The following is a 122527-nucleotide window of genomic DNA, read 5'->3' on the forward strand; positions in this document are numbered from 1 at the left end:
TTCACTAGCCACCTTACCTTCTTTGTCAACTGATGATCCCATCCTCTTAGTCTTAAGCAAGGAAAAGCCTCATTCTTGTGGTAGCAGTGAAGTTTGTTGGCTATGTTCCTATGAATTGAACATCATCGAAGGCTTCACGAGGAAATCGTCAGTGAAAACCCCACTAATATTGAAGAAATGTGCCTATTGTAGAGAAATCTTAAGCATCACTAAGGAAACATTGTTAAAATCTGCAACCAATGCAACTTCCATATATGCAAGTAAGACCAGGGTTGATTTTGAGGTTGATGGTGAAGAACCAGGAATGGTTGATTTTTAACAGGACTCGTACAAGGTATGTGTTTGGGCTTAGAATTTTAAGAGAGTCCGTGAATTTTGTGGCTACTAGTATTGCATTTTTTATAACATCCTTAAATTTTAATTTGGTTATTTAAGTTTAATTAGATTAATTAAGTGTATCAATGAGGTACATGGCCAGAGAGGTCTAATGTACATGTTTGGTTGTAATTTTAGCTCTAAACGTGAGTCCAAAGGAGAATTGAGTTGCCCAGATGTGAAAAGAGGACAAAAACAGAAGGGCAAGGATTTGTGCCACACGATGCAGCTGGTAGAAGAGCCACCACAGTGCATATGTGCTAATACGCCTAAGGAGATGCTCTTTGTGCGATGTACCACGGTGGATTATGCATCTACTGCAGCACATGATCATTTTTCTACAAAATAAGAATGTGAACTGATACAACAAAAGAAAGACAAAAAAGAAGAGGCAAAGAGAAATAGGAAGAGCAATGCTAGGGCTTGAGGAAATCAACCTTTAGGAGTACTTTAGAGCTAGAAAACATTCGAGATAAGGCTACTAACCTTAAAACTTCCTATCTTCTTCCATTTTCTTGATTTTGGGAGTTATAGTTTGGTTGAAAATGATAATTTTCTATCCATATAAGCTATGGGTTCAAACTCATTAACTTAAATAGAGTTAATAAGAGTAGATTAAGCTAATTAAACTTATTATTTATTATTCGATGATGATTGGTGGCTGGGGAGCATTAAATATGCAAAATTCCACCATAAATATGATGGTTGGGACAATATGGCTCCATTAATGGCCACCAAAGAGTTTAATGATGTTAATGATAGCTAGAGGAAGCTAAGAAATTCTGTGGTATTTTCATATGAGTAAAGAATGAATCTTGAGAGTGAAGAAGTGTTGAGTTAGTATTGAAAATTATCCAAAAAATGGATATTGATTAATTATATTGTAAATGTTTGTAGAGTAGTCTTATCGGAACCATTCAAGCTTCTTGGAAGCTTCGAGAGTGAGTATTTAAGGGGTAAAACCTCTAACCTCTCAAAAGCTTAAGGTAATCAGAAAAATTCTTTCTCATATTCTTATGTGTTAATTAGTTTATGGTTTGACATTTTGTAATTGAATTATATGAATTTGAATGAAATGTAAGTATGGTATAAAATTTCTTGAAAATCCATTATGATGATTTTTGCAAAAGTTCAATGATATGTTACAAGTAAAATCCTTTAAAGCATGATTAATGAATTTCTTGTAATATGATTTTTTTAAGTTCAATGATTATGTATTAGGTGGAGTTCTATGAATGTGTGATAGAAGGAGTTCAATGAAATTGTAAATGAGATGTTCAATGGATTTGACATTGAGAAGTTTAATGAGATTGGTAAAGTGGAGTTCAACGATTTGATTGCGCATATATTATGTGATTGCCATGTATATAATTAGGTACAATGATGAGTAAACGCATGCTTTGAATTACACATATCTATATATTATATGATCTTGAGAGGCGGGAGTTCGCCTAGGTAGAGGAGTAGAGATTTAAATTCACATGATAGGACTCCCATCCGAGTTGATGGCTTGCCTATATTGTTTATATACATATTATCTCATTTATTCAATGAGAGACTGTCCCATTGGTTCAACAAGAGATTCAAACCTAACTAGTTATCCACTAGTTCAACAAGAAAGCTAGTCTAAGAAAAATGACACCCTAGAGTATGAGAAATGGGAGAAACCATGACCCACAAGTAATTCAAAAAAACCTTGGCCAGGTAGCCCCTCACATGTATTTGGGCTAAGGAAGTCTTAGATTATAGACTATCCTAATGTGTATAGTCCAAAGTTTTGTGTCAGAGAAATAAGAAGGATATATGGTAGGTGTGATCATGGATATAGTGAAAAAAGGTACATGATTGTCTCAATTGTGACTCTAATATTGATAATCATGAGTTTAACTTGATTCTATGTGAAACTATGTTAATAGATCATGTGATTAGTTCTTTTCTTATATGAAATTGTGTTTATTAATCATAATCTCTTGAGCATGTGCAATTATGCTTGAAAATGTGGTTTTTATGCTCTTGAGAATTATATGTGATTTGGAACTGTATTCTAATTTATCACTTGCATTTAAATTAATTGACATGCATTAGTATAAGTTAGTTGAACCTTAGTTATTGAATGGTTGTGCTCACCCTACTATCTTTAACATTACAAAAAATAGTTCAAAAGGATCAGACAGAGAAAAACAACCACAGACATAGGATTTGTCATCCTATTAGTAGGCTTAGTAAGCCTCTCCCGTCTTTTAAGTTTACAGGTGTATATGATAATTGATATTTCCAACTAGGACTAATCCATATTGGATCTTGTATTATTTGTTTTATAAAATGCAAAGTGTATTTTGGGCCCTAGGGTATATGTATGTGATTTGGGTTATCTAAAACAGGGCTAATTTACTAGTGTAAGTAAGAAATAACTATGACATGTGATTATTGTGGATTTTATGATGAAATGTGTGATTTTAGCTCCCCTTCTATTTTTGAGATTTAGGGGTTAAGAGTTGAAATTGTGATTTATAAGTATTATGATTGTTGTGATGTGTTGCATAGGTCCGTTTTAATCCATTGCATGTAGTCTAATTAGTGTCAATGGCTATTGACTTTTGGTGTATGAATTGGACACTTAGTTTGGTGTAAATTGATGAAAAAGTGAGAGTTTTGAAATGTGTGTCCAAATTATAAATAAGTAATAATTTAAGTATGAAACCAAAGCTATTAGATAGAGTTTTGAAAATGCTTTTTGTAACCACCTAATTCACGTCAATTGGATATCGGACAGAGTTTTGGGGCTTGTCAGAAGTTGCCCCAGAAGTTGTCAATTTGACAGGATGTATTGTGCAAAGAGCCGCGACACATGACACAGAGGCTCACGAGACATGGCGCAAGTTCCCTGAGCTATCGTGCATGCCTTGAATTTTGCAAAACTCTTTTATTTTCTAATTCTAAAGCAAATGCACTAATTCTTTAAATGATTTCCTCATAATATTTATACTCTGATTTATCAATTGCAAAACCTTTTGAAATGGTTTTGATTTTAAAAATTTAGGAGCCCATCTGTACAACCTATTTGTGAACTTGGTAAATATGTCTTTTACCTTGAGCCAATCTCTTAATTTTGGAGATTTAGAGTTAATCATAATTTGTGAGGGATGATATTACATTTTTTAGGAGGAAGGGAAGTGAGGGTGGTGATGATGGAACTAAAGGTGCCTGAGTAATGTAATGTGGCTATGGCTATTTTGTTCAGTGTAGCATTGATGATTCATAATAGGTAGGTTTTTCCCTATTCAACTTGAAAATTGAATCCATAACTTAGCGACACATCAATAAAGGTAAGTATGAGTGCAACATGAGCATATAAGGTGGGCCTCATAACCTAAAAAGCAACTACCATTTTCTTCAAGTTAAATTTAGGGGATCAGCTGCTAGAAATCTAAAAGTTGAGGGAAGAATTTTTATAATACATGAGTTTATGGTCTACAATACTATTTAAGCTGTAGTTTGGGGGTATATTGCTCATTTACCCTTTTGATAAAACCACTAACATGTATTACTATTACATGAAATTTTTTAAAATTAAATTAGCTTAAATTTAATTTAAGATCAATCATGTTACAAAATAAATTAAATGAATTAACTATATTATTTATCAAAAGTAAAATGTTAGAATTATTTGGTTATAAAATTTAAATACATGATTTTGTCGTTTAAAAAGCTAGACAAGTAATATGAAAATATATAAATGATAATGTATTAGACCTCTTAAATAATTTTGTTTTAGGCCCTAAAACTTTTTCACATGGTCCTGCTCATAACCCATATAAAGATAGTTTGAAAGTATGATATCATCATACCACAGGTGAAGAAACTCAACATCTCTAAAGAAACTACTAAAATAAAAAAGCATAACATGATAAATTGAGAGAAACCACTACATTGATGCAAAGATACTTTTATTCTTTATAAGGAACAAAGAATGAAAAAGTCATGCCATTATGCCAAACCTTGTAAAGGCAATTATCGACACTTACCCCTAACAAGTTTGATGAAAACAACATGGAGAGATTTGATAAATATGCCAGATCCAAAGCCATTGTTAAGAAAAGCTTTGCATGTCAAAAGAAGTGTCTAGGTCCCAAATTAACCACACGAATAATGATGAAAAGTTCATCATTGTAAGTTTTATTCTTCATGTGTTCTCCTTTGCTTTACTTATTGGTACTAGCAAATAACTGCATAGGAATAAAACCTAAAAGAAAACATTAAAATGGAAAACATTCTCATAAAACCCAATCTAAAGAGCTAATATCAGAATGTTTTCCAAGCCACCTGTTGAGATGATAAACAAAGAGAACCTACTAAAATCATAAATACAACACATATTAGAAACAAAACAAAGATGGGAATTAGTAAATAACACAAAAAGCTTCCTAAAACTATTAACAAACTAATCCTATAAAAGACAAAAAACACACAAAGTAAACTAGAACATAAAACTAAAAGAAACTAACAGCAACAAACAATTCAAATTTAAATTAAAGTAAATCTAAGGGAAGAGTTATTAGAGTAAAGAATTACTTACATTTTATCCTTTTTATGAAAATTGTTATAAAACCTTCATGTTTTGTAAGATGCAAAGCTTGTATTGAGATAATTTTTTTGGTTTTAAATTTACTACCCCGACCTCAATTTGTTACTAGTCTTGTGAGAGAATGGAATAGTTTTCAAAAGTTTAAGATTAGAGGCTAAGACTATTTAAGTCAATAGTATAAAAAAATATATGAAACAATCTTTTTTAAAATGAAAAGGCTAAATTCTTAATGAAAATTGACAAGTCTAAGAAATATATCTACAATCATAAGAAGGCTCTATCAAAATTATAGTCTCTCTATCTATGTCTTGAATGAAGTGAGTAGTAAAATTAAAAGAAATATTAGCATCTCTATACACATGCTAATGAGAAACCCCCCAAGTTCTCATTAAAAGATTTCTAATGTCTTGAATAATGTTATAGCTCGAATGATTGATGCCATAAATGATTATGATTTCTTGATTAATAGAATTAATACATAACTCAATCATTTTGAAATCATGGAGCCAACAAAGTTTTAACCCCTTATGGATGGTGATAAGCTTTACCTTCATACTTGTATATATCCAAGTTTCTTAGCAAAGCTAAATCTCCATCTTTCTTAATTATCTCTGATTAATGGAACATCTATTTATAATACTGAAGATTAAACAAAGGTTGCAGTATGGTGGAATTGCAATGCCATTAGAATCAAATCACATGGGGTAGCCTTGTAACATCCTATACATTTTATTTTTAGGTTTAGTTAATTAACCAATGTTAATTAAGGGTATAAAACAAAGTAAGAATGGGTTAGGAGTAAAGTAGAGCAAGATTTAGGGCTTGAGAGTGAATTTGAGAGGGAATTTTGGTCTCTATATAAAACAGTATGTGGTTGTAGCCTAATAGGTTACTATCCTTTATAAATGAGCATCTCTGAAAGAGGAGTATGCTCTCTATTCACAACTATCCACAGTTGAGTCCTTTACTGAAGATAATCATTAGCAGTTGTAGACAGAAGGGGCAAATCTTGATTAGTGACTTCAACCATGACTGATCATGATTTTAACATACACGATCATCCATAATTGAAATATCAATTTTGCATTATAAGAGTCTAAAAAAATGTAAAAACAAAGAGAAAAGAGAGAAAGGTTGAGTAAGGAGAAGAAGCTTTGATAGGGCATGACATTTTTTATGATTGGAGGTGTCTTTGAGTTAGCAATCACTTGAGGTAAGTTCTTCCATCCTTCCTCTTCCCTTCTAGCTCAATTTTAAGGTTAGGATTCCTAATTTTTGTTAAATAGGCTGGTACCCAAGAGGGGATAAATTGAGTGACACTTGATTTTTCTAGAAAACTTAAAGGAGAGAAAGATAGATGCAAGAAGTTAAGAGACTTGACACAAGATATTTATCCTGGTTCAACCTAAATCTTCACTTACATCTAGTTCTCAAGATCACCCTTGAGATTTTCAACTAAACTCACAAGCTTAACTAAGTACTTGCAACCTCAATACAACTTTCAAAACTTTATAAGTCTTGTTTCAACAACAAACTTTGTTGCAACTCAGCAAGTTGTTATAAATCACTTGAAAAACTCCTTTTTAAGAGTTCACTCAAATATCAAAATTCTCATATATAGTTTTTGATTGTTAACAGACCATTGGAACAGTATATCTAGCTGTTGGTGACATTTCTTACGTGCAACCAGATGATTAATGTGTGAAATAAGCTAGGCAAGTTTCAGTCAAGCATATATGACAATTCAAGTGTGAACACAAGGGTGACTCATGCATGTTTTGTAGCACAAAGAGATGCAACTAATTATGTATGTAAGGGTGTAACCCTTAGGTTCTCACATGTGAATTGGCTAGCAAAATGCCAAAGCCAATTCTATATAATGAATCATGCATGGGACCAACTCACTAAGTCATTCTGTGAAACATATCACGCGTGGAACACTCTATTATACATACGTGAAATGGCTAGTTACAAAACTAAGTCATTCTGTGAAACATATCACGCATGGTAATCATGTGCATTCAAGCGTGGATTGCTTGATTGAAAAGACTTATAACAATAAGTGACTAATTACACAAGTATACAAGATGAAATAGGCTTGAAATAGCTTAGGATTAACTCAGGCTAAATGTGTTCAAAGACTAAGTGACAAAATATGCATGAATACATTCCATTTCAGACATGAAATGACACTTTAACAATATGCAAAGGAATATAAGGTGACAATTCAAGCGTGCGTACACAAGGGTACCTTGCGTGAATTAAAGCACAAAAACTTTATCAAACATCATACAAACACAGGTGACAAATCACACATAGATTACTACTGGTTTCAAGTATGAAACATCATTCAGTATGCCTAGAGTGACAAATCACGTGTGAGACCATACTGAATCACACGTGAATCATCAGATAGAAAAAGATCAACTTCTATAATCCAATTAAGCTAGAAAGACATAACTCACAAGCTTGAATTGACTAAGATGATTCCTAAGATGCACAAATAAGACTTATACGCCTAAGATGATGCATTCATTTTAAAAATGATAACATGTAATTAAGTTCTCAAAGTTTTCACATTGAATCTAGGATAATTAAATAATTTATCTTATAAATTTTTTTCTTCTATTAATTCTTCATGATCTTGAGGTTTTGTCTTTATCCATAAATCTTTATGTATCTGCACACATAACAAACACCTTTTCTCTTGGTTTTATAATTATCAAAACATATGATTCAATAGTTTTTTTCTTGATTTCGATCCCTAGCCAACTTTTTGAGTTTTTGATGGATATGGCCAAATTAATGGGGATAAATGAAGTTGTTGGAAGTTAGTTTATGCTCCTAAAACAATGGGTACCAGTGATATGGTCATTAGATCTAGATTTCTATGATTTTAATTAACCTTAGACTCTTTGATGAAGAAATTTAATTGTGGGGGGCTAAATAGAGTTAATGAAAGCTAATAAATTCATTGGATAATAGTTTGCATTTATGGCTTAGGATTTTGGTCATTAAAGTGGGTGATTGAGAGTTGGAAGTGCTATGCTTGTTGGTTATTAATAATGATTATTGTTATGGATTGTAAAACCTTTTGAGCTCAATTCAAGCTCAGGAAGCAATTTTGTATTAGGCGTAGCCTTTGCCTTTGAGTTCTCAAAGGTTTAAGGTAACTAAGGAAAATTCTACTTTATGCTATTGCTTGTTAGATTGATTATGGTTATTAAGCACTTGAACTATGCTTTTATAGTTTGCTAAATAGAAATTTATGTTTCTAAAGTTTAAATTTGATATTTTCTATCATTTGGAAAAGTATGCAAGTGTGGTTGTAAACTTTATAGATGAAGTTATAGAATTTATAACTTGATGAATTGAGTTTTATGAAAACATGATGTAGTCATATATATATATATATATATATATAAAATGTTATGAGCATGAGAATATTTAGCATAATCATATTGGGTGGGAGTTTGCCGTAAGAGGAATTAGGATCATATTATCCATATGGTTATTTAAGCACTTGAACTATGCTTTTTATAGTTTGCTAAATAGAAATTTATGTTTCTAAAGTTTAAATTTGATATTTTCTATCATTTGGAAAAGTATGCAAGTGTGGTTTGTAAACATTTATAGATGAAGTTATAGAATTTATAAACTTGATGAATTGAGTTTATGAAAACATGATGTAGTCATATAATATATATATATATATATATATATATATATATAATGTTATGAGCATGAGAATATTTAGCATAATCATATTGGGTGGGAGTTTGCCGTAAGAGGAATTAGGATCATATTATCCATATGGATATAATCAACACCATAAATGGCCCCAGTGTTTGGTTTAGGGTCGAATATTCCTAAATCTCACCTAAAAATGGGTGTAAATTTAAGTTGTCTAAACCCTTTGCCCTTAATATCACCCTAGACTAGGTGTGGAATACAACATTGTGACACCCCAAATGAATTCAAAAATTGGGTTAATTTGTGTCTGAAAGTAAGCGTAGCACCTTTGGCCTGGTAGCTCCTTATAATTGGTGAGCTTAAGCTAGTTCATTCACATGAACTTCGCCTTACTAAATTGACAGCCTACAAATTCGATCGGCGGATATAAGGGTTATAAGGAGTATTGATCATGAATTAGTTGATATCATGAAATGTGATATTACATTAAGAATTTTATTGATTTTAATAGCCCACTTTGCTTGCCTTAGTTAATTTGACTTGCATGTGTATACTTATAATTTTCTTAATTATTAAGTGATTATACTCACCTCTATCCTATCTTTTTACAAGTACTAGCTCTGAACAAGCTAGGGGAAAGGCTTCTAAGGCTTAAGAATTTTGCATTCCTATTGCGTGCCTCTTTTTATATTTATATGTGTAGTTTGATAATGAAATTGTCAAATAGGGTCATTCTTTTGAATGCTTGCACCATTATGTGTCACATGTGTTGATTAGTTGTATTTAATGCCCTAAGCTTAATTGTATAAGCTGCCATTGAGTATTCAAGGCCTAATATTGGTATAAGTATGCTGATGATTATTTTGTTGACTATAACTATTACTAAAATTTTATGTTGTGAACTTTATCTCCCCTTTGCTTTTTGATAAATTTAGGGTTGAGGATTGAAAACGAAATTATACTAGATATATCTATTGTTGTGTTTTGTACAAATTGTCCTAAATCCGTTGGTTTGGACTAGGTGATTGTTTTGGTTATTGGCACTTTGGTTGAAATTTGGACACCTTAAAGGTTTTAAATGTTAAAAAGGAGTTATTTTTAGTCCAGGTGTCCAACTTTTTGATTTGTTATAATTTGAATTTGATTATGACAGCATAATATTGTTCTTGTACCTATGCAATGTGCTATAGCATAAGGTGCCTACGTCACGGTGTATGACATAAAGGATGTCAAGTCACGGAGGAATTTGTGCTAGTCACCACAAATCTCCAAAAAATTGTTAAAATGGCATTTTTACCCTTTCTCCAAATTGGATTTACTTGAAATGATATTCCATGTTTTCAATCATTTTCCAGCTCTGATATATGCTTCTTTAAAAATTGTTAATATTTGCTTTAGTGGTTAAAATTTGAGATCCCAATGGTTTAAGAAATTATATTCTATAAATAACAAGTTTTACCCTTTTTTAATATACTAGTAACTATTAAATAGTTTTGATCTTATTTACCATGGTATAATATATTCTACCAAAGTAGGGACTATTTGTTGTTTATTTTAAATTATAAAAATTTATATATTTATTCCTATTATCCATAGTAGATATTCAATCTAAGTCTTTTTTCTACTATGATTATCTCTCTTTTAACTATAGTTAAACCTTATTTTTACCATGGTAATGTGATATAGGTAGTTGTTCCCCAAATACTATTGTATTGTTTGGTCATTCAGTAAAACATATGGAGTTAATTAAGTAATAATATTACAGGCCTCGTCTTATATTTTCCAATCCTAATCCCAAATCATTTCTCCCTTTTTATTTTATTTATTTATTTTTACCTCACTCCTCTACTACACTAGTTCTCTCTTTACCATTGATAAAAATTCCAATTAATTTAAGTTTTGATTTCATCATTTAAGAAACAAACATTTTAAGTTTGAGCCATTGCCCACTAGAGTAAACTATCCTTTTACCATATCATAAGATGAAATTAGGCAACAACAATGGTTGGACCTAATCGAATGGGCTAATTTCTTAAAACATGGCAAACCAAAATTTCAACTTTCACTAGGAGAAATTTTTACATTTAATACCTTTGAATAGAATTGTTTTCTATAAAAAAAAATATTGTGAGCTATTAAAAAAATGAAGATATTATTTCACGTCTTAGAAACTAATGAGTCTGGGCCATTTTCTTTTTCCTGGAAAAGAGTCTGGCCCATATTGAGTATACGGGATAACTGATGGCCTAACAGGAGATACTGATCTATCGAATTCGATCCAACACTAGATCCAAACTTGACCTAAGCTCTGCGCTTGTTTTACATTTTATTCCGTTAAAACCAAGGGATGAGATAGGCAATGAAAGTGTTTTATTATATCACAAATGAAATCGAATATAGAAGGTGAAAAAAAAAAAAAGAAAGTGAAAGGGCGTTAAAGTCCCAAAGCGCACTCGTGATCAACGTTGGGGAGAGAAAGAGAGAGACTCATGAAAAGAATGCAAGAGCAAGAGTGTAGACTCTCCAATCACTGAACTGGAAGACAAGGCAAATAGAAAAGGCAATTCTTTCCTTGCGAGCACCACTTAGTATTCCAGTCACACTAAGATATATAAATAAATGAATTTATAAAAATAATAAAATTAATTGAATAGACTTGAATTCTCCTTCTCTACCCGCTCTCTCTTATTCCACATGCTCCGGTATATCTTAATCTCAAAAATATTTTTAACATTTTTATTTGACGCGGTAATATATTGTAGAATTCAACCATGCATGCAGGATAAGCTAATTTAATTTTATCAACTAGTTGGACCAATAAAAAAAAGAATATTCAAGTAAATTTGATAGACTAATATGTCTATCCCTCATGGCCTCCCCGTTTCTCTTGATCCCTGTTGTTAAAGTATTTCATTCAACTTCCTCATTTATTTATCTTTTGCAGTTACATACAGCTTTAGTTTCTTGCCTTTTGTTTTTTTTTCTCTTTTCCGCTAACAAGTTTTGTTTCCACCTAATTATATTTAGATTATATTTCATTTGTTCATATATCCATCGAATCTTTTAAGGCTGAGACCGTGAGCTAAAAATTTATTCAGTGGCCTCTCTCATATATGAATACTAGAATATCTTAATTTCCACTATAACAAGACCTATGCTCAACATCTGTGACACAGCTTCTGATCTATTTTTGTAGTAAATATATTGATAAAAAGTGGAACTGCTAATGGTAATTAATTATACAAATGACAAGAGAAACAATCACCCTTGGCAAAGTCTGAATAAAAAAGGACATGGTAACGTCCAACTTTACTTGCAAATATCCAAATTATTAATACTATCATCGAAACCATCACAGCACTAAATTAGTTGGCCCTACACGTAAACAAGAGAATTAATAGTACCCCAGAAAACGATAAATGCTTATTTTTTTCATAACTTCTTATTTTAAGGTAGCGCTGAACATTAATTAATTATATGTTGAAGCAGTATTACAGAAATAGAAATAGCTGTTCAAAAAGCGAAGTGTAGAAAAAGGATCAAGAGTACTCATCACAAGGGATTGGGTATTAAAGTACACGTGTACGGCGATAGAACACTTAGAGGGTATCAAGTGGGGCCCTTCTCGGTACAAGATCGACATTTTGGTGCAAGCTACTACACGCCTGTTGCATGGTGGGTGCAGCGCTGTCCTTAAATTTGAGCAAGCCGTTACTTCCGTTCTCTGCTAAGCCCAGCCTCACGGTTTTCAGATCGGAGAACGTGGTTGTGGAGGTGCAAGATTCGCTTCATTTTCTCTAGGCGTGTTTGGCCAGAGAGAAAGTGATGCAAAATTGGAGGTTGAGAGTGATGAGCAGGGTGGTGGCGATGGTGGTGGCGGTGCTGCCTATAATGGCGGCGGTGGGAGATCCGGTGCTGCACAAGGTGGGTGGATCCAGAGGTTGGATCAGTCACGACGTTAACTATACTGAATGGTCTGCTCACGAGCAATTTATTCTCGGTGATTGGCTCTGTATGTGCTCTCTCTCACTCAACTTTCTACTTCCTCTCTTTCCCTCTTTCTCTTTTATTTGACGATATGGATTTGACTGCAGTGATCTTGAATGTAGATTTATCTGCCTATAGTTAGATACTCCCTTATTTCATTCAATTTGCTGATCCCCGCTACGGTACGTTGAGGCTTAGTTTGGTATGATTCAATCCTTGAACTCCGCAAATGTTTTGAGAGGCTCATTTGTACTTTGAGCTTCTTGTACTGGTCGAGTGGTCATCCAAAAACTCAGAAGCTTGAGCGTCTCATTTTTATGTCACTCTATTCATTTTTTTCTTGATGGACAACTTCAATGTTCTAAATTAATCAAGATATCTTTAATTAACGAGGTGCAAATGAAATGAGTAATTAAGTGTATTGAATCTCTTATACTTAGGTTCTTCACTGGGATAAAGGAGGGGATCACAAATTGGCTGATTAAATTAGGAGGCATTGTGTGGTTTTATCTGCTTATACATCCTATGTATGTTTTTTTAAAAAAAAAAAAAACTTTTGTTAAAGGGAAGTTTACGATGGTCTTTAATGGTATTATTAGATCTCAATGTATCCTATCCCTAATATATATCATCAACAGCATTATATTTGTTAACTAAGCTTGCCCCCACTTTGCCTAATAATAACGCCAAAATAAAAAATAGCATTACCTTTTCCTTTTTGTTAATTAAAGTTAGAAATATCACCGAGGCTATATATATGAAGTAAAAGCCATCACCTATATATGTTGATGTATATGCCTGGAATGTCTGTTTCAATACTGGCAAAAAGGTATCAGCGTCATTTAGGACGACATTAAGATTGTTTCGCATGGAGTAAATTAAGTTGATATAATACTGACCTAGTAAAATTTACTTTGATAAAAACATGTTGTGTGATAAAAGTGATGAGAAGAGGAGAAAAGTAAAAGTTGAAAGAACAGTTCTGGCTCCCGACAGAACAAAAAGAAAGAGAATCTTACTTTAAAATGATGAGAAAATTATGCTTGCCAGTTACATTTGGACCGATGCTCTCCAATTCGAAATCATATAATCACTGTGCCATTGTCACCACTGTTTCATCTTTTTAATTGATCCGTTCCCTATTCTGACTATCCATCATGCGTACATGAAAGCAACAACCAAAAACATTCTGTATATATATATATAATCAGAAGAAGGATATACGTAACGACAAGAAAAAAAAATAGAGGAAAAGGTGAAAACTTCATAGACTAAAAAGAACCCAAAAAAACAAAAAATACTGGTTGTCTGTTCTCACTATTTTCTTGGATATGTGAAGTGTTCATGTTAAAGATGAGTACCTCATGAGCTGAAATGAATAACATGTGTGTGCGCGCGCGCGCGCGCGCAGTATTCAGCTTTGACAAGCGATACTTTAACGTTCTGGAGGTGAACGAGACAAGCTACGAGAATTGCAGAGATGTAGGGTTCTTGAAGAACTTGACGCGTGGTGGGAGAGACGTGGTCCAATTGACAGAGGCAAGGACGTACTATTACATCTCTAGCGGAGGCTATTGCTTTCAAGGTATGAAAGTCGCCGTCGCCGTCCAGCATGGTCGCCGTGAGGCGGCTCCGGCGCCGTCTCCCTCTCACTCTTCTGCATCTTCTCCTTTCTCTGTGTTCAATGTGCTTCATTACTTCATGCCTTTCATGGTGTTTTGGGGCATTATTAATATATGAAGTCTAAGATTATTGTATTTCAGTGACAAGGGTCATAACAGTTGAGTTCCCTTATCTGATCAATTAAGACCCTCATGTGTTGTTCTTTATGATATTTATGTTTGACCTATGGATTTCTGCAACAGAATCTACAAAGGTGACATGAGACCCCAACGATTTTTCCTATATATATATATATATATATATGTCATATTCTAGCTAATGGTTGCGTTGATGATTGATATTTGAAAACATGATACTCCTCCTGTCCCTAATTATATAGCACTTTTAAACAAATTTTTTCATTCTAAAATATAAAATATTTTAAGTAGGTTAAAATTTTATTAAATGTATCAATTTTAATATTATCATTTCTCTCTCTATGATTAGTTTTTATATTTTCTCTTTTCAATATATTAAATGATAAATATTTTTAAAATTTTATATTTTTTTTAAAAGATAAAATTGTTAGGTGTATTTAATTAAATTTATTAATATATAAAATTTTATTTAAAAATATTTTATAATTTAGTACGGATTCCAAGAACAAGCCCTTGTATGCTAATCCTCCTATGACTTGGTGGCACAAAGTTCTTTTCATTTGTAAGATCGAGGTCGCAAGTTTGATCGGATTATTTTCAAGTTTGTTAGCTTACTTTGAAAATTAAAAATTACAGGCCTTTATCAATAATTTTGTTGGGCAAAACGCTGATGATGGCATTGGAATTCGCGGGTCCTGATTTTCCCCTTCTTGCAAAGCCGGACTTGAATGAACTGAATTAACTCAAATTGAAAGGGCTGGGGCAATAAAAGTACATGCGCCGAAGTCGAAACACAAGCCCACTAGGCCATAACGGCCTAAGATCTTTAATTCTGATTCTCCGAAACAAGGCGCTTTTTTTTAATCAAGTATAAGAAATATCTCCATGGGCATACATAAGCTTACTGAAACTCATGCTAATGGAAGCTCAACCAAAGAACTATTTTTTCCAAATAAAAAAAAAAAAACTCAACACCGTTGAAATAGTGGAACTAGGGACTTTTTTTCTTTTTAAAAACTAAGGAGGTCTCGTGCATTGCATCGAATTTTGATAATAGACCTATTACTTGGGATTTTTGCATCGAATTTTGATAATAGACCTATTACTTAAGATTTTGAACAGCGCATCTATCTATAGACGTTATATTTTATACTGTTATTATAGACTTACCGCAATATTATTCATATTAATTGGTTGATTGTGTGGGGTATTTTTAAAAGATAACTTTATTTGTTATTGTTACGAAACCCAAAAAAAAAAAAAAGTGAATTGGTTACGTTGTTAAAAAACATATGACACTCTTACGCCGTGATGGTTTTGGCTTTATTGATGTATTTTTGCTTTCGTGATATATAATTTCCCTTTTGTGGTGGAAAAAAAATAGGCCATTATATTCCTCGCAATGGAAAATTGTTTTAAAAAGTTTTTTTTTTTAGGGTGAAGTATTAAGTCTTGCTCACTTCTCTATATCTTTTTCTTAAGATTAATTAAGTTCTCTTTGGAAGGATCTAAATTCGTGTCTGAAGAAGGCTGCGATTGTTAGAAAGGCTTGTATATAGAATGTGGTAAAAAATGAAGCAATATAAAACTCTTTAGTCAGTGATGATCGAATGATTATATATGATGAGTTGGAAAGCAAAGAAGAGACACTGGATTCAAACACTTGCTTGTTTTAAAAAAATTTCCCTTTCCAAACTTTCCAAACATGATCACAAGCACGTGAAGGTGGATAGGTTGCGTGCTGCAAGCGAAACAATATGGCTTGTTTATTTATTTATTTTTGTTTCCTGTTGTTTGGATTTGGCATGTTTCAAATACATTCAATGAATGCTTTGCAAAGTCTTGGAAGCAATAAATTTAAATGTAGACCCCTGAGATATACCCTTTATATTATTTTATGCCCGTGTGAGATGAAGGAGTTATTGGATACGTCACTTATTGCAAGTTTGTTGACAAAAACACGACTTGTTTTGTGTGACTTTTTTCTCTCGCATTTGTTACATTTTCTCGGATAATTATTCGATAATTTCATTAGTTTAAATACATGTATGAAGATTATTTAAAAAAAAAAACTTTTAGAATTACTCCTTCTGTCTTGTCTATCCTGAGAGGAAAAAAATAATTACTCTTTATTTTATTCATTTTGTCATAACAAACGAAAAGGTAAGTCTTTTTCAATGCCTTTATGGGGTTTGACAAAAGAAGACTTTTTTAATGATAATTTTGTTTTGATGATACCCCTTTAAATTTGTATTATTATTACCGAAGGAATCATAATATATGGTCCCGTTCAATTACTAAAATAAAATAAATTAAAAATAAAAATAAATTAAATTATCTTTCGTCTTATAATAAATGTAATAAAATTTATTAATATATTTTATAAATATAAAAATTATCATACTCTTTAAAAACATAATGAATTATAATTTTTATCTCATAAATTAAATTACTTATCTTTTTACAAATGTGCTCACTTGTCCTTGTGGCCATTTCGAGCTGCAGAAGACTAATTCGAGTATACACTTATGAGTGAAGCAAGGTATAGTTAGAAACAAAAGATACACTTATCATTTGCCACTGCGGAGAAGCAAAAATGGCATGGGATATTATAAGGATATAAGCCGCGCGTTTAAAATCCCATGATATAATTAAAAGAATTATAATTTGTATATTTTTATTACTTTCTAAAGATTGAAAACAATACTTGGTTTTTTAAATCTTAAAATTATTTTTATTCTTTTTTTACCTATTTTTTTATTATTCACCCTGAATAAAAAGTTTCGCAAGAAATACTCAATAATTATTAAGTTGTTGCTCAAGAAAATTATTAAGTTGTTAATATTAAACAAGAAAAAGGACGGGCTATGGAGGCCTAGTGGACTGGCGGGACCATGGGAGATATTATGGGTGAATAGATATTGCACAATAAATGCATCCCCGGCCATTTTGCAAATAATAATAATAATAATATAATAATAATGCAATGCTCGATCTTCGATTTCGTCATCTAACCAAGTCATTCTCAATCTCTTCCTCCTCCACATTACACAACGTGGAAGTAGCGGAACTAAAGTTTAATCATGATAAAGATTAAAATCAATAGACATGTATAATATAAAATTTGTATAAATATTAGAATGGTTGAAAATAGATCATATATATATATATATATATACATACTCTCTGTTTAAAAATATAAGATATTTTTTAAAAAGGTGGATGTTCAAAAATTTAAAATATTTTTAATTTTTTGAGGTATAATAATTATTTTTTTAAGTGTTTCTATTGATAAATGACTTTATATTTATTATAAAATATTTAATAAAAATAAATATAAAAAGATAGGGTTAGTTTAAAAATAAATAATTATTTTATTAAAAATAAAATAAAAATAAAAATAATTTATATCTTCAAATGAAAGAAAGAAGCGTATAACATATGATCACCTGTTATCCCCTCTCCACATTCGAGCACCCCTACAGTTCCCTGTCCCCCCAACCACCCCCGCAGAAAAAAAAAAATAATGTAATTAAAAAATAATTATTATATTCTCTGATGTCTTCTCTAGACACTTTACTCAAAGTAATGTCTATGATATTATTTTGCAGGCCTTCACGACTTTTCAACGCCCTCTCGTTTCGTTTGCTGTGCCAATTGTCAATTCAGTAACTTCATGCCGTCGCCTTCATCCTCCATCACTTCAATTTTTTCCTCCCCTTCTTTTTTCTTTTTCAAATAATAGATTACTTCATTCACTTTAAATTATACTTTTTATTTAAAAATATAAAATATTTTTAATCTTTTAAAATATAATTATTATTTTTTTAAAAAATATTTTTATTAATAATAATTTTATTTTTATTATAAAATATTTAAGAGTAAATATAAAAAAATAAAATTAATTTAAAAATAAGTAATTACTTTATTAAGAAGTGAGATTCATTTAAAAATATTGTATATTTTTAAATAAAGAGAGTATAAAATATTATTGACAAATAATCAGCACATCAAAATATTAAATATGATATACTTTGAGAACGTTAATATTTTATTAAATAAATTTTATTTTAAATATTATTTTTTATCTTTTTATTTAATTTTTATTTCTCTTACTCTTCAATATATTAAATAAAAAATATTTATAAAAGTTTGTATTTTAATTTTTTTAAAAAAATTATATTTAATAAAATTTATTAACATATAATATTTTAATTAAAAATATTTTATAATTTAATATGGAGGAAGTATTAAATTCTATTGAGCCATACCTAAATTTATAAACTTTTTAAAAGTCTTTCAAACAAAATGATAGAATTGCTTCCTATCAATATTATTCTATTGAGTAGAGTTGGCTTCCCTCACACGCGCACATATATGTGTATATGCATGTGTGTATAAGTGTATTATACGATGGTTCAAAATCTATTCACACCCGCAACCAAACTTCAAAAATATTTTTATTATTATGGATTACTGTGTTAAGTAACCAAGGTATTAAGCACGGATTACTGTTAGTTGTTAGTTTGTTAATTTTTATGCCAATAAGCATAATTGAATTATAATTTTAAAGAACTGTTTGGATTGAGTGAAAAATTGAAAATAAATAAAATAGAAAGGAAGAGAAAACTAAAGAAGATAGATAATGCTATATCACTACACTCTTTCCACTGTCATCTGTCTAGTGGACAAGCAAACACTAATGGGAAAAACCATAATTAACTAAGATAAAAATGCTTATCTGAATTAAAAACCAATTCAACAACCAGTTTAGATAAGAAAGGTTTAGTAAAGTCTTGGACTTTCTAAATCAATTGAACAACAGCTTTAGAATGACAGATTTTTTTATATATAAGCATGCTTAAGGATCACATACTTCATCAAAACAGCTTAAACTATTTAGTTTGATATTTTTTAAGTTCATATATTTCTAATCTATTTTCTAATATTTAAATGTAATTTTTTTTTATGTTCTAACATTCCCCCTACCACTTTTTTTCCTCTTTTTTTTTTTTTAAACTCCTTTCTTGCTTGGGCCTATACTCCCTCCTAATTTATAAGACATTTTTAAAAAAGATTAAGTATTTTAAAATATAAGATATTTTGATAAAAATAAAATTTTATTAATGATACTTTTTCAATGTTATCCTTCCTATATATTCTCTGTAACATCCTGATTTTTATATAATAAAGAAATTGTGGAATTTAGGTTTTGAGGAAAAAATGATAATAATAGGAATTTATATTATTTGAGGTTATTTAGAAATAATATTATGGTTAGGTATTTAATTATGAATTTAAAAATTTAAATTTAAAACCACATAAGCAATATTTAGTTAAGATATAATACATAAATATTTTTTTATGTGTGTGTTAAAAAAAAAGAGAAGGTAGAAGGAAAAAAAAAAGGGGGTGGAGGAAGGTTGTTGTTTCTAAGTCCCACATTGGTTAGATGAGGGAAGAGAAGAGATGCTTTCATGTATAAAAAGGAGGGGGTGTGTGCATTAGGAAGCATGAGAAGCTAAGATGCAATTTAGAGGAAATTGCAACTTATGGCCCAAAGGTTTGAATAATTAAATTCAGACCTATAGTTTTTTTAATATAATTTTGGGACTCACAATCCCATTTTTATATTATTTTTCTCTCTTTCTCTCATGTTGCTCAGCGTTTTCTCGCAAGGGGGGATTATTTTTTTTCTTCAGGTATGTTCTAACTTTCCTGTTTAGATTAGCATTTAAAAATTTATTTAATTACAAAATTAATTTTATAGTTATTTTCTAAATAATATTAGCTTTCTAGTGATATGATTATTTTGTAGGATAGAGTAAATATTCTGATTAAAATTTTTCTATAGGATAGTCAATCTGATGATATGATGTATTAAAAATATAGGTTAAAACTCTTAGAGATATAATAAATATTATAGAATATTTTCTTGAGGTTGAAACTCATGTTTAAGAATTTTTGAGTTAAAATCTAGATCTATATGGTCGAATTTATGTGGAATCTGAGATGTAGGGATGAACCTCTGATTATTAAATATTTATTTAAGTATGAATAGGTATTTTTGAGGTTATAGAAAGGTGATTTGAGGCTTCAGGATAATTCTAAAATTTTTAATTTATTTTTGGATGAATTTTTAGAATATAGAAGGATGAAATTGTGATACTAGAAGTGATTTGAGGATAAAAAAAATAGTTTATTAGGGTACGAGAATTTTAGAAAAGAATTTGAAAAGTTAAATGAGGCATAAATCTTAAATTAGTGTTAATATGGATTATAGATCTAAGACTTTCTAACTCTTTAAATTAGAGTTATTTATTTTAATGTAAAATTAATATATAATATTGTGAAATAATTATGTAGATTATATTGACAAAGATAGTGGTGAAAAAGGAGTTGTGAAGGGGAACTTGTTATTCAAGACACAAGGTAACCATTATTAATGTGTTGTGATGGGTGTGTTTGTGAATGATTATGTGTTGTTTTGTTGTTTGAGAAAAATTATGAATTATTGAAAATAAATATTGTATATACTTGTTTGAAATTATTGCCAAGTGGGTTAAAAATTTATTTTTGTTTATCATGATGAGATATTATTGTTCGGATATATTCTTGTTTGGATATTTGAATGATGCATGACTTGTCAGGGTATTTTAATGTATGGTGTTAATGGGAATTTCTGTTCGGTTAATTATTACCACGTGGTAAGCCCTCATTGGACCCAATGAGTGGCGTGTCGCTTGGTCCAACTCACCTTTGGCCGGGTGATTTGGCGTCCGAGCATGGCGAAAGGAGGATATAAGGTGCAGTCATGCAAATTAAATACTTGTTCGGTTTGTTTGAAAGTATTGTTCGGTTAAATATTTTGTGTGCCCACTTAGCAATCGCATGATTAGTTACATCCGCATGCATCATTACATATTAATTTTTGGTTACTGGGACTTTTAAGTCTCATTCCCCATGGTTAATATTTTTACAGGAGTGAGTTCGGCCAAGAAAGCACCAGAGATGTAACTGTGGTGTATGAGACACCATCTTTTACGTTGCCTCTTATTTTAGATTATACAATGTATCTTGTGCCAACTTAGGACATATCTTCTTTGTGAAACATGTAAACTCTAATCCTTTTTATTAAAAGTATTTATATGACCAAGAGGATTATGTCTGTCCCTCTTGATTTATGATCTGATTTGAATAACATGCTATGAGGATTATGTATGTCCCTCATGGTTCTAATTGCTTTTTTTGAGATATTTTAAGACCTGTGGTATATTGTCTTGGATGTATCATGGTAGAAATTTTTCTACCATGATAAGGGTTCAATGAAAAAAAAAGTAAAAAAAAAAAGATTTGTTGAATTAATAACTTGCGAAAAATCGGTCTATAAATTTGAGGGTGTTACATTCTCTGTCTTCAATATTCTTTCATCAATGAAATATTAAATGAACGGTATTTTTAAAAGTTTATATTTTTGTCTTCAAAAAATAAGATTGTAAAGTGTATTTAATAAGTTTTATTGGTATGTGAGATTTTATTTAAAAATAATTTGTAATTTAAGATGAAGGGAGTACTTTTTTTAATCTCAGCAGCCTCAAGTCTATTTTATTTCTCCTCCTCCTCCTCCTTTTCCCTCTCTCTTTTTTAATCTATTATTTTCTTCATCTTTCATTCTTTTCTTTTTCAGTTTTGGTCTCTGAACGAATAGCTCTGATACCTTGTTAAATTTCTTATATATAAGCATACTTAAGGATAATGTATTTTATAAAAGTAATTTAAATCATTTAGTTAGATAAAAAATTAATTATAACTCGATTTAGAAAGTGAGCTAAAGAAACAACAACGGTAGGAAAAAAAAAAGACATTATAAACCAGTTATTGGAAAAAAAAACAATTTAGAAATAACTTTCTAAATCAATTAATGTTAAAACCAATTTAGAAAGGATGCTTTTCTAATTCAGCTGTTGGCTTTCTAGACCGCTTATTGTCATAATTGATTTAGAAAGTTGGATTTTTTTTTTAAAATAGTTTCATTTGCTTTCTTTACCACCTCCTATTTTCTAGGGCTCATTTTTTAATTTGACTTGCAAATAAGATCTAATATTTTTAACTAATATAAAATAAACAATTGAAATAATTTTCAATTTAAATATCTAATTTGAATAAAACCTAGACCCTAAAACTATGTACAATTAAACATTACAAAAAACCAACTAAACTAACAATTCAAATTAAAAATGGAGCTTTATATACTTGAACTAACTAAACTAACTAAACTATATATTCACTACCGATATGATGCTTTATAAAAGACTGCATCTATTATTGTTTGACCTCATCGACACCCTTTTTAAGGAATGGTTTAGTGAGCTTGAATATTTAAAAGTAGAAAACCAAATTAGTAAATTCAAATTAAAGAAAAATAAACAAAGTGGAAAACCAAAGTAATATATTTACTTCTTAGGTGAATAAAGTCATTTCATATTTGATAATGTTAAAAATGTGCTACATAACATATAAGTCGTATAATTGAGATTTCTTTAATTGCTTGACTCTATAAAAAAATAGTAAAATAAGTATTAAAAATTAAGTAGGTTTATCGCCAAATAAATATGTTACTACCTTTGGCGTGATTGATATAGAGTCTATGACCTCATGAATGTGCTTCTCTAAATCGACATGCTAGTACATCCTTATAGCTGTATTATCAAAATTACAAAGTTAGTAACCATCAATTAAACTAACTCAAGCTAACAAACTTAACAATTAAGAGAACAAAATTTAACTAATCTAAACTAACAAATTTGACAATTAAACTAACAAAATTTAACAATTCATACACAGATATAAAAATTCAAAAGTTCTAAGAGGGTTAGCAAAGAACAATTCTAAAAGGCATTTTTAACTATTTGAAAACACCATGAGTTCAACTTGATAGCAGGATATCATATAGAACAATTCTAAAAGGCATTTTAACAAGCAGGTCATATGCACAACTCAAACACAAGATAAGCTACATCATGGGCCATGAGCAGTTTCACAAGTTCTCTCTGTTTTTTTTTTTAAAAAATTCACAACCAATATTGAGTCATAGTCACAGAAGCTTATTCAAGCAATGAAGCTCGCGAAAATTATTCAAAAATTTTTTGGTGTTTACTCAAAGAATTGAAGCTCAACACTAGATGATGAGGCTTAGAGATTGAAAATTTCAGGTGTTGCCAAAAAAATTAAACAAAATACCAGGGTTAAAGCTTATAGATTGAAGCATGGCCGAACACGAAAGATTAAAGCTAGAGAAGCAAATCACCAAGCTCAATGTATGATTTATGGGTTCAAGCACACGAAGGTGAGGAAGCACGAATCTAGGTTACTCAAAGCAAGGTGTTTTCAGGTTTCTCGAGTTTGGGTTTTGGGTTTATGAGCTGAATTTGGGTTGCTCAAAGATGGGTTTCTTGATTGGTTCTTGGATTTGCTTAAAGACGGACGTTGGAGGAGAGACTTTGAACAATCAGAGTGTAACCAAGAGAGACAATCAAGTAAGGTGCGAAATAATTTGAAAGGGGTTTTTTATTCTTCTGAAGGAACCAGTCTACAAAGTCATTTAAAGGAATTAATTTCAAGGAAAATCAAACCCTTATGTAAATCAGATGTCAGGTTAACTGGTCTAGATATCTTAAAAAAATTATTTGTAAAAATAAAAACACCTTTCTAAACCATATATATATATATATATAATGTTTACTAGTTTAGAAGGTACAAAAGTTTGAATTTTTTGACTGTTACAAAAACATTCTGGATCGATTATGTTGACAACCGTTCTAGAAACTGCTTTTTAGACCGGTTACTCAAGTAGTTAGTTTAAAAAGTCTTAACAAGATGCTGTTTAATTACGATATTGCTGTTATCTCTCTTTCTAAACCACTTGCGCAGACAAGCGGTCTAGAAATGCCAGTTTAAATGAGCAGATATATAATGTCTCATGTCATCATCTTTATTTAAATAAACAGCAGGAAAAAAGTATAATATAACTAATAACTTTTATTGGGAGTAATTTCAAATTTTTACAAGAAATATCTACTTTAATTTCAACTAATTTCTCTAATTCATATAAAATGATTAGTGAGTATTTATAAAAAGGACGAGGGGGAACATAATATAACTTTTGTGTGTTTGAGATTGGGGTAAAACATATCTACGTACAAAAATCACAAGCAATTACAAACGAAGGGGGAAAAAAAGAAAAAAGAAGCAAAACCATTCAAATCAAAGATATAACATGAGACTAGGAGTTTGCATTTTCTATCATATGGCAGCTTGCCTGTTGGTCGACGTCACGTCTAATAGTGAATGTGCCGCAATCTATCGCTGACTCCATGTTCCCAACACCAACTCCCCATTGATCCATTAATGCATGTCTGGATTAGCTGAATAATCAATTTTTTTAGTTAAAAAGTTGATTTTCCAAAAGAATACCCGAACATCAATTTAAGTAGATAATCAATTATAAAGAGAAAAATCAATTTTTTTTTTCTTAAGCTGTATCTGTGCGCTTCTGGCGTTCCAATGAGAAGGGAAGAGAATAAAAAAAAAAATCTGTTCAAAAAGCACGTGGAAAAATTACAAAAAGGGTCCAAAAAATATCAAAAAAACATAAAATTTAATAAAAATAAAACCAAACTCCCTTATCTTCTCTTTTCTTTTTCTTAATAAAATTCAAACTTTAAATCTTTAAAAAAGTTACTAGTATAAATTTCTGTCAACTATCAACCATTATTTAATACTTATTATAAAACTAATTTAAATAAAATATTAACTGATAAAAAAATTAATTTAATTTAATTTAAAATTTATGGTTATTATAAAGATTGTTGCAAATGTCCAGAGAGGTATATTTTGAGTCATTTGTTACATTGTTATATTTTTTATGTTGCCAAATTTCAAGGCATTATTTAACATTTTCATGAGATTTGGCTCATATTTGTGATATAATTAGAAGTTAACTTTTATATTATCATTTTCATTAGTTATTGTAAAATTAATATTTAGTATTTAAGAATTAAATTTTTCTCTTTTATTAAATTTATTTAAACTAAGATATATTGAGTTATTTATTTACATAAATTAAAATTTTAATATTAATATAATTTAATTTTTTTAATTAATCAGATATATAATTTAAATAATATATTTTACTTCTTAAATAAAATTTAATAAATTTAATAATATTAGATACAAATTTTATGAATATTTGAATTTTAAAAAAATAATGTCTTTTATGATAATTTATACAGTTAAAATTAATTTTAACTAAATTATCCAAATATTTTTAATTCTATTAAAATTAATTTTAAAAAAATAATATCCAAATAAATTGTGTTATAATATAATCAATTATAATTAAAATTAATAATTAATAATTAATAATTTAATTAATTATTTTATAATTAATTATACCCAATTGAAACTCAAATGAGCTCTTAATTTCATTAATTTATTCCAATTTTTTCTATTAGAGTGGACGCGTTCTTTTTATCGAGTTTGAAAAATAAATTTACTACATATAGCGATACATTGCTCATGAACAACGCATCTTCTTCTCCTTCTTCCTTTTTTAGTTGCAATTTACGTTATTCATTAGTGTGCACTAATATTACAAATTCATAAAATTGTCATACGTTATATATTGGTTTAAAAATTAAATTTTACCTCTTAATAAATTAATTAAATTCTTCTTCAAACTAACATCATCTTTCCATAATATCCTTAGTTAATAGAGTGATTTACGTAAAAATAAATACACAATAATATATTTATTAAGGGTATTTTTTAAAAAAAATACATTAATTATATCTTGAAATATTAAAAATACATCATATTTTTTAATATTTAATTTCTTATAAAAAATTTATATTTTTTAATGACAAAAGCAACAAAAAATCTATATTTAAGCAACATAAAAACCACCATTTTTTTCATTTTTGGGATCATCATTAATATTAGTTGGAGCCACTTCTTGTAGTATTTAAGACTCATGACAACCCTGTCCCCCCACCACTCTTTCCATTCCATTCAAGCATTTATTGCCGCTATAACTATTGCACAAGTACTTGTTTATTCGTTGCCTATAAGATGAAATGGAAAGGATATTAGATGAGAAATCTCAAGACTTGATCTAAATTTAAATATAAATTGTTGAAATTGATTGCTTCTATAAAGTTCACATTCAAATTATAGAAATGAATGCAATCAAATTCATAGACTTATTAATTTTATGTCAGTTAGAGAAACATAAGATACTAGGACTCTCAAATCTTGTATCTGCTACCCCTCTCCACATGCATGGAGTGATATGTTTATTTGCTTGGAGTTAATTGAGACCCTAAATTAGCCAATAACATTAAACGTGTTGACATAATAATTCATACAAAAGTTTGAGAGATTGTCGGTTTTTTTTAGAGAGAGTTACAACCAACCCTTATACAAATGAATTAATTACTATAAGATTCATTAATAATTGAATTAAATTGTATTAACAATTGACTATATTATCAATGCAGTTTAATTCAGTTGTCAATAAACTTTATAATAATTAATTTTTTTATGTGAGACTTTAATGTAATTTTTTATTTTTTTATAACACACTTCTAATAACTTCATCGTAATCAAAGAGAAGTAGTTGAATCATTAATTTTATCTAAAAATATAATACAATTCTAATTGTACCTATAATTTAACAAAAATTTTTAAATTTATTATATTATATTCTCTCAAATAATTATTGAGTTTAATAAATATAAATAACATTTGAAAAACATAATTAATATACCATCAAGTACCTTATGTTATTGAAGACCAAATTTTTTTTTCAGAAGATGTCTTATAATATTAGACTCTTAGGTGTCATCTGTAGTTTATTCAATAAAAATATAATATTTAATATTAATAAATATAAATTAATTATGATATTAATGATAGTAAAGAGATAAAATATAAAAAATTAAATATGTATTCTGTTATAAAAATAAAATAAATTAAAATAATGTCACACAAAATTTTATTTAAATAATTTAAAATATTTTAATTAAATAAATTATAAATGATGTGCTGCATTCAATTTATTTAGAAATGTCTCCATATAATAGAGGAAGATACTTATAATTTTGATTTTTTTTTTTTTCAAATAAGGCGGTTTATGCGCAGTGAAATTGGAATAACCGACGAAATCAATGGACTTTAGTGTAAAAGGGTTGAACTTTCATAGGCACGTGGTCAAATAGGCGCCCTGTTTGATGCTGTCACGGGTTGCAAAATACTCAATCAACACTCCGTCTCAAATTAAATTTTTTTTTTTAATTTAACGTTTTAAAATAAAAAATAAAATTTTATTAATAATTTTTTTAATATTTTATAAATTTAATATTAAATGAAAGGTATTTTTAGATGTTTATATTTTTATTTTTTAAAAAATAAAATTGTAAAATACTCCCTCCGATTCTATTCATAAAGTAAAAAAAAAATTTTTTTGTATCATTTATAAGTTACATAATTAAATTTTTATCATAAAATTTTCTTTTTACTCTCTATTAAATGTTGAAAAGAGAAAATATATTATTAAAGTATATATATTTATTAGGAATAAAGTTAAAAATTTATTAAATTTTTAAACAAATGTAACGAGATTTAAGGTTTTTTTGTATTAATGAAACATTTTAGAAGTGACTTATAAATACTTTATCTGTCCCTATATATACAGTAATTTTTAGAAGTTTATTTTATCCCTAAATATAAGGGATGCTATGATATTTTTGAATAATTAAATAATTTTATCCTTATTTTTTTAAAAAAAATATTAATTATGTGCTTTACCACCATCATGATATTAATTGATATTATTAAAGACAAAATTGAAAAGTTATTATGATATAATATAATTTTAAATAAATAACAAATTTTTATTATTATGTGTGATTCAACTAAAAATAAAGGATGAAGGGAGCAAGACCAAAAAAACATATTTAATAAATTTTATTAATATATATAATTTTATTTAAAAATATTTTATAATTTGATGAGGGAGTAGAAGTGAAACTAGCATGAAAGCTGAGTATCAGAGTATGGGAAAGGGTTTTCCAGCTCATCTCTTGGATGAGTACATGGTGCTCATTCTTGATATGAGATTTGAATCATCTAAATTTTAATCTGAACAGTTTAAATTTAAAATATTATTTTATATTAATTTATTAAAATAAAAATTTATAAAAATTAAAAAAATAATTTATAAATTTTTAATTTAATCTAGATTTAGATTAGAGGGTTTAATTTTATATTAAAATTTTTATAATTGAATATCTTAAATTTTTCAAATGCACTCTGCAGAATCCAGATATAATATTTGGACTGCATACAGTGCATCTGAATAATTAATATGCATTAATCATAAAAATTTTAATATTAAATTAGACTATCTAAATTAAATCTAGATTAAATTATTTTATAATTTTTATAAATTTTTATTTTAATAAATTAATATAAAATAATAGTTTAAATCTGTATCGATTAAATAAAAATGTAAATGATTTAAATTTCATCTTTTGAATGAGCACGAGCAGGAAAACCTTTGCCCAGAGTATGAATGTTGCTGCATCAAAAATAATGAAAGTAATTAATAATTACAATTATAAATTGAATATGGCAATGACAAGCGCGCGTGGACGGTGAGGCAGGTATATTAATTATACAGATATGAATTGACGGTATCCGCCACCCACATTTTGTTGCCCACTTGACCTGCTTAAAGGACCTTATCTTCAATTACCAACTTCCGTATTTAAGGATATCCCGTCTATTATTGCTTTTCCAACTTGCTCCAATCTATCATTTCTCTTAAATTGATATTGATACTCCCTCTATTTTCATTTAAACATTTATTTTACCTATTTCTCAGGAATTAAGAAAATTAGCTATATTAGTTTTAAGTAATAAATTTTGTCAATAATTTACATTGTCTTGCCAACAATGCCCTCATGTAGAGTAATGTTGGGGTACCTCCATTGATAAAGACACTTTTGTCCCAAAAAAAAAAAAAAGTAAATACATTAGACAATTTAAATGGAGCCTTATGCTAAGAAAAAGAAAGCAAACTTGTCAATCTGTGCTTAGAAACAAAGGGAGTGGTCTGCATCAAAATATCAACCAAAAAAATAAAATAAAAAAATACAATTGTTATAATTTATTTATTACTTTTACCCATATACATACACTCCTATATTAAATACATTTTATCACATATTATATAATCTGAAAAAATAGTCATATTGTTTGTAATTTAAAATGACAGGCTTGCTATGATATCTATAAATTGGATTGATTTTTTCATATAGTCGTTAATTCAACTTTTAAATCTTGAAAAACATTTTTTTAGTTTGGATACAATCTAGTTAACAAAAGTATGAAAAAAATATTTAAAAAAGCATGTCTCAGCTTGCAAAAAGTTTCATTTTTCCATTAAAATATACGTATTAAAAAGCAACCTTTATATATATATATATATATATATATTATTAGGTCAATTTTAGTTAAATTTAAATATTGTTGGATCTGACTATGAATAACATCTACAGCTAAAAAAATTCTCTATCAATTATAATCAATACTAACAACACTATGAATTTGAACACACTGTTACTTATTCATCATAATGGCTATTTGTGGACTGTCTTTTGTGTCTAGATATCTCTTGGTTGACCGAACATATCAATATTTACGAGTCAATTGCTCATTAGACTACGGTCGATTTTCTCCTTTCAAGTGATATCCATGATATCCATCTTATTGGATTTCATGATTGCATCGGTTAGGTCTATTTGTAGGATGCAATTGTGTTTTCTGCCTATGATTTATTGTGCAGCTAATATATACACTTATCCATTTATCTATCTATAAAAATAAAGCTACAAGCTTGTTTTTGTTTAAGTTATGTGGCTGCTTATGGTTGAATCAAGTGGCTTAATTGGAGACAAGTAGTGGTTATGTTTTTATATTGATATTTGCTACTTGTGTGCAATCTGAGAGTAAAAAAATTGTCTTTAATTGAGTCACATGGTTGATTTACTCAATTATTGACAATAAAATAGCTCAACGTAGCTCAATAAGAGACATGAGCATACTCGTAAGTATCCTTTCATTAAAGGTAATTTTTTTAAGACATAATTGAGTATTAAATATAAGCATATCTTTCAAGGAGGATTTGAATATTTGGTTTGCTGCATTATGAGAGACTAAGATTATGACTTATATTTTAAAAAAATTACACCTAGGTTTTACATGAGAGAATTTATTATCAATAGGTCTCATAAAATTGACAAAATACCCTCAAATTTTAAATCTTATGTGTTTATAATTTGACTAAGAACATTTACAATTGGGTAACATGCATTTGCAACTCGCAAAGGAAAATGACAATTTAAAATAGCAAGTTATAAATTCTCATTGTTCAATTATAAATGCTTTTAACTAAATTATAAATACACAACATGTTAGATTTGAGAGTATTTTATGAATTTTATGAGATATTTTGTTAATAAATTCTCTTTTTTGGGATCTAAGTATAATTTTTTCTTTTATTTTTACAGGGATACGAGCATGAGTAAAATTTACGCACATTAATAAGATTGCGAGGAAATAAGAATTTGTTTTAAACAAACTTCACAGCTAATAGATGAACATAAAAAATAAGAAAAATGATAATAATTTTTTTTGAAATATATAAATAATAATTTGGTCCCTTAAAATGTCATAATTTTTCTCAAAATTTTTAAAAAATTTTCTATTATTAATAAATTTATATAAATTATTAAATTTTCCTTATTAAAAAAATAATTCATAATTTTTTTTTATATTTGCAACTTTTCTTCTTAGATTTGCAATAATGTAACATTAAATTATAATTTCATATGTTAAATTCCTTATTTATTGTTGCATTACTGTGAATATAAAAAAAAATTTATGAATGTAAGAAAAAAAGTTGTAAATCATTTATTTTCAATAAGAGTAATTTTGTAATTTATATAAATTCATTAATGATAAAAATTTTTTTAGAGACTTTAAGAGAATTATTGCATTTTGGTAGATCAAATTGTTATTTATATATTTTATAGAGATTTTATTGTCAATTTTTCTAAAAAAATAAGAGTATAAGTAGAAATAATATCATTAATTTTTATTATATTTTTATAGTTATCGTTTAATAGTATTTTTTTTATTTTCTAAACAAAATCTGATTCCTCCTTTTCTTTTTTATTTTATTTTCAAGTTATATGATAAATTGCTGGAGTCACTCCTGTTTGAATAAGAAAAAATAGGTAATTAAATTTATACATGCAATGTATTTTAAAATTAAATCTTGGACATTAAGTTATTTTTTTTTGGACAAGAACATGGTGTAATTTTGTATCCCTAATTTGTATTGGGGCTTTAATATTAATGTTTTGGTTTGTTTTAAAATTTGTAATCCACTCGAAATTTTATTTGAGAAGATATATTGAATATAGTCACGATTATTCAAATTTTATCCAAAAAAAAAATATCCCATGAAGACACAAAATCCCATGCTAATTTAAATTAATATAACAATTTGTTGCATCAAAAATTTACAAAACTTTTCATTGATAAGATAGAAAAGTAAAATGTCTTCGACACCAAAATCCTAGCCATCAAAACTGGTTTGGAAATTTGCTTTCAGCTTAAGCTTGACAAAGTGTAGATTCACTCTAAATCCTTCGACACTATTAATCTGTTTAAATTTGATGCTACCCAAAGTACTATTTTCTTGATGAGATCTCTTTCATTAGAGATTGCTTATTTTTCAAGGAGGGAGTGAAGCTATTTCATGCCACCAGAGTTGCATCAAGCTCTGATACGTTTTTGGTACTTCATGTACTTGCTAGTTGTCGAAGCATGTGTCTCAGGGATAAACACTATACTCTCTTTGATCTTATCTATGAGGTAGAGATTTTTTTTTTAATAAATTATATCATTAAATTTTATTATAAATTTTTTTTACTCTCCATTAAATATTAAGAAGAAAAAAATATGTTAGTGAAGTATGTATATTTAATAACAGTAAAGTTAAAAATTTATTAAATTTTAAGATAAAGTTAATAAATTTTAAAATTTTCATTAATATTAATAAAATATGTTAAAAGTGATTTATAAATAAAACCAGAGCAATATATGGACTATGGTAATCCTTTTTGATTTTGTTTCTTCTAACTTTTGCTAGCTTACTGTATTTAAAAAAAATGTTGACTACTTTTTTCATATCTTTGCTGCTCTTTTTGCTATGACACATGCAGTTTATATTGTTTAAAATAACTAGTTTAAATGTTTTCATTGATAAGATAGAAAAGTAAAAATGTTTCCCATGCCGAAATCATAGCCATCAAAACTAGTTTGGAAATTTGTCCACAACTTAAGCTTGATAAAGTGTATTTTCACTCTAACTCTTTTTTCTCTTTTTTTTCTTTTTTTTTTTGGGTCAGAACTCTAGCTCCTTCAATACCATAAGTTTACTTAAATTTGATTCTACCCTAAAGCACCATCTTTGTGACGAGATCTCTACAAGAGATTGCGTATTTTTCACACCACTAGGGATGTCATTAAGATAGATGCTCTTATACGTTCTTGGCACATCATGTACTTGCTAGTTGTCGAAGCATGTATCTTAGGGATAAATGCTATGCTTAATAAGCTTTTACTTGCCCGTATTTCAAAAAAATGTTGGCTACTTTTTTAATCTCTTTGCTACTTTTCTGGCATCACGCATGCAATTTATATTGTTTAAAATAATTATTTAAAATTTAATATTTTGTAAACATATTATCTACATAAGAATTAATTAATTTTCATAAAAAAACATATTAATTTTTTATTAATAAATGAATATAATTTATTAAAACTTAGAGAAAATAGAAGGTTCTAAATGATTAAATTAATTATAATCAGATTTGAATAATTTTTTAAAAAATAAATTGTAATTATAGAAATTTTAATTATAAATAAAATATTTAAATTTTATGCATAACTTATTTTATAATTAGAATTATTATTTATAATAATATGAATTGATATTTGTAATTTATTTTTTTAATGGAAAAGACAAGCAATGTGATAAACAGTAACATTGTAATAAAGAAATAATCATATAATAATGCAATAACGAAGAATGGGAGGAAAGAAATCATTGCAGTTTCTGCTCCGTGGACTTTCTTACACTGAGTTTCAAGACTGCACGAAACCATCAATTGCGTGATTATTGACGAAGGAGAAATCGGGACACCGCCACCACTTTCTAGTTACCGAGTACGGAAATCCAGCGACAGTAGTTATCATCTAATGGCCACGAAGAACGGCGGATCCGCCACGGCACCGCCTCGTCCGACGATCACTCTCCCACCTCGGCCTTCCATGGAGGCCTTCTTCTCCGGGGGGCCAGGCGCAAGCCCTGGTCCGATGACACTCGTATCCAGCTTCTTCACGGATAATTACCCTGACTCTGACTTTCGGTCCTTTTCTCAGTTACTCGCCGGAGCTATGGCTTCTCCGCTTGCTCTCGGTGCGAGGCCCAGCTTGTTCCCGGAAAATTCCACGGACAATTCCTCCAAAGAAGCTACTGCTGAGGATCGGGGCCAGAAGAATTCGGGTTTTAAGCAGAGTAGACCCATGAATCTGGTTATTGCGCGTTCACCATTGTTCACCGTTCCACCTGGGTTCAGCCCTTCTGGGTTGCTTAACTCACCGGGTTTCTTTCAGCCGCAGGTAATTTAATGGATTGACTTTTGCAATTGAGCTTCTTTTCCCTTCAATTTCGGGGCTAACATTTATGGGATTCTGTTTATGAACTTGGTAGCTTATTTCTATTAGAAAACCGCATCACTCTAGGTTTATTTTATAGCTGCTTTAAATGGTTGTTCATTGATGCTTATTCCTGGACATATATGGCCTTTTTTTAAAATAAAAAAATAAATTCGATTAAATTTGACAGCTTGATATCTACTTTTGTCTCAAAAAATACATCATCCCCTGCATGTTGAATTGCTTCCTCAAATTGTTGTTCGTTGCTGCATATGATTGGACAGATAATATATTTGTTTTCGGGAAATTGAAATTTAATTAGTATGGAGAATGGCGAACTGCAGTTTCTTAGCTCTATGGTTCATTGATGTCATTGTTATTATTCTGAAAGTGGAGTTTCTGCACTATAGCATACTCATATTTTATTAACGGCGTGGTATTTAGTATTTACAGTCAAGAAGTGATCTTCAGGAATTTTATTTAATTGCTCCAAGTAGTTTCACTAAATTCATAATATCCTTTTGTGACATGGTATACGGTAATAATTATGTGATCTAGATTCCAGAGCAAAAGAGAAAATGATTAGAGAAACCTTTAATCCTATTAAGGGAATTGTAATTTTTTTTTTTTTACTTTTTTTTTTAAATTCTTTTCCCTTATGCTTGACTAGCTTCAGGTGACAAAGGAATTGTAATTGGGAGTCTTGACGCTGACTGGAAACTGAAAAAAGTCTATAATCACCCCCTTTTTGAAGTTCAGTAGAAGAAAGTGATAGAATTGATTAGTTCGCCAGCCAGTTTAATGAATGCTCACTTTGGCAACGAAAATTTGGAGATGAAAAGTTCAAGATTGCAATTTTTTTCTTCTAAAAGCTTGTTTGCTTGAAAATGACTAGAAAATGCAGAAAAATTTTAGGATTTGAGTCAATAACTGGAATTGCTTATCTTATGACAATAATGGTTATTTGTACTTCTTCCTATGCCATTCTAATTCTCAATGATCTTTGTTGAATTTTGCAACTAAACATGGTAATTCAGATCTGTCTTCCTCCTATGATTTTTTTTTTTTTTGAGTTTTCTTCATGGTAAAACTTGTTGCACTGAATAAGTTGTTCCATAGAAGACGTTAAAGTCCATGGAAGAGATGTCTGGCCTGCATAGGATTGACTGTGGATAAATGTGCAACCGTGCAGGATAATGTGTAACATGGCATGTCTGCTTGTCACGCTATTGGGCATTTTTTCCTGCTGTTATGCATCCATGTGATATTTTCTTGTGGGCAGTGGAACCACTCGTGTGTGCTCATGCAAGCTTTTGCATATTCACATACTTATATTGGCCCAAGGATGGATCATATATTTTCATGTGTCTTATTGTCTCTTAAATTTCAAAATATATACAGAGCCCCTTTGGGATGTCCCATCAGCAGGCTTTGGCACAGGTTCAGGCTCAAGCTGCCTTGGCACAATCTCATTTGCATATGCAAGGTGATCATCAACAATCTGCCATTACAGCTGCTGGTGAACCATTGATAGTACAGCAGGCATCTTTTGTTCCAAGTGAAGCTTCAGACCAGCAAGTGGCACCATCTGCATCAGATTCTAGAAGTGCTCAAATGGAGACTTCAGATATTTCTCACACTGATAAGAAATATCAACTGTCTTCCTTAGCCATTGATAAACCTGCAGATGATGGCTACAATTGGCGTAAGTATGGGCAGAAGCAGGTTAAAGGGAGTGAGTACCCACGGAGCTACTACAAGTGTACACATCTGAATTGCCCTGTAAAGAAGAAGGTTGAGCGTGCTCCTGATGGGCACATTATTGAAATTATATATAAAGGCCAGCATAATCATGAACTGCCTCAGCCAAACAAGCGTACTAAAGATAATTCTGATTTAAATGGAAATACAAACATTCAAGTTCAGTCTGACTCGACTACACAAGGCTGGGTGGGAAATTTAAAGAAGTTTGGTGAAAGTGTGCCTGATCATTCAGTGCCAGAGAGTGATCCCTCATCTAATCAAGGTGCTCACAGGCAACTAACTGGATCAAGTGAGAGTGAGGAAGGGGGTGGTGGTGATATAAGGGAAGAGGAGGGAGACGTCAGTGAGCCAAACCCCAAGAGAAGGCAAGTTTCTCCTTTTTAATCCCACATCACATAGCTATATATTGTGCTAATTCATTACGTAAACTGAATATTGCAGGAACACTGATCCTGTGACTTCTGAAGCACCTGTGTCTCACAAGACTGTTACAGAACCCAAAATCATTGTGCAAACAAGAAGTGAAGTTGATCTTCTGGATGATGGCTACAGGTGGCGCAAGTATGGGCAAAAAGTGGTAAAAGGAAATCCCTATCCAAGGTGACCACTTGATCTATTGGTTCATATTTTCTCAAAATTTAAAGAAAGAAATGATTCTAACAAGTTACAATGTTGAAATCATATTAAGTGAGGAATAGTTTCATGTTCTTTGGTTACAGTGTAGTCTCTGAAGTTAATAAAAAATGAAGGAACCTTTTGTTCATTTACAGTATCTTCTTATAAGGTCAAACTTCAGAAACATTACCGAATGATTAGGTGGCATAAAATGGACTTATCTGGATAAGGTGATTCAGCATAACTGAGACACAATAAGTTTTGGTTTGGTTTTCTGACAAAGAATTAAGTTATTCTTATGTTAAATAGCAATATAACCTCTGGCACCAGCTTGCATGTTAGAAATTGCAACATCTATGAAGCTCTCTCTTGCAGCCTACGGCATGCATTTTTTAAAATGATTCAGTTACAACATCATAAGCTAGGTTTGGGAAATTTAGATATTAGACATGTAATATTATTCTTCCATTGATTTTCTGGTCTTAGTTAGCTTAAGCTCAGGGACAGAAGCAGAAGTGTCCGATTGGAATTTTCTTTTCAAATTCTTAATGGCACCATACTACTAATTCCTTATCTTGTCTGGGAAGTTTTTCTTGTTAATTTAGTTTTAAATCTTGATTGTCTTGCACAATTCTAGTGGAAGCTTGATTTTGGCTGATAAAGAAGAGTAAATACAGAACCAGTTGGGGTTAGATGATAGATCAGATGGTATGATAACCTGAGGTGTAGGTAGTAACTTGCTTTCAATCACGATGTGAATAGAGGGTGGGCCGGTGGGGGGAAGGGTAAATATGGAATTTGGAATTTGATCTCTAAATTAAGGTCATGAAATGATTGCATCTTTGAAGTTATCATCTTTCTTGAAAATTCAGTTTCTGCTCCCTAATCAACAACATGGTTTTTAAGATTAGCTAGACTGAAAATATGTATCTTCTTGACATTTTTTGTTGCTAGTCCATTCTTCATGCTTTTGGCTTCTCTGCATTTAAGTTGCCCGTAATCTGCTTAGAAGTCCCTTTTAGTAATTTTGGGATTCCATTTGCCACTTCCTTATAATGAGTTCAACAACCCTATAAGGGGAGCACTTGAGTGGCCTTATCTGAAATGGTTTACGTTCTTTTGCTCTGTTTTACACTATCGGAATACGAGAGACAATCTTAGTTTTTTTTTTTTTTTTTAAATTTTCTGGGGGTAAATCTAATTAAGTCGTTTATGTTGCATATTCTGCGTACAGGAGTTATTACAAATGCACCAGTGCAGGATGCAATGTGCGTAAGCATGTTGAAAGGGCTTCAACAGACCCCAAGGCTGTCATAACTACCTACGAGGGAAAACATAACCATGATGTTCCTGCTGCTAAGACCAGCAGCCATAACACAGCCACCAGCAATTCAATGCCAGTAAAACCACAGAGAGTGGTGCCTGAAAAACATCCTTTGCTTAAAGATATGGATTTTGGAAATAATGGCCAAAGACCGGTTGCTTTACGCTTGAAAGAGGAGCAAATCATAGTATAGTTTGATGTAGATATGGATTTTGGAAATAATGGCCAAAGACCGGTTGCTTTACGCTTGAAAGAAGAGCAAATCATAGGATAGTCTGATGTCAAGATCAGTTGTGCAACTTTCTGGTTAACTCATCTAGGTTCTCGGTGTGTAACACTTCCCTTATACATCCAAGTTAAGGGATTCTCATTATACCATGTCGTTCACAATCACGTGTGAAGATTACTGCATCTAATATCTCAGCGTGATTATAGTCTATCAGGCTGTTCCTGGTACTGTCTAATCCTCCTTCAAAGTAGAGCACAAAGAAAAATTGGGAAGCTGGATTCGCATCGAAAGTTCACACAATTCTTTGGCTTATTGTTACCTTGTAAACTTTCAAACCTCTTGTAATTTGTTTTTCATAGGATGCTGTTCAGTTCAATGTATTATATTTATATCCTCGTATTTGGTGGTAGTGCATTGTAATGAACAAGAATGTTCCATGTGCTTGCAAATTTTTGAACAGTTGATTTTATAATTTTATGATGTATAGTTATTCAATCTCATTAGAAAAGGAGCTAAATTTGGTTGCAGCAGTTCCGTGGACACATACGTGGTGTAGCTTACCATCAACATTTTTCCTTGCAAGCCGAGAACTCAATTTTAGGTGTTGGATAAATCTCTCGTGATTTTAACATCCTATCTGAACCCTGTTTTTCGTGGATGATTTTCTCTTGGTGCTGGGAGAGGTCATCGAGAGAGAAGAAAAGAATTGGGACTTAGTGATTTACAATGCGCGCGCGCTCGCGTCTGTGTATATTTCCTGTTTTCCAACAGAAATAGATTGGAAGTCTAGAACTATAGGTAGCCGGCAATAGAATGTAATTTATATAAAACAATATTTTTATTAAAATTAAATTGATATAATGAAAAAAAAATTAGTGGAAGAACAATGGTTAAGTTGAATTCAGTAGTAATTCTTTGAATTAAAAGAATTTAATTTATCAACTAAAATTAGCTTAAATGGTAAACTTTCTTATCACTTGAGTAAATAATTGAGAGTTTAAATCTCAACTCGTATATATGTCTTAATTTAATTAAAAAAGATTTATCATTTACTTTCTGTACCTTGTGCTCCTTACGCTATAAAAGAAAAAAGAATTTAATTTACACTTACCTTCAATGTCTTTTATCATTTTACCAAGTAGTGCAACTCATTTTTAAAATTCTAGTTGCAAAATGAAAAATAAAAAATTTAATCTTTGATTGCTTGTTTAAAGGACAAAGTCTTTGTCATTTATGCTAACTCGACTTGGTTGTAATTTTTTTTTTTCAAATAATGTAAAAAAATCCTACATTTTTAATGAAGAAATATTGAAACCAAAAAAGTCAAAAGGTCAAAACTAAGAAGTGTCCGGTTCAATTCAATTCGAATCCTGCAGTTGAAAAGGATGGAGAGTGACGCGCTTTCGAGGAGCTCGCTGGCATGCCACCACGACCACCATGTCTCTCGCCCCTTTGAGTCGATGTCTCTGTTCAACTAACGGAAAACGATAACAGAGCCTCCGAACGGTTACATTACACCTTTTCTTCTCCTTTCTTTTGCAATGCCAAGAAGCCCCGAAATTATGAAGCTATTCCGACCCGCGAATTTCTCTTCCTTTGCTTTCGGATACCATCAACTCTTCGAAGTTGAATATCGTCCATCCCCCGCAGACCTCGCAAGCCTAATTGGGACAGAAGAGGATCGAAGACGAGACAGAAAGGGTTGGGGGGGCAGGGGGGATTCCCAATGTACCCGTTTCTGGGTTTATCTCGTTAGCTATGACGACCATTTTTGGAGGTGGTGCAACCACATTTGAACTCATGTAGGGCTGACGCCCCTACCTTCTTCCATATCCCAAATTGAATCGATCGATCGCGTTTCTCGAGTCTTGGTCGATTCTGGCGGGATTTGGCGGTAAATGGGTTGCATTAACTCCAAAAATTTGGTTGCCGGAGATTCACCCGTGCACTCGAAGGTGCGCACCGACAATGGGTCTGCGATTGTGGAACCTCCGTCGCGATCCCGATCGGGGATGTTAGCTTCTGCCGGTGAAGGGGATCGAAAATCGGAGGATTGCAATCGAGATGGGAAGAAGTCCGGGAAGGATAGCTCCAAAGGAAGTGGGATTTTCAGTTTCAAGATGGGGCTTTCGCATCGGATAGTGGAAGCGGAGCTGAATGCCGCTGGATGGCCCCCTTGGCTCACAGCTGCTGCGGGGGAAGCCATTCATGGATGGGTACCCCTCAGGGCAGATTCTTTTGAGAAATTAGAAAAGGCAGGAAATCTCATATTCATCTCTGTTATTACAAGACTGGTTTTTATTGATATATATATATATATATATAAAGACTGGTTTTTATTCACTCGTGTCTTTTGAAATCTATATAAATGTCCAGATGGATTGAATATTCAGTTGTTAACTTGGCCTATGGCTACTGGTATATGTATAAACTTAGTCTATGGGTACATTGATTGTGTAGAAACTAGGATCTTTGAGATTTAACAATGTGGGTTTAGGCCATTTGGGGCCTACAAAGATAGTCGGCTTGTAAGGAACCTATAATATTATGGAATCCTCAAGATGTAGAATTACTCTCTGATGCCAACATGCAAAACAGGAAACAGTAAAACAGAAAATAAACAAAAAACAAGGGGGAAAAAAAATTACTTGCCAGGAGTATTTTCTTAAGACAGACTTTAGGCCTACTTTTGGGAAAACTAACCATGAAATCCTTATGAAATCTCAATATAAATACCAATAATCTCAATCCCACTAGAATTCTCTGATAGGGTAAGATATCCTTAGGCATTAACACATTTTTTTGATAATCCCGAATGAAATCTTAAATTACCTCAATTGATTACAAATCCCTAACTTCCATGATAACTGTATCATGAATAAAAATGATAGTTATATGTAATGCTGCATTATCTAGTCACTTTAACCTTAAGGATTACTTGTGCTAGAAGGACATCATTATCACTAGTATATGTCTTCAAGGACATACAGGCTTAAACTTCAGTGATTACGTTTCTGCTAAAAGATGGCGGGATTGAATGCAGTTTTCATGAACCAGATGATGACACTAGTCACATTTTAGCCTCTGAGTTTCAGCAAAACAAAAATAGATAGCATGATCTACATAGGGTAGACTTTTTTTTTTTTCATATTTATTTTTTCAACTTTGAAGATGAATTCAACAATAATGAACCGATCCCATGTACAAGTTCACCAATCACCATCAAGGTTATTTTTTCCTGCCAGCAATTTCCCTTCCATTTGTTCTCTCTTCTTTGCTGCAACTTTCAAACTAAAGGAAACACGGTATTGAGCTATTTCAGAATATTAAAGAATTTGTTAGTTTTGATCTGAAAGAATGTTATTCGTTGAAAAGGTTTTGTTAAGTTAACTGTTAAAAATTTCAAATATTTAATGTTACACTTGGCACCTGTGAATGAGCCTGTGACCTTCGTAACAAGCTTGTAAGGAAATTGGTTCGAGCAAGCCAAGCTGTGTCTTCAAATTCTCACCCTAGAAATCATGGTTTTTTTTTTTTTCAATTATTATCATTGCTAGGTCATATTGTCATTATCTGGTCCCCGGATTTCATTTTCTGATCCTTCTTTATAATATATCAATATATATATATATATAGATTGGACAAGGCACATATAGCAGTGTGTTCCGAGCACGTGAAGTTGAAACTGGGAGGATGTTTGCTTTGAAGAAGGTGCGGTTTGACAATTTTCAGCCTGAGAGCGTGAGGTTCATGTCTAGAGAAATTACAATTCTTCGCAGGCTTGATCATCCAAACATCATGAAATTGGAGGGGGTTATTACATCCCGACTATCAAGTAGCATATACCTTGTGTTTGAATATATGGAGCATGATCTTGCAGGACTAGTATCCTGTCCTGATATAACGTTCAGTGATTCACAGGTTTGTTAGTATCTCATTCTCAATAAACTTGTGTCTTTATAAAATGGAACACTGCGTATATCAGAAAAGAAGGCAAAGAAAGAACAACGTTTCTCATGCCTAATGTTGGAAAGAGACTATGTATTCTCGAATCCTTTGACATATTTAAATGTGTTTGAAGGTTTCTCTGACATCTTAATCTTTGTGTGTGGAAATAAATTAATCTGATTTCTAGGTCTCCGACCCAAACATATAGTTAGCACCATAACTGAATATGCAGAAAGCCAAAATCCTCCTAACTTCTTACACTCATTTCCTTGATTTTTTTCTTTGATTATTAATTTTGTTGAAGCATCTGGGGAAAAGTTTTGCTTAGCTCCTTTTAGCGGTTATATTTTGAGTTTTTTTCCCCCTTAATTTTTTACAACAGGTGAAATGTTACATGAGGCAACTGCTGAGTGGACTTGAGCACTGTCACCTACGTGGTATCATCCATCGGGATATTAAAGTATCCAATATATTAGTGAATAATGATGGTATTCTCAAGATAGGCGATTTTGGATTGGCAAATACAATTAGCTCAAGTAACAAGCATCCATTAACCAGTCGTGTAGTGACTCTATGGTACCGCCCTCCTGAACTCTTGATGGGATCAACCAACTATGGAGTATCAGTGGATCTGTGGAGTGTGGGTTGTGTATTTGGGGAACTTTTTCTGGGGAAACCTATCCTCAAGGGGAGAACTGAGGTAATCCTTAGAATAGAATTATTTATTAATCTGATAGCCCAAGCCAATTTACAGGAACTCAGAAGAAGAAAACCATTATTTTTCTATTCAACTATGACTTCTATGAAGTATTAGTTTTATTTTATTTTTTTTCACAATACGATGCATGAAACTTAGCACAATGACCTTTTTTCTTCTATCTTTTGCGGTTGAAAACTCTTGGAAATGGCATTATGTTTAAAAGTTTTTAAGCTGAGGCCACTATGATATAATTTCACGTTTTTGTTCAAACAAAACTCTGCTCAAACTTTGACTGTAGAAGCTTTTGAAGTAGTTCGTTGATAACTTAACAAAACAAAGTGAAAATAAAGAGTGAATGAACTCCTTTACTTAGCTTGAGTTTGTTTCATTATTTTGAGTGGAAAAAACACTTCTTGAACCTTAGAAAACAGGGCCATTTCATGTCAGACCATATATTAAATTAAATCTAAAATTTAAATTTGATAGTTAAATTTGATGTTCGCCTTGAACCTACAGGTTGAACAATTGCACAAAATTTTTAAGCTTTGCGGTTCACCGCCTGATGAATTCTGGAAGAAGTGCAAGCTTCCCCATGCAACAATGTTTAAACCTCAGATTACTTACGAAAGCTCTTTATCGGAGAGGTTTCTGGGTATTCCAGAAACTGCTCTAAACCTAATGCAGACTCTATTATCCGTTGATCCCCGTGAGCGTGGGACTGCCTCTTCTGCCCTGATGTCTGAGGTAGATCCTGCCGAAGTTTGATTTCTACATTGAATTTTCCTTCACTGAGAAGAATTTTTGTTTTGGAGAAGCGTCTTTTTACCTTTTGATTTCATATTATGATATCACTGGAATACGTTGGTTTTCAGATGCTAACTTCTTTGGACTTGCTGCTCCATATGCAGACTTCGAAATTTCTGTTTTGTTAATGTTATTTTATTATGATGTTTGCTCCAGTTTTTGATCAATTGCTTGTAATTAATCTAATTTTCTGATTTCATGTCCCACGTCACACCAATTAACAGTATTTCAGCACCAAGCCATTTGCTTGTGATCCATCAAGCCTGCCAAAATATCCACCCAACAAAGAAATGGATGCTAAAAACCGGGAAGAGGTTCGCAGGTAAATGGTCTCGTCTTTCTAGAAAATTTGTCACGGACATGGCTATTTTTCTATTTCTATTCCCCTCTGCATTTGTCTTTTTTTGTTTTTGTTTTTGTTTTTTTTTTGGACGGTGAAACCGAGCACACGCACTGATCATGTCAAAGCCCAGTAAAAAATGTCTTACAATATAAAGGAAACGTCATCATCCTGTTTCTAGATTCATTACCTGCCTGTTACAGTTATGCTGTTCACTAAACCATTAATTAGGTCCTCCAAGATTGAGTAACTGAAGCAAGCTGTTAAACTAAACTTTAATTGAGCTGGTTATGGCTTCCAATAAAGGGATCTCTGTTATCTCAGGAAAAAGACTGATGGTAAAGCGCGTGAGGCTGCAACATCAAGAAAGCAAAGACGAGTACGTAAAGTTTTACAGGAACCAAACAATTTCAGTAACCCAGTTTCAACTGATGTACTCGATCTTTCTCAGTGCCTAATCCGATATTTCTTGAAGATGATTGCTGCTTTTATTTACTTCTGTGTCCTTATTTATGCAGGAAAAACAGAACAATTCTCAAAAAGTTGTTAAAGATGATGTTAAATCATATCTTCACAAGGGAAAAGGAGAAGCTATGCAGAAGGAGCCATCAAAGCCTTCCATAGAAATAATGTCACAAACCTCACAGATCAATGGCGTGCCTCGTGGCTTCAGTATATTAGCAGGACCAGCACCAGCCTCAGGAGCTAGTGGCTTTGCATGGGCAAAAAGAAGAAAACCAGAGGTTTCATCCACATTATCAGATGGTTCAAAAAGCAAAATCAGCGCACTGGATCCAACTTTTGCAAAAGGCACATATAATTTAACCAGACATGTGATCGATGTCGCAGAAAGAAAATTTAAGGGCAATACAGGCCATCAGACTAAGTCTGGTCAGCCGGAACATATTGATGCATCCGATACATATTCAAATTTATCAACGAATTTTGATTCCATGGAAACACCGGATAGTGTGACGGATACTCAGGTAATTTTGAAACCTCAGAAAACAGCAAACAAATTCTTACAGTTGCAAACCCTCTGTTGTCCTGTTTGTATCAGGTTACATTTTAATTTCTTCTTACAAATATTTTGCAGGGCCACGAAAAGCTTGGCCATGAAAGTACATGCCCTGCAGCTGGCAAATCAAGGTTAGGAAGGTAAAGAAACACTTTAGGATCCATCTTATCCTTGCATGATTTGTTGGTTCTTGTATCTAAAGGGGTTTATTTCATGGAGACATCGTTCTCAAATTTTAATTGTAAGTTTTGTATTTGAATTAGTAGGTTTAAAAAATAGTGCTTTGGGCATTACTTATTCTTTTGAGATGGCCAAGGACGAGGACCAGTGAAACAATAAATTTCCCCTCCCGCCAACCAGTTGCTTCATGCAAAGATGAGTGCTCATTATAAATCAATGCGTTTTGCAGATAAATGATCACATTTCTAGGAGAGTAGTCACGCGTGCTTTGCCCCACATTAGAGCCATTGATGGACTCGCTCGCTCAGGGTCATCTGAACCATTGTAACGTCTGATATAGGCTCTCCCCGACCCTATTCAGTCAAAGGAGTCTACTGTTTTAACATCAGTTTATATTAGAGGAGCAACCCTGACATGTAAATTGCCCTTTTCCAAGATGGTGTAATTTAAGAAAGAAGGGCTTACTTTTTAGTTTAGGATCGTTGATTCTCTTGCCTACCTAATCTCTATTCCTCACCCTCAGCCGAGCAGGTTAACGAGTTTAGTGATTATGCCAAAGACATACTATGTCAATGCTTCATGGATATCTCGTTAAGGTACTGTCAACACTGTCATGGAAATGAAGAAAAATAAAAAACTACCATTTCAGTTGGTGTAACGGCTTCCTAAATTACCAGGAAAAGAAGCTGAAGAAGTATATTTCCCTATTTCGGAGGCCGTTCACTTCAACTTTATTTATTTTTGTGACCTAATAATTGTTGTTCGTTCGCAAATCAAGTTGAAACTAGAAAAAGGAAACAAGATTATCACCTCAATTTTGCGTATTCGGGTATCAGACTTGTAATTTCCAATTCATACTAATCTATGGAAACGTAATTCCCATTTCAATGACACATCACTTCATTGCCACGCTATTAAAATTTACTTGTAATTCTAAGCATACGTTTGTCATGTCAAAGAATTGGGGGCTGGGGGGTTTAAAATTTTTTATAACCTGACCAATACGTCCTCCATAATAAATTTAAAAAATATAAATATTTTTTTAATATCTTAACACTAATAAAATAAAAATAAAATTATTTATATATAATTATTTTCCTTGCCCAACCAAACAAGTAACATCAAACCCCGAACCAAACTAATCTTGAAATACATAATCTGACTTCATTTTTTGCGTACTGGTTGTTTCAACTCCCCCCCCCTTCAAAAACAGATCTAGGGTTTAAACAAGAAATACAGAATACAATACACGGGAATCAAGCAAGACCTGAAAGCCGAAAGTTTTCCCGGAAAAACAAAGAAAAGTGAAAGTGAAAATGGTTAACGGAGAGAGTGAAACAAAAATGAGAAGCGATAAGAGAAAGAGGCGATGTAGGGCAAACACCTCGCTTGAACTGCTATGAACTAGAGCAGAAAAGCGGCCATGAAGCCCCTTCATAGAAATGAATTGATATGCGCCCACGCACCGCAATAGGGTGCGCCACACAGAATACCCTCTCTCGTGGAATACCACGCCACCCCTTCCTCAAGAGGGAAGCGCTCGGCCTTAGGCGCCCTGTTTACTCATTCTCTTCTACCTCGCCCATTTATACCTCTTCCCTCAAACCCTACTTCTCCTTTTGGGCCCTTCAATACTTTTTTTGGGAATTGTGGTTCCTTCCCAAGCTATTTTTTTTATGTTAGTACGTTTGTTGAATAAAATTAGAATCGGTGATTTAAATTAAGTTTGATGATTTAACTTAAATTCACTTAAAAAAATTTTGAATCTAACTAAAAAATAATATTTTTTATATTTAAACTTATTTAAGTTAATATTTTTTATATTTAGATTTATTTGAATTAGCCTAAATAAATCTAAAAAATTTGACCCAAACCTAAATAATTAAATAAAAAATAAAATTTTATATTAAAATGTCATATATTTGAGTAATTTATTATAAAATTTTTTTAAAATATAAAAATATTTTATATTTTTATTATTTATAATCTACAAAATATTTTAAAATAATATTTAAAATATATTTCAATATTAATTTTTATATTTTCAACTCATTTTTTTTAAAAAATTGAATTTTATATATCATTTGAGTATCAAAAAAATATATTTTATATTTTCTATAAAATAAGATAATTAATTTTAAAATAAAAATTAAATTAAAAATAATTTTAAAAATAAAAATTTGGGTGTAAAAATTTCTGACTGAATAAACATAATAAATAAAAAAATATTTTTAAATAATTATTTTGCTATCATTCACGTCAGATTTAATTAAAAATTAAGAAAAAATTAGAGTAAATATCCTTTATATATAGGGTTAAATAATATAAAAAATTAAAAAATAATTTTTTAAAAAATAGTATTTTACTCATGATTAAATAATTTTATTTTATATAATGTAATGATGATTATTTTTTTTATATTTTTAAAAATAAAAAGTACAGTTTATCTAAACGTTATTAAAAACTTAAAAAAATGATAATAAAATCTTTTCAAAATATACACAATGACAATTTGGTCCTTTAAAATATTATAATTTTTTAAAGTCCTTCGAACTTTTTTATCATTAATGAATTTATATAAATTATCAAATTATCTTTATTAAAAACAAATAATTCATAATTTTTATTTAAATATTCATAACTTTTCTTCTTATATTTGCAATGATGCAATAGTAAATAAGAAATTAACATGTAAATTTATGATTTGCTATTACATTGTTATAAATATAAGAAGAAAAGTTGTAAATATTTAAACAAAATTTGTTAATCATTTATTTTCAACAAGAGTGATTTGGTAATTTATATAAATTCATTAATGATAAAAAAGTCTCTAAAAACTTTAAAAAAATTATGACATTTTAAGAGATCAAATTATCATTTATACATTTTAGAGGAATTTTATTTTTATTTTTCCTAAAAATTTTGAACTAAATGGGGCAATAATTTTAAATTAGTGATATAATTGTGATTGAATTGAGATTAACTTGACCATAATTAAAATAATATAATTTAATTAAAATATATAAAATATTTATATATAATAATGATAAAAGCAATATTTAAACAACTAAGACATTAATTTATGAGTAAAGAAAATATTTGTAATAAATTACATTTAATATAACAAAATTTTTAAAAAGTATAAAGTTAATAAGTTATTATTTTTTATTTTATTATTTTAAAATTTAAATAATATTTTATATTTAATAGATTTATTTAAAAAATAAATTTGATTCAAAAAATACAAAAAAAATATTTTTAAGAAGTTTTATATATTCAGGTCGACTTGAATAAGCCTAAAATCCAAAAGTATTAGGATCGAACTTAGTCATATTGGCTTTTTAAAAAGGATAAGATACTTTAAGAATGATCCAAATTGAGCTCGACCTGAATAAGTTCGATCAGTTTGAATTATTAGCTCTAAATAAAATTGATTTTACTTGAAAAATGATAATTAAGTTGATAAAAAATTAATATAAATTTAGGAGTAGGCTTATTGTTTGAAAAAACCGAAAAAACTTATTGGGGTTATATCATTGATCAACCAGGCAATCCAAGGAGATATTTTAACTATTTTAATAAAATAAAAAATATAATTAAATTATTGGAGTAGTTTAATTTATTTGGAAAAATATATTCCTCATGAATGCATCTTCTTTAAAAATAATTTTTCTTTTATATATAACAATAATAATGATAATAATAATTTTTTACTCACATTTATTGAAAATTGTAAAATAGCAAAGTGAAAAAAAAGTAATCAATAATTTATATATAAAGTTATTTATAAAAAGAAATATATTTCTAGAATATAACTTATATATATATAATGGGAAGATTAAACCATAAGCAAATTTCATGCGTGACATAATTTCCGTCTATATCATCATTTGACCATGCAAAGGTGTAACCGGAGTAAGCAAGGGGAGATGTGTCTCCTTTTCTCTTACTCTTCATTTCCCTCCTCTTCCTCTCATTACGATTAGGTAAAAGCTCATAAATGGTTAATATTTAGTATTTGATAAATTATATTATAATTTCATATAAATATATAAATAAAATATTATAATTTTAAAATTTTTACATCAGATTTAATAGTTTAAATTTATTTATATATTTTTCTGGTTAAATGACAATTTAAACTTTAAATTATATGTCTAATAATAGGATGATATGAGTCTCAAGAAAAGGGGATTAAATCTCATATCCTTAAAACACATCCATACCTCGACATTACTTTTGAAATCACAGATCGTGAAACCCTAGCCTCTTAAACTCAAACACTGATGATGGTGAAGAGTTTATGGATAGTTTTGGATAACAAAAAACCCAATCCAACTTCTATAACTCCAAATGCCAATGGATAACAATATTGGATGCATCCATTTAAAATACAAAATCCACTAGATAAAAGAAGAGGACATTAAAGGTCGTATTCATGTAAACCCTAACCTAATAAACAATTAAAGAAGTGGAATAAAACCTCTAAACACCTACATCAAAAACATTAAATGACAGGAAGCTCATCATCTTTACCTTTTAAGTGAGGTTTCTCCAAATTATGGGAAGATGTGGGCGAAGATTCCTCAGTGTGGAGAGAAGGTAATAGGTTCTCACCTTTAATAACCAAACCAAGGGAGATGTTCAGATTCACTATGTCAAGTAGGTTTGCATAATGAACCTAGTGGTCTAAAAATTGGTTCCAACCATGATTGTGGGAATGGCCACTTTTGATTTCAAAGGGAACCCCACTGGAGGAAGATGAAGAAGGAGGAGTAAGAGTGTAGGAGAATGGCTTTTGGGTTCTGGCGATTTGATACTGATGAAGAAGGCAACTTGAGCAAGGCCCTCGTGGGTGATAGAGGGGATGCATGAGGAACAAAGAGGTACACGGGATGTTATGGTGGTGATGGAAAGGAGGATGAGGAGGAGAGGGAGAGGGCATGTATAAAGCTCACCTCACTTTCTCCACACATAACCAGACAATCAAAACAAATAAAGACAAAATAGGAGAATTGAACTCTTAATTATACCTTAAATCGAGAAGGTTAACTTAAAGTTTTGAAAATCATTCAACACTCATTAGGGATCCCATAACTTCAAAATATATAGTTTGAGCTCAAACTAAAAGTTAATTTTAAGTGAAGAAAGCATGGAAAGATAATATTTCATATACGAAAGCCAATAAAATTAGAAAAATAATTCAATCCAGACTAGCCAACATATCATGGTGCACGGCATGTGGCATAGATAGCATTTGCCTCCCTTTGTGCCATGCGCAGTGGCACACAGCCACTTTCATGACAATAAAGTTGTTGTCATGGCAGTTCATAGACTCAAGCTTTTGTTGTGCACTATTTTAATAACTGAAGTTCGATTGGAGTAATTCAAGTGCTCATACGAAGCTTATTTGATAATCTAGCAAATGGCATAAGTTTGATTTTGATTTAATGGTTCATTTAAAAATTTGACACTTAGATGCTCAAAGCCAATATTAAAATAGTTTTCAAGCACCCAAATACCCAAAACCCTAATCTTATGCCTTTAACAAATTTTAGGCCTTAAATTAAATTCAAAAAGACATTATACAACTAATAAAACATATAAGCTTGTAAAAGACACGTTTAAACTAAGATTTTGCCACTAAAGGTGCCAATTTTACATGAAGCTGGGTCATTTACAATAAAATGACAAATAACCACAATTTGGCTAAATCTACCTATTCACATACACAATTCACTACATCTTGCACTAACAACTTAGAAGTAGCCTTTACTACAAGTGATGTTACTATTGGATAGGGAGGTGCAGCGAAAGATAAAAATTTTAAAGTCCCTATCTTAACATGGACTGAACGAACTCGTTTAAGTTAAGGTGAATAAAAGAGTTACCTTTTAATTATTTGAAGTTGGTGCACGTTCTCTTTAAGAGTTTGGATCTCAGAAGTTGACAACATAGATCTGCTCCCTCTACTGGTATCCACATGAATAGCTCTCTAACTCGAACAGCATACTAACACTTTCAGCATCCGTTCTTCTTTGAATGCTAATTTTCTTTTCTATAGGATATTTTATGGCTCTTGGAGTGATTTTTCTGTCTAAACTTTTCTAACTCTCTTGTCCTTCATAAAGGATGTCCCTATCTTTATATAGCATATAGATAAGGGTTTTCATCTTTCACTTAAAAGCCCATAAAAATTAATTAAATTTATCTCATAAATTTAATCCATAATATCATATCTAATTTGAATTTATCTTATAAATTTAAATTATAAAACTAACATGATATTCTCTCATATCATGTTAGTTATTGAATTTAATCTATCATATAAAATTAAATTTAAAACTAACATAATATAATATAATATAATATAATATAATATAATATAATATAATATATATACATATACATATATATATATACACGAATATACCTTTTTGTGTATGGCATCGCCACTCCCTTTAGCAGCATCCACTAATTCAGAGCTTAATTTAAAAGCCATATTTCAACCCGGACGTTTTCAGGATGCCCTTAATAACCAACGAATGGCAAGTGCTTTTCCTTGTGTGGATCTTATTTCAATGGGAACTTGATGAGTCGATTCGCCTACACATCTTGGTTTTACTGCTATATTGAGAGTTACTCCACGTATTCCTTGACATAAAACTGATAGTAGATTTATTTCTGTCTTTTGTTGAATCTTTTTCATGGCTCGATAGATAATTTGATAAGCCAATGATTTTTTTTTTCGTGTTTCAGAATACGAGGGGGGATTTTTTTTTTAACAAATTTTTCTTGTTGTTGATTCCTAAATGTAGTGCTTCTTTCCCCATGCCGCCCATTGGTACTAGTGGAATAAAGTTGACCTAACCCATAAGTATATATATAAACTTTCACTTAATACTATAAATCCAAAATTCAAGCATATGGGGCTGCATTAATCGGGGATACACGACAGAAGGAATTAATTGTTTTATTTCCACAAACTTCACCTTTACTAAACATAGGTTTTTTTTTTCCATTTTTTTTTCTTTCTATCCAAAGAATGTGTCTTTCTCTTAAGATTGAGAGAAAAAAACAGGAAAAAGAATCAAATCGCACCATCTTTGTAATAGGTGAATGCCTCCTTTTCTCCTGAAGTTGTTGGAATTATAGTATATTATATTATCTATATTTAATTTTATATATCATATACATATATCATATATGTATATATATATATAGATATATCTGATATATATATATATACATATATGATATATGTATATATATATTATCATTAATATATATAATTATATCTTGAATTTTATATTTCATATAAATATATATAAATATTTATCAAATAAATATTTATATATATATATATAATTTATTCACCCTATATTACATTCATTAAATTTAGACATATTTCAGATTCAATGAACTTAGACATTATAGCTCAAGTTGGGCTGTTATTATGTGCGACTTTATAGGCCCATATGAAATTGACAGTAGGCTAATTACGTTATTAACCCACAAGTCACAAGTGGCCTTTATTAAGATATTGTAACTATCCAATTCACATGGCGATTGATGATCCGATATAACCTATCATGCAACCACATCACATCCCTTTTATCACATGATATTTTAATCAATTATGAGACATGAAATTTTCATTCTCCTTTATCTGACCGTTACTCTCTCGATCTTTGAGTAGACTAACAATAACAATGAAAAAAACCCTTCTCATTGTAGTATGGCTATACATTTTCTCAATATTATTCATCGAGGGGCCTAGTAATATCTCTCACTTAATGTGAGGGATAAATTTTATCTTAACCACTCATATTCTTCTATATGAATATCACTAAATTCAATTATAGCTTTTATGATCACTAAGTCAAATGTGACTTTTGACTAAATCAAAGTTCAGTGGTCATCATGCAGGAATCCATGATGATCTTAGGTTAAAGGGCTTAGTGGTCTAGTTACATATAAGATAAGCTTATGACTTGTACCATGTAGCTTTCAAGTGCCTATGAGTTTAATTTGTATCTTTATAATTAATCAAAGTCATACTAGTCTTGTTTCATTCATGATCCCTCAAAAATGACCGACCAGGGACGTTTAGGACAATTATTATAGTTTGTCCAGGGATATAGTTATCATATTGAATATGCATTTGTTATGATAACAAAAGAAAAACAATGTGTATAGTATAATGATTGGCCCCAGGCCACAATTTCCAACAGTTACCCACATTCACTCTAAGCCAAATTATTACACACATACACACACATTCACGTGATGTAAGATTCAACATTAATGTATTCAAGTATATTGTATACTTGTATTAATATCTTAGCCTTATACGCACGAATATCAACATCATATATCTAGGGTTAATATATTAAAAATAATCATACAAGCATATCTCAAGATCATGCAAATCTCAAGTTGGCTTCCTTACTTATATACATCATTATTTACATTGACTCAAAATAAATGTGGGCTTTACAAATAAAATAGACAAGCTACTCCTTGCCTTGCTCTTTCCTTATCTCCTTTCAACTTTAGAACTTGCAAACTATAAATCCATAGGGTAAGACAATTTCTCAATAACCAAAAAGTCATATAACTATTAACATGTACAATTATAAACAAGTAATAAAGAGGTATAATAAAAACATGATATTTTACAATACAATTCATAGGCTAAATAAAAATACATCACATATATCACATGTACCATATATATGATCCCATATTAAAAGTCATATTACTAAAACCTTAGCATACTTTTTTTAAGAATACAAGCCATGATAAAGCTGTGCAGGAGAGACAAAAATTAAGTCATGTCAAGAACCATTAGGTTTCTACATTTAGGCAAGGGATTATCAAGAATTGTAATGTCTAAGTTATACCAAGATGGCTGTTGGACAAGCAGATTGGCACATCTGTTAGCTTCTCTATAAACATGATAGAAATTGATCACCCAGCCTTTCATAATGAGCTCTCTAATATTCTTGATAATGTTAGAAAATGGGTGTCTTTCAAAGAAGTAGTGCTTAATGAGTAATAATGCTTTTATAAGATCTAAGTAGACATTGACTTTTAGAAGTTTAGCATTCCAACAAGGATTAAGGCCTTCTAGAATCCCGATGGGCTCAACTTCCATGCTAGGATAGTATCCTATATATTTGGTGAATCCCTTAATCTAATTGCCCTTGTCATCCCTGGTGATACCTCTACAAGCGGCAGCACCATCACTACAAGAAAATCTGGATTTATTGAGGAATTAATTTCCTCACTAAATGCGTAGCTAAATGATGGTTGCTAATATTTAGCAAGGAATAATTTTTTCCTCGCAAATTAGCAATGAATTTTTTTTCCCTTACTAATTCCTCGCCAATTGCATTTTTTAGCTAGGACTTTTTGGTGAGGGACGTGTTCCTCACTAAATTAGTAAGGAATATTTCGTCACTATTTCCTCACTAATAGATTATAATTGGCAACAAAAACATCGAGACATCAAACAAGTAGAGATGAATTAATTCCTCACTAATTCCTCACAAGTCAAACTAATTAGAGAGGAATAATTTCCTCGCAATTTCCTCACTAAATTGCACATTAGTTTTGTAAGAATTAAAATTTTAATTATAAATAAATCCTTTTTAATCAAGTAATTAACCAGAAAATGAAATCTAATTACAGAGCTGGATCATCGCGAGTGGTAATACATTAAATACGACATGTAGAACCAAGCTAGGTACAGAGCCTGATTGATTATTCAAGAACCAAGAAAAATAAAGCCGAGGATGTGCAATCATCATGGGGAGATAGTTTCATTAATGTTTAGAGGCCAGAAGATTGATACTTTGTCCCCAGCATTTTGAAATGGCCTCATTAGTCTTTTGAGATTCAGGTCTTTCTTCTCTTTTCTTCTTCTCCTTGAAGTAATATATCATTTCAAAATGTCAAAACCTTGATATGAAAAGCAAGTAAATTAAAGTTTTATTATGTACCAAGAACAAGAAGTAGATTAACAACTTTAGTCTTAAATAGAACTCGTTAAAAAAGAATTTTAGTATTATAAATTCATAAATTATGCAAATTTATTTTGTCTTGTGGCTGGAGATAGTGACAAAATTATAATGATTTTCATCCAAAGATCTTGATTTTACCAATCAACATATTCCCTTAGCAACTCTTTTGCCTGAACCAACTTAGAAAGTAGATTACATTACACATCCAAATCCTGATCAATACTTCTTTTATTGATGTTTAGAGCTGCACAAAGTTGTTGAGATGACAGCATGGATTACTTGAGCAATAAATCATATAAAAAAGTTATGGACGTATTTAAGAGCGAGTTTTACAATCTTGATAATGAGATTTGAGAGCCATCCTCTGCAAATAAGGCTTGGAGAAAGAGTTTCAAGGCCATTTAATCAATTCAATTATTCTAAATAGGTTGACCTGAATCGTTTCTTGCCTCTGTGGTTTGAGTGGTCGCATGATGAGTGAGTTGAGTGTGTGGAACGCGCGAAGAAATGAGATAGAGTAGGATTAGACTATGTGGGAACAAATAGAGGGAATAATATTGAGTTTGAAAAAATAAATTGAAAATATATAAAATTGTAGATGGAATATATTTTTTTAAAAAATATTTTTTATATAAGAGATCTTATAAAGTAAAAATAGTTTTTTTTATATATAAGAACTTATAAATTTAAAAAAATATAAAAGGCATTATAAATTTTAAAAAAATATCTTATATATATTAAGATAGTACAAAATAATAGTTTGGTAAAATAGGTACATTTTTAAAAAAACTAAATACAAAATTAGAACCTTTTTAATTATTATTATTTTTTATTTTTGCTATTAACTTTTTAGAGAGGAATAATCATTATTCGCCAATTTCTCGCTAATTAGAGAGGATCATATTTTCTCGCTAATTTCCTCATGATTTTAAACTTTTAGAGAGGACTATAATATTTCTCGCTAGTTAGGCACGTTAGAGAGGAATATATTATTTATCACTAACGTTCCTCGCTAAATAATTTCTTGGAGATGAAATTAAATTTCCTCACAAAATTCCTCACTAATACAATCATTTAGAGAGAAATACATTAGTCCTCACTAAATTTTCTTGCAAATCTAAAATTTTCTAATAATGCATTAATATTTACAGAGCCATCAATGCTAAGTCTCACCTACCTCACTACTGGGGGCTTCATTTAGCTTCACATCTAGCATCACATTAACTGATATAGTTGATTTTAGATTGAAGCTTAAGGTTATTGATTATCTGTTGAGTGCTAGACAAGGCAATATCATTCTCTTGGATGTCTTCTTAGAGTATATTTTCTCACATCTTTTCTTTTATATATTCCAACATATATGAGCGAAGAGTTTCTTCCAAGGAGCTCTTCTTGTGTTTAGGCTGCCCACTTAATTTTTTGCATTTCAATTTATCCATTCCTACACATAGAAAGAGAAGAAAGTATTAAGCTTGGTAGGATTAACTAATTTTTTCCAAACCTCTTGCACATCTTTACAGTCCTTTAAGATATGGGCAAACGTGCAAAGGGAGTTGCAACTAAAAGGACATGTACGTTGCTAGATAGAGTTCTCATTGTTTTTCACATAGTTGGTTTGCAAAAGATCCCATGCAGCTTTCTAAAGAAAGTGCTTGATTTTTTCGTGAGTAGACCATTTTCAAATTTTAGATTAGATTTTAGAGTGGTTATAGTCCTTTTAGTTCCCTAAAGCTCTGTAAGCAGATTTGATGGAGAAATTACCATCAAAGGAAGAGCTCTAGTTAATAACATCAATACCACTCCAAGGATTAGGCAGTTGAACTAGAGCAATATGGTTAATCACATTAGCATAGAGGTAGTGGCTTAAAAGATTAAAGTTCCATCCTCCAGTGAGTACACAAAAGTTAAAGATCCTTACATATAGAATAAAATTAGCATTGGTGAAAGCATGTTTAATAAGGGGGTCAAGTAGGGGAGATCATTTGTCATATCAAAAGAATATCATATTTCCTTTACTAACTTTCTATCCAACTTGATCTATAAATTTATCCTAAACTTTACATATGCTGCTCCAAGTATGAGAACAAGAGCTAGGTTTATAAATCATAAGGATAGTGGGCATGTTGCATTTGCATTTGTCTAGTAAGATCCTTGCCTATAAACTATTAGGTTTGGTGATAAGGCCCCAACAAAGTTTTATGATGTAGGCAATATTTTGATTTTTAAGCTTCTTGAGACCAAGACCTCCATCTTTTTGCCCATTTTGACGTAGTCCCAGGAGAGAAGATGGGATTTTTTGTTATCATCAGAAGAATACCAGAGGAAGTTTCTTGCAATTTTTTTTCCAATTTTTCCATAAGGTTTTCTGGTAAGTGCATTGTTTGCATGGCATAGCTAAGAAAGGCTGAAAGAACATAATTGATTAGAATAGTTTTTTGCATTATGTTTAGATATCTACTTCTCCAATTCGCTAAGCGAGAGTTCTTCTTATCAATCAGAGGTGCAAAGGTAAGCTTTAAAGCTTTCTCATGAATAAAAAGGATTCCAAGATATTTGCCAAGGTTACTAGTGAGAGGAATTCCTAATTCAACATTAATTTGAGAAGCTCTATTACTATTAACATTCTTGGAGCAAAAAAGTTTAGATTTACTAGTGTTAATTTTCTATCTTAAGGTATTACAGAAATAAAAAAGACATTGTTGAATGGTCATCACTTGAGAGAAAGGAATAATTCTATAAAAAGCAATAAATCATTAGTGAAAAATAAGTGAGAAATAAGAGGTCCATTAGTTGTTAATCTAATAGGATTTCGTTCATTTTTATCAATACCATTGAGAATGTAATAACTTAAACATTCAATACAAAGGACAAAGAAATAAGGAGAGAAGGGGTCTTCCTATCTGATGCCACATGTCGGTGCGAACTCTTTAGAAGGTTTTTCATTCCATAGTACTCTCATATGTGTAGTGGAGATAGCAATCTAAATCAATTATCTAAAGTGGCTATTAAGATTGATGGAATTGAGATTATCATCAATGAAGTCCCAAGACAGTCTATCAAAGGCCTTCTCAACATCCACCTTGAGTGCCATAAATCCTTTTTTGCTTAATTTGTTTCTCATGGAGTGGATAATTTCTTAAGTGATCATGATATTCTCAATATTTTGACGCCCTTGAATGAAACTACATTGGTTATCTCCAGATAAGTGATTTATGCAATTACAAATGTAGTTGGAGAGAATTTTTGTGATAATTTTATAGCTTACATTACAGAGAAAAATGGTCAAAAGTCTTTCATATAAGCCGAGTGATCAGTCTTAGGGATCAAAGTGATGAAGGTATCATTTATCTCACTAATAGTATCAAGATCCCTAAAGATTTTGGTAACAAGCTTGAAAATGTTATATTTAAGTTCATTCTAATAAGTATAAATGAATCCAGCATTAATACTATCAAGGCCAAGAGCTTTAAAAGCTCCAATATCAAAAGCAGTATTTTTAATTTCGTCTTCAATTACCTCTCTATGTAAAGATTGGAGTTGAAAGTGAGTGAGAGGTAGGAAGCTTCTATTAGTAATGAGCTTAGGTTTGGCATTAGGATCCTCCTTGAAAATATCTTTAAAATAAGAGGTGGCCCTGCTTTTCAGAATATTTTGATCTTGTATCCAGGTATTGTCATTCGCTTTGAGTGTTAAGATTTAGTTTTTTTTCCTCTTAATGATAGTAGTAGTGTGAAAGAATTTGGTATCCCGATCTCACCATTTTAACCAATTACATCAAGACTTTTAGAACAAAATTAATTTTTCTTGCATGAGAACTTTGTTGTACTCTTATGAAAGAGACTTTTCTAATTTTCTTAGGAAGTAGTCATCTCTAAGATTCCTATTATTGTTAATGCCTTCCAGGCATCTCAAAATCCTTTTCTTTTTAGATGTTATACTACCATTGTTGTCCTTATTCCAAGTAAAGGCAGAATTGGCAAATTTAGTAGCTTCATCCTTCCAATCATTATTAAGCCAAGCATCTTTGACTAGAGGTTGGAAAGATTTCTCTAGCATCTAAGTAGTATGGTAGCAAAAAGATTTTTGATGGTTTGCTTGATGGTCTCTATTATCAAGTTGAATTCTAATTGAATGATGATCATATCTATATTTAAGAAGGTGAAAAGAATTTACTTAGTAAAATTTAAGTCTCTATTCCATGTTGTAGAAAGCCCAATCCAGGCATTCTTTAACATTGCCTTTTCCTAAGTAAAACTATCACCATGAAAATTTAACTTGAGTAGGTTCAAGGCATTAATGCAGTGTTTGAATTGTTTCATTGACCTTCAATTGAAACCACTACCACCATACTTATCTTCACATGAAAGGTAAGAATTGAAATCTCCAACAATGAGCCAAGGGTTAGTGGTATTATGCACAAGAGAGATAATAGAGTCCTAAAGAAGCTCACGATTATAAGAATTAGGATCACTATAAACACAAGAGAGCAAATAAGATATATTATTAAATAGAAAATTAATCCTGTAATACAGCAATTATGCATTAGAATAAATATAATCAACATGTATAATATCATTATTCCAAAGTAACTAAATGTTCCTTGCATAACCAATAGCTTCCACATGAATCCAATAAGAGAAACCCAAATTTTGAGCAATTTTGTTAGCCTTAGAACCACTAGTTCTAGTTTGAAGAAGGATAAGAATTTGAGTATTATATAATTTAGTGATTTCTTTAATACGTTTGGAAAAACTTTTACCACAGTCACCTATGCAATTCCATCAAATTATATCTATAAAAGGAGTAATAGGAGAAGGTAAACTTAGGAGCAAATTAAGCGTTGGAATAGTCTATTGAATCCTTAATTTGATCATCGCTAAATTCATAAGATTATCATTGTGTAATGAGTCTCTGTAGTCTTCGTCTAGAAGATTATCATCAAGAAACTCATTGTCTTGAGTGATTTGAATGGCATAATCTAGTTTATGTTCATCTCGTAAGATCTCATTTTGGAATTTCATAGTGGCCTCATTTGAAAATTGAGATTTTGGTATAAAATTTTAGATGTTGTCTTGATCCGATGGCTTTCTCTAGTCAAGTTGTTGATTTGAAAGAGTTTGGGAAATTATTGAAGAAGAAACTACAGCTTCTTCTTTGTTTATCATTCATATTTTTGGGTTAGGAGAATATTGAACTCTAGAATCATTGTTGTCCATTTGGAATTCATTAGTGGGCTTTGTTTTTTTATTGGTGTGCTTATCTGAAGGGCCTAAATTCTTTTTGTTTCCCTTGAAAATATTATGGACTCTCTTGTTGGGCTTACTGGCTAGATTTTTGGGCTGAGATTTGCATCATCAATAGATATATTAATTGCCTTTAGGCCTTCCTAAAGAAAACTTGGCCCAAATCATGTGTGTTTATTTATTTGGACATCAGCTCTTGTTTTTTCTTTCCTTCGTGAAGCTTCATCCGTTACCTCCTTTTCTCTAGATCTTATTCTCTTAGCTCCAACTATCTCCTTCTTCCTCCATTCTTTTCTAACAAATTTGATAGGTTGGCTCGTAGGTGAAATGTTGCTAGGTTTAAAAGATCTCCTTGGGCTATTGATGTCACGATCAAGGGTGGCTAGGACATTGAATCGTGTCCTTGTTGAGACATTTTTTTCCTAAGATCTAATGTGGCTCTCTAGTATTTGTTGTAAATCTTGAATTTCGAGCATGTTTTGGGTGTCAAAATTTTATCTACTCACTGTAGATCTCCTTTGCTAAGCTGTTGTGATCATTTTCCAATAAAACCCCATCTTTTTTGTTTTTGTTTGATTTCCTTTTTCTTGAGCTTCGATTGGATCTTGGTTCATGTTTTGATTTAGCTGATTACTATTTCCTTTTACCTTTTTCATGTTTCTATTTTTAGAGTTTTAAGGATAATTATTTTTGTTATGGCCATAACATCCACTCCCAAAATAGATTAGGTTCAGGCTCTCATATTCCACATTGTAGAGCTTGTCTTTGATAAGAACTTTAAGGACAAGTTTCTTTTGTCAATCTACTTCAACACTAATTCTAATGAATTTACCTTTTTTCGTTTTGCCCTACTTGGAGTTTGATTCAAATAAAGAGCTGGCATCTACTTTAAGACTTTTTCCTATGTAATTACCTATTCTCTAGAGAATCTCTTTGTCATAGCATTGAATTGGAATGTTAGTAAGTCTAACCCATAGAGCAATTTTGCCCAGTGTATTAGAGTTAAGGTTGGAACTTGAAGACTAGTGTTGGACTAGGATGCAGTGATCATTGTCCAAAGACCTACATTGAGTATGTTGTCATAGGCAATTTGATTGTTGGTTTTAATAATGTAATAATTATTGATAAGATCGATACGTTTAAAGTCTCTGAGTTGCCACATCTTTGCTAGCCTTGGCTTGAGAAATTTGGAATTTAGATGTAATCCTAGAGTGTTGATAACTATAGCATCTATCCAAGGCAAGCAAATTTTCTTCTATTCCTCATTAGAAATCTAGACGGATGGGTATAAGTGCCCATTTGGATTTTAATTAGATATAATAGATTATAAAAATAATTGATTAAATAGTAGATTTTAATTATAACTGATTATATTATAACGCAATCTGTTTGGATACAGTTTTTCTAAAATTAATTTTAACACAATTGAAGATGTTTGGATAATTTATTCAGAATTAATTGTAAATGTTTAAATTACCATAAAAGACATTGCCTTTCAAAATTAAATTATTGATAAATTTGTATCTAATATTACTAAAGTTGTTACATTTTATTTAAGAAGTAAAATATATTATTTAAATTACATATCTAATTAATCAAAAAATTTAAATTATATTAATATTAACATTTAAATTTACATAAATAAGTAACTCAATATAGATTAGTTAAAATAAATTTAATAAAAGAGAAAGATTTGATTCTTAAATACTAAACATTAATTTTATAATAATTAATAAAGATGATAATATACAACTTGATCTCTAATGATATTATGGATATGAGTTATATCTAACGAAGATGTTAAGCACTGTTTTAAAATTTTAGCAACATAAAAAAATAGCATTATAACAAATGACACAAAATCTCTCTCTGGGCCTTTACAATAATCTTTGTAATGACCTTAAATTTTGAATTAAATTAAATTAAATTAATTTTTCTCTACCGATTAATATTTATTTGAATTAGTTTTATAATAAGTGCTAAGTAAAGGATGATGGTTGATAGAAACTTATGTTAGCAACTTTTTTGAAGATCTAAAATTTGAATTTTACTAAAAAAAAGAGAAGAAAAGAGAGTTTGGTTTTATTTTTATTTAATGTGTTGCCTTTTTATAATTTTTTCTTGGGCCTTTCTTTGTAATTTTTTCCAATGCTTTTTGATCAACTTTTCACATAAGCTCATTCAGAAAGCTTATGAAAAAATGCATGTATAAGGCCCATAATCAATTTTTGACTTTTTTAGCTGTTTGGATAACTTAACCTAAAAAGTTGATTTTAAGCTATTTAATCGATTTTGGCCCTTGTCCAAACACACACTAAATCTATCAGTTTCTTAGTTCTTTCCGTTAGAGTCCACTCTTGCTCCAGTTCTTTAGTGAGAGTTTCATTTATATGATGGGCATCATTTTGTATGTTGATTCCATAGCATCCATTGTATCCAATTAATGACTGTTTATATGAGATAGGAGCTTTGACTCCTTGAATCATTGTTACTTTGTTTGGTTGTACGTTGGTTTCCAAATTGCAAGTAATTGGCATGTCTAGTGGTTTCCCAAATTGATCTTGGCCCTACATTGCATTTGGGATTGCTTTGTTTTTTCTAAGTTGAGCTTCTTGTTGTATATATAAATTTGGGCCTTTGTCAATCATGTCTTTGTCTGGCTTTGTAATATTCTTGTTGATCAAGTCAAGCTCTTCTTTGGATGCAAAAGGATTCATGTTTTTTGTCATAGGAAATGGAGGCAGAGAAGATGAAATTGGGATTGATTTTAAGCTGGGAGTTCATGAGAAAGCTCGAAAAGAAGAAGGTAGAAAGCAGATAGAAAAAAGATAAACCTTCTCTTCAGAAAACTAGAGAGAAGGTGGAGCTTCTTACTCTAGATTGTTTCAATGAAAGAGTGCATACATTTCAATTATGAGTATTTTTATCACTTAAACTCTTTTTGCACACTTTACAAGTTTCAAAGCAATTATTTACATCCACAATTAACTTGCAAATAACTATATAAACTAATAAACTATATGAGTAACCAGTTACCTCAGCCTTTTTTTTACTAAAAAGAGTTACTTGGGGATTGAATGTAAGCTCCCACATTACCATTATCCTTGTAATAGGTTTAAAATATTGAAATCTGCATTTCCAAGCACTATATTTTAGTTTATTAACTTAACATAAATACTTATTAGCTAAATTTCATTAAATTTGGCTACTTACAACTCATAATTTCTATTGCTAAGCTAATCAAACCTTTAACCAACCTATACTAACTTCATTCAACATTTTTAAGGTTAACCCACACCTTTAATCAACTCACACAACTCGACAACTTCAAAAATCCATAGTCTAAACCCACAATTCCAACAACCAAGCTTCATATTATTACTTGTTCAAGATAAGAAAGCTTGAATTAAGCTCCTAACACCTTATACAAGCCTTAGGATTCGAGTATAACTATCCCTAACTCAGAACTTAAACACAATTTTCAAAGCCTATTAAAAACAAGCTAGACAGGAAGCAGAGAAAGCTAGCAAACTTACTTAAATGATTGAAGGTCTAAACAAGCTTTCAATCTCACCCAAAATGAAGCCCTAACATTGCAAAAACTCTTGTCCTTTGAGCTCTCCAAAATCCCAAAGTCTTACTCTATTTTTCTCCTCCTTCAAATTTAATAATGCATTGTGGCATAGTATGCACATGCCATAGCATGGTACAACAAGCCTAACTTCATTTTTCTCACTCGTTCTAATCAATTCAATTCAATCTAGATCCTAACCCAAACTTGGAGCTGTCCAATGATCCAAAACACTAATTAAGAACCCAAAAATTTGATTAACCAATTAATTTAACTATGAACTTCCCTTTTAATTGGCAATTGAGTTCGTATTAAGAGCTTACGATGTTATAGGAAGGGAGACATATAGGCATGCAAAAGTGAAGAGTATAGGGAGAGTGAGAGTGGTGAAGATTGAAGAGTCTGATGAGTCTTCTGCGTCCACATAACCAAAAGGGAGAATGACAATTAAGGACCTTTTAATAACATTAATCTCAATTACGGACTGTAAAATTTTAAAATCTCAGTTAAGGACCATGGTCCTTAATTGTGATAAAAAAATATAATTTGTGAGGTGGGATTCACTAACGTGATTTAAGAATTTACTAACCCAACTTGAGAAAATTACTAACGTATATTGTAAAAATATGAAACTTCACTTGGAAATGAAATATTTAACAAAAAGCGCCATTTGAAAATTCACTAACTAGACTTAAAAAAATTTCTAACGTATATTGTAAAAAAACGAAACCTTACTTGAGAATCATTAATAAAAAGTGACTTGTCTAAATTGATATTTTTTTTATTAAACAATCGATTCCCAAGTGAAGTTTCATGTTTTCATAATATATGTTAGAAATTTTTTCAAGTCGAGTTAGTGAATTCTCAAGTGGCGCTTTTTGTTAAACAATTAATTTTCAAATGGGGTTTCATGTTTTCACAATATACATTATAAATTTTTTTAAGTTGGATTAGTGAATTCTCAAATGGCAAAAATAAATTTCATCTCACAAACTATCTTTTTTTATCACAATTAAGGACCATGGTTGTTAACTGAAATTTCAAAATTTTACAGTTTATAATTGAGATTAATGTTCTTAGAAGGTCTTTAATTGTTATTCTCCCTAACCAAAAAGTTGAGTCAAAAAAAAAAATCTCCCTCCTATAACATGACAGTAACATTTTTCAAGTTAACGATAAGGGTCGTATTACTTCAAATATATTTGTTAAATGTTTAAAATGTATCAAATATGAGTTTAGAGTTCAAATCACTTATAGACTTATAATTTAGGTCTAAATTATCATCAATCCTATATTTTTATGTAAAATTAAAATAATAGTTGACAAAAAATAAAATTTAAAAATAATCTTATCAAATTAAAGAGAGAATTACTTTAATGTCTCACTCAAATATAACTAATTATTTTTAAGTTCATTGACAATTAAATTTAGAAGAATGACAACATTCTAAGTTCAATTATTAATGAACGTGAGAGTAATTAAATATGTTGATTGGGATTTGTACGTAATTGTCTCAATATTAAATATCAACCAGGAAAACGTGGATTAAACATACCTTTTGCTTTTGGCATGAACGCCACGAACCACCGCACATTCCTTTTGTATTATGCTTTCATTCACTTCTTCCCCACACGCTGTCGTTTTGACCCTTCTCCCAGACATTAACGAAAAGCATCCCCGCCGGTCTTCATCCTTTCTCCCGTCAGTTCTCTGACATTTCGGTGTCATCTCCGATTCTGCGACAACCTCAGGTGCGGCCCCACGGTTTTCTTCTCGTGATCTATTCAATTATTTCGATTCTCGCTTAGATTATTGCCTGCCCCAACTGATCAACACTGAAATTGAACTTTTTTATGCTTTGCTTTTCGGCGTCGATCAAATTAGGGTTTTATTGTTAATTCTGAGACCAAAGGTTTTGATTTCCTTTCTGAATTAATTGAAATTAATTTCGTGTTGTCTGACGATTGATTATATTGAATCTCTTTGTTCATCTTGAATTGAACAGCCCGTATACAAGGTCCCGGACGATGAGTAACGTTTTCGAGGGATACGAACGCCAGTACTGCGAGCTCTCGGCTAATCTATCGAAAAAGTGCACGGCAGCTGTTACTCTAAATGGAGGTAGCTGAAGATTCTTGCTCGATCTTCCTTTTTCTCCCCTGTTTTTGAATGAGTCTGGAGTGTTGTTGATGCTTCTGGATTCCCCCGTAATCAGCGTCGTTCTTTATTTTGTTTTGGAATTTCAGTTAATCTCCCAAATTCCGTTGCCCATGTAGAAAATACGTATTTAACATTATTTAACAATTTTCAGCTCTTATGGGGTTTTCCTTTATGATAGAAACTTTTCTTATTACCAGATATCGTCAGAATGCTCAACTTTGGATAATGTCCATTGTTATGGCGAAGACACAGGCCGAACTAGTGAAAAATTGTTATATTATGGATTCTGATCCTTTTAGAAAAAGCAAAAGAATGTCGTTTGTAGTTGTCAAACCCAAAGCATAAACTAAGCATACATCAACTTTGCAGGTTGAGTAATTATGATCTCAGTATTATTCTGTTTCTGGTCGAATTCCTTCAGCTTTTGTGTATAATCTGTACATACAAGTTTGAGGAAATAGGAAGGTCAAAAATGGCTCATTACATGGCTTCATCATTCTATCATGTATTCTTTTGCTTTAATTCTGTAGAAATAACTTCATATTTGATGCCCCTCCCATTTTCATTGTCTTTGTTAGTTGACAAGTTAGGAAGCGCTATAATGCATGTTGAATAAAGTGGCATAAGAATGTGATAATACAAAGATATCTCATTTGCCAGAGAATGCAATGGATTGTAAATAATTTATGATTCTGATGTGGGATAATGGTAGCAAGGGAAAGAGAAGAGAGTACGTCCGAGCGGAGAGAGAAGAGGGAGGAGATATATGGATAGAGAGAGAGAGAGTTTTAGAGAAACAAAGAGAGTGAGAAAGGGAAACTCATTATCATTGCATTATTTCATACACACTTTCCTTTACAAACCTCACGCCTTATATAGATGTTGGCTTATAACATTCCTAACTTCCTTGGCTTCCCAACTAACCACATAACTCATTCCCTTCTTTTATTACATAGCAGATTCCTTTTAAAGTAATGAGCTATGAGAGATGAATTAGTTGACAGCTTTTATGAAGAAAAGAGGGACTGTTGAAACTTGAAACTTGAAACCTTAAGTTTTATGCTGAGTCATATGTTTCCCCTATGATTCATATCACTTTTTGTTTGATCCGCAGAGCAAAAGAAGCAAACTGTTTCTGAAATAAAGGCTGGAATTGATGAAGCAGAAGCTCTGGTACTTTCTTCTCCTCTTTGTGGGAAACTTCTCATTCTTCTGTACTCTTGGATTCTGGTATGACTGAGCCTATGATATTGTAGATTCGGAAAATGGACCTTGAGGCAAGAAGTTTGCAGCCAAACGTGAAGGCTGTGCTTCTTGCTAAGTTGCGGGAGTACAAGTCAGATTTGAACAATCTTAAGAATGAAGTTAAGAAAATTGTATCTGGTAACTTGAACCCTTCTGCTCGGGATGAGTTGTTGGAATCAGGCATGACAGATGCTCTGACGGTAACATTCCTAATTGATGTATTAATCAAGATGATTTCATTGTGTTGTGAAACTGTTCTGAAGCAGCAGTTAATTTTAGTCTTTGGAAATGAGTTGTCAATATAACATAAAAAATATAGGGAGTCACACACAGTGCAGTTTGTCTTGGGCTTTGTGCAAATGCTCGGGGCCCACTCTAGTTTTAATGTAATGGTAATGGATTTGGTATTGAGTCATTGTGGTTGATGTGGCTATACCATCTCAATACACTGCTGCCATTATGTAATATTTCTAATATTTTAGCCAAGCTAGCAAGCATGAGTTGGGGTGTGCTACATGTTGGATAGGACAATTACGGTGTACAGTCGCTTAAACAGCATCGTGAATTCCTTATGCCTTGTTTCTAATTCTTAGGATAGCAAATGGCATTAGTTCTTTCTGATTCCCAGACGTGAACAATGACTGGTCTTAATTTTACTGGTTATTTTAAAGACTAACGCCACCAGATCTGACGCCAGCATGAATGTGAATGCAATAGGCATCAGCTGATCAGAGAGCAAGATTAATGATGTCAACCGAGAGGTTGAACAAGTCCAGTGACAGAATTAAGGACAGTAGAAGAACAATGTTGGAAACAGAAGAGCTTGGTGTTTCAATTCTTCAAGATTTGCATTCACAACGGCAATCTCTGTTGCATGCACATCACACGGTAATCTTTTTATAATCTAGTGTTTGATTCGATTGGAGATCATCTGTTAATCCGCCTTTTGTGATTTTGATTATCTATGATAGTGATTTCAGCATGCATACCTCTGATGTTATCCATTGAGTTATACTGGCAGTTGGTCTACAAACATTAAGCAGATATATGTGCTATTTACAAGACACAGCCCTCTTATTCATGGGTGGTGTATTTTCCTTTGCAGCTTCATGGAGTTGATGATAACATAGGTAAGAGCAAGAGAATTTTGTCTAACATTTCAAGAAGGATGAGCAGGAACAAGTGGATTATTGGCAGCATCATCGTGGTCTTGGTTATAGCCATCGCCTTAATTCTGTACTTTAAACTTAGTAAATAACCAGGACCAGACATTTTCTGACATTGGTACAAAATATTGTCTACATGTACGGTTGAGAATTATTTCCATTCTCGCCTCACTCCCCTTTTCCTCTTCCTTTTGTTTTTTCTTTTGTTTTGTCTTTTTTAAAGCTCTGGTTTGTGGTTGCTCAGACATTCTTCGCTGGCTAATTTGACCATGTTTGCTTCAAGTGTATGAAATGTACATGGTGGCTTTGCCGGGTTTGGAATTCTGGTTTTGTATTAATCATTGGCTGTTGAATGAATTGTATTATGATATAAAGATTCACGGTGGTTGTACTGTTAAATTTTGGAGAGGATTGGTTTTTTATCATCGATCGGACTAGTTGTGGCACTCCGCCCTTTCTGCTGCATTGAGCATGGTTGCTTGTTCTCCATTCTTGAATAGCGTTTGAGCTCACAGGTCGGTCTTCCGCGTGGGGGGTGGATGGATGTTGAAATATGAATATGAGACGATAAAATCGTAGATTCTGCTCGGTTCTATTTCTGTTCCTAATCTATATATCTACATATTATAATTTAAAAGTATATAATCTAAAATCTATAGAAAGATATGTTATTTATAAATTATCGACAATGTGATGGATATTGAACTTAATTCTGAACTCCATCCGTTAGTCCGAAATTTAATTTTAGTAAAGCTGATGTTGGAGTCCCTTTAACCAGAACTATTTATTGTCAGATGCTTCGATGAACGTGTAAGTTATACAGCTGCTAATAATTTTCTCCAATGTTCCAGCTATTATAATTTTTGTCTTGCTTATAATTAGTTTTAAATAAAATAGAAGTCATTATATTATAATTATAGGCTTCCCTTCGTGCGAGGTAAAATATTGTCCAAGGCATTACTTCATGCCTGGACATCATGTGGGTGCTGCATTGCCGCAACAGCAAGACAGCCCATTGTCACGGCTCTGAAACTTTTTTTTTCTTAAACCGTGTCAGCCTTAGCTTGATTAACTTTTTGATCATGATTAAATCAGTCGAACCCACAAAGTAGGCAAAGGGTCTAAGAGAGTTAGATGCACAAGTAAAGAGTAGAGAGTTTGAGTGAATAAACTTTGAGAGCTTTACTACTTTGTTTGAGTGATTACAAATGAGGGGTGAGGGGGTATTTATAGACCTCTCTCTTTTTTTAGAAAATTCTCACCTCCTTAATGGATGATTGAGATTGTTTTGATCTAACGGTGTACATTCTATCTCTATGTATTTTTATAGAAATATCTACAAGGAATATCTTGATATTTACAAGGAGAATTCTAAAATGTACAAGAGTAGGATATCCCTAAAATGATCTAGAGACTTCAAATACTTTCTACATTATTTTAGAGATATCTAAGTCTTTCAAGGTCACACCGATGTATCCTAGAAGACTCCGATGCCTTTTTGATTATCCTGGATCGTTCTGGAAGCTTTTAGAACATTTTAACCTCGTGAAAATTCTAACTTTGTCACATTTTCCTCCACCTATTCTGGTGACGTCCTCGTCACGGCATCTTCTTTATAGGAATGAAGTAGTTCTTCAAATTGCCAAACATCTCTTTGAGATTCCCATGTCGCTTCACTCTCTGGCAATGCCTTCCACTTGATCAAGTATTGTGTGTCTGGTGGCACACCTCTTTTTCACACAACTCGATGACTAATTATTTCTTCAACTCCTCGATCATAGGCCTTGGTGATGGTCGGTGGGGCACGTGATGATGTTCCTCATGTTGGGTCATCCTAATCTTCGTGATAAGGTTTCAACATGCTAACATGGAAGACAGGATGAATCTTTAAATTAGTAGGGAGATTCAATTTATATGATACTTTCCCTACCTTCTTGATTATCTTATAAGAACCTTCATATTTGCGAATGAGGCCCTTGTGTACTTATCTGAAGGCTTTGAATTGTTGTGGGAGAAGTTTCACCATCACCATGTCCCCAACTTAGAATTCTATTGCACGCCTTCGTTTGCCTACAAACTTCTTCATCTTCTTTGTAGCTTTTACGAGGAATGATCTTGTTTCATCTGCCCGTTCCTGCCACTTGATGCGGAAGTTGGGATTTCCTTTCCCTCTCCTCGTCGTGAGCAAGAGTCTCCTCAGTCACACCTAACATCCTTGCCTATGGGTATCTATTAGGACCATGGCTTCCTTGAACCTGGCTCTGATACCACGTTGTTACGACCTTAGAACTTCCCTTTCCTTAAACCATGCCGGTCTTAACTTGATCAACCTCTTAATCGTGACTAAGTCAATTGAACCCACAAAGTAGGTAAAGGAACTAAGAGAACTAGATGCACAAGTAGAGAGTAGAGAGTTTGAGTGAATGAACTTTGAGAGTTTTACTACTTTACTTGAGTGGTTACAAATGAGGGGTGAGGGAGTATTTATAGGCCTCCCCCTTTCTCTAAAAAATTCCCACCTCCTTAATAGACAGTTGGGATTGATTCGATCTAACGGTATATATTCTAGGTCTTTTGAGGTTATATTGGTGTATCTCAAAAGACTCTGGTGCCTTTTTGATTATCTTGAATCATTCCAAAAGCTTTTAAAATATTTTAACCTCGTAAAAATTCTAACCTTATCACCCCATGCTCATTTCTCTGAACTCTTTAGTGTGAACCTGGCTTCTTGTCTGTCTTCCTAAGATATGGCTTTAATTTGGGCATATTATTATATTAATAATTGACGAAGCTTCCGGGAAGTAATAATTGGCGTGAAGTGGTCCTAGTCTAATTTTTGCCAATATCGCTCGATAGCAGGCTTCCCATCTCAGTCTCTCGAATGAAATGGAGGACGAACTCCGCACCCTTCTCCCTCGCTTCACGCTTTCGCTCTCTCCTTAGAGCTTGTGCTCGCAATTCCTCTCTCGACACCGGAAAGAAGCTCCACGCCACCGTCATTGTCACTGGCCTTGTTTCTCTTCCCAATCACTTCCTTCTCAACGCCCTCCTTCATCTGTACGCGGCTTGTGGTTCTGCTCTGTATGCGCTCAAGGTGTTTGATGAAATTCCTCACTCACACAAGGACTCTGTAGATTGGACCACCTTGATTGGCTGCTGTGCTCGCCATGGCATGCCTGGAGCGGCGCTTAGTTTTTTCGTTGGTATGCGAAGAGAGGGCCGGGAGGTTGATGAGGTGGCCATGGCTTGTGTGTTCAATGCCTGTGCACGCCTGGTCGATGTTAGGGTTGGACTACAAGCACATGCGGGTGCGGTGAAATCTGGTTTAATTAACAATGTGAAGTTGTGCAATGCAGTTATGGATCTGTACGTTAAGTGTGGTTTAGTGGGTGAAGTGAGAAGGGTCTTTGAAGAGATGGAGGAACATAGCGTTGTGTCGTGGACTGGGATTCTGGAAGGAGCAGTAAGATGGGAAGGAGTGGAAAGTGGAAGGGCGGTGTTCGACAGGATGCGTGAGAAGAATGAGGTTGCTTGGACCATTATGATTGTGGGTTACGTAGAGAACGGGTTTACCCGGGATGCCTTTTCACTTCTCAAAGAAATGATTTTTGATTGTGGGATGGGATTGAATTACGTTACTCTTTCTTCACTCTTGTCTGCCTGTTCCCAGTCAGGTGACGTGGCTCTGGGCAGGTGGGTTCACACTTATGCTTTGAAATCAATGGGTAGGGATATGGATATAATGGTTGGCACTAGTTTGGTTAACATGTACGCAAAATGTGGTTGGATAAGGACGGCATCGATAGTGTTTAAGTACATGCCACGAAGAAATACGGTGGCTTGGAATGCGATGCTTGGAGGGTTGGCCATGCATGGACAGGGCAAAGTTTTGGTGGAAATGTTTCCTCGTATGGTTGAAGAAGCCAAACCAGATGCTATGACCTTTATGTCTTTGTTAAATGCTTGCAGTCATTCAGGCCTTGTCGAACGGGGTTGGCAATATTTCCACAGCCTTGAATCGGTTTACAACATAAAGCCTGAAATAGAACATTATGCTTGTATGGTAGACCTACTGGGTCGGGCTGGGCTTCTTGAAGAAGCTTTTGCCTTCATGAAAAAGATGCCAATTCCCCCAAATGAAGTGGTGTTGGGGTCCATTTTGGGTTCCTGCCGAGTCCACGGTAAGCTGCAGCTCGGCGAACAGATTATGCAAAAGCTGGTTCAGATGGATGCCCGCAACACAGAATATCATATTCTACTTTCAAATATGTACGCATTGTCTGGAAAAGAGGACAAGGCTAATTCTCTAAGGCAAGTTCTTCGAAACAGGAGCATAAAAAAGATGCCAGGTATGAGTTCGATATATGTTGCTGGCAAACTTCATCAATTCAGTGCAGGTGATAAGTCACATCTGCAAACTGCAGAGATATATGCGATGCTAGATGACATGATTCGAAGGTTGAGGCTGGCGGGTTATGTTCCCAATACAACTTCTCAAGTGTTGTCTGGTTGTTCAGGCAGGGATAACCACATGGAGTTGGAGGAAGTAGAGCAGGTATTGTTCACACACAGTGAAAAGTTAGCTCTCTGTTTTGGCCTGATAAGCACACGATCTTGTTCTCCATTGTATATTTTTAAGAACCTGAGGATATGCTTAGATTGTCATTCTGCTTTTAAGATTGCATCTGACATATACGACCGTGAAATTGTTGTTCGTGATCGTTATCGTTTTCATAGTTTCAAACAAGGATCATGCTCTTGCTCCGACTATTGGTGACTACTGATCATTGATCCCCAGTCATACCTTCCCAAATTCATAGGAAATGATAATTCATAGCTTCCCATATTCTTTCTTTTTTGGGCCAAACACATATTCTTGTTGAACAGTAATAAACTGACAAGAATGGTGGATGATCTTTTCTTTGGTGATGACATCTTACGTAATTGATGACTTCATTGATTTTTAAGTAGGTTCAAATCTTTGGGCATGTGATTGGTATAATTTATTCAAGTTGAATGTGGAAGCCAATTTCTAGCGAGGGTTTGGCAAAGGCAAAGCTATCCCTCCTAATAAAATAAGATAGCTTACTTGGATCATGCATCTATTTCGTCATTGCCAAAGGCCAAAGCTGCCAATTCTCATAATTTTACTAATTATGAAATATATTTATTTCAAATAACGAAAAAGACTTGATTAATTATTTATGTGTTTTTTTTTTTTGAGTAAAGAGGTATATTCATTAACTCAGGGAAGTGTACAAGAACAAGAAATAGGAATTTACGTCAGAATCCTAAGTGTAGAATATGATTTCAAAGTTTGATTAACTATAGCTCTAATATGAGGAAGAACATTATCAATAGAAAAATTATTTATATGATTTGAAACTTACGAAAGATTATTTGAACTGTGTGTGAATGCATGTATGTTCGTGTAAATAAGGGGTTTGAAAATTCTTGTGCATATGTGTGAGTTATCTTCAATACACTTTCCATACACTTTATTTCCATCGTAAATTTGAAATTTCAAATATGTAATGGACAAATTATGTTTTACTAATTTTTCTTTTTGTTTTCATAAAACATTAGGTTTGAACTATTATTTAATAACTTAGATTTTTTGGTGGATGTGGAGGGAAAGAGAACTAACTACTATTTGTCTAGTAAAAGAGATTAGCTCCTCATAACATGATGAATTAAGATTTAAATTATGATTGAGAGATGTATCTAGAGTTAACATTCAACTATTTCTGCAATATGATTTTTTCTAATAGGACATACATGTGGAATAAAAGAAGTGTGGTGAAAAAAGACGGCTTTGATTAAAACCTTATGAAATATGGGAGTATTTTGTCCATTTGGGTAATTGTAAGTACTTCCTTCAGTTCAATATATTAGTTACCTTGGAGAATAATTTGATAATCCTATATATTAGTCACTTGCATAAAAGGTTAAAGCATTAATTAGGTATCCCCCCTAAAAAAAAAAACACATATTTACAATATTCTATTATTTTCTTTTTTTTAAAAAAAAATTTGTACTTTTAAGTAGTGACAAATTCAAATAATCATTTTATTTTAAAACTATTTAATGGTTTAACTACTCTGTAGTATTGGTGAAGAGAGGAGTGAATATGTATTTTCATATCGGTCGCGGAAGGGGAAATGGTGAGAGAAGAGGAAAAATGCATTGTAATTATAAATACAAAGAATACGGACAAGCTTGGGGATGTAGCTCAAATGGTAGAGCGCTCGCTTTGCATGCGAGAGGCACGGGGTTCGATCCCCCGCATCTCCATGGCTTTACTTTTTTCACTTCACCTGTTCTGTCGATGTATATTCTCAGTTAATGTCTTGTCTTTTTCGGCATGGATAAAACCGAAGAAAATCACACCATATGTTATGACCATCTTCCAACATCTTTTGTATTCGATAAATTACAATAGTAAAGATATTTTGGCTTTCAAATTATTTTTAAAGCAACAGTATAATGTAATCATACTTTTTATCCTGTGTTTTTTTTCCCTTCCCTTTTTTGTTTATTTATGCCTTTCCCACAAACCCTTGTTTACAAAGCTTGCTAGGTTAAAATTGCAATCTGATAGTTCTCCAAAACCTAATTATTAGTGGCATCCTGATTGGTTCGTTATAGATTATTTTGCCTTTGCTTAAACTTAGCCTTCGAGAACAGCATCCAGCGAAGTGTCACTCCATGCAAGAAGTTCAAAATCGGCAGCCAACCAATTTCCCCAAGTCTCAAGAAAATCAGAACCCGAAACTCATTTGCTAAAAAGGATAATCTAGTAGAAATATCTGCATGGGAAGAGCATCATTCGATAAGCTTTTTCTCCCACAAGCCACGTCATCATATAGATAATTGGCATATAAATTCCACAAACAGGGAACTTGTAGCGCACATGTAATGAACTGCTTGGAACTTTCTACTATTATCCCATCAGTAACTTCTAAGCAGAATATGGAATCCTCAAAGCCATTCTCTGGGCAAGCCAAGGTCTATTAGCATCTGGGTCAATGAAACGATGCGAGAGGAACTGCTCTGCTTCTTCATTTATCAATTCTCTAGCCCACGCTACTCGTTTGGATGGACAGCAACCATGTCCATAACATCTGCAGTTTTGATAATAGACATCAATTTTTCATGTAGAGACAACTTACAAGTATTTAAGATCATATATGTAGTTCAAACAAGGCATTTCCCAAGTCTAATGGGTCAAAGCAGATTAGTGCATAACTTGAAAGTTGAAAGGAAGTCAAATCCTAGACAACTTTAGCATAACAAACTGTCTCGGTTTCACCTAGATATATACAAGATACATTGATTAAATCCATGGGCCAGATATCAGTTACACCTAGACCGATTCCATAAGATGCTGGTAGGCATCAAACAGGGCAAAATGAAAGTAGATATAAGATACCCACCTGTATTCATAAAAGCAAGCAGTTCTCTCATTCTCAATTTTATCCCAATTATTCCAGCCATGAGGCCTTATACATCGATCCATATAGGTGTACGCAAAGATCACTCTTCCAAAAGGTCCCCATGGTCGTCCAAGATATGCGTATGAAGTATCTCCATTACCCGTTATGACACATCTGCAGTGGCAACAGCCAACAAAGGCCAAATTATGTAATACCTAAGCACCCAAAAGACAAAAATTGAAAAAAAAAAAAAAAGGACAAAAGCTTCTAAATAGTATTGCCCTAGCATGTGAATTATGAGTGCAGACCATTCTAAGTTTGGGTTGTAGTAACATCAAACAAATCATTATAGGAATTATAGGATATCCGAAGAACAAGAAACTGACAAGAAGCGGTTATGCTGATGAAACTAAATGATTACCAAGTCCCTTCTTTATAAGGATTCTTACATAAAGTATGAGGATTTAAGGTTTTTTTTCCCCTACTTTCTTTTTTCCCTTTCCTTTCCCTCCTTCCTTCCTTCCGTTTTTTTTTATGACATCAGAAGGATTTTAAGTAAAATCTTCAGTCCTCACTCATGGAAATCCTTATTCTTCTTTCTTCTTGTGTCTTCTTTGACATCTGAAGAGATCAGACTCATCTTGTGTGGTTAATTGATTCTTGTTCCTAATTTAAATTCTAGTGAAATATCATCCCCACAGGTTGGACCAGAAAGTTGTGTCAATTGCTGAGCCTCCCCACTTATCACTGTAAGCACGCCCATTATTCTCCACTGCCACTGCCACTGTTGCCTCCTTTGCAACAGTAGTCCAAAAACAAAATTGTCACGCATTCAACACCAAAATTGTCTCAAAAACAACTTATAATATAGTCCATCAACAGGCAACCAAGAAAAGAACTAAGCCCTAAGCCTGAAATAACAAAATGTGATAATTGAACAGGAAAAGAGACAGCAAAAACAATAGAAAGCTCTAGTGAATAAATTAAAAAAAATATCCTGATTAAATAAATCCCATCACATTAAGAAACCAAATACAAAGATTCTCTCACTCCCAATAATTTCAAAATCAATTTTGACATTATTACTATTACTAGCTATTCCAAAAAATCAGGAATTATTCCTCAATAACAACATAGTAATAGTACACTTGCAACAAACCATTTCTACTAGCAATATTTACTAAAATCATAAGCATCAAGACAGCGAAGAAACTGCCTCACACCCAGTAAATATTTTCAATTCCCTTATCATGTACTAAACTACTGGCCTGCTTGGTAAACTCACATTTGGCTTTTGAAAAGCACTTTGGGAGATTTGTGATGACTAAAGCACAGGAATAGATGCGAAGATGTAGACAAAGGTCGGTTACACACCTTAGGAATACATATCCAGTTGTTTCATGAGAAGATTTTCTGCTCTGTGCAGTTATGAAGCCTTCAGACTTGCAGTGAATATGGCAATGTTCCAAAAGAGCAGTGCTATTGCCAAAAATAAAGTCCACACTTCCTTCAATATAACAATCTTTCAAGTACTGTTTGCCATAGTGTAAGTACAAAGTGTCCTGCACGATAATCATGTCAGCAATTTATCCCCTTAGTAACTCCTCTAGACGCATGTAGCACAAAAGAGCATCTTGTCTGACAAGTGATAACCACGATCCTAAGTAGATTTAAAGCATAATTCTAAGATAGAAGTTAAAAAAAAAAATGAAAACAATAATTTACTATAAAAACTACCGCAACACAGAAATAATAATTTAATATATATAAAAAAAAATTTAAATCAACCAGTTCTGCAAGTCTACATTCCTACAAAAAAAAAAAATAAATAAATAAATCTCTAGAAGCCTCTAAACTATTAAGCAAACACATTGAGACAAGGAGATACCTGCCATCCCAGGAACCTGCAGTTATAGAAGGCACATCGATCTGCTGTCACTCTAATTGCCACCGCTTGCCCTGAACCCTGCCAAAAAGAGAAGGGGGGAAAAAGGGAAAAACTATGAGCTAACAACTAATTTCCATCTGCTAATCGCTTCAGGAGATGCTATTCAAAATTTGGATGCACATACCAACATGATCACACAAAAAACTTATAGCATCATCTTTGACTGGTGGCAAAAATAATGATAATAAATCTCCACCACGATTCTTGAGCAAACTCAAAACCTCAAAAATGTGAAACTTCAAACTACCAGTTCCCCGTGAAATAAAGATTGCATTTGTTAGTAAGGAGACGACTCCAACCACAAGTGTAAAAAAGACAACTAGAGTATAAACTGTGTATCTTGCTGACGATGGTAAATCATAAATATTTCGAAGTTTATGCAAGAACAGACACCTTGGTCCACAATTTTATGTATAGATCATAAATTGAATATTTCGAATGCTAACACAGGATTGTAACAATAATCAACTTTATTCATATGTCATATATGCACATTTGCCAAACTAATGATAGCTAGTTTATCCTAGATAGGCCCAAATTGCAAGCGATGACAACGAAGCTCGCCGATAACTAATATTTTACACGCATTACCTGAGGGGACGAATTCTCGAACGTGATGTTTTCGGCAATAAAGTCCTCTCCTTCCACAATGGTACTACCACAGCCAAAAGTACCCGTGCCTATTACCCGGGCAGCCTGCAGAAAAATTCACCGCCAAAAGGGACAATTCCTACTTGTACAAAAAAAAAAAACAAAAACAAAACACTTTAAACTTGTATGAGCTGAACGAGATCCATGCTAACCCACCTGGTGGTGCTCGATTCTGATGGCGGTATTGTTCCAGGTAAGCACAGTATCCTCCGGGCACAGACCAGCCAGTGTGATGAAATTCTTAGTCTTGGGCACGTACACCGGCTGCTTGTAGATTCCCGGAGACACTCGAATCACCGTCCGACGGTTGTTTCCCAGTGGGATGGCATCAATTGCTTCCTGCACCGTCAGATAGTCTCCGCTTCCGGTCTGTGAGACCGTGATTACACGAGCTGCCATTGTAGTTCTGAATTCTCAGGAAATCTGATGGATCTTCCTAGTGTTTCTGAGTGTAGAGTATGGAGAGTAAACTTGACCTATATTACAATATAGCGGCGACTGAGATCAACAGCCAAGAGATAACGCAAATAAAGAATCATTCGCAAAAAGTTATGCGGACAGAGAATCTAACCTCGAAAATCTAATTTTAATGTTAAGTAAGAATTGCTCTGTCATCTCGTGGTATAATGAAATGTGTTGCCTCGCAGAAGGGTAATGATCGATTGCTCGTGTGCGGCGGAACAGCCTCTTCCGAATTTTGCTTTGTGCTTCCAGTCCATTTTGGCCGTGCCAAAATTGCGGAAAATATACCATAATTATTTAGGGTAAAAAACTTATATACACTTATGTTTATATTCAAATTAAATTTATATAATTTTTTTGTAAATCATTTTTTCTAATAAATTTTTCTTAATAATTAAATTAATACATTAAAATTCACCTAATATATTTTAATTTAATATAAATATATTAAGTATGAAATATACAAATCTTACTCATGTTTATTTACAGTGGTAATTTCGATCATTTGTCTCGGTTTTATCCTTAAAATTCAGCGTATTAAATTAAATTAAATTTTTTAAGAATTTTAAAGTACTATTTTATTCTTTTAGATATTTTATTTGCCACTTAAGTATATAATTTTGGCAATAGAAGATTGGACCGCCTCTGGACTTCAATAATGTAGGGCCCATAGGCCTTAAGCAATAATTTTAATGTTCAATACTGTATTTTGAACCTTAGCCAATTGTTAGATATTATCTCGGGTCCACACAGAAAGCTAGCGGGTTCCACATGTAAACGGCTCGTCGTTTAACGTTTTCTGCGGGAAAACCGCCCCCGGGGGGAATAGAATCCACATCTTGTCGTCTACTGCTCATTTTGATGAAGCGTCGTCTTGAAGGGGCCTAGGAGCCATTTCCCAGGCAGCTATAAAATCACGGCGGATCCCTAGTCAGTGACCGCACTGAGATCAGAGATACAACTTCAGAACTGTAAGCAGCTAACTTCCCCAAATGCCGTACTATTCCAGGGGCGATGACGATGTGGACGACTTTGATGAGTACGATCCAACGCCATACGGTGGTGGATACGACATTACTCTCACCTATGGTCGCCCCATTCCTCCGTCTGCTGAGACTTGCTACCCGATCTCATCTTCGACTTCTGATGAATTTGACTATGATCGTCCACAATATAAGTCCTATGCTGAACCATCTGCTTATAATGAAGATGCCTTGAATACTGAGTACAGCAGCTATGATCGTCCCGAGCCCAGGCCTGCACCGGCATTCAATCCGGGTGGAGAACCTGGAGGCCAGTACGGGAAGAGGCCTGAGCCTGCTCATGGCTTCGAGCCTGATGTGAATAGGCCAGATTACGGGGGATCAGCGTACGGTACTGGGTATGGTCGGAAGAGTGCGTACGATCAACCCAGTTCGGATTACGGATCTGAGTACGGTCGGAAGAATGAATACGATCAGCCTAGTTCGGATTATGGATTAGGGTATGGTCGGAGGCCGGAGTATGAGGCACCCCCTCCGGAATATGGATCTGGATATGGTCGGAGGCCGGAGTACGAGGCACCCCCTTCGGAGTTTGGATCTGGGTATGGTCGGAAGCCGGAGTACGAGGCACCCCCCTCGGAATATGGATCTGGATACGGTCGGAAGCCGGAATACGAGGCGCCTAGTTCGGAATACGGATCTGGGTATGGTCGGAAGCCGGAATATGAGGCACCCACTTCGGAATACGGGTCTGGGTATGGGCGGAAGTCCGAATATGAGGCACCCACTTCAGAATATGGATCCGCTTATGGACGAAGAACTGAGTATGAGACAGGCGAATCTGAATATGGATCCGGTTATGGTCGCAAGCCCGGCTACGGGGAGGGAGAGGGTGGAGGATATGGTTATGGGGGAAGAACTGAACGGCCTGACTACGAGGATGAGCCGCCGAGGAGACCAGGTTATGGAAGGCCAACTCATGAGAGCCAGGAAGGGGGAGAATATGACCATGGGCGCTCAGAGGAGCAGTACAGCAGGCCTAGTTATGAGAGGCGTGATGATGATGATGATGAGCCTCGTAAGTATGGCTATGGACGTAAGAAACATGTAAGTACTCCGCTGCATTATTGAACTACTACTAATACCTGAGCGACCTTGTGATTTCTGGTTCTGCAAAGTCGTTGAAGTGGCCGAGTGAAGCTTGAGCCTGTTTGCTTAGATCCTTGGAATCGTAATGTTATGTTCAGACTTACTATGTTAGCTAGTTTTAAAACTAAAAAATTCTCGGGTACATACTACATAGGGTCTTATTCTCGGCCAATTTAAGACCGTTGGCTAAAGCAACTTTAGATTATCAAATAATTTTGCACTCTTCCTCCTTATGCTTTGATAACACATATCATGCTGGTAGTAACATTTTAGGCTCAATTGGCACTCACTTGCCAGAAATTGAGTGTCTTTAATCTCGTTGGTTCAACTCCTACCCCTACTTCATGGGAAAGTAAGAACTCTTTGGACTCTGCATCTGTTGCTGCGTTATCAGGCCTAACATCCATGATTATTATCAGATACTGATGACATGTTTTACTATGTCTTTGGTTTGATTCTGTACCTGGGGTCCAACCGTCCATTTCAACATAAATCACAAGTGAAGATAGCAGTTAGATAACCTTGTATGTATGTTGAAGTGAGAAGATTGCATATAATCCTGGTTACTTTTTAATATGACTTTAGGTAAATTGATGTGTGTTTGGTGTATTTGATCATCCTGGTCAAGTTTTTTACAAAGGCATGAAGTATCCACAAAGAATATCTTTTTGTTATTTTTATTTTGGCACAAGCAGATTTAAGAATAGTTGTGATACATGATTATAAAACATGAAAGATGCCTGACTAGTTGTTTTGTTTGCATTCTTGTGTCGTATCTGGATTGTTCCTTGGTTATTTTGGGTGTACACTAGTAATGCATCATCTCCACTCGAGTTGGCACTGCATCTGCATGTGATATGATCACTTCCCTTGATCTCTTGACTGTTTTATGAGTGAACTTTTCCCTACCTCTGCAGCGACATTTATCATTTCATCAATGGTTTGGATGAACAATTTATTGACGTTTGCTTTGTCTTGGTGTTCTCTTGCATAAGTAATGGAATAGCATTGCATTTTCTCACAACCCTAGTCCCGACGTCCAAGCACATGGGAAAGAACCTATAGTTACCAAAAGAATGTCTGCACGTATGATGATTTAACGGCCAGTATTTTGGTGCATATGCATTCAACTATACATTCTTTGGAAGGGCTTGGTAGAGAAAAATGTAGGAACTGATATTTTCCTGCATAATTTAAGTTGAATAAGAAATTTCCCCCTCTGAACTCCTTTGTGGTTATTGGTAATACGGAAACATGGTTGGGTTCGAGGATATTGCCGCACAGTATCCAGGGTTTCTATGAAATGCATTCCTGCAACCCATTAATTTGCTTTTAGTAATTCATGTAGGCTATATGAGGGAATCCAGTTCAATATTGGTTTTAATTCTATGTTCCTTTCTTGGCAGGGAGATGATAGCGGCGATGATGATGATGATGAGAAGAAGCACCATCGCTACAAGCATCACCACCACAAGAGTTACGATGATGAGTAATCAAAATGCAGGAAATTGGAGATTCTAGAAAATGCAGGAAATTGGAGATTCAGCTTTAGAATCGAAGTCATTCCAGAATTACCTACTAAATAAACATCTGAGCCATGTTAATGTGGAGTGTTGTGGTTTGCCTTGCCATGTGTGCCTTTCTAAGTGATCGGTTTGGGCATGTCTGCCTTCATGTGTGTTACTGTTATTGTGGTCTGTGAAGTCTGTACTTGAATAAAAATAAACTATCAGCATGAACCGTTGGTGTTGTTTGGCTTTTAAGTTATAAAGAAATCCTAAATAGATGGATTGATTTAGTTGATAAAATGCAAATATTTCTTAGCAAAACATTTTTAAAAGGAAAAACGAGAATAGAATAGAGCCTCATACTTAATATTATGTTTGAAATCACATAAAAAGTTTGATGGAATAATAATAATAAATGAATAAAAAAGAATATTTTACAAAAGATCAAAATGCCTCAAAACAATTATTTAAATTTTGAAGTATTGACATCTAATACACATTGTCAAATTGATATTTCACAATCAATCTACCAAAGGAATTACTATTCCTTCCTCATACTGAAAAGTTTTTTCCTGGGGTAAAACAATGTGGTTGACATGGTTGTGGATCAATCGTGCCTGTGTTTTTCTGGTCTATTTTCCACCTCTATGCTTCACGCCAAACGTTGCTTTAGTTGATTTTCCATTCTCTGAAATTATTTTGTTTCCTTGATGCATATCTGAAAAATGAATTATATGATGTCGTTTTCATAGGTTATTGTGTACTTAAGTGGGAACAAAACCGAAGAAGACATCTATGATTATGAACTTGAAGCTTCCACCCAACTACAACCAGGAGATTTTCTAGCTCCACTTGCGGACATTGCTTCCCTCATGCCATGGGCCTCCACAGTCCGACCTGCAGCATTGTAGATATCTCTGAGCAGAATATAGTATCCTCCTTCATCTGGTTTCAATTCCAACAACTTCTTCATAACCCTCTCCCCCATATCTACATCACCATAAATCCTGCAGGCACCAAGTAATGCACCCCATACAACATCATTGCTTGGAATTGGCATGCTTGTGAGTAGATTATATGCCTCCTCTAATCTCCCTGCACGCCCTAACATATCTACCATGCATCCGTAGTGCTCGACCCTGGCTTCAATTCCATAGTCCCTTTGCATGATCTCAAATACTCTTATACCTTCATCAGCTAATCCCTTATGGGTGCATGCAACCAGAAGGGCCAGAAATGTGATGGCGTCTGGCATGACGCCAGAAATTATCATCCATTCAAATAACTTCAATGCATCTTCAGCACTCCCATGGTTCGCGCTTGCTGTTATCATTGTGTTCCATGTAACCAAGCTCTTCCTGCTCATATTGTTGAACATTAGCCAAGCTTGCTCCATACATCCACATTTTGCATACATATCTATTAGTGCGTTGCAGAGTGAGACCATCCAACCAAACCCATTCTCACATATATATTGGTGAATCATACGTCCTGTTTCTACATCACTCAAATTTGTGCAAGCAGATATCACACTCACCATAGTAACCTCATCAAGCCCTACTCCTGCGTGTGTCATTTTCCAAAATAAATCCAATGCTTCTCTTGATCGCTTTGCTTGGGAATACCCGGAGATCATGGCGGTCCATGAAACTACATCCCTTTCGGGCATTTCATCAAACACCTGTCGTGCAACCTCCAACTCGCCAGCTCTCACGTAAGCAACAAGCAATCCTGACCATGAAACAACATCGACACCCCCAGTTTCCTCGAAGACACGACGCGCTAAGAGTGGCATTCCCCTTACAGCGTACAAATGAATCAACGCGTTATCAACAAACAGGTGGGAAGAAAACCCAAACTTCAACACAGCACCGTGTATCTCGTCGGAAGCCAAAGTTAAAAGTGGGTCCGTTAAGTTCATTCTTGACCGCGACTTGAGTAGGAAATTGAAGGTATATTCATCTGGGGTTACGCAGTTCTGCCTCATTTGGTTGAATAATCGAATGGAATGCGAAGGCGATGGGCTCTTGGAGTAGCCCCGTATGAGAACATTGAAGAAGAAAGTGGTTGGTTGGAGGATTTGAGAGAAGAGGCGATGAGCATAAACTAAGTCGCCGCTGGGTGATACAGCAGCGAAGCGGAACATCTTGCCAAGGACGACAGCGTGTTGGTGGAGATGTGTACGGAGAGCATAGGCATGGATACGTTTGAGCTCTGCGATGGAAGCACAGGACTCCGCCATGCCAGCTAGAGTTGCTGCAATATTGGTGGTAGCATGCCATTGCTGTAATGGCGGCAAGCGAACCATGAATCGTCAATTCAAATGCATTACTGATTACTGATGGAAGAAGCGCTTCCTCATGAAGTAACTTGAGCTATTATTTACTCATCTCTTCTTGGTGAGACTGTTTCGCTCACCTCCGACTAGTTTTGAGAAAATATGTCTCTATCACCTCCAGATTTAGATTTATGTATGTATTTCTTTCTTTCTGTATTTATCTCTTATATGAGAAAGAAAGTGATTATGTTAACTATAAATTTAAATCCTGTTAAAAAAAAAAAATTTGCTTAGTCTCTACAGGATTTGTAAAGTGATCTATTTTGTGCACAATGGCTTGATGTATAGTTGTAAACTCTTCTCTTTAGCAACCCTATCCTTTACCCCCTGATTGAAGGGGAGGGGTTCCCTCCACTCCAAACCCTCCCCACCAAATTGGGAGGATTTGGAGGGATTTCGCCATAATTGCAGAATAAGATTCAAATGTGACAAAAGATTATAACGCACTTTTATCCATCATGGGATAAGAAAATTATGAAACCAGAACTCAGACCAAATGGGAATTCATATAATAAGTAAAGACACTGGGAAATATTCATAATATCTACCATTTTAGTGTTTCATACCATCGATGTAATTAAAATGATGGTTATAGAATCCTAATGATTGGATTGCAAAATTATATGATTTTGAAACTGTATCATACATCTGGACAACCAATCAACTGGAAATAATAACCCATGAAACTTAGAGAATAAAAACCCTGGGGAAGAACTTATAGGAGCTTCTTCCTCTCAAAGAACGACTTCAAATGCCATAATTGCATACCAGCCACGGACAAGCAAACCAGAATCGAAAGGAAACTGAAGGTAAACATCTTGGTGTTGGTGGCTTTGTTGAGGTCTTGCATCTCTTCCTCCCTATATCATTCAAATGGATATTGAGTTCCTAAATCAAGTGATAAATCTGACATAAGAACGAATAAATTCTCACACAGCAGCGATGATGATGGCAAGCCTTATCCTACTAAATGAATTGGTTACTTCGATTGCATAATTTCATAATGTTTTTTTTTTAATCAACAATCAAAAAAAATCTTAAACACCAGGAAAAAACATAAGAGCAGCGTCAATTTAATTCCCTTCTGTTTTGCTTCGCTTCTTCGGTTGAGCGAGCCTTAGCCCCTCTGCTTCACCAAAAAATAAAATTATTACACCCCAATAGGATAGGTGATCATTTGAATACAAACATTTTACCTTCGAAAACTCAAATAAAATTAGAAGCCTGTCTTTGGCCACACACAGAAAAGTACCCTCTTTCCTTCCATGACTTGGTGGCCATCATAGCTTACTTAGTGTAGCATTTAAGGAATGAACTTAATTCATAAACTTGGAACACAAGAGTGAAGAATGTTGGTACAATACGACAGCAAATTTCAAATGCACTCTAGCCAATAAATGATTAGATGCATGCTAAGGGAAAAGAGAAGTAAACTCCAGGGACGATTTTTTGTAACACCTTGGGAGAAAAAGACAAGAAGAAAAGATTATTCACATTAGATACACTCTTGCTAGTCAGTTTGTTGCAGATATTCAGATTCCAGACCAAGGCTATCAAGTAAAAGATCATCTCTAGTTCTCTTTCAAGAAGAAAAAAGCATGAATCCTTAAAATAATAGTTTTAAATGGTGAGTTAGGCCATGCAAAAGCTAATAGGATAACATATGCACGTAGAGGGAATTCTATCAACAGAAGATTTTATTTTTCTTCTAACCAAACAACAATATATTCCATATATTTCCATTTTGGACAAATTTTGAATGGAAACTAATGATTACTTTTCCTATCAAAAGATCACCAAAGGCAAACATCAAGACATAGCCAACCAGGCAGAGTTTATGACTATTGTACCTTTCACGAAGATAAAACATCTCATCGTGGATGGATGCAACTGTTTCATACAACTTCCTTAACTCAAATTCCATTGCCTGGTAGATGAGAAGAAAACGAACATTAGCAACCACGAACAATCAAAATAAATAGATTTTCAAAGAAAAAAGAAAGTATCCTATAAATTACATAAGTTAAAAAAAAAAAATGCCATCACGATATTTTTATATCTTAGGATCAGCTCAACGTAGGATTCATTCCAAATATGTAGGCATAATACAGACTTACAAGGACAGATTGGAATGAACAATGATCAAAGAAATAATTCATTATTATGGAGTTTGACATGTCGAGGTGAACACCAAAATATTGTATGCTGTATGCAAACGTAACATTTTTAACTGCATAACATTAAATCTGGCTCCACTTTCAGTCTCTATCAAGCAAGCTAAACTAAAATTCAGATGTGCTGCTATCTGAGTCGCTGTGCGTGCGTGCGTGCGTGTTGGGGGAGGTTTTGGGGGGGTGGGGAATTGTTGTTTATTACAGCCGGGGAAAAAGGCTTCACAAAGAGCTAACATTTTGAAAGAAATAATACATACACACTCTACCCCACCAGTTCAAATTAACAAAAGCATTGCAATATAACTACTACATGAGTTTGTGACAGCTCAAAATGCTAAAATGATACAAATCGTACTTATATAAACGTGAAGTCAGATACTGCTTACTTCAATTTGTCCTTTTTTGGCAACCTTCGACCAGTCCTTGGCAGCTACGCCAGTTCTCCAATCGAGTTCAATGGTCACAGTTACAGCGGGCTTGTGATCAGGTGCCCAAAAGCAAGCCGTGTAGTCACCAGCCTCAGCTGCAGTAAATGCAAAATTACCTGAATCCACTTGATTCCCATAGTGGTAACTGTTCCCCTGAGGCGAATTCACCTGGCAAATATATTATAGCTAAATCAATCCTTCAAGAATCCAATATTTTTTGTATTTTTGGTAATAGCATTTCCAATTATCTTATTTATATGGAAATTCAAGCATAAAATATTAATTAAGAATGATACAAGAAACCTGTCAAAAAATAGAACGCTGAGCCATTTGTGAATGAACTGAATTTATTTCCATATTGTTTCCAATAAACTTCTCTCACTTTAGACTTAAGGGAGAATGATCGATTAAACTCTAAGAATCTATAAGTGTTCAGCTCTCAGTTTTGTTGCAACTTGCGTTTCAAATTTTAACAGAAAAAATAAATTTATTTATCTGTCAACCATGTTAAAATTTAAAAAATAAATTATAAATTTATCATAATAAAATTATAAAATTAAAATTTGACACTCAGAACTAATTGAAATTAATTGATCCTTTTAAACCTATCTGTCATTCTCCCTTGACTTAAAAAGCATATCTTAGTTTAATCACCACAATAATTGATTCATAACCGAAAGAGAGGGCTGAACAAGAACACAAAAGGAATTAATACATACACATCCAAACGAATCGCTGGCTTACCTTGAGGGTGATCTTGTGGGAATCAGGAAGAGGAGACCCCTCGTTTGGGTTAACGACAAAGTACTTGCCAACGGTCATCGCATTGTTCATGATGTCTTCCGCAATGCATTTGGTGTGACCGGAACGGAGCTCAAGTCTCATCGCACTGCCGAAGCAACACATGAATGCTAGGGTGAGAGCTACAAGGAGATTTAACTCGGACATTTCGTTGGTGAATCGTCTGTTAGGACAATTTGAGATCTGGTAGGAGGAGTTCTTAGGTTTTGCAGAGCGATACCGTGAGGTGAGGGACGATGTCACGATGCACATCAAAACGGTATCGGACAAGAGCTACAGTGAACGCGAAACGGAGAAATGCGAAAAGTAACAACCGCATTCAGTTCTGTCAATTTACTAATTACTGCCGGTTTCAGGGTGATCCGTCCTTGGAACCAATCAGTATTTGCCATGTCAGTTTGAGGTGAGATCCAATCCAATGGTTAACATGCTCGTTCAGATTAAAAATGCAGTTGTTTGTAAAAAATTGATCACTTTCCCCAGTGAAAAACTGAAAATAAACAAACTTAGTGCATATTGGGAAGGGAGAATGATGGGTTTCAAAATGTTGTATTAATAAAAGTTAATTTTTCAACAATTTTTTTAAAAATAATTTATAAATATCAATTTAAAATAATTACAAGCAAAAATTTCAGTTACAATCTAATAGTTATATTTAATATTTAAATATTTATTTATAATTAAAAATTTTAAATTTATAATTACTTGAATCAATATTTTTAACTTATTTTTTAAAAAAATTTGTTGATAATCTAACTATCATTAATTTAATATGCTAAGACTTATTTATTATTCTCCTATTAGAAATATACTTCCTCCGTTTAAAAATGTAAGATATTTTTTAAGGAGTTTGATATTAAAAAATGTAAGGTATTTTTAGTCTTTCGAGGTATAATTATTACCTTTTTTTCAAAAGTATCCCTGTTGATAATGACTTTATATTTATTCTAGAGTATTTAATAAGAGTAAATATAAAAATATAAAGTTAGTTTAAAATTAGATAATTACTTTATTGAGAGGTTCGATTCAATTAAAAATGCCTTATATTTTTAAACGGATGGAGTACATGCAAAATATGGTGATATATACTCCCTTTGTTAAAAAATATGAAGTATTTTTTTAAGGAGTTGGATGTTTAAAAATGTAAAGTATTTTTAATCTTTCAAAGTGTAATCATTGTCTTTTTTTCAAAAGTGCCCATATTAATAATGACTTTATATTTATTGTAAGATGTTTAATAAAGGTAAATATGAAAAGATAGGATTAACTTAAAAGTAGATAACTACTTTATTGAGAAATGAAATTCGATTAAATATGCTTTATATTTTTTAATGGAGGGAGTATATATATATTGATTTCTCTTAAGTAATTAGATCTTTTTTTTAATGGGAGGCTGCGGAAAGACTGTGCTAACTGACGTGCTGAGTCATATCAGCGTACAAAAAATTCCTACAACCATAAGGTGTAGTGTCAAAAATGAATACATTAAAATTATTGGTAGAGGCTTGATGGGTCAACTAGTCAGTGCATGTGTTCACTTCTCTAAAGATGTGATCAAAGGTAACAGTCCAATCTCGCATAATGAGATCTTTGATATCATTGATAGTAGCAGATAGAAGGTGATTGGTAGAGAACTCATTGCAAATTAACGATAGAGCTTTAGTTGAGTCAGAGTAGACATTAACTTTGTTAAATTTTTTAACCTAGCAGATATTAAGTCTTTTCAAGATACCCATAAGTTCAACAATTGTACTTAGGTGATATCCAAGATATTTGGAGAAGCCTTTAATCCAGTTGCCTTGTTTGTTTCATATGAGACCGCCACAAAAAGCTGTACCAATAAAATTAACGGAGCCATAAGTATCTAACCTAATCCATCCTTCCTTAGGGAGGAGCCATTTAGCTTTAGTTCTATCCCCTTTTTGAGTGAGAAATTCGATATTAGATTGGAGGTATTAAGCACTAATAATATCTTAGATACTAATGAAAGTAATATCTCTATCTTGATTGTCTTCTTCGGAATAGACATTTTTGCATCTTTCTTTCCAAATGTTCTAACACATATAGCTAGGAAGTCTTCCTTGCTCGAGCATTTTCTACATCATTCTCAGCATTTCAAATTAATCAATCTTGTAAAGGAAGAGAAAAGAATGTGTTAATTTTGGATTGTTTTAATAATTTTAACCAAACATCTTTTGATTTCTTGCAATCTTTCAAAGTATGTATAATTGAATCTAAAGAATTACAACAAAAAGGGCATATTCTGTGACAAGGATTACCCCCATCTAAGCAAGTGAATTTAGGTTGTATGCGGTCCTAAGCAGCCTTCTAGAGGAAGGTTTTGATCTTTTCATAGGTCAGCCATTTCCAAATCTTGGACTAAATCTTTGAGTTGGTATTGTTGCAATGATTTTCAATAGCCTTGTAAGCCGAATTGATAGAGAAACTACCATCATTGGAAGGCCTCCAACATATAGTGTCATCATAAGTATTGAGATATGGAGGTTGGACAGTAATGATTTGCTTGATAATATCATGGTGCAAATATCTATAAAGTTGGGCTCCCTTCCAGGTACTTGTACTAGTACAAAAATCTGAAACTTTCACATGTAGAATAGAATTTGCATTAGAAGACATGTACTTCACAAGAGGTTCAGGAAGGGGGCACCATTTGTCATACTAAAATGATATTTGATCCCCCTTTTCTACCCGCCAACCCACATGAGTAATAAATTGGTCCCAAAGTTTACATATGCTTAACCACGTGTAAAAGCAAGAGTTAGTTTTGCAAACCATAGGAATGATAGGGTTATTGCATTTATACTTATCATGAAAAACATGAACCCAAAGATAATTAGGTTTCGTAATGATACCCCAACAAAGTTTCATAATATAAGCCTTGTTCTGACTTTTAAGCTTTTTAAAGCTGAGGCCTCCATGCTTGCGATCCTTAGTGATATAATCTCAAGATAAGAGATGAGGTTTTTCAGTACCATCAGTAGAATCCTAGAGAAAATTGCGGGAGTGGGCTTCCATATCATTCAAGACATTATCTAGTAAAAGCATGGTTTGCATAGCATAGTTAGGAATAGAGGATAGAACAAATTTTATAAGAACAGCTTTTCCAACAGTATTGAGATAATGACTTTTCCAATTTGAGAATCGAGAATTAATTTTATCGATCAGCAGGGCAAAAGTAAGCTTAGAAATTCTTTCATAGATAATAGGAATCCCTAAATATTTTTTGAGATTTCCAATTAAGGGAGTTCCTAATTCAACATTAATTTGGATAACTCTATTGATATTAACATTCTTGGAACAAAAAATCTTAGATTTGACGTTGTTAACTTTTTGCCCAGAAGCATTGTAGAAGTTAAAAAGACATTGCTGGATGATCCTAGCTTGATTAAGAGAAGATTCTGCAAAAAGAAATAAGTCATCAATAGAAAACAGATGAGAGATAGGAGGGTCATTAGTTGTTAGGCTAATAAGCTTCCAATTTTTTTATCAATGCTACTAAGTATGCTGTGACTTAATCGTTCAATACAAAGAACAAAGAGATAAGTTGAAAGAGGGTATCCCTGTCTAATGCCATGAGTTGGTGTGAATTCATTTATTGGTTCACCATTCCATAAAACTTTTATGCGAGTGGTAGAGATGGCTACCATAATGAGTTTTTTGAAATTATCATTTATTCTAATAATATGAAGAGTATCATCAATGAAATCTCAAAAGAGTTTGTCAAAAGCCTTTTCAAGGTCAATTTTGAAAGCCATGAAGCCCTTATTTTCCCCTTTATTTCTTATAGAGTGAATGATCTCTTGAGCGATGATGATTTATCACTACTCTATCTTCCTTATAAGAAGCTACATTGATTGTCTCCAATCAAGTGATTCATATATTTTCATAACCTGTTGGAGAAAAGCTTGGTGATAATTTTGTAACTAACATTGCAGAGAGATATTGGCTAAAAGTGCCTCATGCAAGTAGGGTTTTTTTTTAAGGATAAGGGTAATAAAGGTGTGATTGATTTCGCTAATAGTAGTAGGATTCGAGAAGACCTTCTTAACAAGTTGAATGATACTATTTTTTTTAACAGACCTGGTCAAGGTTAAAGAGCATATCAAAATGAGATTTAGTAGAGATATTCGTACCTCGATATGGGAGATGTGAGAGGTTTTTGCGATCAGCTGTTGTATCTGCTATGAATCTCAAAAATCGGGTGTGGTTGTGACGCCAGACTTTCATCCACTCACCACAATCTTCCTTCGGTATGCATTGTTGAGCCTTTTTCGATGATCCTTTATCTAATAGCTTGTTCAAAATCCCTTGTTCTCCGATATGTTTTAAAGGCTGGTTCAAATCTGATTTTCCTAGCTGAGTACACTTCTCCTCTGTTTTTGATTGGTTGGTCTTGGGATTAAAAGGGCAGATGTTCTTATTATGTCCATAGCAGCCACACCTAAAACAAATGAGATTCAGACTTTCATATTCAACATTGAACAATTCATCCCTGATGAGTATCTAGGAACAAGTTTCTTTTGTAGATCTATCTTGACACTAATTCTAGCAAATTTTTCCCTTTCGGTTTTGCCTGTGGCATCTTTCATCTCAGCATCCGAGAGAGTGCTAGCATCAACTTTGAGAGTTTTTCCAATACAATTTCTCATTCTCCAGAATATTTCCTTATCATAACATTGAATGGGAATATTGGTTAAACGAACCCATAGGGCTACTTTCCCCAAAGAATTAGTTTTTGGATTGAATTGAGGATTCATCTCAGGACAAGGATGCAATAATAAAAAATGGTCCATGGTCTACTATTGAGTATTCTTTCATAAGCTTCAGTATTCTTGTACGCACAATGTAGTAATTATTTACTAAATCAATTAGCTCAAAGTCCTTTAGATTCCACATCTTGGATAACCTGGGTTTGAGCAATCTTGGATGAATTTGTATACCAAGAGTATTGATAACAAAAGCATCCATCCAAAAAAGGCAGATATTTTTTCATTCCTAATTTGAAATAGATACCATCGAAAACCTCGTCATCAGCTTTTTGGTTGTCTCTGTGGGTACCCATTCCTGTTCAAGTTTTTTAGCAAAAGTGTCATTGATGTAATTTGTGTCTCTGGCCTCATTAATCCTGAAACAACCATTATATCCGATGGTGAGTCTTTGTATGAAATTGGAGCTCTGAAGGCTTTAATCCTATTGATCATATTCTTTTTCCCTGTAATTTCATCTTGAGTCTCTCTAATATTTGCCTGTATATCCATTGGTTGATCAGAATTTTTTGTGTTAATATTTTCTGACGAATGATGTTTACTTAGATGATCTATGGAATCTTGACCCCGTCCACCATTTATTCATCAAGTTTTGTGACATTTCTTTTAAGCAAATCAACTTCTTCCGATGAAGCAGGAGGGTCCAAGTTTTTGTCTGGCATTACTAAAGCAGAAAAGATGAAGTTTGAGTCTAGCACAATTTTTTGGTTCATGAGAGGAGCTCTAGTAATTAGATCTTTTCTTATAAAAGACAACCACTAAATGCGAACGTTTCTCCAGCTTTGTGATGACTTATATATATATATATATATATATATATATAATGTGAGGCTGATATACTTGCACGAAGCTAACTGGAGTCATGGTATTCATAATTTGTAGCCATGCAATTTTTTTATTTAAAGGAAACGTCATGTTAACAGTGAGAATAAGCGGAGACATATGAGTGCGGGCCAACGAGGATGGCAGAGACTGAATTGGTGGTGTGATTTATTATTCAAAGTTCAAACTTGGATCTATGGCGGTCGAAAAGGAAAGCTTGGATCTATGCCCTAAAATTATGGAGTGCATTTCGATCCCTTTTCTTCGATTTGTGTCGTGTGCAACGGTTTTGCGTGGAACCCAAGATAATTCGCGTCGTTTAAATTTTAGAATGACATAAGGGAGTACTTGAAACAAACTGACCGGGGATGGCGACGAGTCCAATAGGAACAACGACTCCCTTTATTTTTTTTTTTTTTTCAATATGAGTATATATTTCCAACTTCCTATAATGACACATTGCAAAAGTTTTGAAATAGTAAATAAAATTTTTATTTTAATTTTATATATAATCTTTTATTCATGTATTATGTCCAGTCCAACTGGTTCAGTAGTTTAAAAATATAATTATTATTATAAAATATACTTATTTTGAACAAAATAATGTCACATTTGCTCTTAAACCATTGGTGCTATTTCTTTTTCTTTCATTTTATATTTAATAAAAAAATATAAAAATTATTATTAATAAATTTGTTAAGTAGTGCAACAAAAAATTTAAGATTTATTAAATTATACGTGTTTGATGCCTATCATAAAATTATTTATCTAAAAATTAAGAAATTATGATTCAAATATTTTTTTTCTAAAGAAAATTAATTTTTTTGTTATAACTAAAGTATTGAAATTTATTATATGAATTATTTTTATCATAATATAATTAGATATCATAGACATAAAGAATTATCAAAAATTAAAGATTATTACTGTGTTAACATATTTAGTTATTATAATTATTAATTGAAAGAATTTAATTGTAAATTTAATAAGCAAGTAACAGAGTTTCATAGATTAAACAAAATTTTAAATTCTAATGATATATTTAAATTATTCAATATTCATAGATAATATAAAATTTTTACTAATTTAATGATAGTTTATATTGAGAAGGAAACTACTAAAAATTTATCATAAACATAATAATTAATTATTTTTATGCTATGAAAAATTGATAAGTAAAACTTAAAAAATAAAGGTATACATTTATTTTTGTTATATATTTATAAAATTAAATATAAATATATGTGTTAAAATATTTATGTTATATTAATGATATATATATATATATATATATTTTTCAATTAATATATATGCTTCGTTACTTTAGCCCCCAATAAAATTTTTCGGCCCCGCCTTAGGATCAGGACATCATTGACTCATCATACCTAAAAAAAATTAAAAAAGAAAAAAAAATAAAAGAAAAAAAATATCTAGCAATCTATTTAGCTAACATTTGAAAGAAGTTAAACATTATTTTTATCCCTAAATTATATATGAAAGGTCACAATTATTCTTAAATTTAACTAGGAGTCAATTTTGTTCCTTAATTTTAAATATAATATTAAAAACAATTAACTTCCATTAGTCATCAATAAGTCTTACTATTTTTTTAATATTATTTATTAAGTTAAAGGTCATTTTTCTCCTCAACTTTTATTTAAAAGGTTATTATTGCCCCTCAATTCAAATATTTTATAATAAAAAAATATTAAAAATATAATATAGGATCTACTAACGATCAACTAATAATGAGAAAATTATAGGATAATTAAAAAAGAAATCTTTAAAATTGAGAAACAAAATTACCTCATAATTTAATTTAAAAATAATTATAACTTTTTATCTACAGTTAAGGGCAAAAATGATTTTTAGCCTATTTAAAAGTATATATCACGTCATAAAAATACGGTTATAGGCATGTGCATGCATTGCTCGAATGACAACGCAAATGCAGATGAGATTGGCAACGAGGACACAATTCATTGCATAATCAATGATCTTGGGTCGGTCTGCTCACTTCCAACTATCAACCAGCAAGAACCAATGCAACTTCCAGACGCGGACTAGCGTGCCTGGTGGTCCCCAAATTCCTAGTAAGAACTTTACACATTTGAGTAATATGGGGGTGGGGTCGAGCCGGGAAATTAGCCAGCTCTCTTTTCTTCCTTCGTTTAACACTGAACAAAAGCAGAAGACTTCCTTTAGTCAGAACAAATCTCTCAAGGGTGAAAGGATCCTTTTATTTCGCGTTCTCAAACTAAATAGACGGAACCAAGAAAGTTGAATTTCCACTTCATGTCCTCATATATTGTAGCTCACAGATGAGCTGTTGAAGTCTGCCTACACTAATTTTGCAGAAGAGATGAAGTTCGGGAAAGAGTTTGCTTCACAAATGGTGCCAGAATGGCACAAAGCATACATGAATTACAACTATCTTAAAGGAATTCTCAAGGACATATTACGGATCAGGAAGCGAAATGCACCGTCGGTGGCAATGGCGTCCACCCCGAAGGGGTCTCTGAAGAGAAGATTGACTCTGTACAGAGCCTTTAGCGGACTTACGGGGCGACAAAGAGGTTCGACGACGAACAGTAATGAGGATGAGGTTATACTTACTCGTGAAGAGGAGACAGAAGGGTCAGAAAGGTTGTACTTTTACCAGACAGTGTTTCTCAAGTCCACTGAAGAAGGGGGAGAACTAGAGGCTTTGTTTTTCAGTAAGCTAGATGCTGAGTTCAACAAGGTCAATAACTTCTACAGTATGAAGGTGAAGCAAATCATGGAAGAGGCGGAGGAATTTGGTAAGCAAATGAATGCCCTGATTGCTCTTAGGGTGAAGGTGGATAAGGTAGGAGGTTTCAGAAATCTTGACAGTAATAGTTCCTCGTCAACTTCAAATTCCATGGAACACCACGTGAATGATGAAAGTCCTGGTACGCTTACATGTGTTATTTTAGTATTTCTTTCTGAACTAAAGTAGCTGAAGAACATCATAAGGAGTCAATGAGCTTACACACACACACACACACGAAATTAGCATCAGTTTTCTTTTGAGAAGGATTTCAATTTGAAATCTCTGAGTATATGAGCATTTTGAAGGTATCGTCCATCATCACTTGGATGTGATTCAAGAAGTTGAAATGAGCAGTGAAAGGCCTGTAGAAGATGAAAGTGGAAATCGTACAAAACAAACTGCTTCTAAGATATCGACTCATGGCCTTATACCACCTCCATTGAGGATCCTGGATCATGTCAGAATCAATCTTGTTGAACCTGAAACGCCAGTATCAACGGTAAAAGGGCTCTTCATGAGTTCGACGTCTAAATTGTCATTCAGCAAACAAGAACTAAGGAAGGGAGAGGAACAGCTAAGCAAGGCCTTCAAAGAGTTTTATCATAAGCTTCGGCTTCTAAAATGCTACAGGTGAGATGGTTTTCTCCTTCCCTTTTCAAATTATAGGTCGAATTTTTTTAATGAGATTAATAAAGATGCAACTCTGTTGGTATGCAGCTTCTTGAACCTGTTGGCATTCTCAAAGATCATGAAGAAGTATGACAAGGTATCCTATTTTTATTTGAAAGATTGAGTCTGGCTGCAGTGTTTTGGTTTCCCTGTACATTGACTATTAATACCGCAGATCTGTTCAAGGAATGCTTCAAAGGAGTACTTAAAAATGGTGGATAATTCTTATGTTGGCTGCTCTGATGAGGTTCAATAAATAAATCGCGCAATTATCTCCTATTGGTTATTCAAATTTTGCCCCAATTAAATGGTGCCTGCCTCATCATGTCGTGTACAGGTTAATAGGCTCATGGAAAGGGTGGAAGCTGCCTTCATAAAGCACTTTTCAAATGGGAATCACAGAAAAGGAATGAGCATATTGAGACCTGCAGCTAAAAGAGAGCGACACAGAATTACATTTTTCCTGGGTAATAGCTGAGCTCCAATAAGTGATTATGTATATATTCATTTTGTTGTTTTTCTATGGTGTACATTATCCTGGTGAAAACGGAAATTACAATTTTTTTCCTCTGAAATAATTCTCTTTCCATGTCATATGATGCATGCAAACCAACCTTCGATGCGCTAGCTACAACTTCAATGTCTTGGTATTTAAGATCCCATATTCTTTCAGACGCCTCTGTTTCTGTCAATCTGTCGGAAAACTTGACTTGGTCATAGAAGTACTATTTGAGTTTCCTCTAATTGTTTCTTCATAAAAAACGGTGAATCTTCAGTTTACTTTCTCACAGTATCATCCTTACTATTTTATTTATCAGGGCTCTTTACTGGCTGTTTGATTGCTCTCATGGTGGCGCTTATTATAATTATTCAAGCAACAGACATTTTAAACAATTAAAACACAGAGAAGCGAAATGATTATATGGAAAACATATTTCCTCTTTACAGGCAAGTTGGTGAAATTCTACTGCGTGATTTCACACCTTCGTGCCTTTGCCTTGACCATTCATGTGTGCAATCTTAAAAAATATGACCGACAACTTCCTATGTCTGCAGTTTATTTGGATTCATAAACTTGCATATGATCATCTACTCTGCAAATATATACTTCTGGCGTCGTTTCAAAATCAACTATGCGTTCATATTTGGCTTCAAACAAGGAACAGAGTTGAGTTACAGAGAAGTTCTTCTTCTTAGTTCTGGCCTCGCGGTGCTCACAATGGCTGCAGTTCTCTCAAACTTGGATATGGAGATGGACGCCAGAACAAAAAGTTTCTCAGTATTTACAGAATTAATCCCTTTAGGTCTTCTTCTTGTAAGTTTCTAGAAGACATCTTATTCCCAATCTTTCTTATGCGTTATTTATTTGATCCTTTGTGGTCTATGCCAATGTAAGTAGAGAGCAAAAGCCTACCCAAACACAAGCGACCAATTCAATATACTGTGTCTGCCGTCAACTTATACTATTGAATTTGTATCACAGGTTTTGCTTATCATCACATTTTGCCCTTTCAACATCATGTATAAACACAGCCGCTTCTTCCTTATCAACTGCATGTTTCATTGTATCTGTGCTCCTCTTTACAAGGTAAAGGAGATTTAAGAATTCGAAGCATACAAAGATACATAATCTGCTCATGTTAAAATCTTCAGAAACGATAAAATATACCTTGATTTTTTCATGTTTGTAGGTTACCCTCGTAGATAATATCTTGGCAGACCAGCTTACCAGCCAGGTTTAATATCTCACACATACTGCTTATGCTTACATTTCACACTCACTGCAATAGAACATGCAGAAAGGAGAAACCACAAACAGCTTCTCCTATTTTGCTTCATTCATATTGAGCCGACACTTCTCTCTTTTTGAGTTCAGGTGCAGGCCTTCAGAAGTTTGGAATTTTATGTTTGTTACTATGTCTCGGGAAACTTCAGGACCCGAAAAAACGAGTGCCTTAAAAATGAAGTATATGAAACATTTCACTACATCGTAGCTATTATTCCATTCTGGATCCGTTTCCTCCAGGTATGCAACTGACAGACAGACAAATCTTTCTTTCTTTCTTTTTTTTTTTTTTGTGGGTGCAGGACAGACAGATAAATCTTGGTTCAACTTGTATCTTCTTGGCTACTCTGGACTTTAAACATGGGATTGGTGATTTAGGTAACTCTAACAGGAAACATATTTTTGTAGTGCCTTCGACGATTTGTGCTTGAGGAAAGAAATGTAATGCACGGGCTTAATGGGCTTAAGTACATGTCAACAATATTTGCCATAGCCACGAGGACTGGTAATGAGTTGGCATTGAACAGATTAGTGGCATGGAAAATTTTGGCTGCAGTTTCTTCAGGCCTTGCTGCCATTATGAACACATATTGGGACATCGTGATAGATTGGGGTTTGTTACGACGAGATTCAAGAAACCCATGGTTGAGAGATAAACTCTCTGTTTCTCTAAAAAGTGTATACTTTGCTGCTATTGTAAGTTATTTTAGGGTTCAATCTTTTTTCATTATTTGGGTTGGTTGCGGGCTGTTTAATTTGCTTGGTGTTTATGAACAAAACATCAGGCGTTGAATGTTTTACTGCGACTTGCTTGGATGCAATCAGTTTTAGGGTTTACGCAAGCCCCTTTCTTGCATAGAAAAGCTTTAGCTACTCTGGTGGATTGCTTGGAGATCATTCGTCGTGGCATTTGGAATTTCTTCAGGTATTGTTTTGCAATTAGTGAATGAACTTCTTACGATGGAGCAACATGATTATGGTTAGTGGTTATTGTAAGAATAGAAAGGTTTCGTACTCTCGTGGGAAAGAAAGAGAGTAGAAAGTCTCTAGTGTGCTGAGCCTGCACTTCAGACACCGTACAGGATACAAAGACAATCATAGAGCTAATTTAGATTTTTGGAATGTCAAGGTTCTCTTGAATCACAAAGGACTGACTCTAATTTAAGGGAATAGGAATGGCCTTGGGATGGACAACGTACACCACTTGATTTGATTAAATGCATAGCAGTAAGACCATATAAATAAAGCACGGCAGTGAGAGTCACTTTTGGTAATTTAATTAAATGCATAGTCTTCCATGACGAGTAAACAATACTCAAGAACTATGACTCTTAATAATGTTTGAAAATTGCAACTTTTATGACATAAGCGTATTCAAATTAATTACATAGCAATATCTTTCACTTTCGATTGTTCTTAACTGCATAAATTAGCAGCTAGACCATCTGGTGATTTTTATCCTTATTTGTCAGTTAATGAACAAATCAAAAGTAGCTAGACTCGTTTTCTTGCAATCCCATGTATTCTGATGACCACTTGGTGCTGGTCAAAAAATAAAAATTAAAAAGAATACCAGTTCCTATATAAGACTTGTTGGTTGTTTGTAAACAGGTTGGAGAACGAGCACGTAAACAATGTAGGAAAGTATCGGGCATTCAAGTCAGTACCCCTGCCATTTAACTATGAAGGCGATCAACAGCACACTGCCATATAAGCTGTAAACAGATGTAGCGAAGTGCAAGAGGCAGCCATGAAAATGTAAAGACGAGGAAGTCAGAAGGAAAATAACAGGAATTCCTGTGCGGTAAATTGGATACATGTCAATGTCAAGTCATGAACATGCAGCTAGTGGTTTTGTGTCCCCGGAAATAGTAACAGAAGTGTTAAGGATGATCTGAGAACCGGGCAAGCCCGAGTATGCCGAAGCGTACAACCTCGACTTAATCCGTTAAGCTGAAATTTGGTTTTTCCCCACATATCTCAGACATAATCCATTACAATACTTTGATTCCATACTGCAACTCGGGTATTTCTAACGTAAACAGATGAAGGTCAATGTTATTTGTTGTTAACAACTTCTTTACGGTACCTTATGACAGCTAGCAACACATGCTACACTAGAGAGTAGGAACAAATGCTTTTAAGTAACAACTCCTACAGAGATTACCATCAGAGTTTATATCTAAGGGCCTATTAAGGTAACACTCAAAAGTATATCCAAACCACACCTCGGATATGCTTTTGTCAAATCCAATAAATAATTAAATCTCCCAAATGTACTTTTCCCAGATATAAACTGAAATTCAAACAGGCACCAAGTTTCCACCATAAAAAAAAAAAAAAACTATCAACACAGAATAACCAGTCGGTGAAGACACAGTGTAACAGTGGAACAAAAAAGGTGGTGAGCAAGTATTTTTCAGTGTCAAATGCTAGCATCACGTGCTATTTATTGTATATCCACCAACAGATTTTGCTTAGTTCAAAATGAGAAGGCAGGCTACTCTAAGAGAGAAGTTGTGCTACACAGAATAGGTTTCCTCTTCATCAGTGTCTTCCCCATCCCACAAGGAAGCTCGAGAATCTGCTGGAGAATTTTCAACGGTTACAGCACCCGTACTATCAGCATCTTGGTTACTAAAGAGGGTTGAAAAGGAAAATGGATTGCAAGTGGAACTAGCTTTTTGAAGGCCTCTTATGGCTTTCATTGCAGCAAGAGTGCTGCGATATAAATACGCAGTTTCCTCACCAAGAGTTGAGGATGCCTCAGGTGAAGTGTTTGCTGCAGTATCTACAGGTGATTTAGATCGATCTTCAGCAGGCTGAGCATATTGAATTACTTCTTCTTGAAGGGGGAACAGCAGTTCAAGATTTGCCTCACATTCATGTACTAGCCTAGTCAGAGGCTCTGTGGTGAAAAAGGGTTGACGAAGAACAAATTGAGTAAAAGGCAGACGCAACAATCTACCAGTTCTCTTATCATACTTCTTCAGAATTTTAATTAGACCTGTTGAAGCAGAAATATGTTAATGGTTTCAGAACAAGCAATCCCCTAACTACAACCCCACCGCGCGCACGCCGGTGAGAGAGAATTCTGCAATAGCTGTATCACATCAACAACACAGGATTAATGAAAAGAAGAAGAAGATAACTAGATGCCCTACCCGCAAAGTTTAAGGAGCTGTAGTTTTTAAGTAGCACCATCTGTCCATGAATGGTGACCAAGTCCTTCCTGATGTCCATCATTTCTTCACTAAATTCACTTTCAGACGTGTACATTTCATTCCTGCTGCTTTTTTCTTTAAGACGCTCAATTCTTTCCTTCAGCACCTGTCAGATTTGTAGATAAAAATCAAAGAAGGGCTACGGTAGTAAAATATAAGTGTGTCACAGATTTCCAACAGACAGCTTCATGAAGATTCTCCAGCAAGTAGTCAATCATTCCCATTTTACTTTTTCAGCAACGCATTTGATCATTATACATTGATGTCTCAGATGTCAAAAATAATCCCCAAAAGTAGAAGGATATATCAACTTGCGTTTCACTAATTCAACTATGAGATTGCAAATTCCATATCACTAAACTAGGAGGGGCTCATCTAGCTGGCAGGAAGGATGACAATGAAGAAAACCCATATCATTAATGCTGTAAGATATAAACTATAACCGTTTAAATTCCTTACTTTGAGATATAAGGAAGGGAAAAAATATTTATATAATTCCAAAGCCCAACAAGTTTGGCAATGAAGACTTGACATTTTTTTTTTCAACCTAAATGTTTATATGAAATAATCACAACTGGAAGGTTTATAAAAGAGGAGATTTGGCATATTAGACGGGGCACAAAGAGACATCTAAACTCTCACTCTATAGTCTGTAAGACTGTTATCGATGCCTTTGAAGGTATATAAACTGCCATTGTAAATAAATTGTCATGAGTCACCTTAAACATGCCGTACCACATGCCAAACAAGTGAGAAAACCAATCCACAATATCTAATGTGGCTTGGGATTGGCTTGCTAGGGACATGGAATCTAGGTTTGGCTAAGCTGCAAGTTAAACAAATTTCTAGATTTAGAAATGATTAAGTTGTTCCACATAGTTAATCTCCTTTGAATAAGTAGCTTATGCAAGTTGCAATGGCAGAGGCCTTTATATGTAAGCCATGGAGATTAGAGAAATAAAGAGACACCAGATTCTATGTTCCTTTGGTCGAGACTGCATGCATGAGTTAAAACAATCTAAAGACAATTATCTAGTACAAATAGTAGAAATATAGACAAATTGATGATAACAGAAAACAAACGTTTTAACCACGATCATCAAGAATTGGCTGGGTAGGATTTTTAAAGAGGTCGTTCACATTATCACGGAGTTCTTAGAAAAGTTTCACTACCACTTAGAAGCAATGAAGGCAATGATTTATTAGCAAGGCATGTAAGGTCACCTATAGTGAGTATTGGAGACACTTGTAACATTCCTAGAGCCCAGTACTGCAAAAGAATACACTATCAAGGACCCTGACCGCAAAGTAAATATTCCGAGTATCTAGTTGTGCTTATGGCTTGTGATTTGCTCATTTGGATTTAGGGGCAATTAAATTTATATTATCTGCTAAAACCAATTTCCCATAAGACCATTTCGAACAAAACAAGGATGAAAATAAATATATTTGTAGTTCAATTAATGAGTAGCTAATGTGAATGTAAACACTTTCGTTTGTGTCTAGATTGGGCAGAGTGGTAACAAACTAGTAAACTTCAACACAGAGCAGAGATGTTATTCAGCTGTACTTCCTTAAAAATTGGGGGTTTCTATCCCATTTTTATCATTAAATTTGAATTTTCAATGATCCAATCACGCGTGCCCAAATTGATAACTACCCATTAATTGAAATTAATGAAGATGCTGACTACCAACTTATCATGCCCCAAGTAATTCCTAGTCCTGCAAGAGGAGAAGAAAAGAACCTGGAAGCGGATGACCAAGTCTTCCTCTTCATCAATATAAAAATCATTGAACTTCTTCAGCTCCTCGTTCAGAATTACGATGAACCAGGCCTGCAGGTCCAAATAGGGCCGAGGAGCAGGTGCCGGATGATCCTGATCAGCATCGGATTGCACGGGGGGAACGGGCGGGACGTTGATTGGGGGTTGAAGGATATCAGCGCGAAACGCGATCCCGGGGGTTGGAACCTGCTTCAGGAGCTTCTTCAAGGGTTTGTAGCACAAGAACTTGTCCCTCCACGCCGGGATGGTTTCCTCCAAATGGATCTTGAACTCCTTTCCGAATTTCATCCCTAGTTAATCGGTTTCGAGATGACGGTGAATTGATGAAAATCAGAGCTGCAAACATAACAACTGCCTCTGCTTTTGCGTATTAGGCGACGGAGAAGGAACGTGAAGCCAACGCGGCGAGAGAGAAAGAAATAGAGGAATATTCGAAAAAGGCCAGAGAAGGGGAAAATCGGAATATTTTGATATGAAATGACGCCGAGGATAAGGGAGAAGGAGCAGCGCACTGGAAAATAAATGTACGAATTTATTATGGGCCTGCGGGCATCACTTGTGTGCCTTTCTAATTAATTTTTGAAGCTTTTACAAAGATAGGTCATCATATATAAGATTCAAATAAATAATTTAATATTTATTATATTTTATATTTTAATTAATTTATTATATTTTATATTTTAATTAATTTATTATATTTTTTAATAATGTATTATTATATATCAATGATAAATTTATCATAAATTTTTAAATTTTAATGATAAAATCCTTATACATAAACAATAAATTTTTTGTATATCATTCTCCCAAATTTTCAGAAATTCAATACATATTTTCTGGTTACAAAATTTTTTTCAGCCAATTTATCATAGACATTTTGCAGATATAACTCATATTATATGACTAACCTAAACAAACAAAACAATATTTATCATAATTTATATTATGATTGATTTATTATATCTATTAAGAGAATTACTTTAACGTCTCACTCTGTACAATTAAATACTTTCAGGTTGATTGACAATTGAGTTTAGAATTGTATTGTTATTCTCCTAAACTCAATTATTAATAGACCTCAAAATAATTAATTGTACTTAATAGAACTTGCATGCAATTCTCCCTTTTGTTATTACCATTTGTCTTTGTTGGCTGTCGTGTTTGTATGAATGGGCTTCTAATCTATTATTCTTATAGGTGCGAAAAAATAAATCCATACATGTTTATATTTTGTAAAACTGATAAACAAATCCTAGCATGAAATTTAAAGATGAAATTCCACTGATGATGACTAGATTTATATTACATAGTTATTATTGATATATTGATGCTTTTAATATGAAATGACGGTGAGAATAAGAAAGAAGGAGCAAGAAACTAGAAATAATATTAAATATACGGATAGCATGTTAAATTTAATTAGTAATTATATTTAATATAGGTATTAAGTACTCGTACTATTTGAGTAATTGAAAATTAAATTAACAGTTCAGATAAACTCACTTATTTATTATAAATTTATAATCATTAATTTAAATTTTAATAATTCAAATTGCCTTTATTAAATATAGTTATTGAATTTAAATCTATACTCCACCAATCTTTTTGTTTTTTTCCTGAATTAAATGGCATGTATGTTTCATTATATGGCATGAGATGGCACTACTTTGACCCGACCCGTCTCTGTGTATCAAATTATTTTACTTATTTGATCGATTAAAACAGAGTTACACGCACACAGAAACAGAATTCTGAAATGATATATGTCCAGATTTTAAAGAATCATTGCAAGATACCTTCCTATCTTGAAATTGGCTTCCCTTTCCTTGTTCTCTTCCTCATTATAGGAATCATTGCAAGATGATTATTTTTTAATAGAACGATTATTACAAGATTCCCTGCTGATTCCATGTAATGAAGGTCTTTGAATATTAAATTATTTGAATTTTGATGATTTTTAATGGATTAATAAAGGATTTATGTATTTAATTTTATATACTTAATATATTTGTATTTAATCAAATCATGACAAGTGGATCTTAATGTGTTACTAAAATTAATAAAAAAAATTTATAAAATAAATAATATATAAAAGATTTGCATGCCTTAGTTTAATTAAAAACAATAATAATATCAAATATATATAAGGCTAAATATATAAACTTCGTTCTTAATAAAATAAAGTGGGAGATCCCTTCCCTTTTAACATGTGGAACGCTTCCTTTGAATACAAGAAGAGGGATGAGGAAGATCGCTTTCTTCATATTCCCTCCGTCTTCAATTATAAAATACTTTTAAAAAATATTTAATATTTTAAAATATAAAATACTTTAATAAAAATAAAGTTTCATTAATGATAGTTTTTTAATATTATCCTTCCTATATATTCTCTCTCTTTAATCAATGGAGTATTAAATGAAAAGTGTTTTTGAAAGTTTATATTTTTGTTTTAAAAAAATAAAATTGTAAAGTGTATTTAATGAGTTTTATTGATATATGAAATTTTATCTAAAAGTATCTTATAATTTAAAATGGAGGAAGTATAAGCTAAGAAAAAATAATTGAAAGTGAACAAGGTACTTCAATTGGATATGTTTTGTGCCAATAACCCTTTAGATCAGTAGCAGGAGCTTTTTCCCTGGTGCAAGGGGTCTAACTTCTGAGTTTAATTCACATATATAAAGTGTGTGAATGATACTTGTGTGTGTCTCCCATGTGTAAAGGGTTTAGATGGGATAAAATAAATTGAATATGTTATGTTTACTTTGCTTGAATGTTATTGCCTCCCCCATCTCTTTTCTATTAAAATGATGGCATATCATTCCAAAACCCAAAGCATAACGGAAGGAATAAGTACATGATAACGTTGTCATTGGGGAAAATAAATAATGGGTAAACAAGCAAATTATTTTTTAAACTTTAAATCTAACGATATTATAGACTCTCAATAAGTTTATTGTAAAAAATTGTTTGCTCAATTTTTAAAAATGATACAATTAAATTTGACTCTTGCAATTAATAAAAATTAATTTTAATCATTAATTAATTAGAAAATAACAAAACATAACATCAAAAATTATTAAAAAAAACCTAAAGTTCATAGAGTTATTTACTTATTTATTCATATAAATGAATAATTAAGAAATGTCATAATTGTAGTTGTGTATATGTTTTATTATTATGGATAATTTGGTCATTTCTTATGATATATTTTCCATTCCTATCATATTTCTACTTTACCAAATTAAATATAGCAATAAAAAGATATTCCCATTTTATTTAATTCAAACATATCAAATGAAATAATATCATTTTTCATTTTCTCTCTTATTTTCATTCTCATTTCTTTATAATGTTGGCAGCAGGTAGAAAATCAAGAGCTGCTTAAGTCATGTTAGAAGATACTGTCCTTAAGAACTATTCTGCTACACTGATTTGACGGACTGGCAATTCCCTAAGATTAAACAATCATTTCCTGCAAATGCAAGGCAACAAAACAGCAAACACTAGCAAACTTAGACAAAGCAGAACACAATCAGAGGAGGAAAGAGCTTCAAAAACACAAGAGGCAGGTACACTGTTTTGTCTACACCCATGCCTATATATAGGCCAAAACTAAAGACATGAATGTTGGGCTCATAATCATCGGATTAAAACTTCGGTTACATACACATAAAATGCCATTAATTTGGAGTCGTTGGGGAACAAACACATTTAAGAATTTTGGTTAAAGCCAAAAAAGCAATTGAGGTTTGAATCTAAATTTGAATTAGTCAAAAAACCAAGGTTTTTTAGTAAGCTCATTTAACTAAATAATTAATTATTTTTTGCAAAAATAATCTAATAAAAGGAACTCAATGCCTCTGAACTCATGCACAGGGGGGCAAATTGACTGTTTTTAACTGTGTTTACCCTGAGTTAGCTTATTTCGTGTGTGCGAGCATACTTCTTCTCCAAATCTATTTTACTAGCCCATTTCATTTTTTAGTATCTATATGTTAGGAACACTCTTCATTTAGATAATGTCAAACTTCTTTTGACACACACACAATTACTACAACATATAATTCATTTAATATACCAAACGTGTGTGCCAAAAAAATGTGGGAATCATACTCCTTAGTTTTTTAACTAGGATCCAAGGTTTCAGAACGTATTCAGAATGCACTAAAAATATATAATTTAGTTTATGTTTTTTAAAAAATTTGCGTTCTTAATTTAATTCTCTTACAATTTTCAAGTTAGTAAAACAAAGGTTATAATTAAAAAAATAAAAAAATTAACGGTTAAAAAGAAGGGAGGGAATATTATTAGATAATCTAAAGTACTCTCTTTAAAGTAGTTATTATTTAAGACTGTTTATGAGGATTAAAATATATTTTCAGGCTCCAAAACAAACTTATAAAAGTTTTTAGGACTGCAATGAATAATCTCTAACACTAATCAATTAAATCAAATGATTCTCATCATATTACGTAAAATATGTATTGAATAAGTGAATTACTATTTGTATCATTGCTAAATAAATCTAGATGCGGCTCTAAGTTGCACTTAGGACGGCAATGTCGGCCGAGAAGCGTACACAGAGGGGTTTGTAACTTTTTCCCTGTTATTTTCCTTCCATTTCTTAATTATGACCATTAATTAAATCTATAACAAAAACAAATATAATTAATACACTAATATTAATGATCATTGATTCAAAAAAAAAATAATAAAAAAATAGAGACATTCCTTTTCACGTAATATATTCCCAATCATACTATTTATAAGTCACTTTTAATATATTTTAATAAAATTAAAAAATTTTAAATATTATTAACTTTATTTTAAAATTTAATAAGTATTTACTTTTATTTTTACATTTAATAAATATTCTTAAATCTTATTACTAATATTTTTATTTAAAATATTTAATAAAAATAAAAATATAAAAAATAATATTAAAAATTAATAAATGTCTTATGCATAGAATTAAATTTTTTTCTTCCTTCTGTAAACAGGATAATTGGAGTATCAAACAACATGGGAAAGTTGAAGGGAGAAAATCCAAGAAGTTACTGCGGTGATGAGGAGAGTCAACATTATAATGATGAGCCGCCGTTTCTGAACCTCTGATCTCGTCCGGCCTTCTTCTGAAATTTTTCCACCAAACCACCGACTCCATACCAGCCGCCGCCGTTGGCCGTCGCCATAACCATCATTACGTAACTTGAATAATTTTCACGTTTATTTCCTTCTCCCACCAACACGATTTTCTTCATATACTTTCATACAGTGTCCGCACGATGAGTTCTCGACGACATCGCTACTTCCTATGCCTTTTCTTTCAATTCTCTTTCTCAATTATGAGACGATGAAGTATGAACCATGCCATCCTTTCTTTGGTGATATGAGGCGTTGCTGCTGTTACACTGTTCTTTCAATAAGACGTACGGATTTTTCATCTTCTTTTCTTTAAGTAATACAATTTAATTTGTAGGTACTCTGATCATCATCATCTTCTTCTTGTTCTTGATTAATATGATCAAAAGGGAAGGTTTATATATTAAGACTTCAAGGACATCGAGATCCGGGGGGGCTTTGCCTAGGAAGCATTAGGTCCCTAATATCATATAACATAGAATAAGCCAAAAAATAAAATTGTGCTAAAAAAATATGCACCAAATTTTAAAAAATTTAAGAGTCTAGTTAGTTCACATTGATATACAAAAAATATTATTGATATAATAAATGTTGAGTAGTTTGGTTCTGTATATAGGTTATATTTATAAAAGCTTATAAATATATTTTATTTGTTAAAAAATATAAGATATATTTTTGTTAGATGCTTAAAAGAATAATGTATTTTTAATTTTTTTAATACGCAACAAAGAAGTTTTTTTTTCCTTCAAAAATACCTTTAATAAATATAAGATTGTATTACTTTGAAGGCAATCAACAAACTTATTAGAGTATATAATTCAATTAAAAACCCTTATATTTTTGTTTAAGTAAGACTGTTTATATATGGGGAAGGCCCACGTGAAGTAATTGGAATCACGATGCTACTAGAATCATGCGATTTTTCTCAATTTGAATCAAAAGTTTTGTCCCTTTATTGTGCAAGATGATGTAGATGCTTAATACTTATGTGCATATTGTAACACACTAAATTTTTTTTTTAAATAATTTAACTCAATCATAGTTGGGTTACAGCCACCCAACACATTTTTATATCAATAATTTTAATATAAAATATTTTATAATTGGCTTCAACTTACACACTATAACATTTCAGATAAATTTTTACCTCCCACATGCCATTAGGCTAAATCACATTTATCCATTCTTATACTCCCAACAAGTAAACTAAATCACATTTGTCCATCCTTATACTCCCAACAAGTAAAATAAGTAATTTAGTCAATTGTCAACACAAGCCAGTTATTTAGCCTTATAATCATGTCATTTTAACCAATCCAAAGTAAACCAAATATTAAAATTACAGTCATCCAAATTGTACCAAAAATAGAAATAGTTTGAAAGGCATGATTACATTTATATATTTATATAATTGACAATAAACAAAAAGCCCTAATATTGGCAATATAACACATTATAAATCATAAATTAAATACCCAAAAGAGACAGTGGATTTATACCACTAAGCCTCTGGGACTCCTCCACGTGTCACTCGTGACTCTTCTCCTGAAAATTGTTAACCACATAATGAGACTTAAAAGTCTCAGTAACCAAAGCCAATTTATGATAGTGTATACAAATAGTTAAGTGTGTGCTTACTAAGTAAGAATTAAAAATAATATAATTCCAATAAATATAAGAAATATTACAATACACACAAAAAACGATCCTTATATCCCTCCATTAACCTCAAGCCGTAGCCCTCACTCGGTGCTAAATTACTCGGCCAAAGGTAGATTAGCCCGAGCCCTTACAAGCCACCTATTGAGCTCCAATAGGGGCGTACCACGTGGCACATAAATACAACAATAATAGCAAGTCTCCCAACACCTCTCACAATAATTAAACAAATTCATAATAATATTGCACAATTATACAATATTACAAAATTCATAATTTTCTCAATAATCACCCAATTAACATGAAGTAATACTAATCACAAATTAAAAGCATGGTTACCTTGTGGCTTTTTCAATAAATTATTCCTTAAAATTTCTCTCTCATCACAATCTTCATCAGTAATACAATCTACAAATAACATATTATTTATAAATATTAGTTTCAATTTTTGAAACTAATAAAATAATTCTAATAATAGAATTAAAAATATAACATAATTCCTAATCTCAATCTTAATACAAATCTATAGTTAATACTATTAAGTAAAATTTTTAACTCCTCTTTTAATTATCAATAAACATTAATAATCTAAAAATCAACTTCTAAACTAATTTCTATTATCAAAATTTTCTTTTTATTTCATAAATTCGTACCTAAAATACCTAAAAATTAAAAATTGAGTCTCTAGTTTAGAATCATAATCCTATAACCATAATAATTCATTTCTCATCCCAAATAATCATCTAAACCTCAATAAATCAACATATATTTTTAGATTTAGTTTAGAATTTGATCTATAAGTCACAAATTCAAAGATCATCAATAAATTTATACTCTAGAACATTTATTATACTACTGACAACCTCAAAAACCATATTTATTTAACATAAATTCATCCCTCTTCCAGATCTTAAATTTTCTACCACTACAAACTCAGAAACCAAAGAAGAATGATGACTAAGAAAAATTTTTAGAACACTTACTTAGTTTTAAAAAGCTTAAAATCACAGCCTAAATATCTTATTAAAAACTCTTATCTTAAAAATTTAGATATTTCGCACCGGCGACTCGCGTTCTCTCTGCCTCAGCACTCACGAAGGAATGAATGAAGAAACGAAGAAACAGGTGAGCTTTTATAAAAATTCAGTGGGTCCCACATATTTTTTTTTATTATTTCTTCTTTTCTCTCTCTCCCCTTTTTTTTTTAAATTATTATTATATACAATGATTGTTGTGGGCAGCCGAAAGTAATTTTGTTCTTCTTCTTCTCTTCTTTTTTTTTTTTGCATACCTTTTCCCTTTTTTTATTATAATAATAATTTAATAATAATTTTATTTATTTATTTTTTTTAATTATTATTTTTTTAATTTTTTTAATTAATTTTTTTTAGAATTATATCCTAAGTTAGATTTAATAATCATCTCTTACTAATTTCTTACCTCTAAATATTTTTTTTTAAATTTCTATTAACCCAAATTAACTATTAAAATTTAAATTGAAATGTTACACATATATTGTGAAGCATGTGAACTATATACAACATCTTAAGCGTGGAATTTATGGGAGTTGTAGACGCTGATGGTATAGCCACTGTTTTTCCGAAATTATTCTCTTGAGTTCCTGAGCAATATCTTGCATATATACAAGTGGTAAGTATCATATCACATGGATGAAACTATGCTAATGTCATATTAAAATTATATATAATCAAATAAATTACATACCTTCTAACGTAATAATTTATGTATAATCAAGAAAACTACGATCCCATTTGATTACTAGAAAAAAATAGAAAAAAACAGAATGGAATTGGTTGAAAAAAATTAAGACAAAAATAAACCAAATCATCATCTCCCATAATAAATATAATAAAACTCATTAATATATATTATAAATGTAAAAATTATTATACCATTCAAAAATTTCATGAATTATAATTCACAATTTTATGAATTAAATTACCCCTTTCTTTATAAATGTATTTACATATCTCCTTTGATTATTTTATTTTTATTTTTATTTTTTCACTCCATCCTTTTTAAAAATAACCAAACGGAACCTTTAAGCTCATGGAACTCCCATCATGTGTTTTCATCATGGTCATGTCGCAAGACGGGCATGGCCCGACCTGAAAAGAAGAAATATGACGAGATGTGACAAAATCACACTTAAAATGGGACGGAGATATAATGTCAATATGCCCAATCCCAATAGGCAACTGGATATTATATACATATACATATATTAAAAATGTGCACTTTTTTCTGACTTATGGATATGGTTGCTGTAATTCAATAGTTAAATTTAAATTGTGTACTCATGATTTGTGGTTACTTAATTGTGTTGTTTTGGATTTAATACTTACTCATGTAATTTGATAAATGTTGTTATGTTATCTATACTTAAAATTATATTTTTGGTCTCTTGTTGCTAACATTAATTGTGATAGTTTAATTAACTCTTTATTTGTGTTAATTAGTTTCAGATGGACAGGGTGTGCTTGGTTTCTTAAATTTGAAGATGTCTATACCATCGTGAAAGTTTAATTGTTTAATTTTTGTTTCTCTAACTCTCTATTTTACTCTGTCTTTTTTATCGAGATTTCTACATTTCTTCATTTTGATCCTGAATAGTGCGGGATACCGAAATTCTTTTTTTTTTTTTTTTCATTTCATCTCGTGAACATTCTTAAACTAAAAATAAAGCAATCGAAATTAAAAATGAATTAGAAAGAGCTATTCATTGTTGGTACAGATGGCGGCTGTTGGCTCATGCAGACTTAACGAGTTGTGTAACTATAATGTGTCCAAAAAAAATGCTCATTCCATGGATGAGTGCCATACGCTCATTTTTGAGATGAAATTTAGATCATTTAAATTTTAATTTAAATAGTCTAAATTTTTAAAAATAATTTTGTATTATTTTTATTAAAATAAAAATTTATAAAGAATATCTTAACTATATAGAATACATGTGAATAATCAATATATATTAATCATAAAAATTTTAATATTAAATTGAATCCTCTAAATTAAATCTAGATTATGTTAAAAATAAAAAATTATTAAAATTTTTTTATAATTTTAATAAATTTATATTTTAATAACTATAATATAAAATTATATAATAATACTTAAAATCTGAATCATTCAGATTAAAATTTAAATGGTCCAACGCTCATCCTTAAAATGAGTAGGGAAACTACTTCCCCCTTTCCAGATTGGGAGTCAATTTCAGACCAATCTAGGAACCATCTTGTCTGTTTAAATAAAAAACCATTTAAATTTAATAAAATTTCATTTTTTGTCTCTAATAGATTATTATTTTAATTATATACATACTTTAAAATAAAAATAATTTTATAACTGTCACTGATCTACAAAAGTAATATCTTTTATTAAAAAAATTAAAAAAAATCTAAATCTAAATCTTTAAAATCAATTTTAAATGGCTCAAATTTTACTCTAGTCCATTAAGGGTGGAAATAGGCTTAACCTTTATCAAAAACTTACATCTTGGCCTATTTCAGGCTCATTCTAACCTATTTATTAAATAGGCTCAAGCCTTTAATTAAGTATATTCATTTAAATAAGCTAAGTCTAATTTTTAAAACCTAACCTAATAGCCCAACTAGTTGGCCTGTTTATACACACACATATTATATAATGTATCATACATATCAATTTCAAAATTTAATTTTTAATCAATCTATTTTTTTATTTTTAGTTATCTTTTCAATCAGATTGGACTTATGTTGATTTTAATGTTATTACTATATTATTGTATTGTATTGCAGTTAGTAAATCCTTTTAATTATTATATATTATAATTGATAATCAAGTTGTATATTTACACAAATAGTCCTAAAGTATATTTGATATATTTAAAATTAAAATATAAACTTATTTAAAATGCTTATTTTTAGATAAGTTTTTAGACTAGGTCAATAAGCCTGAGTCATAAAAAAAATTTTATATAAATTTTAAACCTTTGAAGTAGCTTATCATATAAATCTAAGCCTATTTAACTAAAATCTAATTCGATCTATCCTATTTCTATCTCCGTAGTCCATTAAAGGTGGGACTAGCTAGAGAACATGCATTAACATATAGCATATGCAGGAGAACATGCATTAACATATAGCATATGCAGGATAAGTGTTTTTTTTTTAGAGAGAGAGAGAGAGAGAGAGAGAGAGAGAGAGAGAACCTGAAACAGGTCAAGTGGTTAAGGGAGGAGACAGGATGAGTCTTAACGTACACAAAGCAATGAAATTGTTTGTTTGTTTGTTTTTTTTTTTTGGTGAATGAAAATCGGATGCACTACTCAATCAGAAATTTTAAAACAAAGCTGGAGTTAAACTCAACAGCTTTTCATTATCTACCACTTCTTTGCAAATAATAATAATAATAATAATAATAATAGTGGTTAATCAAAAGTGTGAAAATCACCTAAGTTGTCAGAGGCATTACCAGCTGCAGTCAAATGGTGGACATAAAAATTAGCTTTCCTGTACATAAACTCTAAAGATACACTCCAATGCCTATATAAAAGCAAACGAACTTCATAAAAAAGATCAAAAGAGGGGTAACATTCATTCCCATTTCGCAGAATAAGGTTAACTGTTTCTGCACAGTCTGCAAAAACTTTGACCCGTCCAAACCCTTTCTCCCAACACAAGTGAAGCCCTTGCAAAATAGCGGGTACCTTAGTAATGTCCGGTGGGTGATAACCAATGTTATGACATTAAACCGACGGGTGAAGTTGTTTGACTTTAAATTTGTTTTGCTGGCGAAGGCTTGACTTTAACAGCTTTCACACGTGATTTACTAAGCTGGCGAAGGCTTGACTTTAACAAATTCCACACGTGATTTATTGAGGTTCATGTTCCTTTGTACATATTTTTGAGAGATGAGTCTAATTAAACTTGCTTAGCTCGTTTTCATTGGCTTCCTTAATTTCCTTTGTGGTTGAGTGTTATAATAAGGTACCTTTAATCACTTTATCAAAATTAATGAAAGGTGGTTCAGTTATTAATTTTATTTTAAAAAATAATAATAAACTTTCAATTACCTATATTTAAATGAAAAAAATTTAAATTAATATCATATTTCCCTCCCATGTGTAATGAGTTTAATTAAGGGTAATATTAAAAAATGCCATTAATACCAATGAAGTGCCTTGTATTAAGAACAACACATTTCTTCTAAAAGGTGCTATATAAAAGGTGCTATATAATAAGGATCAAAGAAAATATATAGATTCGACAGTTGGCATGGATTTTGAACTCTTGCCAAAAAAAAAAGAGGATAATTCTGGGTGAAAAATATATTTGAAGAATGGGTGTGATTAGAGTTTTATTTTATTAATAAGTAATCATTTTCTTCTTCTTAAAATTAAAAAAATGTTATTTATAACTTTTTCATTAAAATATGTTTATATCGTTATATTCATGGAAAAAGTGAAGTCAATAACACTTGGCTACTTATTTAAATAGATATTTCTTCCCGTACAAAATTATGACAATTTTTATCCGATAATGTTGGTCCAAAATGTGACAATTCACAAAATCAATAAATTCTTCATTTACGCAAATACCGGTATTAATTTTATTGCATAGAAATTATATAAGAGAGAAACCAAAGGTAATTAAAATATATTAATTTTAATTGGAGAGAAATAGTTAAAAGAAGTAATTATAATATTTTATAATTTTTATAATACAAAACACTTTTTCTTTTCTCCGTCCTTATAATGGTAAGTGGAATGCATTTTGGACCGGAGGAAGTATTCTCCTTTCAAAGTTGATATTTCAATAATATATCATATAAGGGCCTGTACGCAGACGTGACAATAATAATTAATTATTCTAGTACGTACTCTTTAATTATGACTTATAATTAAGGTTATTTTCCATTTAATTTGAATAATGACGTGGTCATACATAGGGGATCCCAAGCATGAAGGTTAAGGAAAGAATTAAAGGCAGAAAGTGGCTTTCTTCTGTGAGGACGAAAAAACCAGTTAAGGAAGTAGCAGTATGGCAAGTATTGTGTTTCCCTGCCAAACCAGTTGGTCACCCCAAATAATGAGGACACAGCTGATGAGAGCTCAAGAGAGGCGTGAACGACGTCGTTTGTCATCAGCACCGTCACGCCGCCAGTCGATGATCAAGAATCTGCAGAAAGTTTGCACCTTCACTTACAATACTTCTGATAACGTCCCCCTCCATCATCACTTCCCCGGCGCTCCTGCGGTATCGTCGTCCTTCTCTATATTCTTGTTTTTATTAAGCTTACGTTCTATGCTTTGAACACAAGAAATAACCTGCAAATGACCATGAATAAAAATGAGACGAGGCAGATAGATACAAATTAATGGTCATGGCAAGGCTAATATAATAGAAATCTGTAAAAATTTACACATTAAATGGTCTCTCTAAGAAGTTTGCAATTATAAACTGCATCGCTTGATGACCACATGTTTCCTCGATTCATGAGATGACCATTTTATGCATCAATAATCAATGTTATCACCGACCAGACAGCTCGTTGAACATGTACTACGGCGTGTTCGCCTCTGTGACACATGCTGTGGTGCAAATGCACGAACTTTGACAATGAATTCTGCTATCAATTTGTTAACAGTACAGCATTCATTTTTTGCTCCGCAAATAGTGGCCACGCTATCAAAGGCACTCCTTCTCATCTTGAGAATTCCAATTCAAACGCCATGAGCCTAGCTATAACGATCGAGGATCTAATAAGACGTCCTTCGCCAATATGCTTGCTTCTTGTTGCCGTAACATCTGTGTTTATAGAATAATTGGGCTTGGCAGAGTTGGTTTGAAGAGTATATGGAGGACATGGGTAGAGTAGTGGGAGCTATCATTCCAGAAAAATCAAGCGCTGTGCGAATGAATCAGGTATTTTCCATCGATCGGTTTCTCTGTAGTGTTTCCCGATCAATCAATTATCATTGACTATACTTGATACATGCATACATTCTGCTCATATATATGTCTTTTTCCGTTTGGTTAATTAATTTCGTCATTCGAATCCATCAGATTCTGACCAACAATAGTTAGAAGGTGGAAGAAAAGCAAGTGCATCTCTCTCTCTCTCTCTCTCTCTCTCTCTCTCTATTAGATCTAAATGACTCTTTCTTTTCACAAACAGTAATGAATATTTTATTTATTCATTATTTCTTTATTTTTTTTGTTTTTGATTTTGATTCCGAACCCTACCTACCTATGTGTCACATCTAAGGAGAAGTTCATGCACGTACCATGCATTTTTCAACTTCATGCGTGTTCTTTTAAAACAACATGAAAAACTTGGCTTTGTTTTTTTTTGAAAAGGAAAAATTAATCTATAATATAATTATCTTGATTTTTTGAAAAAAATAAAAATGTAAGTAGGAGCGTATGGTTTAAAAATTTTCAAACTCAACCCTATATACTATAGTACTTACATCATAGTTTTTTTTTTTTTTCATCATAGTTACAGAGTTCATCCTATGCACATTGTTCAAACGTTCCTAAATTAGTCCCTATATTTTTTTCTTGACATCCTTTTTTCTCGTACCTTTCTAGGATCTGTCTCCACGTCACCTTTATATTGATTATGACCTAATTGCTTGTCATTGATGACTGCTGTCTTCGCAGACTGGAGATGTATTGAGTATATATAATTTCAAAGTGATACAATATTATTGACGTTTACATAATTACTAAAATTTCAATTAGATAGTTAGCTATTAGTTCATTTCATTATCGCTGGTTTATATGCGTGCGTGCGTGCGTGCGTGCGTGAATTTTTCCATTAAATATATAAGAATGTGAGACATTAACGAATTGCAGGAAGAGTGGAGAATAAAAATGCCAGTGGTGGAAGCCTTATTTCTAAAGGTACAGCCAATGATAGACGTAAGAGTGACAGCCAAATCAAGTGGACAAGATTACCCTCCTCATGTTCCTCCTAACGTCTCCAAACTCTACCACGTTCACACTGTAAGCACTTAATGATTCCTTCTTATTCTCTTATATATATCTATATCAACCCTAGCTTAAAAATAGTTTTGCAGATTTTATTTTTTATTTTTATTTTCATATAACTTTCATTATTTGGTTCTTCTAATTCGGGTGAACGTGCAACAGACAAAGTGGAAGCTCCAAGTCTGCATTCGGGTTACGTGCCACCTTTCTTTAACCTCGAAGCTTCTGGAACCTTGTACCCTCTAACACGGGGAACCCGAGGCTGCGTTATTAAGAATCAATTGAGCGCTAATGTTACCATTGTTTTCCCCCCACTTCTCTCTTGGGTTCCTCAACATGTTCTGGACAGCATCATGCTTTCGGTTAGCCCGATGATTGATGTTTCCTTCAAGCTAATATTCTATGTTATAAACTTATAATGAGGATAGTATGTGATTAAGGGTTTGATTAGTTTTATAATGAACAGATTATCAAGACAATCGTGGAGGATATCAGGAAAGGATGCACAGTCAGATTGTTAGCAGATTATAGGTCATTCCAGAGAAGCAAGTTCAAGAATTTGAAGTAGTATATATAGTTCTTCAATATTGCTTTTTTATCTAATTTTTTACTTCTAAATGATGGTCAATAACCAACAGTCGAATCAATATACTCTCTATTAATAAACTGCATACATGCCCATCGATAAAGCTGTAATGATTAATTGCCCATCGGTAAAGCTCGAGTGCTATGAGTGCTATATCGAGAGAGTAGAGAGAGTTAAACTAATTTATCTTGGAGCCTCGAGTTTGAGTTTTAAAATATATAGTCGCATTAAATAAAAAAGACAAAGGGATTCTTGAAATACCTGTAAGACCACCATTAATAATAATGGTCACACACAATGGGGTTCGGATTAGCTTAAACAGTAGGTGATAATATTTTCAAGTTATCTAGGATATCGAGTGATGGTACAAATACAAAGCACGAGTGCTATACATTTGTTTGGTGGTAGCAATTGTTATCGTTGGTGGCTGCAGTTTTCTTAAGTTGCTGCAAAAGCAAAAAACCTTTATTTTTCATGGTGTTCTTTTATGTATAAATTCATTTGACCGAACTCCAACCTAATAAAGTAGTTTTGCAATTAGAACTTGATACCTTGTTCAACCTATCAAATCCAAGCATAGTAGAGTCAACTTATGATGCACACGAGTTTAGATTACTAGATTCTAAACTATACTATACAATAGATGCACTAAAGACAAAAAGAGAGGGAGAAGAAGAATGAGTTAAAGAACTATTTGTTTTGAGGTGTGTTCTACCCCTACCCACCTATCGCTATTTACAATTGAAGGATGCCACCTTTAAAAAGGAAAATCCAATTAGTAATAATTCATCTTATTATAAAAGGAATAAATTGATTGAAATAATTACCGTTATTGCAGAGATTACTTTTCCTTTTAAAATTTAATAAAAAATTAATCAAATTAATTTCAAATTTCGGTTAACTTATCATTATCGGATTTATGTCACATCCCACTTATAGCTCATCAAAGGCATATTTTATACAAATTCCAACATATCCAAATAATCTAATAACGGTGAGTGCTATCTAGAATGAAAATGGCAACTGAGTGTTTAAAACTACTTTGTTTAAAACTGAGGCTACTTCCTTCTTTGAAACTTTGTTTTGTGAAGAAATTGATAGAATTGTGTTAAATTGTTCTAAGACGTATCCAACTATTCCAACTAATTAATATGTTAATGAACTTTGGGCAAGTTGTGACTGAGAAGGAGACTAAAGATGCATTATTTGATATGGGTGCCTTAAAAGTGCCGAGACCTGATGGTTTGAATGACTTCTTCTCTCAAAGCCAATGCATTATTCTATTAATGGCACTCTTATGGTTCTTATTCCTAAAAAAGATCACCTAGACATGCTTAAAGACTTGCGTCCTATAAGTTTCTGTAATGTGATTTACAAGATGGTGACCAAGATTATTACAAAGAGAATGAAAATTTTCCTCCCATTGATTATTAGTCTTAATCAATGTAGCTTTATTTTTGGAAGACAAAATTCTAGTGATATCATTATGGTTCAAGAAGTCATTCATACCATGAGAAATATGAAAAATAAAAAGAATTTCATGGCTATTAAAATTGACTTAGAAAAGTGTATAATAGAATCAATTGGAACTTTGTGGGGAATTGCCTTTTGGAATTTCAATTAGAAAGTCAAATAGTGAATGTTATATGGAATTATGTAACCAAGTCATTTGAAATGAGGGACAAGCTAATTTATTCTAACCAATAATGGGTGTTCGATAGGGTGATCCCATCTCTCCTTACCTTTTTGTGATTTGAATGGAGAAACTTGCCTATTTGATCTAGTAGAAAATGGATGGTTGTGAATGGAAGCCAGTCAAAGTCTATAAGGATAGAACTTCTATCTCCTTTTTTTTTTGCTGATGATATTTTTTTTTTTACAAAAAATTTTCTTCAACAAGTTGACGTGATTAATGATTTCTTAAATCAATTCTCCAAAAGTTTAGGAGTTAAGGTTAATGCAACAAAGACCAAGGTGTTCTTCTTCTCCAATGTATCTTACCAAAGAAGCTTGGAGCTGAGTAATGCTCTTAGTTTCTCTTGCATATTAGACCTTGGCAAGTACTTAGGAGTACCAATCCTTCACAAGTAAGTGGATAAGAATATGTACCTTGAAGTTGTTAATAAGGTAAAAAAAAGGTTGACCAATTGGAAGGCTAATTCACTTGCTTTTGCTAGGAGAACCACGTTGATCAATTTTGTCACTTCCAATATTTCTACCTACACCATGCAAATAGCTGGCATCCTAGCTGCAACATGTGATGAACTGGAGAGGGCAAACTCAAACTTCCTTTGGGATACTACTAGTGAAAAGAGGAAAGTACATCTGGTTGCTTGGGATAAAGTATGTAGAGGACTTTGAATCAACCATGCGCATCAACAAAATCAAGCTTTTCAAATGAAGTTAGTTGAGGTATTATTAAACATCAAGATAACCTTTGGATTTAAGTTATAAGAAGTAAATATAAATGTGGTTCTAACATCTGACTATTAATTAAAAAAGACCATAGTTCTAATATATGGTTTGGAATTAAAGCTTCTAGGGATTTTGTCCAAATTAGGATCGTTATTAGTGTGGATTAATAGGATGCTAGTTGGAAGTGGAGCAAGAGTGGCCAATTCTTAGTCAAGTCTGCCTACAAATATGTAGCTCAACATACAACTAGTTACAATAGCACTTGGAAGTGAATCTGGAAGCTTTAAGTCTCAGAATACTGTAAGTCTTTTTTATAGTTATCATATCATAACAAGTTGCTTACTATGGTAGGTGGAATGCAACATGGAATGCTTATAGATGTCCAGTGCGAGA

General features: G+C 32.5%; 12 protein-coding genes and 1 non-coding gene across 15 annotated transcripts; 9 read left to right on the top strand and 4 right to left on the bottom strand.

Annotated features, from left to right (window-relative positions):
• Nucleotides 1-12374: 12374 nt before the first annotated feature.
• LOC129304688 (mavicyanin-like) lies at nucleotides 12375-14480 on the top strand. Its single transcript, XM_054944437.1, has 2 exons — nucleotides 12375-12665; nucleotides 14052-14480. The coding sequence occupies exons 1-2, from the start codon at nucleotides 12479-12481 to the stop codon at nucleotides 14378-14380; spliced, it is 516 nt and encodes a 171-aa protein (XP_054800412.1). The 5' UTR covers nucleotides 12375-12478; the 3' UTR covers nucleotides 14381-14480.
• Nucleotides 14481-33649: 19169 nt separating this feature from the next.
• On the top strand, nucleotides 33650-38678 carry LOC129306336 (probable WRKY transcription factor 3). Its single transcript, XM_054946873.1, has 4 exons — nucleotides 33650-34215; nucleotides 35653-36380; nucleotides 36457-36615; nucleotides 37865-38678. Exons 1-4 carry the CDS (start codon nucleotides 33793-33795, stop codon nucleotides 38145-38147), a joined length of 1593 nt encoding a protein of 530 aa, XP_054802848.1. The 5' UTR covers nucleotides 33650-33792; the 3' UTR covers nucleotides 38148-38678.
• Nucleotides 38679-39571: 893 nt separating this feature from the next.
• On the top strand, nucleotides 39572-45880 carry LOC129307263 (cyclin-dependent kinase C-2 C-like). 2 transcript variants are annotated; one of them, XM_054948171.1, is made up of 9 exons: nucleotides 39572-40438; nucleotides 41820-42104; nucleotides 42514-42831; nucleotides 43348-43575; nucleotides 43860-43957; nucleotides 44300-44408; nucleotides 44494-44961; nucleotides 45072-45133; nucleotides 45403-45880. In XM_054948171.1, exons 1-9 carry the CDS (start codon nucleotides 40082-40084, stop codon nucleotides 45404-45406), a joined length of 1929 nt encoding a protein of 642 aa, XP_054804146.1. In that variant the 5' UTR covers nucleotides 39572-40081; the 3' UTR covers nucleotides 45407-45880. The 2 variants fall into 2 exon arrangements, with proteins under 2 accessions (XP_054804146.1, XP_054804147.1); XM_054948172.1 differs by having other exon boundaries at nucleotides 44300-44354.
• A 19715-nt stretch (nucleotides 45881-65595) lies between these two features.
• LOC129306407 (vesicle transport v-SNARE 13-like) lies at nucleotides 65596-68985 on the top strand. Its single transcript, XM_054947010.1, has 6 exons — nucleotides 65596-65766; nucleotides 66021-66136; nucleotides 67290-67348; nucleotides 67432-67620; nucleotides 68138-68308; nucleotides 68526-68985. The coding sequence occupies exons 2-6, from the start codon at nucleotides 66043-66045 to the stop codon at nucleotides 68676-68678; spliced, it is 666 nt and encodes a 221-aa protein (XP_054802985.1). The 5' UTR covers nucleotides 65596-65766; nucleotides 66021-66042; the 3' UTR covers nucleotides 68679-68985.
• A 2436-nt stretch (nucleotides 68986-71421) lies between these two features.
• On the top strand, nucleotides 71422-73683 carry LOC129306406 (pentatricopeptide repeat-containing protein At5g15340, mitochondrial). The gene has a single exon (XM_054947009.1). The coding sequence runs from the start codon at nucleotides 71468-71470 to the stop codon at nucleotides 73361-73363; it is 1896 nt and encodes a 631-aa protein (XP_054802984.1). The 5' UTR covers nucleotides 71422-71467; the 3' UTR covers nucleotides 73364-73683.
• Nucleotides 73684-74807: 1124 nt separating this feature from the next.
• TRNAA-UGC (transfer RNA alanine (anticodon UGC)) lies at nucleotides 74808-74880 on the top strand. The gene has a single exon. It is a non-coding gene; the product is annotated as a tRNA-Ala (tRNA).
• Nucleotides 74881-75344: 464 nt separating this feature from the next.
• Nucleotides 75345-79344, bottom strand: LOC129304660 (pectinesterase 31). Its single transcript, XM_054944391.1, has 7 exons — nucleotides 79193-79344; nucleotides 78778-79097; nucleotides 78562-78666; nucleotides 77911-77988; nucleotides 77397-77584; nucleotides 76023-76196; nucleotides 75345-75710 (listed from the first exon to the last, which is right to left on the bottom strand). Exons 2-7 carry the CDS (start codon nucleotides 79018-79020, stop codon nucleotides 75548-75550), a joined length of 951 nt encoding a protein of 316 aa, XP_054800366.1. The 5' UTR covers nucleotides 79021-79097; nucleotides 79193-79344; the 3' UTR covers nucleotides 75345-75547.
• A 612-nt stretch (nucleotides 79345-79956) lies between these two features.
• Nucleotides 79957-83013, top strand: LOC129304944 (uncharacterized protein At5g39570-like). Its single transcript, XM_054944795.1, has 2 exons — nucleotides 79957-81173; nucleotides 82622-83013. Exons 1-2 carry the CDS (start codon nucleotides 80076-80078, stop codon nucleotides 82706-82708), a joined length of 1185 nt encoding a protein of 394 aa, XP_054800770.1. The 5' UTR covers nucleotides 79957-80075; the 3' UTR covers nucleotides 82709-83013.
• A 168-nt stretch (nucleotides 83014-83181) lies between these two features.
• LOC129304942 (pentatricopeptide repeat-containing protein At5g06540-like) lies at nucleotides 83182-85128 on the bottom strand. The gene has a single exon (XM_054944794.1). It carries the CDS (start codon nucleotides 85029-85031, stop codon nucleotides 83523-83525), a length of 1509 nt encoding a protein of 502 aa, XP_054800769.1. The 5' UTR covers nucleotides 85032-85128; the 3' UTR covers nucleotides 83182-83522.
• Nucleotides 85129-85548: 420 nt separating this feature from the next.
• On the bottom strand, nucleotides 85549-88784 carry LOC129304945 (transmembrane emp24 domain-containing protein p24delta9-like). The gene is made up of 4 exons (XM_054944796.1): nucleotides 88408-88784; nucleotides 87622-87831; nucleotides 86912-86988; nucleotides 85549-85921 (listed from the first exon to the last, which is right to left on the bottom strand). Exons 1-4 carry the CDS (start codon nucleotides 88714-88716, stop codon nucleotides 85777-85779), a joined length of 741 nt encoding a protein of 246 aa, XP_054800771.1. The 5' UTR covers nucleotides 88717-88784; the 3' UTR covers nucleotides 85549-85776.
• Nucleotides 88785-96117: 7333 nt separating this feature from the next.
• LOC129305918 (phosphate transporter PHO1 homolog 9) lies at nucleotides 96118-101404 on the top strand. Its single transcript, XM_054946125.1, is given in 13 exon segments — nucleotides 96118-97006; nucleotides 97173-97497; nucleotides 97585-97633; nucleotides 97712-97783; nucleotides 97874-98003; nucleotides 98355-98484; nucleotides 98593-98851; nucleotides 99020-99124; nucleotides 99228-99272; nucleotides 99413-99562; nucleotides 99731-100018; nucleotides 100108-100247; nucleotides 100934-101404. Coding segments are annotated over 13 exon segments (2367 nt in total). The 5' UTR covers nucleotides 96118-96435; the 3' UTR covers nucleotides 101037-101404.
• Nucleotides 101405-101583: 179 nt separating this feature from the next.
• On the bottom strand, nucleotides 101584-104817 carry LOC129305919 (SPX domain-containing protein 4). Its single transcript, XM_054946126.1, has 3 exons — nucleotides 104294-104817; nucleotides 102487-102652; nucleotides 101584-102329 (listed from the first exon to the last, which is right to left on the bottom strand). Exons 1-3 carry the CDS (start codon nucleotides 104618-104620, stop codon nucleotides 101845-101847), a joined length of 978 nt encoding a protein of 325 aa, XP_054802101.1. The 5' UTR covers nucleotides 104621-104817; the 3' UTR covers nucleotides 101584-101844.
• Nucleotides 104818-117185: 12368 nt separating this feature from the next.
• LOC129305053 (uncharacterized) lies at nucleotides 117186-119759 on the top strand. Of its 2 annotated transcripts, XR_008591857.1 has the most exons (5): nucleotides 117186-117393; nucleotides 117976-118062; nucleotides 118999-119148; nucleotides 119296-119495; nucleotides 119600-119759. XR_008591857.1 is itself a non-coding variant. In XM_054944961.1 (4 exons), exons 1-4 carry the CDS (start codon nucleotides 117226-117228, stop codon nucleotides 119377-119379), a joined length of 489 nt encoding a protein of 162 aa, XP_054800936.1. In that variant the 5' UTR covers nucleotides 117186-117225; the 3' UTR covers nucleotides 119380-119759. The 2 variants fall into 2 exon arrangements, 1 of the variants encoding a protein (XP_054800936.1); XM_054944961.1 differs by having other exon boundaries at nucleotides 119296-119759.
• The last annotated feature ends 2768 nt before the right edge of the window (nucleotides 119760-122527 follow it).

This window comes from Prosopis cineraria, unplaced genomic scaffold (genome assembly GCF_029017545.1).
Source record: "Prosopis cineraria cultivar Desert tree isolate PC_DT_omini unplaced genomic scaffold, ASM2901754v1 PC3, whole genome shotgun sequence".
In the NCBI taxonomy this organism is placed as follows: domain Eukaryota; kingdom Viridiplantae; phylum Streptophyta; class Magnoliopsida; order Fabales; family Fabaceae; genus Prosopis; species Prosopis cineraria.

What these genes read in the sequence shown, in the direction of transcription:
- LOC129304688 (XM_054944437.1), top strand. Translation starts at nt 12,479, where the DNA reads ATGCAAAATTGGAGGTTGAGAGTGATGAGCAGGGTGGTGGCGATGGTG. An exon ending in TATTCTCGGTGATTGGCTCT is followed by an intron (nt 12,666 to 14,051) that starts GTATGTGCTCTC and finishes GCGCGCGCGCAG; the next exon opens with TATTCAGCTTTGACAAGCGA.
- LOC129306336 (XM_054946873.1), top strand. Translation starts at nt 33,793, where the DNA reads ATGGCCACGAAGAACGGCGGATCCGCCACGGCACCGCCTCGTCCGACG. An exon ending in CGGGTTTCTTTCAGCCGCAG is followed by an intron (nt 34,216 to 35,652) that starts GTAATTTAATGG and finishes AAATATATACAG; the next exon opens with AGCCCCTTTGGGATGTCCCA. An exon ending in GAGCCAAACCCCAAGAGAAG is followed by an intron (nt 36,381 to 36,456) that starts GCAAGTTTCTCC and finishes TGAATATTGCAG; the next exon opens with GAACACTGATCCTGTGACTT.
- LOC129307263 (XM_054948171.1), top strand. Translation starts at nt 40,082, where the DNA reads ATGGGTTGCATTAACTCCAAAAATTTGGTTGCCGGAGATTCACCCGTG. An exon ending in CTTTTGAGAAATTAGAAAAG is followed by an intron (nt 40,439 to 41,819) that starts GCAGGAAATCTC and finishes ATATATATATAG; the next exon opens with ATTGGACAAGGCACATATAG. An exon ending in TAACGTTCAGTGATTCACAG is followed by an intron (nt 42,105 to 42,513) that starts GTTTGTTAGTAT and finishes TTTTTACAACAG; the next exon opens with GTGAAATGTTACATGAGGCA.
- LOC129306407 (XM_054947010.1), top strand. Translation starts at nt 66,043, where the DNA reads ATGAGTAACGTTTTCGAGGGATACGAACGCCAGTACTGCGAGCTCTCG. An exon ending in TTGATGAAGCAGAAGCTCTG is followed by an intron (nt 67,349 to 67,431) that starts GTACTTTCTTCT and finishes ATGATATTGTAG; the next exon opens with ATTCGGAAAATGGACCTTGA. An exon ending in GCATGACAGATGCTCTGACG is followed by an intron (nt 67,621 to 68,137) that starts GTAACATTCCTA and finishes TGAATGCAATAG; the next exon opens with GCATCAGCTGATCAGAGAGC.
- LOC129306406 (XM_054947009.1), top strand. Translation starts at nt 71,468, where the DNA reads ATGAAATGGAGGACGAACTCCGCACCCTTCTCCCTCGCTTCACGCTTT.
- LOC129304660 (XM_054944391.1), bottom strand. Translation starts at nt 79,020, where the DNA reads ATGGCAGCTCGTGTAATCACGGTCTCACAGACCGGAAGCGGAGACTAT. An exon ending in TCAGAATCGAGCACCACCAG is followed by an intron (nt 78,667 to 78,777) that starts GTGGGTTAGCAT and finishes ATTTTTCTGCAG; the next exon opens with GCTGCCCGGGTAATAGGCAC. An exon ending in GCAGGTTCCTGGGATGGCAG is followed by an intron (nt 77,585 to 77,910) that starts GTATCTCCTTGT and finishes ATTATCGTGCAG; the next exon opens with GACACTTTGTACTTACACTA.
- LOC129304944 (XM_054944795.1), top strand. Translation starts at nt 80,076, where the DNA reads ATGCCGTACTATTCCAGGGGCGATGACGATGTGGACGACTTTGATGAG. An exon ending in GCTATGGACGTAAGAAACAT is followed by an intron (nt 81,174 to 82,621) that starts GTAAGTACTCCG and finishes CTTTCTTGGCAG; the next exon opens with GGAGATGATAGCGGCGATGA.
- LOC129304942 (XM_054944794.1), bottom strand. Translation starts at nt 85,031, where the DNA reads ATGGTTCGCTTGCCGCCATTACAGCAATGGCATGCTACCACCAATATT.
- LOC129304945 (XM_054944796.1), bottom strand. Translation starts at nt 88,716, where the DNA reads ATGTGCATCGTGACATCGTCCCTCACCTCACGGTATCGCTCTGCAAAA. An exon ending in CCAAAAAAGGACAAATTGAA is followed by an intron (nt 86,989 to 87,621) that starts GTAAGCAGTATC and finishes CTCATCTACCAG; the next exon opens with GCAATGGAATTTGAGTTAAG. An exon ending in ATGTTTTATCTTCGTGAAAG is followed by an intron (nt 85,922 to 86,911) that starts GTACAATAGTCA and finishes TGAATGATATAG; the next exon opens with GGAGGAAGAGATGCAAGACC.
- LOC129305919 (XM_054946126.1), bottom strand. Translation starts at nt 104,620, where the DNA reads ATGAAATTCGGAAAGGAGTTCAAGATCCATTTGGAGGAAACCATCCCG. An exon ending in ACTTGGTCATCCGCTTCCAG is followed by an intron (nt 102,653 to 104,293) that starts GTTCTTTTCTTC and finishes CAAATCTGACAG; the next exon opens with GTGCTGAAGGAAAGAATTGA. An exon ending in CAGCTCCTTAAACTTTGCGG is followed by an intron (nt 102,330 to 102,486) that starts GTAGGGCATCTA and finishes CTGCTTCAACAG; the next exon opens with GTCTAATTAAAATTCTGAAG.
- LOC129305053 (XM_054944961.1), top strand. Translation starts at nt 117,226, where the DNA reads ATGAGGACACAGCTGATGAGAGCTCAAGAGAGGCGTGAACGACGTCGT. An exon ending in GCGCTGTGCGAATGAATCAG is followed by an intron (nt 118,063 to 118,998) that starts GTATTTTCCATC and finishes AACGAATTGCAG; the next exon opens with GAAGAGTGGAGAATAAAAAT. An exon ending in AACTCTACCACGTTCACACT is followed by an intron (nt 119,149 to 119,295) that starts GTAAGCACTTAA and finishes AACGTGCAACAG; the next exon opens with ACAAAGTGGAAGCTCCAAGT.